At 43.6% G+C, this 106,019-nt stretch overlaps 1 protein-coding gene across 1 annotated transcript; it reads right to left on the reverse strand.

Moving 5' to 3' along the window:
* Nucleotides 1-5,185: 5,185 nt before the first annotated feature.
* Nucleotides 5,186-84,527, reverse strand: PAK1 (p21 (RAC1) activated kinase 1). Its single transcript, XM_050893074.1, has 16 exons — nt 84,491-84,527; nt 54,035-54,113; nt 37,032-37,242; nt 31,193-31,293; nt 29,609-29,756; nt 28,434-28,471; nt 26,362-26,478; nt 25,868-26,042; nt 22,496-22,559; nt 21,522-21,570; nt 20,285-20,397; nt 12,324-12,441; nt 11,752-11,851; nt 9,748-9,944; nt 8,103-8,240; nt 5,186-6,177 (listed from the first exon to the last, which is right to left on the reverse strand). The coding sequence occupies exons 3-16, from the start codon at nt 37,219-37,221 to the stop codon at nt 6,091-6,093; spliced, it is 1,635 nt and encodes a 544-aa protein (XP_050749031.1). The 5' UTR covers nt 37,222-37,242; nt 54,035-54,113; nt 84,491-84,527; the 3' UTR covers nt 5,186-6,090.
* Nucleotides 84,528-106,019: the final 21,492 nt, after the last annotated feature.

Below are 106,019 nucleotides of genomic sequence, written 5' to 3' on the forward strand. Positions count from 1 at the left end.
CTTTCCTGAAAAAGAGCTGGTGGAAAGCAGTCTTCAGCTAGAGCATCTGTTCTGGGCAGAGGGGATTTTATGAAGTAACATCAATTGCCTTATTCTAGTTGGTTATGTTAAGTCCCCCGTGCAAGGTGTTCCCTTTTCTTCCAGCGCCCTCTCTCAAATCTGGCTGAGCATCCAGCTGAGTCACGAGAGCTTGGCAGAGCTTCCCAGTGCCGCTTACCTCCAAGTTTCTCAGAGGCTGAGCTCAGAAAGTCCTCTCAGCACTGGGTTGGGTTTCTCGGACTTCAGAGTAAAACATCCAGGCCAGATGTTTTACAAAGCAGGGGGTGAACTGCAGAAGGAGGGTTCTGGCGGCACACGTGTCCTCCACAAATCATGATGTTCCTGCTCCCCCCCGCAACGAGGCCCTTGTGTAAACAAGTACGTACGATGATAAACTTCTGCTCTTGTCATCAGCCTCATCCTACTGATCCTACAAGAGAGAGCGATGCCGGGGAAGGTGGTTGTAGGTTCCTATCCCAAACTCTCCCCTGATTTCCTCCTCCGTACCAGGAGCCTCAGACACCAAGCTCTACGTGGGGAGAAAACAAGCATCCAAGAGGCAACAATTTCCCTCGCCGGTCACCTCCTCCTCAAGCCGTGGTCTAGATCCTGCTTCCAGACTGATGTTTGTCAGAGCATTAACTACATCTGAGCGGTAAAAATCACACTTGCTGCAACAGCTTTTAGCGTAGTCACTTTGCTTGATCAAATAAAATCTGATTAATCTAAGACAGATCACAGAAACACAACCCCTCCTTTAAGCACCCCTGCTCAGTTCTACTGTCACTGCAAGGGTCATTGAAACAGCCCGTGAAGGAGAACCAATTCATTCATTCAGGTTTTATTTAAGGTTTCAGTTTTATTTTTAAAACGGCTGAGCTGACCTCGCGCATTAAACAAACCCGGCACTACAGGAGGGTTGCGCCAAGGCAGTAAGAAGAGAAACACCATTATCTGGCTGATTTTAAAATGGCAACAGCCCCTATATTTCCAGGTGGGACACGACACAAAGACATCTGCCAACAGATGAAAGCTGCAGTCAGAAATCAGTAGGTGCAGAGCAAAAAGTCTTCTTTACAAACACGAGGCCAAAGCCCGGCGGCTGCTGACACGATCTCAAAGCAGTGCTGATCGCGAAAAGGTGCCGTACCAACGCTGCAAGGCAACAGGGAGCGAGCCGCTTGTCATCCACAGAAGCCTGCGTTAAATTTGCTTCTGCCGTTTCACATACCCGTGAAATCTGGCCTCTCTCTTCAGTTCCTTGGCACACCAAGGCCATCTCCTCCGCTCTAGCTCCCACTTTCCGTTTTCAGCTGAATTTTGTCATTTTTGCGAACCTCCTGGATTAGCTCCAGCTCTCTTAGCACGGGCTGGGACTCAAAGCCATATTGCTGCTCCAGTCTCCACTCCCAGAATCTTTTCCTTTCCCAGGCTCCTTTCTGCTCTCCTCCTTCAGAGATGCTGCTGCCTTGAGATGCAGCAGGCTGCTGTGGCACTCCCTGAATTTCCTCAGTAATCGTGTAATTGAAGTTTTAACCTTTGCTTCATCCTACCCCAGCACCCCTTGGACCAACTCCATCTTCTTCTCTAGCTCTTCCCACCACTTCTCTGCAGGCATCCATTTTGGCAGCGAGTTTCTGTCCCGCTCCCATCCGCATTGCAGTTTCGTTACCATCGGCTATTCTCTGTCAAAGTTGGCAGCGGCTTCTCTAAGATCCCATCTTTGACATCGTGAGCTGTCATTAGCAACAAACGATGAGATCCTAGAGCATTAATTATCCATACGCTTGATCCAGTTGGGCTTACGACCCCAAAATACATCTACAGGCTATTACTGTTGAAATACGAAGCCATTAAAAAGTCCCGTTATTTTATGGTGGGAAGATGAATGGAGAAACAGACTTCACCTTTAATAATTTAACGTTGAACAACGTCATCCACTGCACAAATGGATTACGCAAGCTCTTAATTAGTAATGAGGTTCAAACAAATATTACTCTTGGACTTTGGTCTGGACCAATTTTACTGTCAGCCAAGGATGGTAGGCTTCAAGGAAGCAAGTACCTACTTACAGGCCATTGCAATCCGTTCTTGCGCAGTACTGTGCTGCAAACGTGCCCTACTTACACCAACCTGCAGCATTTCGAGAGACAGATGGATTAGGATACTAACAGAGATCTCGGCTAAGAAGCGACAGCCTTTTACACACCTCGCATTTCCGACCAGGCAACGTTTTTTGGCACTTTTTCAAAACCAGGCCCCTGAAAAGGGGCATCAAGTCGGAAACAAAACACTGCGGCAACCCCAGTGGCTTTGCAAAATAGTGGCTTTGCAAAATAGTGGCTTTTGTGTCGATGTGGTGTTTACCCCCCAAGCCTCTTCTCAAGCCCTTACCGGATCGTTTAAGTGAAGTAAGTGTCTCCATGGAAACCTCCTTTCTCAAGGAGCCTCCTTGCTGGAGAAAACCGTGCACCCCTTTTGTTTAAAAGGGGAACGCAGTTTGGTAGGAGCATAATGCCTGTCTAGAGAAGCGCCCGTAACGACTTATCAGTCAGATTTATGTTCTTTAAAAACAAGTCCATTCAATTAAGACATTTTAGGGATGGTTAAAGGTGTGCTATCGTTGCTGCAACTAAACTAGCAAGTTCTGCCGTCCCCTCCATCCCTGCCCTGGCTCTATACTCTCAGCATCACAAACTTGCTTTCTTCAAGGCACACGGGGTCTGCGTACCCCTCTCACACACTAACTCTTGGCCCCGGTGAACTCCAAATCAATCATTTGTTTAAAGAAAACCTAGAGGTAAAGTAATACAAATCAATGCCCATTCTTGAAATATAGGAAGTGTCTTGTCAAAGCTACTAGTTGCTTCTTAAATAAGACAATCTCCTGTGTTTTGGAAAAGATGAGTTTTAGCCTCTCCCTCCACCAAGCCCTTTGTAAGCTGTAGCATGTTACGTAATTTCTGGTATAGGATTGCTTGAGATCCCTCAAAAAGGAAGCCAATTTTCTGAAAGGATACTCAAACAGTCTCTCATCTGATATAGAAGAGAGACTTCAATATTAATAGGCAAATAAATAATTAAGGGCTGTGATCAAAAATGGTTTCAACTCAGGCGAATCAGTTCATAGAGTATGTAAAAAAAAAAAAAAAAAAAAAGCAAAGCCACCAAAGAAGTTCTCTAGTTGGAGTCGCTTTCAAATCACAAGAGTCAAGATGTTCTCAGAAAAAAAAGCCCCCAAGATTCATTTTTAAGTCAGAGAGTCACTATTTAAGAGCTCTTTAGACAGGAAGGTGCTGTAATTGGCTCCACAAAAGCTAACACAGGTGCTGACAGCGGGGGATGCTTGATGCTGGGTGATGCACCGATGAAGAGCGAGTGGAGGAAAGGATGTATCTCAGAACAACAACAACAAAATCCCATTCTCCTAAGCTTAAGGCAGTTACAAAATTTTTTAAGATTTTTCTGAAAACATAAAATCATGACATGCCCGTTAGCTTGAAACTAGGTCCAGGCACACCATAGCAGTCGCCTCCTTTTCCCACCCATCACAGGCAGGGGAAAAAAAAAAAAGCCTGGGACAAGATGACACACGTCTATGGTCACAGCCTTGCAGCTTCCCAGCGGAGAACGAAAGGCTTTTGGCAAACCCCCTCTCAAGCAGCTAACAGAAACCAGGCAGGACCAATCCAAAGTGGAAGTCAATGAGACAGAAGCACATCACCAGCGTAAGAGGAGGGATGAACAGTCATTCATGTTGATTCCTTTCCATTATGCAATAGAGAATCCAGAAGAGCAACTTAAACACATACAAATAACCTTTCCTACCTTCTTTGGGGAAATTCAGCAGAAATCCTGCTGCAGAAAAATAAGCTCACGTGCGTGCTCAGACAGGGCATATCTGCATTAAGGTTCTCATCTCAATGGGATGCAGAGGATGGAGTGGGGAAGGGAGTTAAAGAGAAGTCAGAAACATTAAATACATTTGTGGATCGGATTTAATCCTGCGCTGTCAAAAAAAGTCAATTGCCAAAGCTGTAAGACCAGAGCCATATGAGATTTTAGATCAAGTGAGATCTAGCCCCTAATTCCTTTCTTCCCACGTATGCCATCTTGAGTCTTCCAGAGGAAATATAAACACAGTCCTTATCAAAGGGAATTATTCAAGGCTAGTGGCCTTCCATTTCACAATCTCTGCCTAAGCTCCAAGCAGAGGAGCTGATCAATAGATCATATCCCTCTCCAGGCTGGCAGCTTTACTGTTTTGCCCAAGGAATTGATCCTTGGATACAAGCTTTGCGAGGGGAAACTCTTAATATTACAGGGAGATGAAATACATATACAGAAAGGGAGAGAGGCTGCAGATTTTGGCAATGGACTTCAGACTTCAGCCTTGTGTCAAACAGTGACCACCCTCGAGCACAAAGGATGGGAGAAGGCACCACAGAAGCAAAAGACCTCACGAACTCTATCTACACCCGGTAAAACTAGTATAAGAGCTGTCATGGATTGTGGAGCGAAGAGGAAAAATATATTTGAATTAAAACCCAGGTGCAGGGAAGAAAGGGCTGAGCCAGCAGCAGGTCTCAGCAAGAAGCAGGAATGAGTTTCGGTGCAACACAAGTGCTTTGGAGAGAGAGGAGAGGTTACTCCAGAATGGGTTTAAACTCACCCCATAAATGACCAAAGTAGTACAGAGAAAGCAGCTCCCCCAGTTATAATACAGAACTTTATCCATTTTCTCTATGTGTAAAGTTACTCCCTTGAGAGCCACTTGCTATCCCAAAGGGCTACAGAAGAAGGGCTAAGAGACAAGGTTATATTACTTCATCCAACGCATTCAAGCACCCGGTGACGATATGAACAATAATCCCATCTGACAGACTTGTCTGGTGACCGTGAATTCTCCAGTCCTCCCTCAGCACCAAGTTAAGAAACGCAGCAGTCATTTTATTAAAAATCAGTATACAGTTGAACATAAACCCAGTGTTTACAACCAATCCCTCTAGTAGTTCCAGGTCTCCTGTTGTTTTACAGACTATTAGCAACCAAAGGAATCAGTAGCATAAAGAAACGACTAGCATTTCAAAAAATTAACGTCCCCACATCTCCAAGAAAGCAGCATCCACGATCAGTTTGTTTTCCATTGGACTTGCTCTAAGAAAGAAGAGTTTAACATCATTTTGCAGGCAAATCTTATCTTTATAACAGTAATTGCTCTGTTTGCTTTATCATACAGGGCAAGGGTCTCTAAGAAGCCTCACAGCGCTGATAAAATAACCCTAAAAGAGCTCTCTCTCAATTTTTCCTGTGATTTACCTTCTAGAACATCAGAAATGTTTGAGATTTGTTTAACTAGTTGAGTTGAAACTAAAGGGGGAGGGGGGGCCCCCAATTCACACAATTTGGCAAAAAGATCACTCATGAATTAAGTACTCCAACGGCTGCAGGAAGCACACAGGGGCTTTCTCCACGCTCCCTCAAAGCATCCAGCAGTGCTGTAGGAGGGATGCGTATCCACACCCTCATTCCCCTTTCAGTTGTTACAGCTGTTCACATTTCTGCTGCCTGCTTCCTTCCCTCCTCAAGTCATCCAAAGCACAGAGCAGCCTCCGTGGTGTAATAGCAGCTTGCCAGAAGCAGGAAAAGTCCAGCCAGCAAAAGATTTAATTTATTAAGATAAACATGGTCTAAGGCTCCACATTATTTTTAAAAATAAACACAGTAAGAAATATGAAAACAAACTGGCTTCGCTACGTGTAGGTCAGGTTCAGATATTCTCAGAAAGATCTTCTCAACCATACAAAATACTCTTCCCCTCTCACCCCCATCATGAGGAAGGAAAGACAGTTCGCGATGCAAGATCAGCAACGTCCCTGTTGCCTGCCCTTCCACATTCAGCGGACAATACCTCTGCCACCCTTCAGGGCAGATGGAAGTTTTAAGGACACCCCTGTGAAGGAGGAGCAGAAGGGGAGAGGGGCAGGTAATTCAGTCTCTGAAATGAACATCTAGAAGTCTTGACACGACGACTGTGTTGACTCCATCACTTTAATGGTTGTTCTTGGCTGCCTCTTTAGCTGCAATAATCAGAGGAGTGAGACTAGATAGAGGCTTAGCAATTTTCAGGAACTGGTGCTAGGAAGAAGAAAAAAGAAAAAGGGTTAAATTTTTCAGAACATGCCCCACAAGTCTGGTGGCTACTCAAAATATTGGCACCTAGACCCATACGAAGTCTAACAACCTACTCTAATCTCTGAACAGGTGAAACCAAAAGGTCTGTTACCACCACAAACTTTTGGGGCTTGCCTGAAGTGATGAACAGATTTGCACCCAACACATGCTAAATTCTCCAGTGTTTGTACATGTTGAAGGCCAAGCAAAACTCAGCGAATTCCCCTAGGGAATTACAAAGTCTTGCAAAATCTACAGTGAAATTCTGTGTGGAAGGAAGGTGCACTAAAAACAACCTGTGCAGTTCAAACACAAGGCACAGGGCTTCCTGCAGGAATCACCTCTCATTTCTCTCTTCCCTGTTATCACGGGTCTGGCGAAAGCATTGCCTTGGCCTTCTACGAATATTAGAAATTTGCAAAGCAGCTGGAATTTAGGAGAGCAGCACAGAGCCTGCAACACAGAACCATTCAGTCAGTCTCCTATACAAGGTGCTCTGTTAAGTAAAACAATATTGATTATCAAAATAGCTCTCAGGTGAGAGTGAAGGCATGTAGGGCAAGTCCACAAGCTGTTCTGAAAACAAAATGCAACTATATCCCACAGGACTTCTGAGCATCAGAAGGGAGCAATCACCCGAGGCAACATGCTTTGGAGATGGGGGGGGAGAAAAAAAAAAAAAAAAAAAAATCAGAGGCTAAAAGGTAGTTAAAAACAGGCAGAAATGTTACAGTCAAAATGTTCTCCTGCTCCAAGGAACAGAACATTACTGCTCTCTGATATTTCGGGGCTGGAAAGTCCAGGAGAAAAAGTGATCTTTCAACTACTGCCATTCTGCCAGTGATTAATGCTTCATTACAGTCTCAGAGGGCAGCAACACATCCAAAACTGAATCCACTAGACAAACTAGTAGAAAGAAAGGAAAACATAAAAGGGAATTGTCTCACAGTTGAGGTCTGAGTGCCCCTGATCACAGATTTATTTTACAAAGAGCTACATTTTCCACCCCCATGGCAAATTTGACAGAAGGAACACATGAACCACTCCTCTCATCCATGTCGGTAAAAAGCCTGGCAGCTTGGCCCTCCCCTTTCACCAGGAGTGCAGACTAAGACACCAGGTTTTCAGTGAAATAACTGATGATAGGGTGATGAGACACTGGAACAGGTTGCCCAGACTGGTTGTGGATGCCCCGTATTGGAAGTGTTCAAGGCCAGGCTGGATGTGGCTTTGAGCAACCTGGTCTGGTGAAAGATGTCCCTGCTCAGGGCAAGGGGGTTGGACTAGAGGATCTTTAAAGGTCCCTTCCAGCCCAAACCATTCTATGATTAAGATATCTCACAAGCTTTGTTCCATCACCTCTGTAAGGAGTAGTATCTGCCAAAACGTGGTAACGTCAAACTGCTCCAGTTAATGCAAGGCATGCATATTCCAAAGAGCTTTGTGGTCCCTCCACCAGAAGGGAGACAACCAGAACATCCGACAGCTAGAAGCCCTCCTGCTGTCCAAATCTGAACAAGCATGGCAAGACCATGACAACACATACAGATGTCATGGCCAGCTGTGTGAAGAAGCCACGGGAATTAAGGGGCTCAGCATTTGGCAGGCCTGGGGCACAGCTATTATTTGAGGTTGGTTACAGAACACGCTGCACAGCTGCTGCTAGTAGCAAGTACAGCATAAAAAGGGAGTAGTCTGTTCACACTTTATTATAGATTTAGGTTTTGGGGTTGTTTTGTTTTTTTTTTTTCCCCTAGCAGGTTACCTTAGCTGTGCTTGTGCCTTCAGCTGATGCAGTATTTAAGACCCCAAACGAGATCTCACCGTAAGCCTGGCCTCACTCGGGATTGCATGATTACATTGATTCAGCCCTGTTCCCCATCACCTACCTGTAGCAGCTCTTTTGCAGAACCTCTCTTTTCCACATCCATTTCAAGACAGCGATTTAAGAAGTCTCGGAATATGGGTGAAAGCTTTTCTGGATTCTGCAGTTCTGGAGTCCCGTTAGTAGCAATAAGATACAGGGCCTAAAGTAAAAACAAGCACCAAAGAAACAGGAGGTTATGAAGGTTAGACTCCATCTCTGGATTACAGAGACACCCATTTCTCCTGCCCCTCCCCCCAATTCAATGGGGAGGAAAAAATCCCCACCTTATCAGGGTGACTAATCAATGCTTAAGTTTCAGCAAACAGAATAGCTGCCAGCCCTATTTTTATGTGGATGGGATCCAATCCTTTATTGTTTTACCCTCGTAATCTGGGTTTGGATCCTGCAGCCCTCTCAAGGGATTAGGAGGACAAAAACAACATTCCAGACCGTGTTTACATAGGGAAGTTAACTGGCATGACTCTACCAGTGCTAGACTCCTGCAAAAACTATATCCTCATGGGAAGGTACCCCTGAATAAATAGGAGATTTTGTTCCGTCAGTACTTTGCCTGAATGCACAAGGCCTAAAAAGTCAATACTATAAAGATGCAGTTGGCTCCTTATAGAAGATCTCCAGCAGACCCTCAAGCAGCTTTTAACATCCTGCAGAAACAAGCAGTTTTTGCTACTGCTTGGGGACGAAGCATTCACACACACACACACCCCTGAGAACCAAGGAGCTCAGAATTCATCCATTTCAGGGTTTCATGCAAGAAACTTCCTGGATGGATTTTCAAAGGAAACGGAAATCTGTCAAAGACTTGTTAATATGGAGGCCTTTTGAGCATGTCACTCAGCACATCCCATGGGAGCAGTCTGATAGCCTGGGAATTGGCAGAAGTTGAGTTAAACGAGGCCAAAGTACTGTTACTTAGCCACCCTCGTTTAACCCAACACCCAGTTTCTTTCCTTTCGCTCTTCTCTGCTGCTGCTCTTCTCTCCCAAAAATCACTTCCAGTGCAAGAGATGGAGACAAAAGTTAAACAGAATTTTTCTAGATCCCCTCATCCTGTGTAGCTGAGGGAGAAGCCATAGACCTGGCTTATATTAAGAGCAGTTACGTCCCTACAAACTGACAGCATCTCCCCTTTCATTAAAAACTAAACAAGGGAAAGACGTCAGGAGGCTTAAGCCCTGTCGAAAGGCTTATTAAGCTTGTAGCTTTATTTGGAGCATGCAAGGAGGAACAATCCGCCAGCAGGAAAAAGCTCCGTTTATAGAACAGTAACATGTCATATTTTTTAACTTAAGGAGAACTCTTCCCTGCTCACAGGGCACAAGGATTCAAGAAGTCAGCTGCTTTGGTGCCATCAGGTACTCTTTCTGCCTATATCAGCATCTCCAGAAAGTGGGAAATTATGAGTGTACATGATCTAACTCATCAGAGCTGACCAGGGGGTCTGCACAGGAAGAACCCGCACCTCTGCTACCCCAGAGGAAACTATGGCTTTTAACTAAAACTATCTCAATCTTCTCACTACAACATCTAAGGAGATACAGGACTGCAGGTGGTGAAACCGCACTGGATGATTCACCTGCCTCCTCTAGAGCCTAGTTTCACCAGCAGGCTTAGCGAAGATCTGAGGGCAAGAGATACTCGCTTACTCTCAGGGGATTCTCATTGAGGTAGGGGGGCTCTCCTTCGATCATCTCGATGGCCATTATCCCCAGCGACCAGATATCCACTTTGGGCCCATACGCTTTCCGTGTCACCACTTCAGGTGCCATCCAGTACGGGGTCCCCACCATGGTGCTGCGTTTGCTCTGCTCAGGAGTGATCTGGGCACAGAAGCCAAAGTCAGCTGGAAAATTAAAGAGGAGGGGAAAGAAACAAACTTAGACATCAGCAAGTTTCTCCAAAACCAACGCTTACTGATGCCAGAGCTGTAGTACACGTTACCCTGCTGCGCCGTCTGGTACGTTGCTGCTGCAACTGTGAAAGGAGAGGTGGTTTTGTGGCTAATACAGAAGACGGTGTTGAGAAGTAAGTTTCTAAATCTGACTCACTGAGGCTATGAGGATTACAGAGCTGCTGACTTGTCTATGTGAACGATGGGGATCAGGAAATAACTGTATATGGACGTTGAGACACTTGACTGTGTTTGCAGCATTATGCAGCTGTAATACACTATGTAATATATGATCTAAAGACTGTTCCTGGGTATGTGAAAATAGAAATTAATGCACAGTCTGATCTAGATACACCCCCCAACCCACATACTGTATTGTCTGGTGATAATTTCAGTCCCAGAGATATAACTTCCCCAGTAGATGTATCATCTCAAACAAGATTTGCTTTTACAGAGCAAACAGTGTTCAGAATACATTTAAAGTACCTAAATTTATACTGATTATTTTCTTCTAAGAGACAGAAAGAAGGAGAGCCTTCACACAAAGATTGCTGGGTCCTATGTCTTATTTGTATTTGACTTACCAAAAGAAAACTAATTCTGTTCTTGTGAGCTCAGCAGAATCAACACAGCAAGATGCACTGCCCATCTTGACCCCCTATGGCACCGCAGGTCTAATTTTAGGCAGAATGATGAAAATTAAACTGATCCCTAGCTGAGTTTTCATCAAGGGCAACAACCAGGAAAGGTACATATGGTTCATAAACAGAGCAAATTTCGAGCAGAGCCAATAAGCAGCTCAGGACCAGAAGGTTACTGCATCATATCCACAGGGACTTTTCTAACTTTAAACTACAGCCCAGTACCTGCATACTGCGCTCAAAGAAGTTATTCCATAAGAACAGAGCACTCTGGCCCTGATCAGCTATTCATCGCTAACACTGTACCATCTGACTGTACCAAAGTACAGCTTTAGTCTAAAAAGCAATTATGTGCAAAAAACCCCCACCTTCTTACTCAGCATATCTGCACTGTGTGAATTTTGAGTCATATCTGCTGTCACTGCCAACAAAAATAGATTTATTTATGCCTGTTGGGTGCTAGCCAACAGAACCGAGAGAGAGAGAGAGAGAAAGGAAGCACAATTCTGTTAAAGCTATAGGTGGAAGATAATCATTCACTAGTTTCCAGACTTATCTCTGCATGGACAATGACAAGCACAGCAGCTACCTTAGCACTCAAGGGGCAGAACAGTCTCAAGGTCTTCATTACTGGTGATAACACAAAGAGGAAACAACATTTAGAGTCCAGTCTGGGTTGGTGTTGTAAGACTAAATGTTTTCTAGTTACACAGTTTTCAATTCTGCCTCCACTCCCCCTGCCCCTCAAGTACCTGCAGTATTTTCCAGACTGAAGAGATTGCTCACAAATAAAGACTTCTGCCCTACACCTTCAAACCCAGCTTTCTAGACTGGAGAGCATCAAAATACTGTTATTTTAGTCCACAAAAACAGATGGCCCAAAGCTAAATGAACCCCAAACCTCACTTCGAGTCTGGTATCAGTTCACAAGGATTCATGCTTGCCAATCTCCATTAAAACCAATGCCACACAAATACCTACAGGAGCATTTCTACAGCCTCTTCATTGCCACAGCATCAAGCACCTCAAACACTCATCTCCCTAATAGGCCTGGCCCAGAGCAGATAACAGGCCTGGGCTGATAACTCAAGTCACCACCAGCAATGCCCCCCGCATACTTAGTTTGACAGAGCCATCCATTCCCAGCAGGATGTTGTCACTCTTGATGTCTCTGTGAATAACTTGGTTTGAATGGAGGAATTCCAGAGCTTGGAGACACTGGGGGGAAAAAAAAATTAAGATATTCTTACTGTGCATGAAATTATTCACCAGTCACAATTAGCCAACTAACGGACTCTAACAACATGCATTTTGAATAGCAAGGGCTTAGTGTCTTAGAGTGTCTTAGTGTCTTTCATATATTCAGTATGTGCAGGGCTACAGCGAGATATCCCACTGGGGTCAGCAGGTCCTAACAGGACAAGTTAGTCCCAAAAGACCTGGAGAACAGGCATAACCAAGGGGATTCCAACTCCATTTTGCCCTCCAGTCCTCCCTCTAGGGTGAAACACGTTAGACTTGCATTAGGATTGCATGCTACAACCTCCCAGATGAAATCCATCCTCTGAAAGAAGGACTGTTGCATTACAGAAGCTGGAGACAACTATTCCTGTGGAGCCAGAGACAAATTGTGGAAAGCCCGTGTCCCTTTCCCAATCACAGCTCCCTCCGAGCACGAGTGCCGCTTTACCTCTCGGCACACAGCTGCAATTTGTCCTTCGTCCATGCAGGTCTCTGTCACAACATCTGTTAGGGAGCCTCCTGCCAAGTATTCCATGACCACCCAGAGCTCTTCTCCTACAAGGTAACTGAAGACCCAGAAACAGATTTTCAAATCAGTAAGTATGAGCATGCCACCGTTTACTTAGCCAGAATGCACTGGGTTTTAAAGCTATCTTAGAAGTGCAGAGAAACCATGAGGCTTGAGCAGCATATTTAACAGTATGTCCTGGTTTTGGCTGGGACAGAGTTAACTCTCTTCTTAGTAGCTGGTACAGTGCTGGGTTTTGGATTTAGTGGGAGAATGATGTTGATAACACGCTGATGTGTTAGCTGTTGCTAAGTAGCGCTTATCCTAAGTTAAGGACTTTCCAGTTTCCCATACTCTGCCAGCAAGCAGGTGTGCAAGGAGCTGGGAGGGAGCATGGCCGGGGCAGCTGACCTGAACTAGCCAAGGGGATATTCCATACCATGGAACGTCATGCCCAGTATATAAACTGGGAAGAGTTGGCTGGGAGGGGCGGATCGCAGCTCTGGCATCAGTCAGCAGGTGGTGAGCAATTGCATTGTGCATCACTTGCCTTTTCTTATTTCTTTTTTTTTGTTGTATTCTTTTTCATTACAATTATTATTATTCTTAGTTAGTAGTGTATTTTTATTTTTAATTTAGTTATTAAACTGTTCTTATCTCAACCCACGAGTTTTACTGTTTTTCCTTTCCTCCTCCCCACCCCACTGGGAGGGGGAGGGGGAAGCGGCTGTGTGGTGCTTAGTCGCTGACTGGGATTAAACCATGACACAGTACTGGGGCACCAGGTACTTGCAGTACTTCCTGTACACAGGAGGATCTGATCACAACCTGAATGAGCAGAGAGAAGGATGAGCGCAGAAAGTCGAGGAGAGAGGTAGTGGGAGAGCAAGCTACAAGTCTCCTGGCCATAAAAGCAACGCTAAATTTTTCTGCCATGGAAAGGGCCCAGACTAAGATGGAGACCGACCTTACAACTCCTGGTGCCGCTGGGAGAGAAGAAGAGCTACTAGTCAAGGAGTGGGTCCAAGCGTGCAGTCCAGACACTTGGCACACAGCATGGCTTTTGAGGGCTCTTGCATCAGAAGAGGTGGCTGGGCGCTGCTTTGTTACTACTGGCATCCTGCTGTCCTAAGCAACTGCCTACTTTGCCTAGGCCCAGGGACAGTCCTGGGTGACACAATGGATGGCTGCCCACAAACAACCAAGAAAGAACACTTCTTTTTAAGCATCATGCATTTGAAAATCACCTCAATCTTTTTTACGCTACTAAACTACACTTTGGGATTTTGTCTGAAAAATTCAGAACCGTTCATAAGGGCAAATGAGAATATCTTTCTGGATGCAATAGCAGTTCTAAAGACTTAAGATAAAAGAGGAAAGCCCAAAAGGGCAGGTCTTGTCCAAAAAGGCCTGTAGGAAGATGGGGAGGAGACAGCTGAGGTGAGGGCAAGTTTTCTCAGCCATTTGGGATATTATTCTCTGCTGGGAGCGTGCATGCTCATGTCTAAAAGTAGAAGACCTGGGACGAAGACTTCAGCATTAACTCATTTAAAAAAACCAAACCAAACAAACCCAAACCACCAACCACTTCTGCCTTTTTGGGCCCATCTGGAAAAACATCAACACAATCTTCCATGACAGATACATCAGGATGACACATTCCTGAAGGAAGGAATCATCAGCTTGAAAACTTGAAAACCCACCTTCTCAGTCTATCCTCCCATTTTTAAAGTGAGTGGACAGATGAGTCAAGAGAGAGAGCAGAGAATCTAATTAAAAGCTTCTGCTGGCATTAGAGTTCATCAAGCAGATGTTTGCTTTGCTTTGAAACACTGATCCTACTGAAGAGGGAACAGTGAATTTGCTAGGAGCCAAAGGCAAAAAGCAGGACAGGTTCTAGGGAACAATTAGCTAGAAAGCAACAGTGAAGGACAAAGAAGTTAAGCAGCTCAACTTGGCATGGAAAGTAGACAGAGGTGAAACATCACAGGAATGGGCAGGAGGTACGCTTTGACCCCAAAAGGACAGAGTGCCAACACCTGAGCTGATGAAAACACTCCCCCAAAATAAGAACTGTAGGCTGAGCTGTGTGACAGAAATGTTACTGTTATGGAGAGCTTTTAATATTGGAGACAAAGATGGTATCTTGGTTTGGTGATGCTGAAGACTACGCAGGGAGGCAGAGTCTGGACTTTCTTTCAGGATACAGAGCCCAAGGACTCAGGGCTATGCTCCCGGAGCAGACAGGTCTCCAACTCCACTACAGAACAGAAGCTGATGCACTGGCAGTTTTTTCCCCGGCAGCACAGACTCCAGCAAAATCAGTATCGCCTGCACAGCAGCCCCTCAAAATGAGAGAGGAGCAGCAGAACTGCTTTCAGAAGCACTCCTGCCAACTCTGTGGGTCATCTACCTTCTAATGGGCTCTGAAAACCACCCCATCCACACCCTTCCTTCCTGCCCCTATGCTGTTGCTACTTCTTCATCACTTCTGCCATACCAGGCTCTCTCCAGATTTTATCACCACCCTCTTAACAAATCAGTGTCACCCTGGACATCACAACGCTTCCCTTCGTTGCGGTAGCACCCTCTGCAGCCCAAATCCACTTGACTGTAAGGATGGGGGCAGAATGGGCTCCACCTCTCCTGCGTGACAATCTCAGGTTGGACATGCTGGGAGCAAGCTGGTATCTCTCCGCAGCCAGAAGGGATGGAGCGAGCCAAGAACCACACTGTGAACCAAAGCTGTGCCATGAGCAGCCAAAGGCATATGCCAAGACCCAGGCACCTCAATAATTGATAGATCTGACATAACATCCAGGGAGGTGGAATTAATGGTGGCTCCCCGCCAGCTGCCACCGAGCGAATGTCATTTCAGAAGACTGGGTGGTACCGTCTCGGGGATCTTTTCACTCTCTTGCTGCAGCAGAGAGACCAGTTTTAGTCACTGAGCTGCCTGCTGTAGGCGTGCCTCAAAACCACTCTCTCAGCAGTTCTGGAGACACCACCAGGAAGTCCATACACCTAACGTACTGCCCTCCATGTGACATCAGGCATAGCATGGTATCGCACCTTGTCACCCACAGTCACTTTCCAAAACAAGGCTGGTGTATTGGGTTTGCGTGGCAAGGTTTTGGTAGCGGGGAGGGGGGGCTACACAGGTGGCTTGTGTGCGAAGCTGCTAGAAGCTTCCCCTATGTCCGACAAAGTTAATGCCAGCGGGTTCCAAGATGGACCCGCTGCTGGCCAAGGCCAAGCCCATCAGCCACAGTGGTAGCGCCTCTGGGATAACATATTTAAGAAAGGGAAAAGAAGTTACAGGGGAGTTGCAGTTGCAGCAAGAGAGAGGAGTGAGAAGATGTGAGAGGAACAGCTCTGCAGACACCAAGGTCAGGGAAGAAGGAGGGGGAGGAGGTGCTCCAGGCGCTGGAGCAGAGACTCCCCTGCAGCCCGTGGGAAGACCATGGTGAGGCAGGCTGTCCCCTGCAGCCCATGGAGGTCCACGGTGGAGCAGATATCCACCTGCAGCCCGTGGAGGACCCCACGCCAGAGCAGGGGGATGCCCGAAGGAGGCTGTGACCCCGTGGGAAGCCCACGCTGGAGCAGGCTCCTGGCAGGACCTGTGGCCCCACGGAGAGAGGAGCCCAGGCTGGAGCAGGTTTGCTGGCAGGGCTTGTGACCCCGCGGGGGACCCACGCTGGAGCAGTCTGTTCCTGAAGGACTGCACCCTGTGGAAGGGACCCACGCTGGAGCAGTTCGTGAAGAACTGCAGCCCGTGGGAAGGACTCACATTGGAGAAGTTCGTGGAGGACTGTCTCCCGTGGGAGGGACCCCACGCTGGAGCAGGGGCAGAGTGTGAGGAGTCCTCCCCCTGAGGAGGAAGGAGCAGCAGAAACAACATGTGACGAACTGACTGCAACCCCCATTCCCTGTCCCCCTGCGCCACTCGGGGGAGGAGGTACAGAAAATCAGGAGTAAAGTTAAGCCTGGGAAGAAGGGAGGGGTGGTGGGAATGTGTTTTAAGATTTGGTTTTATTTCTCATTATCCTGCTCTGATTTGACTAGTAACAAATTAGACTAATTTTTCCCCAAGTCGAGTCTGTTTTGCCTGTGACGGTAATTGGTGAGTGATCTCCCTGTCCTTATCTTGACCCACAAGCCTTTCATTTTATTTTCTCTCCCTCTGTCCAGCTGAGGAGGGGGAGTGACAGAGCAGCTTTGGTGGGCACCTGGCATCCAGCCAGGGTCAACCCACCACAGCTGGCAGTAAAAACAAGCTGATGAAAGTCTTTGATGAAGAAGGAGGTGGTCTACAGCTTTCTCTTCATCCATCTGCAAGAGCAGGTAATGTCTGCTCCTGTAAGATGTTCCTCAGCTTCCGCTTAGATAGCTTAGGAAGGCGTCCACCAAGCCCTTCCTATCACAAATACACACTAGTCATAGTCCTTTTTTACTGATAAACTTTATAAAATTTGGTTTTGCCCAGAAGAGCAAGATCATTCATTACAGATTTCTGCACCAGTAACATGCCTCCAACATGCAGACATGAAGTTAGACTGGAAAGAAATCAGTGTTTTCTTGTAGCATGACTGTCATACATCTTCAGCTTTATTCATTGACCTTCCACAGCCCTAGTTGAGTTTGGGGTTGGGGTGAGGGTAACAGTGGCCACCACTTACAGTGAGGATTTGTGGGGTTTATTAGGTTAAGGAAAGTTCTTCAGAAAGAAAGAAACCAAAGGGCAGGAGTTTGCTTTGCCTAACACTGGGCATCTGATGCCTGTGTTTAGATGCCTGAGTTTAGAGGCAGGGCTCTGAGGGCCTCTTTCACACAGCAGAAAGAAACTGGCACCTCCAGAAGGTAACTCAGCACAAGTGGCTGCTTGTCTGCACAGGAAAACTAGTGTCACTGTCTTCAGAGCCGGATGCTTCTAAATTCAGCTCCTAAGTACTGCTGAATTAGGCCATGTCATTATCTTAAATGTCACAGCACACCTTCGTGCAACACTGGTCACTTAGCTTTTCTGCTGCAGCGTATCTGAAGCACAAATGCACTACTTGCACAGTGATGTTTGGGGGGGACGGTAAACCAGCCAGACCTCTTAACCACAAGCAACTAGGCCATGCAGGTAAGAGAGGATAAAGGACAGGAAACCCTTGCATAAGGGCAGCAGCTGAGGCAAAGAGAAGCAAGAGAGCTGGCTTATACCGATAACTATCTTGCAGCTCCCATTAGGGACCCAGAAGGAGAGACACTGTCAAAAACAGAACCGCAAAAAAGAAACCAGGTCCCACAGTGGCAAGCACATCCTTCCTCGTATTTCCTTCTGCGACAGCAGTAGGCAGAAGCCAGCAAGCAGCGTTCAAATATCAGCTTAATTCAGCACTCAGGAAGCAAACAGGCACATTAGGCCAGGCAGGAGGGACGCAGCTACCTGGCAACAGGATCTTGCAGTTGCAAAGCTGAAGTGGCATAACAGGCATAAGAACCCCCACGTTCATCCTAGTTGCCGCTCTGTCCATTTGCAGCACTCAAACAAAAGCTAATCCCTCTGAAAAAGATTGGTGAGAGAAAGTGGAGGACAAAAGCAGCAGCTTTTGTCTTGAACTGAAAAATTTGACTATGTGTAGACGCAAAGGAAACCTGCACTTCATCCGCTTTCCCAGCTGTGTCATGCATAGGTTCATACAGATGGGTAGTGAAAAGAACTTCTCCAGTTTGCACACTACGCACTGTGCCACGGGAGGTGGAGCTTACAAGTTTGAGGAGGACTTTAGAACGATTGCTGATCTACAACTCCATAAACTGGATGAATTGGACTGTATGATCCAGGGCCTCCTTTATGTTGATTCTGTTGGTTTCAATGGCCAACCAGAGTCCTGGTTGGACTCAAAAGCAGCAGCTTTTGTTGCTGGAAGTTTGAACAAGACAGCAGGACGTGCAGCTACCCTACAGCTGGGACGTACTGGCTAGACAAGGCAAGTGCATGTACTCAGCGATGCTCTCTCTAATGGGAAGAATGTGTCTCTCAAACAGTTTTGCCAAACCAAAGCCTCTAATCAGCCAGGAGAAATAAACAGTTTCAGCCCAGGTTCAATTCTTAACCCTTCTTTACCACTTGTTTCATTTTACACAGGTAATATCCTTCTGCTCTTTGTAAGAAGAGAGCGTCTGCCCAGCATCACTTCCCTGTGCCCACACCCCGTTCACAAAATTTCAGGAGCAGACTTTCTGTCCCTTCAACAAAGTAGCTCTTTACAGCCATGCGTAGGACACAGCACCATATAAATTCAGCATCACAACTGATGCTGCAGTAGACAAGAAGAACTTTTTTTGGCTAAGACATTAAAAGCCTATTAAAGAAACAGCTGATAAGATTTTGATATACACGCAGAGCAAACAAGTGTGCAAATACTCTCTCAGATTCCCAAAAGAGATTCTAGGTCACATCCCTCCATTGCATCTTCAAAAAAAAATGAGCTGCCAAGATTAAAGCCTGCAGCTCGCTCTATCTAGGCACTCTTTACCCTTCAATAAGCCAAACCTGTAGTTCATCAAGACCGCTAGATTCTGACTTTGAGTGCAGCAGACTGAAAATCCTGCTGCAGCTCGACTGGAACTAGCTATATCTTTAACATAAGGTGAATGACACAGGCTTGACACAATGCACCAATGTTATGTTGATGGTGAATTCAAGCCACCACGCAATGCTTTTGCCTGTTGGGCTTTCAGTACACCCCAGATTTCAATGCTGACAGCTTGTGACTGTTTCCTGGAATTCAAACAGGGGAGATGCAAGAATTTTTTGCACTTTCAAAGGCAGCTCCCTACCCCCAAAGAAGCACATTTACCAGTTGCTCTTTCCGAAGCAGTCAACCTTGAAACAGCTGATGATGGCAGCACTGCTACTATAACCCTTATGTACAGCGTTAACATCCTGTGGGGAAGAGCGCTCTCAGCCACGTTTGTTTGCAGACTCGGGCATTTTACTGCCTTGAGCTATAGTGACCAGAATTTCCATGGCTACACATGTTTATTTTAGAAACGGTTTACACTCAGCACAGCAGCCACTGTGCTGCTTGCTACTGCTCTGTTATTGTCGTAGTCCAAGGGACATCAGCTCAAGAACAAGCAGAGCAGGTCTATACTTAAATAAGCTATTAGGTGCAGCTCTTGAGGTAAGGAGAAGTAGGGATTCAAGGAGGAGCTGTCCCATATGGAGGTAACATATCCAAAGATGAGCAGGAGTGCCACAGCATGTGTATGAGCCCACAAAGCCCAGCTCTGAGCAAGGAATAACCCTGTTCCCTCTGTCTTCCAAAGAGTTCTTACATCTGTACCAGGTCTCCTTTTCTCCCTTTTTCACAACCGCAAGAAAGCGGCTTTGCTTGGTTACGTGTCGCATGTCATTCACCCTCGTCACTGCTATGCTACTGTGCAGAGAACCTCAGGGGACAGTCACAGGGACAAGATTACCATCTAACACTGGAAGGAGTTTGCTCCTCTGCAAGCAGAATGTCAGCATTGCTCAGTGGAAGAGGAAAGGAAATACAAATAACAGTTCAAACTATTTCGTCTCTAGTAGCAGGAAGGAAATGGCTTGTTGTGTCAAATTTGGCAAAGGAGAGTGCTGAAAACAGAGTCCTGACAGCATACTGCTACTGGCTTTGCTGCCAGTATCTAAAGACAGCCTAGATACCCCACTAATACCGACTCAGACACCTGTTTCTCCTAGGATATGGAGAGAGACCATCAAGCCACCCACACCCCAACATGGCCACATGCATTAAACAACGCAAGGTTGTCCTATACCTGCATTAAGGTGCGACAGGATCACTTAAGACAGTGACAAGGAAGTGTTTTCCAGAGTCCCTCTGTGAACTCTTCAAACCATGACATACCTGTCCAAGTAGTTGACAATGTTGGGGTTTTTGTTTTCCCTCATCACAAGGATTTCATTAATAATCAGTTCTTTTTTGGGCTGCTGCTGCAAATTCATCTGTTTGATTGCAACCTGCAGTTAAGAAAGACCAAGTAAAGCATTATTACAGGAGTCCCCTAGAAACCCACCAGTACCAGCATCGATTATTTTAGTCCCACGTTCATGTGAAGCGGGAAAACACTTTTTCATCACGGGTTGCTCAGCCATTTAGTAACTCTGTGAGTTCCTGCAGCCAGTCCGTACAGGAGGAAATTCTTTACGGTGAGGGTGGTGAGGCACTGGCACAGGTTGCCCAGAGAAGCTGTGGGTGCCCCCTCCCTGGAAGTGTTCAAGGCCAGGCTGGATAGGGCTTTGAGCAACCTGGTCTAGTGGAAGGTGTCCCTGCCCATGGCAGGGGGGTTGGAACTACACAATCTTTGAGGTCCCTTCCAACCCAAAACATTCTGTGATTCTATGATTCAGGAACTGGAAAAGGAGGTGAAGGAGTTTCAGCAAAAAGCACAATTATGAAATTTGCTGGTGGATAACCCTGACATTGTACAAATGCAAAGTAGACACGCATTGCTGCAGACTTCCATAAATATATTTGGAATAATGCATACACTTTCCTCTTTAAAAATCCTCCATCTAGCAATAATGGTTTCCATAGATGCTGCATATCTGTCACTACTAGTTTATTATGCATGCATGCAATACGCAGGGCACTTTTCAATATTCAGGAGGGGAAAAAAAAGAGACAGACAGACATTCCTTGTCTCTCAATTCAAGGGTAGAAAGCAAGTGGGCAAAGGGTGGGAGAGAAACTATTTCTATGCAAGTCAACTAGTGTAAGCGTAGGAAGCAAAGGAGCAGAGGGCATATAAAAGGGTTTAAATGGGGACAGGCAGGAATCTTGGGGATGAAGAGACAAACTTCCACTGAGGAACTATCCAGTCTGAACATTTGCTTCTAGCCTTTGTGGTCACAGAAAGATTCTTTACAAATATGAAATGATTCAGGAACCAAAACTTGGGAAATCATTTTTTCCAGTTCTCTGCTCAGACCACTCAACCATGCCTCATTAGTAAGGAAATAAATACCTCATTAAAAATAAGATGTCATGAACCCCTGAAAGACTGTCTTTATTTTGTAGCATCAACTTGAACTTTTAGGACACAATCCAAAATCCACTGCTGTGGTATTCTGGTAACACTTACCTCCTGTCCTGTAGCTACGTCCATTGCTGTGTAAACTGTACCTGAGGCTCTAAACAAGAGAGAAAAGAAAAAAGACACTTAGTTCCTCACAGCAAGACTGAGAGCTTAATACATGCCCCTTCCCACTTGTCTCTTTGAAGTGCTCTCAATCTCATTCCTTTTCATGCAATAATTCCAGTGGTAAATATAATCTGAAGTATTTCTGAGCCAAGACTGCTGTTGGAGCAGAAGCCAGAGAATTTATGGGGAACAAAGCTCCCAATAAGGGACACTATGGTCATTCAAACCCTTGCTGCTAAACCAGCAACTTAGCACAGCTTGTAGGACCATGAGTTAATCCCATTTAAACTGGCATGACTGCACTGCTCCAGCTTGCAGACTGCCCAACATGATTATAGAGCAGATAGGATCAGCTAAAGTAAACAAATGTGGGATTTGTAGTGAGGGAAACGGGAGTTTGAGCCTCAGCACATGGAGCTGACGGCAGATCTCTCAGTGATTTGCCTCACTACAGCCTCTCCCGCAACCCCTACTTTCCCCCTATCCTGCTAAGAGGGGCACAACACCCGTGTCGAGGAGACTTGATTCACAAAGCAAATCTGTAATTTGAAGATTGTCTTGCATGCTGAAAATAAGCAGTTCCTTCCCTGCTTACAGCTATATTTAGCAACCTGATCATCTAATGACATATTTTCTTATATTAAAACACAATCGCACAAAAAACCCAGTCCCTGTGACTCAAGACTTTGCCAGGAAAGGGAGAAAAGCTGGGGGGTGGGGGTGAGGTGGAACCCACCAAAACAACCAAAACCCCCAAAAAATACAAAAGAAAAAGAAAACAAAAAACCAACGAAACAAAATAAACTCTCCAAAGCATCACCAGCAGCTTTTCCAGCAAACTAACTTAGCCTCGTTTCAGCGCTTCCTTCTTAGCATAAGGAAAAGTATAGGACAGAGGAGGAGCGTATACTAACCCTTGTCCAATCTTCTCAAAACAAGTGTACTTCTTTTTTGGATCGCCCACACTCACAATACTTCCTACAAAAAAAACCCAAGAGGATTTTATAAGTACTTTTTCATACAGCTATACAAACCAACTGTACTTTAAGAGCAGCCCCATGGCCACCGCGGGCTCTGCCAAGCCTCATGAACCACTTGCCAGAAGTCCAGAGGCACACGAACACCAAGGAAGTCCTCAGTTATTTACACACATACCAGCTGCGGCATTCCCCTCTCACAGGTATTTCCCTTCAGAAATGGTGGAACACAGACATTAAGCACATTTAATCTTCACTAGTGGCTGGTGACTGCACACTGCTAGGCACAGGACAGGGATACATGGCCCTCACACATGTAAATGCAATTATGTGCTGGAAACCTGCAATGTAAAGTCACCCCCAGCTTCACCACGCTGGATGATCTAAGATGCCCCTGCACTGCAACATCCTCTGAATTTGGAGGCCAGGGCCTCATTCATCTTAAAGTCAACAGTCTGTTGCAAATCTAGCCAAAGATTTCCCTACACCACGACAATTTCTGGCAGAACAAAAGTATTTATGATGTTTCTGTACCAGCACGACTGTAACCATTACTGGCCCAATGACTGGGTTGCAAGAGTCAGGGGGTAAGCTGGAGAGACTCTTCAGAGCGAAATCTCCTCTAGCCTGGCCTGGGCAACGCTCAGCTGCTCTTCTAGGAACCCAACGGTCAGGGCAGGTTTTAGCAGCAGTTGCCACACGACTGCGGCATTGCTCTGGTTTTGGAGAGCAACCCGAGGCAATCTCAGCTCATTCTCCCCTAATGTGGCTGTTCAGCCACAAGAAAGTGTATTACTGCATCCCTCAGAGGGAAAAGCACTTTGCCTGGTATTCTGCAACACAGGGCTGTGAGGGGCCGCTCAGGCTCAAGGTGGGTTTGGTATCCACGAGGAACACAGTGTTTTCCATACGAGGGGAGGGAGCTCTCAGCACAAGGGCAGCGGCTGGCAGGCTGCATAGAGGCACTGGAGTCCTGCGAATTGTGTGGTGGGTTGCCAAGGGGTAAACCAGAGAAGGTGACAAAAGGAGCATCACTGAAACTCAACGCTCCCTGCAAACATTAACTGATATTCGTAACACCCCTACGGCAGGCAGGAATCGCACCCTTTTTAGGCTGAAGAAATCAGAGCCAACAATTCCTAGAGCTCAGCTAGGAGCAAGTCTCCTCTCTAACAGCACCAGGGTGGCTAATAGGATCAAGGGATGCAGAGCTGCATCTGAGTTGGTGTTTGCAAGTCACTCAAGCTGCCAACATATGGTGCTGCTTTCACAGGGGTCTAGGGCTGAGCCTAAACAGATGTATATTGGCAAAGAAACTGCTCATGGTCATTAGGCCAAGAAATCCAGTAGCAAGCAGAGTAAGAGCAGGCTGTTTTCAGACGCCACTGGAGAGCAGCCAAACCCACAGGGTTTAGGGCAGACAGAGAAAAAGGAAGGGAATATGGTCCACGTTTGAGAGAGGAGGGCAGGAAGAGAAATCTGACTATATAAACCCCACTGGGAAGTTTACAATTACGGAAGCAGTGCTGTCTGCCCTGAGGACAAGTGTTTCTGAACAAATGCTCGTAAACTTTCCCTTAAAGCCTAACACAGGCTACAAGTTCAGACTGCAAGACAGGCAAATGTTTCCACAAGGCAGCGACAGGATAGTGCTGCAGTGACAAGAGGCAGTTGCTAGTCTTGCCCTGTTTAATGCTCTCACCTGTAAAATGGGGTAATGTTTCCTACCTCCCAAAAAGTCAGGTGAGGATTCATTAATGTTTGCACCAATGCTGTGTTAATGCAAAGAGGTGGAGATTTATCGGCTTCCTTTTAACCTCTGCACATCTTCAGTATGTGTAAATATATATAGGCTTTAAGATTTTAGTCATTTTATTCACGTCAAACCAAAACATGAAAGGGTTGCATGTCTCTGCACAAGTACAACTCCACTGCCCTCAGTGGAAAAACAACAGTATACAACAGGATTAAAACTTCATCACGTATTTCTGACTAGCCCACATCTAGAAGCTGACACCTAACAGCAGCCACTGAACTTCACACACACCTGTATATTTATAATGAAACCCCTCAGTGCTGAAGAATCAGTTCAGCACTGAACGCCACTTGCTGGAGCAAGCAAAGTGTCAGAAGGTACATCTGCCTCCCAACACTCCTAAGAGCAGCACTTGCATTTCTCTTCATTACAGAAGTGAGTGTATTTGCATTAAAATAGCACTTTTTTCCTGTCACAGTCCCTGCTTGCCCTACCTGGTCACAAAAATGGCTTGAATCCTTAATGGTACAAAGGTCCTGCTAATTAAGTAAGTGAGCGAAGCTGCTGTTTTGAAACAACATGTATGAGTTTTCCAGTAGCAAGCAGTTCCAGTCAACATGCCATCAATGCAATTTAGGCTTTATTTAGAGGAATGAGGTACTCAGATGCCATTTTAATTTTTTTTTTTTTGTTAAATTATACCCTCAGATTAAATTTTGCTTCATCTCCCTACTAGTCTTTGCTTCAGAAAGTACTGACCTTTAGGGGTATACCCTCAACTGAGGAGACCAGCCTGACCATAGAGGTGCTAACACAACTTACATCAACTGACAAGCAAGGCATGTATGTAATTAATACAGGATTAGTAGTTGAAAGAATTAGAAATGCTCTACCCTAATAAAAACTGGCCCAGGCTGAGGATAGCAATCAATTGCACAGAAGAGCTGGTTCAGCTGTTGGATACGCCACAGCGTAACCCAAAAATACCAGGCAGCAGAGGAGCACTTGAACTGAAGGTAGGGACTGTTAAAGACACTAGGACACAACAGAGAGACACGATGAATTTTTCGCAGAAACAACCACTAATTTGGGTACCCACACAACGTTAAGGCACTTAAAAATAACCAAGTCACTTTACACCATGGTGTTGTGGAAGGTGAACTTGGGGATGCATGAATTTTCTCTCCATCTTTTAGACACCTTATGTCTAACATTTCAATATAATCATCCACGCTCCAGAGCTACAGAATATCAAGATGTGGAACAGTCTCAGACTTCATAGTTAAGTAGACATTACTTATTCAGTGCTTGTTTTGCAGAGCCTGAGGATCTGTAACTCCCTGGGGACTTCAGTTGGCATCACAGGTGCTCAGCTAACATTTATGCTCCCTCCTTACATCTGCCCCCAATTTTGGCACACAGTCACGAAACAATGTCTTCAGTAAGGGATCTCAAAATGGGAATTTCAAAACATTTTAGCTTGTTAAGATTTTGAGAAATCAACAAAGCAGGACCTGGACTTTAATTTTTTTTTTTTTTAAAAAAGGACATACTTAATTTTTCCAAGATTTCTTCATCTGACATTTTTGGCTTTTTCTTTTGTTTCTCCATGTTCCTGACCAGCATGTCGGGCGCCGTTGTGCTGTTTTCTGAGGGAGAAGAAATAGGAGAGGTGGCCGCGTCTCTGGTAGGAGGAGGAAGAGGGTCTATCACAGAGCGGGTGTATATCTAATTTTGTTGAGAAAAAAATACATGTATTAATACAAGACAGATGAAGACTTAAACACTTTTATTCATCTTGTTATTGTTCTTGTTCCTGTCAGCGATGCACTTCTGTAGCTACTTTGTTCACTACGACTCTCTTGTCCCCCCCACAGCTAGGCAGGTGATAACACAAAGGTGCTCTGCCAGAAGGAATGGCTCCCACCTCCTCCCTCCTGCTCCCAAGAAGGGCTCAGCACCACGCCATGCAGTGTGGATGAGGAGCCACAGTCAAGACCTGACTGTGACTGCAGCGGTGGGGACTGAAGGAAGTATTTCTGCTCACAGATTTTGTGTGTTCAGGTCGCGGAGCTATCACGGGGGGTGGAGCTGCATCATCTTCATCATCTTCATCTTCAGACACTGAGGGCACTGCAGGGGTCTCAGAGACAGCCTTCACATTCTGCATGTGGTTACACAAATAGCAAAAATAAAAACCCAATTGCTTGTTATAAACAAAAATCACAAACATTGGATTAAGCTCCTAACAGAGGCTGCATTGAAGCAAGTGCAGAAAAATAATAATCAGAACAGGCTAGCAAATTACAATACCTGAAAAATTCAAACGCCAAAGATCCTGAGCCTTCGTAGGAAATGGAGGGCCAGTCCAGCACTGCCTGATGCAACTGTTCAGACAGAGCTTGTTATCTGCCTGCGTGATGGCAATCCTCTTCCCAAAGACTTGAGACCTACCTGGGCGCTCTCACTGCCTTCCCAACACCCATACAGCAGACCCACCGATTCTGGGGACAACATCCGGGTTTGGAAATATCTGTCCCTATTTATGTTGCCTCTTTTGTTTTGCTGCCTGCTTCAAACCCCGATTATGCAGATTGGAGATTTCAGTCTTTAAATGTTTTAATTTTCATCAAAATCTTAATGTTTTCTCTAAAAGTTGGCAGGTCAAGTTCACATTAGCTTTGGTATTGTGACTGAGAACTAAGTAACGAGCGATTTTGGAAGCAGAATCTGGTAAAATCTTTTCAAATCCCTTTTAAAATTGCTTTCTAAAAGAAAATTTTATGAAAAACAGGAACAATGATTTTTTTTAAAAAAAGTTTTGTAAGTGGTTAAAAAAATTATCTGCAATTTTTTGCAATACTGTGATTAGAAGTCAAAGTCACTTTTAACCTTTTAAATTTGAAACTGGATTTGAAGTACATGGCATCCTTTACACTATAAACATTTCGAAATAAACTTGGCGAGATCCTCAACCCACTAGACCAGTTCTGCTTGTGCATCATCAGTACCCTAAGAGTGGCAGGGGAAAAAGTATTAAAATAAAGTTCTCTTTGAAAGAGGAGGAAAACAATGTAGTATTTCACTGAACCCAAAATACTTGAAGTCACCCGCATCCTGACATATTATTGCTAAAGTGCACTTGACATAACACAAAAGCTTAGCCTGTTAAAAGCAACAGGAAAAACCACCTATGTACTGGGAATTTCCTGGATATCCCCAAAATTAAACGTTACCCAGCGTCTTCCAAAAACATCAGGCTATCTCAGTAGACTCATAACTACTGTTTTTTTCAGGATTTACTTTAAAATCCAACAGCCTCAGATATTCTAAACTCCTGAGGATTGACGTACAATGACATGTAATAATGAACAACAGCAGAAACGTTCTCCTTTTCTTTTCGCAGAGAGTCCTAAACGGTCAGATCTGAATACGCTCCCTCCGGAAGGGAGCAGAAAAAGCCAACTCTAGAGAATGGCATGGCAGTGAGAAAACAAGAGATGAGGGAATTGTGGGTTTTTATGAATCATCTTAAATTGAAAGTTTTGTTTCTTCCATCTCACACACACATACAGAAACGTATCGTGTCTTCTAACAAAGCAAACAGCAGTCATGCCTGCCCTGGTAAGGACAGAGTAAAGGTCAAGCAGAGAGGAGAATAACCTTTTATTTCCTTTTCTGCTGGAGATTAGTTTGGTTAATCAACACTAATCAACATTAGTTTTGGTCAATTAGACCTTGCAGGTTAGTAATTAAACTTTGTTATGTCACAGATGTTTATAGAGATATATAAAACCTGAAAGCAGAGCGGTTATCAAATTCTAGGTACAGGAACAGATCGACTTCTATGAAAACAGAACAATTTCTGTTCATTAATTCACTAATTTCTATTCACTATTCACTGCTAAAAGCTACTTCTACCTACACAATTCTCCCCTAGTTGAGAAAAAAAAAAAAGTGAAAGGAGCATGTCTGTTTTTATAAACATGTATTCACTATACAAATACATATAGTTCGGATTTTAAAACACTAAGCAAACTAAAAGTTTACATGTAGTTAACTACTTTATGCAAGTTTTAAATCCCCAAACTCAAGACAGAATGTGAATATAAGGCTTACCAATGTATTTGATGAATTGTAATCCTCTGTTGATTTATCTGAAAGAGACAGATAGTAATGTCGTTATATGAGTTGTAAACACAGCAGCAGTGACGACAGGAGAAAGGGACAAGCTCCCTTCGGAAGGGGCAGGAAAAAAGGCTGCTCCCAAACCTAAGCATTACCTTCAGCTCCCCAGAACAAGCTGACACCCGGCAGATATGGGAATAGAGGGTAAAAAATTCCGCAGAGAAATGCAGGGGCCCCAAATCCCTGCTGTAGGAGGGTGCAATTTCCCAGAGCAACACCTGAATGAATACTGTCCTGAATCCATACACACAAAATATTTTCAATGGGCTAAATCACCAGCAGAGGCACTGCAGCTAGCCCAAGACCTGCAAGATGTTCAGTCTCGGCCACCTAAACTTCCTGGAATAGCAACAGAGGACACCACTAGTCAACTGGTGGGCTTCTTGTTTGACTATCCAGGCACATATGGGGAAGGTTTGTGCTTTTATCCCTGCCTGGAGCCTTCCTAATTAATACCAGTTCTGGTGACATGGCTCTATCCTCTTAAAAAGAGCCAAAGCAGGGATTAATATTTAGAAAGGGAAGGAGTTAGAGTTGAAAGGGAAAAGGAACAGTGGTTGCAAGAATCCTACAGTGGGCAGGTAATCCATACAAAGAAGGCACAAAACCTTGGCAGCTTTGATTTTTAGAGGAATCCAGCCAGCAGATATCAAGCACCTAGCAGCTGAGGCATACTCCTCAATCACAGCACACGGGAGCGGAGAGACCCTCACCCCAAGCATGCACGAAGCAACACCCACACCCATGCTGGAAACTGAAAGTGGTGCAAAATTTAGCTGCCTGTTTTCTCCAGGGATTTTCATCACTAGGAACCCAACACCAACACTCTGGGATCTGCCTTCCAGATGCCGGCTGTAAGCTTCAGAAAAACCTATGTGTTTTGGGGATTTAGCCAGTTGACTGACCTCCTCTTTTGCAGCTATGCTGGGCATCAGGATTAACAAAACAGCATTTTAAAGGAAGAGGGGTGCTTGAGCAGCCAGAGAATCTCATTCACATTTTCCTTGAAAAGACAGATCTACTTGTTGATTAAATGAAAGAAACCCCACATGCAGTGACTAACGGAAAGTTGGACAAAACAGCTGCATGAGACAATCACCATCTACCTGTGAAACTCATGTACTTCTGGCTGTTGGAGATCTTCTTGGAGTTGTAAAACTCCAACACGTCCAGCACTGCCTGGGGGTTCTTCTTCTGCTCGGACTTGGTGATGTTGGAAGTCTGCAGTAAACGCGCCCATTGCTCCGGCATTCCCTGTGGGGAGATGTACCTTGTTAGCTCACAGTTAGCCTAACATGGTTCACAGCACACACACCCACCGCCGCAGTTCTGCCACAATTTCTGGGGTTACGCAGTACTGTGAGGGAAATAGGGAGAAAAGAGGAGAGGAAAGGAAAGGCAGTGGATCTATATCTTCCTAGCCACTGCCTGTGTTACAAGTCACAGGTTCCTTACACGGACATGCAAATGCCACCCTGCTCACAGGGCTCTGGGTAAGCCCCAGGTCCTTTGAAGACCAAAACTCAAAAACCAGAAAGGAGCAGACCCAAATGCTGCAGTTCAGGAATAGCCTCAAGCAAAAAAAACCAAAACCAAAAACCACACCAAACCTTTATGCACAGGTATACACATATGTACATATATCCAAGAAAGACTATAGAAGTAACATACACTGTATAGCATCTAGCACAATGGACATGTAACATTCATTTGGGTCTTCTTGTAGCACTAGAGTTCTTTCATAAGAGCAGTTTGATGCCTATTGTAACCAGAGCTGGGGAAGCAGAGATGTTAACTTCATATGTGAAGTTCAGAATTTCATTACAGGGACATCATTTCAGCCAGAAAAAAATACATTTGGAGTACAACCAGACTTGTGCCTTTCATCACCAGCAACAGTAACAGTTTGTATAGACAAAGTGGCAAGTGATGGGATCCTTTATCAATAATGTTACCCTCCCTGTTCAAAAGGATGGCTGGATACACCACTCAGGTAATGCCCCACTGGTACCTCTAGGTTAACTTGGGCAAGTCTAGAGGCCGACATGCAAAACACAACTGTACACATGATTCAGGTTAGGAGAGCAAAGTCCCTGAAAAAGAAGCATATTAAAGACAGGTAAAAACAGCTTGCTCACAAACAACTGCTGCTGCTATTAAATACTATCTCCTAATCAAATTAAGAAGAATAACGTGATGAAATACAACTCTGTCTTCATAGTATTTTGCATGTCAATAAAAAAAACCCATAAAAGCATCTGACATTTAGCCTTAGGACAGCACATACATATTCTGTCATAAGTAGTTATGCACAGCTGTGTGTCTCCTAAAGGGGAACTCTCAGAGCCCCACTTGGTGGACACAGACTATGCTGTAGGCCTAATCCAGCTCTAGAAGAGGAGGGGAGGGGAAGGGAGGAGAGATATACCATGTTTTGCTGTCCACATCAGCCAAAAAAACAGGAAAGGAAAAGTTTGCTGGCAGCCTGGGCTCCTGGGATGTGCCAAGTTTGACAAACAGTCTCTCAGCAGGAATTAGTGGGTAACCTCTGCAGATGTGTTTCAAAGGAGATCAAACTAGATGATGGTAATAGCCTTTCCAGCATTACTATATAAAAGATTAATGGGTCCTGGGCTCCTCCCAGCAATAAGCCAAACCACGTAGTTCTCTCTTCCTCCAGATTCACTTACTGTGAATTCTCCCGTGACTGCATCAAACCCCACATGAATCGTATGTTCAAAGTCTGAAGGGAGGGAGATCTCTGGCCGCTCTTTCTCTTTCTTTTTATTGGCTGGAAGAGACAACAACAAAAAAATCCATAAAGCCATCAAGAATTAAAATCTCCCCAATAGCTTCCAATTTAGCTACCCAACCACATCCCCCTTTTGCTAGTTACAGGATTTCGATCTGGGGCAGACAAACAGCAAGTTTAAAAACTTTGTTACCTCACTTAAGAGCAGCCACAGTGAGCGGACAACAAAAATCAAAGTCCTGTAACACAGGACAAGCGTAAGACAAGGAAACTGATATTTTGGGTATGTCAAGTATCAACCAGCAGGGCTAGACTCAACAGCCCAAGAGCTACTTACCTAAAATATTCACTCAAACTTATACAGGTCAGAGTCAAAAGCACTACAGTGGCTGCAAGTGGAAGCCATGCAGTTTTGAACACATTTTTTTATTCGTTGTTTTAAGCAACTTTTAAAAAAAAAAAAATATTATGTGCTGTTAAATATACACTCGCCTCTCATATTAAGATAGGGACAAAATTAACCACAAATACTGCTTATAAATTGCTTCCTTCATCCTACTTCCTCAAAACGGAGTTTATGAAGAAAAACAAATTTAATGTGTGCTTCTGCTACAAAATCTTATATGAGCAAAACCATTTATATCTTTCTGCTCACAAAATGAACTAAATGTGGTTTTAATAAGAAGCTTTGGAGACACAGAGCAGGAGGGCAGAATCTGGCAGGTGAGGAGCAGAAGTCATGAAGAAACAGGAAAGGAAATAAATCAAAGTAGATGCACCCTGTAAATTTTTAAGTCAGGTCTTCAAACAAGACTATCATTATGCCTTGGATTAAGTTCATCCATATTCATGATGTATTAAGAACTCTACCTTCCTTTTAATATTTACTGTATTCAAGAAATTGAGATCGGTTTAAGGAAGAACCATGTTCTACTCGGATTTGCTGCTGCTTGCAGTTGTAAAATAAGCAGAGCCAGGAGAAGGTGACTAAACCACTCAGCTGCTACCTTTTTTATCTAAAGCCAAACAGAATTTGTTTCGTGGCTGACATTCCTCAGTGCATTTTTGTGCAACATGGATGCCAAACCCCAGCTATTTCAGAAACCTGTGAGGCTAATGCTCAATATTGCAATTATTTAAGACACTGCTGGTGGTTAGTTGTGTAGAGACAGTCAGGGCTTGCCCCAGAGGACCGAATCCTGTTTCCTTCAGTGCCAGCTCTGGCATTGTTCTCTGTGTCATTACAGAGCTACTGTTGCACAGAGTAATTTTGGAGAACAGAAAGGATCAGATGCTCCATTTGGGACATGAAGATGGAACAGATTGTTTTCGATCCCTCTTTCAAACAAAGGGGATGGGTAAAACTGAATCGCAGAAGAGCGACAGAGTTGCCAAGGGGAAGGAGGAGAGAAAGCTGCCATGCTGGAGGAGCCATCACAGAGAGGGGAGCTAGGAGGAGACAGAAGCAGCTGCTGGTTAGCAGATGGTGAGCATCTGCAGCACGGAGGCCTGCCAAAAAAGGAACAAGCAGCTGCATCCAGCAGGTATACAGAAAAAGCTGCATGCACTAGTGGTGGATGGAAAGCAAGAGGAAGAGAGATGCAGAGAGTCAGAGGCACCATATTCTATAGGCCTGTCTATAGGATCAGTCCATTCCTCCAAGCCAAAGAGTAAGGTGTCAGCTCAGCCTAGAAGCCCACCACTCAGGTGAGGAAGAAGAGAGCACCTGTACTAGCACCACCATGCAGGAGTGCTGCACGGGTGATGCACACCCACACATGGTCCAGGACGACTGCCACAGTACATTTGAATGTATCCCTAAAAAAGCTTAAGGGCATTAAGTTACTATCCAGAAGTCAATACACTTGGGTGTTTATTTCTACATTCAGACAGCCCAAGCTCCCTGCCACACACACAAATCCCAACAAACTTCTCTGCAACCAACTGTTCCAGTATCCATTCAACCAGCAAACTGAGATGACTGCTGACTGCTAACTTATACAAAGCAGGAGATGATGGCCTGAACGAGCCTCAGCTACATAGAGCAATAAAAACAGTTCTGGAGGGACTGATTAAATAACATAATGGCCTCTGTCACATCAACACTCCAGCTCTCTGTTCACGTTCGACACACAGGTAGAGAGTTTCAGTATGGCTACACAGCAATATAGAAACAGGAAGAGATTTTTCTGCATTTATGACTTACGTTGTTTTCATACCCCTGAAGCAGTTAATGTTCTCCCAATTATCTTAGTTTCCTGCAACCATTTCCTACAGCAGCTCAACCCTTTGCCTTTTTCCTTACTCTCAACAACTCTTTGGGACTGCTACCACAAACTCATGCTAAAATCACTTTGCTTTAGTGATAACGTTACAGCGGGTGAAACCATAACTGCTCTGTACACTTTTTTTTAATTCTGCCCACCTGCCACACTCAGGGGTTTATAGCACCCAGACTGAATTCACCATCATGTAAACGCACATGAAGCTGGCACATGAATTCAGAGATTTTCCTCCAGCAGTCTCAGAGGACAATGAACTTCAGAAGCTTTTGATCCAAAATCTGACAGATCTAAAAGCCTAAATATATTAAACCATTAATAACATAACTGCTTTTTGTAGCAGATATTTATGTCATAACAGGAGGTATAAGATAAAAAGAATTAAGAGACAGGCACTCCAAATCTTGCAAAACACTTAATCCCCCTCTACAGTGATTATATTATCCTGGCGATCAGTCAAAAATACGTGAAGAATCTTAAATAAAAAAATAAATGAGAAATCATATATCTATTTAGGAAGGCCTACCTACCACCAAGTGCTTTATTCCCACAAGCACCTTACCACCTTCTCATTCCAAACCTCACACATTTGATGCTGTTACAAGAGCCACCCATAAAGTTTCCTTATGATGCTCCAGCAACTTGAGCTGCAACTAGGAAGCACGATGTCCCACCGTGAAGTAAGCCCATGAACCCATCCTGAAGCATACCAAGATGAGAAAGGTCTTCTCCACTGCTAACGTTGAGTAAAGTGCTCCCCTTGTTACCATGGAAAGGGCTCCCGGACGCTGCAGACTGTCACCTTGTGGGTAAAACCCTGCCTCTGTGCGAAGCTGCAGCTGAGCTCAGCAAAGCTCAGAGGAGCTAAATGTGCCTCATTCAAGCCAAATTCATACCCTCAACTAGGACACTGATGAGCCCTGAGCCTGAGAAACTTCAGATGTTCACAACTCCTGTTGAAAGCTACAAGTCACACAAGCTCCGCATCCATTTGGATAGGACCCATCCAGTATTAAGCTGACAGGTTTTTCAAATACCAGTTTTGGGGTTTAGGCTGGGACAGAGGAAATCAGGACTATAAATTACATCCTAAATTTTGCAAGCAGAGCATGACACCTCCAGAGCAGCCTGGCAAGGGGACATAGCTTAATAGAAGTGTGCAAACATGTACGAGGTCCAGGATTTAAGCCCCATGTGTTCTTTACACCATGGCCGTGTTCATGCACAGGGGTAGCGCAATGAAAAAGACACTTTCCAAAGCGCCTTCAGCTAGCACTGACCTTCTTGACCCAGCGACCTGTAAAAGATGCCCTCAAGATGTCTCCTCTTGTTGGCCTCCCCTCTGATCTGGACCCACAAGCTCTCAACAGGTCTGTCGCCTGCTCCACAGCAGGACTCCACGTGTTTGAGCTGCACCTTTGCATAAAGCACAACTCCTTCACCATCCTTCCCACTCATCCTTCGTAAAGTGCCTGCTCCAGTACTGTTCCCTGCCCAGAGTAAAGAGCTACCACTTCTCCGAAGTGACTGACAGCATCAAACTGCAGCAGCAATCAGGCTACAACATAAAAGCCCACATCCATATTTGCTAGCAAAATTAACCGCTGAGCATTTCAGATCTTCACAGGCTCTTTGCAACCTCAGCAGACGTTAAACACAAATCACTGGCTTCCCTGGGTAAAGATCCAAAGGTCATGGATTTGCCCAAAATTACATTCCTCTAACTGAATGGAAACCAACTCCCCTTTTAGTCCAGCCAAACTAACAAATAACACCCAAATTATTTCAGGCACAAACCAAAGAGACTGTCTCAACACCTGGGAATTTCATTAACATTTAAGCAGCAGGAGGCACTGGGAATTTAGTTGTCATCATGACATTAGAAGAAGTTTTCATAAGATGAAAATCAACCAGTCTGAAGTGAAGGTGACAGTGTTAAAGGTATTTTTTGCTCGACAGGAATTAGAGGACAGAAGCAACGATTCTTGTTTGGGCAGGTGTATTGCAACAGAAGGCTCTGCTGGGCTTGGCTAAACAAAAATCTCTCCTGTCTTGAAGCATCTGCCACGTTGGCCAATCTTCAGTAAACGCAGGCATCTTCAAATCAGTGGCAGTCTGTCTGCTGATTTTACCCGAATCGTTCACTTTTGCAGCTCTCCTTTAAAATCCAGTTCAAACTAGCATTTCAGGTTGTATTTCTTTCACTCTTTTATAAATTTCAGGTGATTTCTTTGTTTTCTGCAACTGTTGAGCCTACAGATTTAAAAGCCTCACTCCCTTAAGTAAACCAACACAAAAATCCTGCAGCTTTTTAGGATTAATACTCATAATGGCAAGTTCTAACCAAGATCTGGCAAACTTTTAACATTGAGTTCATGGGTTTCTGGATCGCAGAATCAAAAATCCACATTTGTAAAACAATCGAAAGTTGCCAAAGGTATCAGATAATAATAATAATGAATGCTGCAATATTTTGTAGAAAATGAACCTACATCTTGCTTATTTAAATTAGTGAAACTATCACTCCAATTAGTCTTTTCACTAACAAAAATTAAGGAGGCAGCCTCCCTCCTGAAGCCCAGGAAGTTGAAGATACCTAGGCTTGACTTCAGTTATCCAGTGTTCAGATACCATTGCAATGCAGACTCTACAAAAAGCTGATGTATTAGAAAGAGGAACTCCAAAAAATAGGTCAGATATAAAAAGAAACCAGCACATATTAGGGGATGGAGATTTTTTTTTTTCCTCACATCACTTCAAAAGATTCATGAGAGAGAGGTTTTTTAAATATCCCGATCTTAAAAATTAGAATTGCATGTACAGTTCACAGTTCCTATCTCCACTTCCATCTGTTACAGTTCCTATAACAGGAGAAAATTCCTTCAGTTCACAAGAAATATGCAAGAATTTGCAGTAACGGATTATTCTTAACAGCAAGTAGACAATGCCTGACCCAGACAGTAGAACCGAGTAAGTGACCATGCAGTAACATATGACAGGCCTGGCAGGAGATGGCCTGTTAGTCATGCTTAACTCAAATTATTTGCTGTTTAAAACAACATACAGGCAAAAGACCTCCCTCCGCTCCCTACCAAAGGAATTGCCAATGCCAGCTTTAAATGGCCAGCTTGTAATTGGTACAAAAATTTATGATTTCTGAGACCATTAAGGACAAGTCAGGCTGGGAGGTGGTAGAGCTAGTCCCAGTTTTCAGGGGCACTGTTCTCATAAATTAAGGGGAAGAAAAAAAAAGGCAAAAAAAAAAAAAGGCACAAAACAGAGTAAGCAGGATGGATTAAATGTGGCAGGATTAATCATTAGAAAAAACAGATCTACAGCCAGCACCTTATGTACCCCAAAATGACCAAGACAGTTGTGCAGGAAACAAAAACATTTTCTAAAATCTAAACGATCACTAAGCATCAGGTGCTTAACTAAGGTCATTCAGAGCAACATTCAGATAGGAGGTTTATAAGAAGAGACAAAATACTGTACTTTTATCTCCTGGTAAAATAGATCGGTAAAATCGGTCCTTCCTTTTCTTTTCTTCAGGGTTTGGAGGCAAAGGTTTCGAGCCATGGTTTAAAGTCCCAGCATCTTTGCTTCCTGATCCAATCATAGTGCTGGTATTTCTCATCGGAGGAGCAGGCGGTTTGTCTTCTGTTTCAACTCCATTGTTAGACATCTTCAGCTGGGGAGGCCGTTACTAGGAATAGGAAAAAGAAAAGAAATAAGAAGCCTTATTTATTTATTTTTTGTAAACTAGAATCACACAGTGTCAAATAAACCACAAGCAGGTATTTGCAGGCTAGCCTGTAACCTCCTATCAACACAGATCCAGTGTCAGCACAACAAATTCTACTCAAGCTCCAAATTTTTTCTGTTAACGACTACGTTCAAGCATTTGAGTTATTGATAATTAAGAAAAGCCTGTTTCAGGATACAGCCAATTCTCAAGCAAACCATGGTGCAGAAGTGCAGGGTGGGGAAGCAGAGCGATAAATACGAGGTAGCAAAGAGCAGGGATACCTGAGAGGAGCCAACAAGTTGCTGAGCTCATAAGACCTCTCAGATCCATGCTAGTTCCACTGAAAACTACGTCAGAAGGTTTGCATCAGTCTCCAGCACAGCATGACACAGAGAGACTGCATGATACAGAGAGACTGAAGTTTGCACTCAAAGTTTCAATGCAGCCGTTCAGGCTCCTTTGCTAAAAAGCTGCTGAACTGGTTCAGAGGCAGAGATGGCCGGGAAGCCGCAGAGCTGTACCCACGTCATCTCGGATGCAGTGCTGCGGCCCTCGCTGGTCCCAAGCCGGCCCTGGCCTTTCCACAGTAGCAGCATGCTTGAGGCGCAATTCAAACCACCAGGAAGTTGACTGCATTTTGTTCTGCTGGAAGGGTCAAACAAAACTAGATCCCCAACACACACATAAATCCTTAAGTAAATAATCCCTGCTGTGCGGATTTAAAGACGGAAGCTTTGGAACAGGGTAATAGATTATTCTGCAACAACTAGCTAGTTCCACCCAAATGAGATCAGCATTACTCCAGACACAGCCTGGCTGTAGTGAGATCCTTCTGGAAACTGGAATTCATCTGCATTATGTTCTCAAAAGAAAGTTGGGAGTTAACTGCAACAAAGACTAAAGCAGGAACAGTTTCTGTTTGGGTGGAAAAAGCAGTTCAACAGCTTTATGAATTTCATAAGCAGTAAGGGAAGATGTTTCACTCGGGGAGAATTATTGGGTAGCAGAAAGTCAAAAGCAGTTTGCTCTCCACAAGTGAGAAGTCTGGTTACAAAGCCGAGATCACTGCTGGCTTCCAGGGAGCTGCTTTTCCATAGGGTGGACTCAGAGGAACCACACTGGGTCACACCCAAACAGATCCTACAACCATACCACGGTCCTATGGCCACACACCACTCAGCCAGCCTTCAAAGTCTTCTTTGGCCAAGCTACTGATGCTCAGCGTAACTGGCAAGATTCAGACCCAGGGCACGCTGCTCTCAGAGCTGCGGGGAGCTAAGAAAGGCAAATGCTGCCTGCAGAAGGTACTCAGCAGCAACATGTTAGACTTTGCTGAAAGAAGCGGTTCCCTAGCTGTCGCCTGCCAAGCCGTGGCTGGTCTGCAGCTCCACCTTCTCCTCCACTTATTTGGTTCCCAGTTTCTTCACACTTGCTCTTAAACGGGAGGACTGGCAGCACTGTGCAGCCCATAAGGCTTTGGACAAGCCTTCACACACAGGGAGCTTTTTTGTAAGAGGTTTGACCTCAGTTCTGCTTCCTCCCAACACAACTGTGCAATGGAATTTTAAATGACAGGCTAGCATTTGGGGTATTGATTTTAATGGTGGGATAGTTTTGGTGTTTGGGTGGGGTGGGGGTAAATTAGCTGCGCATTTGTCTGGGTGTGTTGTGGCATGTGCCCTGTGCATCTCCCATCACTCATGCTTCAGCCTCATGCCATTCTCCAGTATAAAACGGAGCAGAACCAAGTGACAGCTGGAGTGCCAGCCATGAAGTGGTGCAAACGACTACTCTCCCTGTCTAAGCAGTGGAAAAAAGTCTAAACTAAAACTCAACCGGTAAATTTGGCAGCCACTGCTGCGCACATGTCTTGTGCAACATGAAGATATTGAGGCCTCACTGACGGGCTCTGCACATCGCAGAGTCAGTGGTTGGTACTGAACTGGCACAACTAAAGCATTTGAAACGACATAAGCAGAAATACCACATAAGAGCTGCGTTCTACGCATTGATGCTTAACCATGAGAAAGCAAATTGCTGGGAGGGTGCTAGGAATATGCTGCAAATAGGGAAGCAGAAGGAAAATTGTTAGAGGCTCCGTGCCTGCCAAACAGCCCTCCCCAGGAGCGGGCACCACATATGCTGCTGCAACACCCTGGTTTACCCCACAGGGGTTTGAATAAAGGTGCATCCAAAGATTCCCCCACTGGCCAGACTTTCTGGAGCTGCAGGCATGGCTGGGATGGCAGGGGAGACTGCCTCATTGCTGGGTCCCTCTCCCTCCGAGCAGAGAGGTAAGCAGGTGAGAATCGGTGCTTGCTACCTGCTGTCAGAGGCACAGGACTAAGCAGGGGTACAGAGTAAAGTTTACTGTATTAGGGAATGGATGCAACATCAGACCGAAGGGTGGTACAAGGAAGAGAACAGAGCAGCATGTGGCTCCAGGCTGGAGAAAAAGAAGTGAGAAGAGGATGAAACACCCCCCCCCAGGTTACAGGCAGAGGCTGGCCTAGTGCTAGGGGAAGGAAAACGAACATAAGCAAAAAAAAAAAAAAAAAAAAAAGACCATGAAAACATAAGAAAAAACCTCTGGATGTCAAGCATCCTCACTCTCAATTCCACCAGTGCAAAACCCCAGGGACATTTGCTCACAGTTTCTTCAATATATGAGGGTTTTTCAAAATCCCTCAGTCAGAAAGGATAGAGCACAAGTGAATTACTGTTTTACCACAGGGCTAGAAACACTGGCAGTACAAGCTCTTGTTTATCTTACATTATTCCTTGAATGAGCAAGTAACTACTGAGAAGTTACGTAGTTTAACAAACAATATTGTTTTACACCTATTTGATAACTGCAGCTTTCATGTGGGCAAAGCCTACAGTACATCCTTTCCTTTCTTCTCCATCAAGCCCCCAGACCTTCCTCCTCATCAAACTCTTACGTTTGGTGTTACAAGAGCTATATAATCTGTTTGGAGATGGGGGCTGAGAGAAATCCTTCAACCTACGAAACTGAGAGACTGGTTCTACAGAAGTTATGCCCTGTAATAGCAGCACTATCCTAGAGGGTTCCCAAAAGCCTTTCCCACTACGTATTTAAAGGGAAGACCAAAAACCTGCTTATCCCACTGTGATAGAGACACAGTCTATGTCCAAACTCAGTATTGTTATACTTTAAACTTCTGTTGGCTTCAAAGTATGCGGATGAAATCCTGTCCTGACAGAATTACACCCACCTCTCCAGGGCTTTACAGCAGAGCTGAGCCCCTGGAGCACGGAGCCATACTGAGTGGTTACAGAGGTGGCCATCTCTCTCATCGTAGGCTTGTTGACTGTGCAAATTCTCTTCTTCTTAAAATAATCTCCTGCCAAGTCACATGTAAGCAGGCTTTAAACAACCCCCCTTGTGTAGGCCCTGCTCAAATTCAGAGCACCAGGCAATTGCTTCACCAGCCGGCATAATACCAGCGCTACGCCACTGAAGTGAGTCACTCTGCTCGGCGCAATCCATCCTAACAGTAATGCCAAGCGTCACCGGACCGAGTTACTTCCTTCTTCACACCAGCACGACTCTGCTTTGAGAAATTGATCTTATGTTTCCACGGTATGCTTAAGTGAACAGTGGAAGCTATGAAAAAGCACATGAACTTTTCAACTGGAGTCAGATGAGGGAATACATTTTAGCTGCAGACACAATTATTCTCAACTACTATATATATATATTAAAATACCGGCACTCAAACCAAACCCCACAGGCACCACTAGGAAGGCATAGCCATGATGTAGGACTATTGTTTCTGCAGCCATTTGGGAGTACTGAAAGTTCGAGTTGTTTCAGCACACGGTACTTATGAAAAGTTTTATTGCATACTGCAACGTGTGACTGCCGTAAGTCAAGTTATAGAGGTCTTCAAATGCTCCCTGCCCCTCCCCATCAACTTTTGAAGCCCATTAGCTAAATTAGATTACCCCAGCCTCAACAGAGTTGAACAGCAGACCTGACAAACTCTCCTTTCACACCTACAAAACACTTCTGCAGACAGGAAGGAGTGACAGACAACCACGCACAAGGGGGCAAGAGACTCAGGAAACCACTTGGCAGTTCAAGACAAAGCAAGCGGAGGTACTGAACAGAAGACAGCACCCACAGGTGCCAACAGCGGTGTCCAAGAGTTCACAGTACACAGACGTGCAAAGAGCCATGCAGGTCCGCTCATCTGCGTTAAGTAGATATGGCTCAAAATCACAAAGTTCATGCCTGTAGTTTTCCTGTAATACAGGCACAGGCTCCTGAGCCATTCATCTAGCAGAGTGGGACCCCAACATATGTGGAGCCTTCTGGCACTACTGTGTGTAACACACACATGGGAAAGGCAAAAAAAAAAAAAGAAAAAAAAAGAAAAAGAGAACAAAGATCCACTATTTATGTCATTTTTCCTTCTGGTAAACCACATCATTTCAAACCTGATGCTCCACGCTGAACTATACATTTCTATCAAGTTGGTTGTGTTTTCTTTGCATTCCTTAGCAAGACAGGCATGACTGATGCTAAAACAGAAATGATGACTGATGACTGATTGCTAAAACAGAAAGCAATTAAGAAGTCAGAGGAGCTGAAACCTACGCTACAGTAGATGCCATAAAGATAACTATGTCCAACGCATACTAATTGCTGGAGTCAACACGAAAACTCATAAAAGAGCCATCTATAATTCATGCAGTCTGGCAAGACAGTAGCTGTAAGTTACTCACTACAACTTACAGATGAATAAACTATATATATTAAACAAGAGAGGGGGGAGGGAGATGCTCAGCAACTGTTTTTCCCTCTCTGCCTACTACCAGAAGAAAATCTCACATTTTTCCAAGATGCTATTTTTCTGCTGTTGCCAGGAAAGGGTGTCTTGCCCACCAAAAAGGCAGAAGGAGTCTTGACCTTTAATTGAGTTGATCCTGATCAGAACAAGCGTTTTGCCTCTGCACCAGTATCCCTGCACCCTTCCGCCCCATGGCTAGAGATTGCTCGTGCACACACACAGTTAAAATCTCCTTCTTGCTCCTTGCACTGCCCCAGTGGGAAGGAGCAGGAGCCGTCCCCTGGTCTGTTCAAACACATTGCAAGCAGCAGATTCCCCCCCTGTGTGTCACGCTTTCATCCAAATCCCAGCAGAAAATTAACAGCAGAGTTTACCAGCTGGGTTTTGACACAGGATGAAAAGACGTTCATTCGTTCGTTCTTTATTACTTTACGTGGGACTAAGTCTCAAACACAGTCTCACATTGAAGGAAAGGCACCCCGCACGTGTTCCACCTGAAAAAGAGGTAAGAGACATGCTTTTCCTCCACCCAACAGCGGATGGGATCTGGAACACGTGCTGTGACAGCAAAGGGCAGCAGCAATACACACACCCTGCGGGAGGACAGACTGATTGTCACATTTAGAGGTGATTAAAAATCCCAGAAACTGTAGCACCTAGCTGTCTCCCCAGCCAGTTACTGCACATCTGAGTGCTGTGAAAGTGTGCCAATTAAACAAAAAAAAGTCAAGGGCCATCAATGCATCAGCCCAGACTCAACATTTACATGTGAATTTAAAAAAAAAAAACAAAAAAAACAACCCAAAACCAAACAAGTTTTCATAAAGTTCTAATAAATAATTACAAAACAGCAATGTTTGCTAATCTATCTTTAGAATTTACCTGTTAGACCCCTGCAGCTGCTGCCAACACCTAGAGATGCAGATGAAATCGTTAAATTAAATGAAACAATAACCACTAAAAATAAGTACTTATTTAGAAGAGAATGTATCCACTGCTACAGCCAGTGGTGGGTGTGAGGAGGGGGAAGGGAGACACTCTCATGGCAGATGGCCAGCTACTGGTTGCAGTCTTGCTCCACTGCCAGCATTATTTCCATAGTGCTAGACATAAAGGATGACTGACCAGTTACAACTCAACAGTAATGCTGGAGGACTCCATGGCTTGGAATTTTAGAAGCAAAAAGACTGGAGGGTCGTTTTAAAAAAAGCCTTTAATTCAACCCCAACTGTTCAGGCTAATGCAAGAACTGCCAAGTGGAATTCCCTAGCCTGTATTTTGCAGAAGGACATGGACACCACCACAGCGGGCACTACTTCTGGGCAGGAGAGCTGCAAAATCTCTTCCTGGGCAGATATATGTGCTAACCCATTGTACTGCACAGATAGGCTTCTAAAGAAGAACAGACTAATTATAACCGCTTGATTCCTAGCAACCGACCAGAGTTCTCCTTTCACTCAAGTTAAGGAAGCTTCTTTCTGTTTTGTTTTAAATAATCAAGGCCTAGCTTTTGCCAGCTTTCATGGTGTGGCCCATGCATGACCGCTGTGACAGCAGCCCAGACACACAGAGGGTTTCAGTAGCACTGAGGCAGGTCAAGCCCTTTCCACCAGATTAGGCTTGAATCCAAAACTACAGAGAGGCAATGCCAGCTTAAATTGCCATGTTTCAACTTAGCTTCGGTTGTTTCACAAATAACTGGCAGTGTCAAACAATTACCATTTCGCATTCAATGCCAGCTATGCCCAAGTACCTGGAGTACACGATGAACTCAACTTCCTTGTGCTCCAGTCGGGTAGCTAAAGCTTTGAGAGCTGCAGAGACCAGCTCCAGCTGTTCCCATCCCTGGGCAGCAGCCTGCTCATTTTGACCGAGCACTTAGCCCATTCTAACAGCACTTTTAAACAGCCCAAGAGAAATAAATTGCATCCATATTTAAAAAAAAAAAAAAGAAAAAAAGAAAAAAAAAAAAAAAAGAAAATCCAAGCTGAGACAGAAGGAACCAGGAGTATAATTTTTAAAAGTTCTCAGCCCACAAATCATCCTCCTTATTTCCTCATCTCCAGACATGCTGTCTCCCCTCCCCCAGCTACATGCCTGAACCGGCAAGTTCACTGTTGCAGATGTCAGGACAGGCTCCCTTTTTAAGCGCAGTATGGAGCAGCCTTGGCTCCGGTTCCACTTTTGCTCACAGGAAGGCAGGGCTTCAACCACACAAGTCAAAGTAGTGACTGGAGTCGGAATTTGCTAAGCAGAGTGGGAAAAATAAAGGCCTCTTATGTTAAAGCATACCCAAAGCCCATATAAGCAGGTTTCCTGGAGGAAATCTGTGTTCCAGAGGAAATTACTAGATAGAGCATAAAGAAAATATATTAACACACACACACACTTAAACACACCCCTGCTACTCTCCACCTAAGTTACTTGGCTCTAAGTCCAAACTGCACATTAGCAGCAACAGCAACTGAAAGCAGCTGAATCATTAATCATTTTTCCATTCAAAAGTTTCCAGTCCAGAAGATGAACATAGAGCACAGGGCTCAGAATTAAGCCTTGCTATCCCCTAAAGTGGAATAATTCCCAGTACAACATATTCACATTTTAAATACACATAGGTATTTGCAAAAACTGCACCTTGTTAAATGCAGAGATTTGACTTTTGCCATTTAGCAGTGGGGGCACGGTAAGAAATATGTCAGAAAACCAGAACATTGTCAGGTCAAGTCAACAACATCCCACACGCACAGAGGACACCATAATGCAGTGGTTAGCAAAAAGCCACAGTATGTAAATAGCAGAAAGTTTGCATTAACCTGTAAAAGGTGAATTTTTCTGAGGAGAAGAGACACCAAGACAGAGATCTGCAAAGAGGAAACTGATGTTCTTAAGAGTGAAACTCATTCAGCTCCTTTCTGTGAAACTAAAGAGCAAGAAGACAACACAAGCATCGTTAGCGGAGGAAGCCATCCAAGAGCCTCAATTAGACAGACTGAGGGTGAAATGCCACAACAGTTCAGCGCTAATTGGAAATGCAAACTTTTATCATCAGAGTAGTGCTCGCTCCTGTGTATAGCTCCATTGTGTTCACTGCAGCTAACGACAGTAGGAAGCCCTGTGGTCCATAGCATTTATGTAACGACTGGCAAAGCTGTCACGTTCCCTTAATTGCTAGCAACGATCTTCATACTGGCAGTAGTTTTCAATTAAAGGAAATCACAAAGATTGCTTCAGTTTCACATTGCTTCATTAAAGTTTTGGTTCTTCTTCAAAGCTGGGGAAAGAGGAAGAATGAATAATTCTCCCAAGACAGAATGAGCTCTGCATCAAACATGAGCTTTTTGTAGACAAACCGAATTAAGAGACAAGGAAAGCACGGTCAAATACCCAGAACTGAAAGAGCTAATTTAGCATCAGTAAAGACAAACAATTTGAGAACTGCACATAAATCTGCTTCAAGTTTGCAATGATTACTCCTTCAATTATGATCCATGTAATGCTCTAAAAGCAGTCCCTTTAAAAGGCAAAACGAAAAAGCCTAAGGTAGCTTAGGGTTTCCACCTAATTGAGCTTTCACAGTAGAGCCTTCTTTGCTGGTAGAGCATCAGCTCTGTGTTTATAATTATATGCCATCGAGCAAAACGCCCTATTATACCTACTTTATAATCCCAGAACATACAGAAGTAAGTGTAGCGAGTATACTGTGGCAAGGTCTCGCGTTCCTAGACTTCCTTACTTGTACCAAGTGGACTGCAGAGCATTCACTAGTCCATTAAGAATCATCATTGTTTAATTTAAGGAGCAGCAGTTTGTTTTTAGGAGGTACCATCAGGCCTTTTATCACATCATTTACTCAGATCCCAATCATACTTACTGTATGTCAGTAGAGAAAAGAAAGCTCTATAGGACTGGTACAAAAGAACTGCTGTTTCTGCAATATATTATGACACAACTCCACATTAGCGCTCAGTTAAATAAAGCCCATGAGCCAAGTGAACTATTTTTACTCCACTGAATAAAAGGAAATATAAGAACATCACTTAGTACAGTAGCAGGCCCATTTGAAGGCACTATGTAATTAGGAGTAGGAGTTAATAACAGGACCAGAAATAGTAGGCAAGGTTTTCCTCAAAACATCTTTGTGCAAGTCTTCCTGGGGCATGGATCTTCTTATCTTGTGTTCCTGCTATGATTACCTAAACAGCTTTAAGTGGGACACATGGATCTTCACTGTGACCTATTTAAAACTCACTCTTTCTCATGAAGCAGCAACATCAGCTGCAGCCACAAAACCCAATCCAGCGGAGACTGATCGAGCTCCTATACACAGCCCTGTCAGCATCTGCAGCGACTTGCTGCTTCCAATCCAATTCCCAGTGGACGAGCACCTACATCATAAAATTAGCAACAATACGAACTGCAAATTCAGCAGAATTTGGATTTCACTGATGGATGGATTGCCAGTATGCATGTTTTATTCATCTCAAGACTGCTTTGTCAGGTTGGTTGCATCTCCCCTCTGTACTTAAAATCCTAAAAATCATTTTATGGTCACTACTGAGCAGCCAAGAAGCTCTATAGACAGTGTTCTACCTTTTCTAAGTGCTAGCCAAAATTCACCAGATTTCCAAAATGAAGACAACAACCAAAGACTGATGGTCTAGGAAGCCGTATGAGTCAAGGCATTTTGTTCAGTATAATATTCCCTCCCATTGCTGTAAGTCACCTTGCTGAAGTCCCACAGCTACTTCCCGCTAAGGTCATCAGCATGTGAATTAACCTCCCTATGAGAGCACAGCATGCAGCAGATCAAGATGCAGTTTTCTGATCATCCTTCCTTAATTCCAATAATTAAGATTCAAGGACGTTCACTACCAGCACACTCTTGTAGAATTTCCTGCTACCTACTGCGTCGGATGCACTCAACCCCCCCTTAACCAAACCAGCAGCAGTTTGGTACAGGCTGCAACGAAGGTAAAGGCCTGAGCCATAGCCAGGCCAAGAACTCCTCTAGGAAACCCACACAGGCGCAGAGCGACACCGTGAAAGTTGTGGGTACAAGGAGTCTCATGCATACCTCTCCCACTGTATGCAGTTTGACTACGAGCCAACCACTTTATCCCATAAATATGACAGCCTAAGTGAGCCTTCTTTGAGCTCTCCCTGCTAGGCAGAGTGGCTGCATGGCAGTGATCTCCAGCAACGAGATCTTTTACCACCGACAGATCGTTGGATGAGCCCAATTTGAGTTCTCCCTGGACGGCAACTGGACTGCACGCCAGGCAACTCTCCCCTTGAACAGGAACGCCTCTCAAGGTTAAGAGATATTAGTTGTTTAGCTTAAATAATTAAGTTTTAAATAGAATTAATCACTTAAAGTTATAAAGTTGTGTGATTTAGTATGCTGTTTGCTTAGCTTTACTTACTTAGCGTGAGTAGCTAGATTTGCTGAAGCCTTAGGCCGCAAGCTGTAAACTTTCACTTAGATTTACTGAACATGTACCTCCTTAGTCAAAACAGGGGCCTCCAGAGCCAGCGTAAATCAGAAGACAAGGAGGCTTCAAGGCTGCAACCATCAACAGCACCTGCAACTCGACAAGATAACCAAGGGCTTGTCTGGAGACAGTGAAGGAGTCCAGTAAGGAGTGAGAAGGTGTCAGGTCAGAATCACTATTGGACCAAAGGGTGTGCGGAAGGCACGTGAAGAGAGTGTGAAGAACACGTGAGGGGCGGGTGAATCGTCTGTAAGGGTATAACTGCCCAGGAATTTCTTTGTTCGGGTTGTTCCCTCCTCCTTTTTCCTTCCTTCTCCTCTCTCCCTCCTCCCCTTCAGGGGCACCCAGCTCGAGCTGACCCTGCTGCTGTACCACTCTATTAAATTATTTATTTTTATAAGACTCGATGCCTGAGAGTCTGTTTTGGGAAACCAAGGGCTCAAACTTCGGAGCGAACTCACATCAGATGCCTGGATGGATTGGTAAGTGATTAATAGCATGCTAAACTCTGAAATCCTAACTAAGTGATATAAAGGATTGATTGTGCACATAGAATTCCCTTAGCCATAAACCATTGACCAAGTCTGGGACTAAGATTGGATCCAGCTGCACCTAGACTCCTCTCTGAGGAGTTTAGAGAGCAAGGGGGTTCATTCTGAACCTCGTGACTCAACGGGAGGTTTTCCTTAGCCTTTGAATCTCTTAGATATAAACCGTTGGCCAGGTCTGAGACTAAGTTTGGATCTAGCCGCACCTAAGCTCCATTAGGAGTTTAGAAAGCAAGGGGGTCCATTCTGAACCTCATGACTCAACGGGAGGGTCTCCCTTACCTTTTTGCATCTCCAATCTCTGTGCAAATCATTCTAAATGGATTCTAACACGATTTTCCTTTGTTTCTCTCATGTAGTAAGTAATAGAGTGAACCTTGCCATCTAACTCTGTTAAGCTGCACTTTTACAGATTTTTTAAGGATCCTAAATCACTCATCCGTGACACCTACCCATAACCCCAAAGCTTCCTCAGTGTTCAGGCACTCAAATCAATTCTCATTTCAGCATCCACCCCAGGTTACCTGCCCACACTCCCTCTCTCTCCTATTGTAAATCCAAGGCAAGAGAGTGTAAAATGAGATATTTTAAATTCTGTAGCTAGCACACTACCATTTCACCTCTCACCTTTACAGTAACAGCTCTGTTTGCTATAAAACTCAGATACAAACAGGGCAGTCAGTTTTGGAAATAGCTATTTCACAGCCCACACGAAATCTCAGTGTTGGTCCCTGAGCATACCCAGGAGGAATGCATGGGGCTGCACTTCCCAAACCAATTTTGCCCCATCCACTTTATGGCATTTACACTCTGCCTCACGTAAGCACTGCCTCCCTCTTTACTGAAGCTCCCATTCGTACACGCACTGCGGCACAAACTGCGCTACCCCCCCCTTTCCTGTTCTTACACTCCTCACAGAGGGATGTGGTGAAGTGAAATACACTGGCAGCAGGAAAGGAGATCCCACAAATCAATCCAGAACAGAGCAAGACCCGATGGCTTAAGTAAACCCTCTCCTTTGCAAGTATGAGGTTGCTCCTTCTACTCTTTCTTTCCAGTCATTCCCTTGGAGCTGAGTTTTCCTCCATTCCCGGTTATTCTTGTACTGCTGGTATTTGCAGGTGCTGATTCACAGCCTCCCAAGATACGCACGTTTGGCTGCTTTTATTTTTAAGAAAAGTCACTTCAGGCTGGAAATAACTGTTGGTTTTCTGTGAACACTCTTCAACGTACATCTAGTTTTATCTGAGGAGCTTAAATATTCTACTTTAACAAAAGCCTCAAAGTTTTATCAGTCTCAGTTGCTCTATTAAAATATTATAAAACAGACATCCAAATTTGTGGCCTGCCATTGTGCTAGGTTCCTTTTAGATTTAAAAATAGAAGTTGGATTTGAGCCTAATACATACTCTTTAAACTTCTAACACGATTTGAATTTACATCCCTATAGGTGAAACATCCCCTGAGGGTTTTAATCCTTAATAAAATTAAAAATCTGCAAAAACCTAATGCTTTCGTTCTGACAAAGCTGAACCGAGATATCTCAAATAGAAGTGGCCAAATCCCAAATCACAACTTTTTCAAATGGGCTCTCAAAAAGCAGCCCTGAGCACATGAGCCCACAAGTCTGTCATTTTAATATCTTATGTTACCAGCAGACAGCTTCTATCTTAGATCCGAGATGATACACTGTCTCCAGCGCCTGCTCCGCTGGCTCCTAACCTTCTCTTCCCCACAGAGCATCTGTATTCTGGATATTTCCTTGGAGATTCATTAACTGCTCCTTCCTCAAAGGCTGAGATTATTGGCATTTTTCTCAGACTACATTTCGAAGTGTTTGAAAGACCTGTCAGGACAGAGAAATAAATAAATACAGAAAAATATCAATTCATCATTCTCTCTGTCAAGACATCGCAGGTGAAGAGAAGACCTAAGTTTTGGCTTATGTCTTTAAAGTCCGTTTTCTCTCTTGCATGCCTGTATGTCATTTACATATCATTTCACACTCTCTCTTAACATCAGTGTCCTCAGAGGGAGAGGGTGAATTAGAATATTGGTATCTCTAATTTAGGAGGCAATTAGACCAATAACAACAAACCAAAGCTGAATGTCTGCTCAAAATAATCTAGTTAGAATTCTATTTTAATTAAAAATCAAATAATCCTATTATGCCAAGGATTGCTTTATGCGTGGTTCCAATCCAGCACATCTTTTTTTCATCTTTTAGTTCTGCACCCAGAAAGTGATTGAAAAAAAAAAACCACTGTGAACTACCAGAATGGTCCTTTCTGTACAACAAGCTCCTTTCCCAGTGGGAGAGCCCAGGAAGATAGAGAAATAAATGTTCCAACATCAGTCAGTCATTTGCTAAGCAAGCTGCTTAAAAAAAGAAATAAAACCAATCAAATAGAAGAAGCATACAACTGAGGCCAACAAATGCAATTTTCCTGTTCTTCACCCCACTACCTGCAAAGATCACCTCAGAGTGCCTCTTATTTCCTCATATTTCCACCCTTTGCCTCCTTTCTCAAAAAGTAATATGCGCCTCTTCTACAGCTGCACAGTTTACATGCTTTTATTTAAAAAAAAAAAAAAAAGAGAAAAGAAATATTTTGAAAGTCATCTTTCATTTCTGGATTTGCTCTCACATGCTCTGTGGGGCCCTGCTGCATAACAAGCATTTTCTCTGTAGGAGACAGCAGCAGCACAAGCCAGCACAGCTGCCAGAGCCAGTTACCTGCATGTATTACTGAACTGGGGTCCAAAGGAAGACGGCAGAAGGAGCAGGACAGCGGTAGAGTATGTAGTACAGTAGAGAGTGTGCATAAACATATGTATATACACACATATACATACACATGTGTGCATGTGTATATAACTTGCACCACCCAAGTAACTCACTTATCTTGTTTACTCCCGGACAGTGAATATGCATCACATGACCATTTATAAAACATAATTATCCTCAAGTGATATCAAGTACTAAAAAGAAAAAAAAAAAAAAGGCTGTAAAAAGTTATAAAGCACAATAGACAGCTCTGAATTCATATAATTTGGTATTACGCATTGCCTAGTTACTTCTGTAAGTAAGCATACACCGGATCTTGTTTCTACTAACTGGAATCCTAATTAATTTTAAAAATAAACCAACTCCCCAGAGGCATATAAACAAGGTTGTTGCCCAAATCCATGTTGACCTCATGCATACAGGTTATTCAGCCACTACCACTCACTATATTGAAATACACTTAAGAATTAAATGAGAAAAGAAAACGAAGACACTTCTTGAGCCCATTTCCTCTTCCAAGACACTCGTGGGAGGGAGGGCTGGGCACCTCAGAAAAGGTTAACCTCACAATTTCCCTTCAGGCTTGCGCAGAAGAAAGAAGAGATTCAAGGTCTTCCAATTCTAGCAATAGAAAACCTCCTCTGCAGAAGTTTTATTCTACCAGGTCAACACACAGAAGACAATGGTGGGTCCCCAGCCATCTCCTTCACCACTCTTTGTCCTGCTGAGCCCTCAAGTCTGCCAAACTCAAACTCCAAATGCCTCTGGCTTACTGGGAGGTGGAGAAGATGCCAACAGACAAAACTAATAAAGTTCCTGAACCACCTGGACTATCTTCACATTATTTATTTTTAGCATTTGAGTGTAGAAGTCCAAGGAACTGGTGGGTAGAAACAGGTTTCGCTCATTCTGGTATTTAGTAGTAAGACTAAACTTCAGCTGTGAAGACCTCTTGCCTCCTTCACTGCCTGCATCCCTCAAATACCATTGGGAAATCAGGTAGGGTGGTTTCAGTGTGTCGATAGTGCACGTGATTATGATAAAGTGGGAAGATTTTCCTTATTACAGGCTTTCCACAGCCTTAAACTTTAAGAAAGTCTGCCTGAAGAGACAAAAGCTCACTCCTTGCTGTTAGGACAGGGGTAGACCCAGAGCAGTCTCCATGAGTATGTAGAAGTGGTGGGTGAGTGTTTCTTTTCCCCTCCCCACCCCCAAAAGCACAACAGTTAGAACAACTTCTAGACCTTTACATTCAAGAAGAAAATCATTACAAAGCAGCAAGGTCTTAGTTTAACCTGGCAAATTTTTACAGTACGCGGTCAGAAAGCCAGAGCAACTCGGCTTTGTGCGCATTGCAAGATTAAGCAGCCATTCAACGCCGAACCGTGCCACAGTCCTACAGGATCATGGTCACCGCTGTGCTGCAGCTTGGTGGTCACTAAGGCCGAACCCTATCTCACCTACACACACAAACCCAGCGCAGAATATTGCGGCATGAGGCCACAGGACCATATGGCAAGAGCACCTCTGAAGACTGACTCATGCAGCCATGCGAGTATGAAGCTGACGGAAGAGGTAATATTTGGTTTGAACCTTTTCTATACCATTAGTGGTTGCGCTAATTACGATAGCCAACAGCAGCAGTCACTCCGATGGGAGGGCTGAACAAAAGTGAGACAGCTGTCAACCACATTCAAAGAACCAAATCCTTCAGAGTTCATCGTTTTGGGGCCAGAACACAATCCACCCAGCAAGATACACGGGCTTGCAGCTTTTCTAGGACAGAATGCTTCAGAGAGTAAGTACAGCTGACGCAGACGTTAAAAAACTAAGCGCAGTTTGCCTGTTTCTCAGGGGGATTTAAACAGCAGGTGAGTGGGGCTGGTCTGTGGGACATGACCCTTTTTTATTTCTGCTATTTAGATGCAAATTGTTCCCCCTCCCTCCCCCTCTCAACACCATCTGTTAGCCCAGAGGTTTAGACTGTGCCTAGGGTGTAGGTTTTGGGGGAGGGGGATATAGATAAAGCATTGAGAAAATTTCAGTTGATGCCCCTATTTCCTCTGGGGCACAGTTTAGGGGAGGGGGGGAAAAAAAAAAAAAAATCACTTTGCAATACTATTAAATTACAATAGGATTTTTCTCTCATTCTACTGCACTTTTCCTACTGACCCCATGGATTTGCTACCCTAGAAAGCATTCCTTGTCCAGCTTTTGGCCAACAAGCAACATTATATAGTGACACTTATAGCAGGTTGCTATGGTGTTAGCATAGGGCATGAGCTGGTATTGCAAGAAGTATCAGAGGTTCACCGAATTAAAGTCTTAAGTAATAATGATGAAGTCCTTCACTACAAGGCGCAGTATTTAATATTCTTTTAGTGCTAGGGAAGCTACCTCATCTCTGTCTGGTTTTCCCCAGTGAACAGCAATATACTTTCAAGAACTGTTGAGAGATTTGAGTCATTAAACACTTCACCCAGGGCTCTGGATTATTCATAAAGGAAAGATTATGGGTGATGGCACAGAGGACACTTTCAGGAAGCACGAAGATGATACAGTATTGGGAGGGGTGGCTGACAGACTAGATGGGTGTGCTGCCACTCAGAGGGACACGGACAAGCTGGAGAAATGGGCCAACACCAACCTCGTGAAGTTCAAAGGAAAACGCAAAGCCCTGCTGCTCAGGAGGAATAACCCCAGGCACCAGCACAGACTGGGAGCCAACCGTCAGAAAAGCAGCTGTGCAGAGAAAGAGCTGGGAGTCCTGGTGGACATCAAGTTGACCACGAGCCTCCAAAGTGCCTTAGCAGCAAAGATGATCAACAGCATCTGGGCTGCATTAGGAAAGACACTGCCAGCAGGTCAGGGAGGTGATCCTTCCCCTCTGCTCAGGGCTGGTGAGACATATCTGGAGTGCTGGGTCAAGTGCTCACCTCCCCAGTGCAAGAGACACATGGACATACTGGAGAGAGTCCAGCAAAGGTCCACAAAGATGATTAAGGGACTGGAGCATCTGACATACGAGGAGAGGCTGAGAGAGCTGGGACTGTTCAGCCTGCAAAAGGAAAAGCTCAGGGGGATCTTATCAATGTGCATAAATACCTGATGGAGGTGTAAAGAAGATGGAACCAGGCTCCGCTTGGTGGTATCCAACAACAGGACAAGAGGCAATGGGCACAAACTGAAATACAGGAAATTCCATTTAAATGTAAGAAGGAAGGGGGGAAAAAAAAACCAAGACAAAACAACGAAAACTTTTTTCCTGGGGGGCGGAACCAAACCACAGAACAGGTTGCCCAGAAAAATCATGGAGTTTCCATCCTTGGGGGTGCTCAAAACCCCACTGTACATGCCCCTGAGCAACCCGTTCCAGCTGCCACCACTTTAAGTGGGGGGTTGGACTAGACACAAAAGTTCCTGCCAACCTCACCAATTCTGCAATTACAGGCTCTAAAGGAGAGCAACATCATTCAAACTACTTACCCGAAGCAAGCTTTTTTAGTCAACAGCATCCAAAGCCCCAGTTTTGTGATGAAGACAAATTGAAAGAGGTGATAAGTGACAACTTTGAGCAGAAAATCAGTGGAAGAGTTGGGATCAGTATTACAACACCCTCATTTTGAGTTTTAACATGTGGAGTACAGTCCTGGTACTTGGGAGATGCAAGCTCTTGTCCCAGTTCTCACCCAGACCTCATTTGTGATGTTGGAGGCACAAGAGGGAGGAAAAAAGCGTGAGTACTTCTTGTTTGTTCTGCCCTCCTTCAGTCAGTCAATCACCTCTTTAAAGGAAAAGCAATTCCGGTAGTTACAGAGCACACAGCATGAAAAAAATCCCTTCCAGGTGCTTCTGCAACTTCAGTTACCGCAAGAAACACATTCTCAGTTAAAAAAAAAAAAAAAAGAACGAACTGTGTATGCAATCCTGATGGGAAACTCAACGGCAGAGGGTAAAGGGGGGCATGGAGGGATGGGAGAACCCTGCCTTCCCCTTGGAGCCCAGATGATGGGACAGAAGAGTCCTCCCAGGCTTGAAGTATGAATAGGCAAAGACCACCTAAGGGGAAGAGGGGAAAGAAGAAAATACAGTGTGGGCTTCAGAGCCTCAACTGTAGCTGAGCAAGTTCCTAGGCTGCCCTTGCACAACATTCAAGGCTGACACCAAGACGGGTTCAGGCAGACTTTAATGATAATGCTCCACTGAGGTGAAGGAAAGGAGCTCTTACTTCAGCAGGCAAGAATTCCTGCCAGACAAGGTTTGCACAGCAACATTTTTTTAAAGGGTTTTGGGCCTTTTTCTTTTTTTACTGTTGGGATATTGTTTTGGTTTTTTGAGTGTTGCCGACACAAACACAAGATTTTCCTTTCTTGCACAGACAGAAGAGGCCAGAACAACATATGACCTCAACTATCTGGTGACAGTCAGGAACTTCAGGTACCTAGTTCCAAACTATTAACTTCTAAAATATATGCAATTCGGTATCTCTTACTAGAAAGCAATATTCTGACAAAATTTGCAGACATTTCATAGAACTATTTTCCTAAAAAAAAAAAAATCCATTATCTGAACAATGTTTCAATAAATTTGTGCTGATATTTTGAAAGAATTTAAAGTTTTCATTTTGAAATAAAAAGTGGTTATATTTTCTCCATTTATGAAAAGTAGAGTTTTCAGAACATCGGCGTTTCCCCTACAGAATGAGAGTCTTCTTTATGCACTGCTCTAAATCACCAGCTAATTTCTGTTTCCAGATCTCTGGCATTTCACCAGCACTACTGAGAATCTAAAGAACAGTTACTGGAAATGTTTTTACTTAACCAACTTCTTGTTCACAAATCCAAGCGCATGTATAAATTTTAAGGGCTGCAATCCTGCAGTTTGTTCTGTAATACAAGATACAGGCACCAATTCTCAGTCTCCTTGACTTTAAAAAGACAGAAAGGTCATCTGTGATAGCTAAGGGGTACTTGGCCTTAATGCCAGCAAGCCACCCACTGAAAACAGTGGGAGTTTGGCCCAAATTAGGATTTCAGAATTTATCCCATAATGCCCTGTAACACTTCCCACACAGTACTACCTGACAGCTTCGGAAAATCGGCAAAATGTGAAGGATGTGCCGACAACATCCGAGATGAGGTTTCCAAGGGTGTCTTTTGTAACAATTGAAGTCAACCGATACGTGTCTGCATATGCACATATTCTCGCAATTCCACATTAACAGGGTTTTTAACATGCTGATTTTAAAAGCACAGTGGCTAAAAACACATCTCCAAAAGCTACTCAATGCCAAACAAACCAGACTTTTAAAAGCAAAAAACCCACAAAGCAGTTGCATCCAGGACATCACTGAACTTGTGCAATGATCCCCCACATTTGGTTCCCTGCTGTTATTAGTGATTAGATAAGTAACACCAACGCAGACAGATGCTTTTCCAGAATCCCTTTCCAGCACCACCTCCCAAATTGTCATCTTCTCCCACAGATATCTGCAGAACAGCCCTAGAATAACTAATGCCACCCCCAGCGCGACCTGGGACAAGGTGGATGAGTTTACAGCCAGGAAGCATCAAGGTCTGAGAGCCAACTGCTGCCCACACGGTGCCTTTGCACCCAGATCTAATAGTATGGATGCTCAGGAAACCAGTCTGCTACTGGTTGATGGCCTTTCCCATCCCTGTTCCAGACTCCTATCTAGTCAATATTTGCGTAGCTGAGTATATGCCAGAGTTGAACATTTCCCCGAGGGAAACATGGCTACGAGCCTTGTTCAACCCAATCTGACCTGTATCCTGTAGGGAGCCAAGCAACAGCCCGTTCATGTATTCCATGAGCCCAGGGCTTCGTACAGTATTGCTGCTCTGAACGGGGGGCCTGGATCCTGCCCAAACTGAAGTCAGCGATTTCACTGACAACAGTATAGGGTCTGCAGCGTCTAATTCTTAATCGGATCCTTTATTTGGATCCCTGGAGGCAGCAGGGGCTTGCACATGACAGGATCAACACCTACGGTGCAAGTGAGATCGTATCCCTGTATATTATCAATGCAGCAACTGGGACACAATATGTAAGGATTTGGTGCAGCCTCTTTAGCTATCACAGCAGCTCCCTGACAACAACCAACAGAAAAAAAAAAAAACAAACAAAACAAAAGAAGTTTAAAAGATAGCCAAGGGACAGTGGGTCTTTCAGAGACTGAAACATGACTCATTTTGGAGCAAGAGTCAAACTAAGCACATGCACTGCTGAAGAGACAAGACAGGTTCCAATTTAAAAGCAGTGTTTAGTTATCAAATGTCAAGACGACTTCCACAGATTAGTTGGTATGTTTGCATTTTACCCTAAAACTAGTCATTTTTTAAGATGATCCAAATGCAGGAGAAGGAAAGAAGCCTGACTCAAAGGAAAAAAAAAAAGCAGCCAAAAAGTCCCATAGTTGTCATATTTATGACTTATGTTCTCTAGACAGGAAATCTTTGGAGCAAGCAAAAGCCTGTCTGCCCTCCACTTCACAAACCCTTGATATCATAATCACATTTTTAAAATATTGCCTTCTTGAATGATGCAAATTAAAAGGCATAAGTAATTCTCTGACATACTATTGAAAACCACACACCAACACGAAATAGCAATTTATTGCATGCAAGTCCATTAAACTATTACTTACAGCGTAATAAACACCAGCCACACAGATACCACTGTCACCGCTGAGCGGAAAACCTAGGAAATTCCTCACCCCTGGCCCCTGGAGTTTGAGTGAGAGCAGGATTTTCTCCTCCAGAAAGACTGCAGTATCCCAGCTAACACAGCAATTGTCCCGTAATTATCATGCACGCTTTATAGTCAATATAAAAGGGACCTTTAACTTCAAAAGTAATTTTTAAGGCAAAAGCAGTGGAAAGCTTTTCCAATGATGACTGTGAAAGGACAAAGAGAGGAGATTGTGCATTTGTATCGGTCAATAAGGCACTGATCACGACAACTGTGACTGAGGATGGTCATGGGAGACCAGGGTTCATAGGCCACATCGAAAGCAGTTTTATTTTCACAGAGGGAATGCAGTTGTTGACCACTCAGAAAGAGCCCCAAATGAGAAGGCAGGCTGGCAAGCCAGAACAAGACACCCAGCTGGCTCCACAGCCTAGACAAAAGCTTGGTTCTCTGAAGCTTTTTATTTTCCCTTCCTCTTCCAGAGTTAAAATTGGGATGGTATCAGTTCCTCTTTCCCAAATGGAAAGCCCTCTGAGAGCAAACCAGGTTTTGAAGCTTTCTAACAACTATGCAGACCATGCCATCAGAGCTTGCTGCTTAACATGTATGTGTGAGCGTTCAGGGCATTTGCAGGGTAGTCTTGAGATCAGAGCAGAGCTACAGTTGGATGTTCTCCAGGGGTATATTGGGAGAACAGAATCAAATTGCCACATAAGCGTAATTGCCAAGATTCAGTCTAATGTTACAGCAATTTGCTTGACACGTTTTATTTCAGGGGACAGACTGGTGGAGTAATATTTTGTTGTTATTAATGTGTCCAAGTCCCCTAATGCAGCATTCATATCTTTGGTAAGCAACAGGATTCCTTCTCCTTCAAGTTCTACTTCTGATAACAAAAAGCATTACAAATTCATCGTGCAGCCTGGAGGAAAGATTTGGATAGACTGAGTTTAAGACAGTCAGTCAGAAAGATGCAAAGCAGTATTCTTAAATGACCTACTCTGTCCCAAAATCCACAAATTCGGAGCAGAGGATGTTTGGTCCTCTGCTTTCTCTTCCAGGAGTCCATTCAGAAAGCCGGCCTGCAAGACATTTGCTGAGTATCTGGTCGCTGCATTACCTGATGCTTTCAATTCTTGCAGCCCACGCAGAGCCGAATCATCTGGGAAACAAGATTTCCCTGCCTCCAACCCCACAGTATTTAAGAGAGGTCAAATTCTGACCTCTTTTGAAAAGGCTGCCCAGAAAACGTGTGCAAGATTAGCACGTTTCTATGCTCCCATCACCAAATCACTGTCCACCCAGTGCAACTCTCTTGCCCAGTGCAACTCTCCATTTCCAAGCCTTGCAAGCATCTCGCAGCATCACAGAGAATACACTCAGATGATCTGAGTGCATCAATATGCATTCGGACCATCTGTTAAACCCACAAAGCATCCACTGTCAGAAGATCCGTAAAGAGTGGGGAGTCAGTGTTAAGCAGTAAGTATGATTTCCTCTTCACTGTTTCTTTTAAAAGATATTTTGGTCCCAATTCCCCCAGAACTGGAATGTCACTTAAAGAGGACTTTTTGCTCACAGCGCTACATGAGATTTCAGGTTTCAGAGAAAAGCTGAGCTATCGAAAAACCAAGTCGCTTATCCATCTTGTTTCCATTATAGAGCAGGGAACTCAATCAGGTTCTTCAAGCTGGAGGACAGCGCCTTCTCCACCAGACAAGGCTTCTTGAACGTAGGGTTAGAGTCTGCCACTACTTGACAGACATGACTGGTGAATCAACTCCTACTCTTGATTTGTTCAAGGTGTTTGTTTAAATCAAAGCAGCCACCTGTAGGAACAAAGACTGAAAGAATATTTTTGCTTATAGTGTAAGAATCTGGTTTAGTAGAATATTGACTTTGTTAGACTCTACACTAGCATGTCAACTGTGCCTCTTCAAAATTTCAGAGCAAACAAATCAGTAAAGTTTTAATCTAGAAAGTAAGATAAGAGATTTAAAGAGATTACAGATCCCTAAACCAGTTACGAGAGCCATGTCATTCTATAACACTGTTCATAAGAATTGAGATCAACCTTCAGAAGCCTGTCATCTGAATTATTATTTTTTTTAAACATGAAAGGGCTGTATCCCGACACTGAGCTTCAAGCCTAAGAGCATTTTTGTCTGAAGATGATTGACCATAGCAAAAATCAAGCTCAGGAGTGTGAAAAGTGGCTTCAGATCTATTTAGCAGGTGTATGATTCCAAGCACCAGCTTGATAACTAGGCTGAGCATCCACAGACACAGGAGGCACCATCCGTAAGTCAGAGAAGGGATGAGTCCCAGTCTACAGTCACATGGAGGCACCAAAAATCCATTTTTTCTTCCTCCAACTCTCTGAACTTCTCTCCTTTCTTGAATCCCTGGAAGAAGGGCATTATTTCTGCTCTACTGCACTTTGCATGGGATTCCCTGTAAGTGGAAATTCCCCCTTTCCCCTTACTTTTTGACACGATCTTCATGCAGGAAGATATATTTTAAAGAGAGCTTGAGTTTGTAAGAACTGCACCTTCCTACTCCACAAGCGAGACAAAGTGCTCCAAAGTCACACTCTGTGTAGCGACCAAAATAAAGATTTTACCAATTTCCTCAGAGCCCTGCAGAGTCTATGAAAATCATCTAGTTATCAAGTCACAAACACCACTGACCCCATCAGCCTCAAGGGCTCAGAGTGGTTTCTGAAGAGCAGGCCATACTTCTGCGGGTGACCTCCTAGCCTTGAGCAAGAACACTGTTGGCCAGAACTGTGACAACGCAAAAGCAACAGGCTAACGATAGCATCACTTGAGCAGAGTCCGTCCCGCAGGACAACAGTTACTGCTTATGGATCCCAAGAGAAGTCCACTAGAGATATTAGAGGAAATATTTTTGCAGAAATCCACTCGTGCACACAAAGGTGGAGAAGGAAATGGCACAAAGCTCTCAAACACTACTTTGCTTGCTCTTGTACTAGTTACAGAATCCACAGCAGCACAGACTCCGGCATAAACATTAGCCACTCATGTACATACCCTGGGCTCCAGGCAGCTTGACATGCCTGCCCATGCTCCAAATACACCTCCGATGTCTTTGTAGTTCAGTCTGCACTGCCAAGCACAGAGCCAGGCGACAGAGATTTCAATGTGATAGCACTATTTCAACAAAAGCTCAAGCGCAGCCCCAGTTTCCTCTAAAAATGAAAGGCTTCAGTGAGACAATTCATGTGATTAAAGCTACACAAAGCCTTGAGTCTCTTGCTGGGTCACGATCCAGCTGATTCTAAGAATCTGCATGCAGGCTGCTTACCCAGAAATTAACCTACTGCCTTGGAAAGCGTTGCTTAATTTAGAAGAGTGATTACTTACAGCACCTGCTGCTAGCCTCACAGACTTTGATATGCCAGCTTCTCCAAAATTAATGCTAAGTCTTCTAAAATTATTTATATAAGTAATTAAGGAAAGAACTAAAAAAAGAGTGCTAAATGTATAACATAACAATCAGCCGGTTTATCAGCAGCAATTGAAACTGTAATTTCCAAAGCAAATAGCATGAGTTAAGGCAGTCTGAGCTGAAGTCACACAGTCGGTCCTTGTGGGAGACTCACATCCTCAGCCAGGCATGACAGAAAACACATTGCACAGGCTACGCACACCAAATCATATATGTGCATGACATCACCACCTCGGGAGAAGCTCCACACAGCAGGATAACCTTTGCAAAAGAGGTCTCCTGGCTTTAAAGCCACATTACCTGTAGGCTTTAAATCTAAAGCCAAACGCACAGTAGCCTTGTCATACAAGTGTAGTGCCTCTTGCAGTAATTGAGTGCTGAGGTCAGCAGGCAATGGAGGGAGGAAGAGAAGGGAAGAAAGGAGGACTAAGGAACAGGCTCAGTTCTCAAGGCCTTAGTCCTTCTCCAGAAGTTTCTGTTCACATCTACATATGGGGACTCAAAATAAGTCCATGGCCCTCATGGGATACACCCACGAGTGCTGAGGGAGCTGGCAGATGTCATTGTGAGGCCAGTCTCAATAATTTTTGATCAACCATGGTGACTGGGAGAAGTGCCCATAGACTGGAGGAAAGCAAATGTCGCTCCTAATCTTCAAGAAGGAGGACCCAGGGAACTACAGGTGGGCCTACAGGAACTTCATAAAGTTCAACAAGGAGAAGTGCAAAGTCCTGCACCCGGGGAGGAACAACCCCAGACACCTATATATGCTGGGGGTCACCCAGCTGGAAAGCAGCTTGGCAGAAAAGGGTATGGGGGTCCTGGTGGACACCAAATTGAACATGAGCCAGCAATGGGTCCTTGCAGCCACGAAAGCCAATGGTATCCTGGGCTGCATTAGACAAAGTATTGGCAGCAGCTCAAGGAGGCGATCCTTCCCCTCTACTCAGCACTGGTGAGGCCACACCTGGAGTGCTGGGTCCGGTGTTGGGCTCCCCTGTACGAGACACACGGACATCCTGGAGAGAGTCTAGCAAAGGGCCATGAAGATGCTGAGGAGACTGGAGCATCTCTCCTATGATGAAAGGTTGACAGAGCTGGGACTGTTCAGCCTAGAGAAGAAAAGGCTCAGGGGGATCTCATCAATGTATATAAATACCTGCAGGGAGGGTGCAAAGCTAATGGAGCCAGGCTCTTGCCAGTGGTGCCCAGTGCCAGGACCAGAGGCAATGGGCACAAACTGAAACACAGGAGGGTCCCTCTGAACATCAGGAAACACCTTTTTACTGTGAAGGTGACCGAACGCTGGCATAGAGTGCCCAAGAGAGGTTGCAGAGTCTCCATCCTTGGAGATACTTAACAGCCATCTGGACATGGTCCTGGGAAACTGGCTCTGGGTGGCCCTGCTTGAGCACAGGGGGTTGGACCAGATGACCTCTGGAGGTCCCTTCCAACCTCAACCAGTCTGTGATTCTGTGAAGACACGTACCTAAAGGTGTACAGGCATCAAAAAGAGCCCTTCCAATGGTTTCAAGAGGCAGTGCAAACCTTTCAGTTATTTGTAACTATCAAATGCACGGTTTTATTCTGTTTGAAAAACAATGACATTTCAGTAATGGTAACTGAGATGTTGGATGCTTCCTTCCAGGGGAGGGAAGAGTTCAGAATTAAACATGGAACCCTTTACCACACAGGTCTGTCTTAGAGAAGAGTTGGCCCATTCGCTCATGTGCACAGAAGTTGGAAGCAATTCAAATTTGGGGGCTTATTTCTGTTCCTAATCAAGACAGAGGTTATTTGCAAAAATTCAGCTGGGATCTTAAAGCCTCCTTCATGCTTTCAGAAAGACTTTTTCAACAGCTTGAAAACATCTAACAGACTATGCCTGCTTTCTCCCCTGACCCATATATATCAAGCCATAAAAGCTGCAAGCAGCCTATACAAAAAGGTTTGTCTTTTAGGAGGTGGAACAAAGAACATAACATTCCTGTCTGAGTGCAACGAAAACAGTTTGAACAAGGTTTCAAAAGGTTGCAGTCATTACAGCCTCCCAGAACTAGAGGCACCCAGTTGCAATTCAAGCTACGCAGCTCATCTCTTTCAAGCCCAAAACCTTGGCTAAGTTTGCAGGTCTTTCGGGGACACTAAGCAAAGTACCGGAGTGCCTCAGCTCCAGACACTGGCTGTCTCTGAAGCCAAAGAAAACAAAGTAAAACTCAAAGTACTGAGGTTTAGGAGATCTGTGCAAGCAAAATCTCACTTCACCCATCACTTTACAGCTGTACAGCAGTCCAGAAAGCATCACACTTCATATTATTCCTTAGGACGTTCTTATTTCTTTGCTTATGGCTTACGTATTCAAGCATCTTCTAATCTGTGCAGCTTTCAAAAAGAACCACCTATCTGCTGTTTCTCTACACAATGAATTAACAAAGCCTTGGAATAAAGAAATACCCTGAAATTGTTTTGGAAGGGAAAATGAGGAAGAGTTTTTGCAGAAAAGGACAATACTCCTCCCCCCCACCCTGGCCAACTCTTCCTGCCTATACTAGAAGCTCATAAAATTTCAGGATCTTTTTCGAAATTTTAAGCAATGCACAGAAAACCATCCCTCCATAAAACACTACTCAGTGACAAAATGTTACTAATGTGGGTGAAGGAACAACTTCTGCTGGGTAACACAGAATACCTGAAAGTGCACAATAGCTCCGCTACCTGTGTATAAACTGAGGACACAGTTTTGAGTTGAGAAAGGTCACGCAAGTTTACAGCGGAGGAGAAACATCATGTGGGTTTCCAGACTTCTGTCCTGCTCTGCTTCTGGGTTTTCTGTTTCCACCCTCCAACCCTCTGCTAATATTGCAAGCGACTCCAGAGCAAGGCACAGAGCGGGGATCTGCCGGCTGGGGCAGGCTGCCAGGCAGAAACTGCTGGGTCTGGTACCACACTCAGAATGGCAACAGCACCGAGAGCAGAGCAGGAGCTGGCAGCGCTCTGCCATCCTTACCCATCTCCTGTGCAACTTCCCCAGTCGGGGACATCGGCACTGCTCACTAGGTTTTTCCTTTCCTCCTGAACGAACCTCACAGGTTTGTTCCTGGTTCAAACTATGAAGTGATTACAACACTTTACCCTACTCCCTGTAGGGCACAAGTGGCATGAAGCAGAGATTTGGATCACTGCTCCTGGCACAGTTATGGTGCTCTTGTTCTGACCACCTATACCAGGGATGGGATTTTCATTTCAGACCTCTCTCTGGAAAACCATTTCATCATCAGGAATTTCTCTAGTTTCTGCACTCTGAGGTGCTTAAAGCCCTCAGCACATCCTCTCAGATTTACATGACTGACACTGACCTTGTTCCTTGCTTCCCCCACCTGACACCAGGCTGAATCTCTGTTGACCTCCACTAGAAGCACACGCTCCAACCTGCAAACTCACCCCACAGCAAAGCACATCCAAGCTGTGACACGACCATCAGATTCCTTTCTGTCTAAAGTGCACTTGTTTACATTGCTCTGCTGAATGGCTGAAGAACATCTATTCCAACCAGCTTATCTTTGCCCCACCTCCTTGCTGATCTGCTCCTCCAAAGTGCTTCCTCCTTTCATAGGAGACTGATGGCAGATGCCCGATGCCCATCAGCTGTGTACAACTGCAAAGCCACAGCATCACCAGTTACTTCCCATCAATTTTAAGTCCTAAACACTTTTCAGATCGATGGCATGAACTGCCACTTCAATAAAATGTTAGGAGTTGAGCATCAAAACCCTCCCTTGATTCATGTAAGATGACTATTTATTTTGACAAGAGAACTCGAATTTCAAGATGCTCTCTAGAAACAGCTCTCAGGGCAGAGAACAGAGGTATAACAAAAGCAACATGGACCTCGCTCAGAGGCATCAGTATTTGAGCCTGGCTTAACACAGTAAAAAGGAAAGGTATCTGCCCCTTATATCACTGGATGCAATAAACAGACATACCAAACCTCTCCAGGGTTTTGGCTTTGGAAAAAATAATTGCCAGCCACCACCAGGTTCAGCAGGACACCACGAGGTCACAACTGTGCAGTTTATCAACGGTTTAGCTTCTTCAACACTACACTGAGATTTTGATAACAGGGTAGTAAAATACCACCAGTACGTGAGACTTTCTGAAAGGGATGCTCACTTCAGCCACTGTAAACAAGCAGCAGATGCTAACGACATGCCAGGTTTGACTCATAAAACTCATTAGCATCTTTACAGAGTTTGTGGTTTGTTTTTTGTATTTCTCTTTGTGCACAATGAAAGAGATCCTCTTTTATTTACATGCCCTGCTTCCGGTACTGCAACAATTGAGTTCTAACACCTTTATCGCTTCTTTCTTCTTAAGAGAAAAAAAACCAACCAAACAAAAGACCATGCACACACCCTGGATTTTCCCTCCGTAATGGTACAAACATTTTACTCATCTGCTCCCTGCCCCTTTCAGGCTTTACAACTAAAATCAAATTTTAGTTGACAGCATTTAAAAAACAAAACCAAGAAATACACAACGACCTCTAAAAGGTTCGTTTGTGACTTGCAGTGCAATTTGTTTTCATTCTCAAAGACTCAGAAAACCACCTTGACCCAATCCTGCTAACACCGCTATTAAAACCAAAGCAACTCAACTGGCTGGTAGGGACGACACTTTAATCGCAATAGGCGCTTGTGTTCCAAGGAGAGGGGCGAACCGAGTGTTGCAGTATAATACCCTGGCACCAGGCATAGTGGTAGAAGTTGTCTGAGCTAGCATCAAGCCACGGCTGAAAGGGCTTGGAAGCAGATTCATATCCCATTTGGCTATTCCCACTACAGGGACAACCACCTCAGGCAGAGCTGCAGTCGCCACCCCTGTATCTGCCCAGAACCACAAACTAGTGGCCCAAAATAAAGCTATAAGGTGGCAGTCCCTTTGCATCGGTTCAATCCCTCTGGCTGTCAGCCAGCCCAGAGCAAGTCCCACAGGTAGAGAGAATCTAAGAGAGATCAGAATCAGGCCTCCCATCGGTGAGGCAACTGATTTCGCTGGCCTCTTCATCAGTCCCTCAGGGCTGTTTTCACTCTCTCATGAGAATCTGGGATATAGTTATGTAAAACAGATTCCTCGCCCTTAATTAAAATAAAGTTCACATGCACACCCTGCTGAAGGCAGCATTTAAAAAAAAAAAAAAAAAAATCACTTCTATGAGGGATAAGTCACTTATAATTAAAAAAAAAAAAATCTCAGCGCGCACACAAGGGAGTGTCAAATGCTTGCCAGCCACCTGGATAATCACTTCCTAAGAAAAGCTGCAGAAGAGAGCCCTGGGGAAAGGAAGGGTCATGCAGACTCTCTTGCAAAGGCAATGCAGGTGGGATTTGCCCTGCATGGGTGAGAGCTACAAAGCCTGTCACCAAATTCCACCTACTCTGAGGCCACAAGCACCCATTCTTCTCTACTGCGCTAGTATGCTCTTTCATCTATTTTAAAATCAAAGCTCATCTTGTTTTATCAAAACTTCCCTGGTTGTAATAGCACAGGAACTGATGGATGTTTCATATTCAGCTTTACCTGCTGACTTTATCATTTAAACCTCACCCAGGTTGCTCCCCTCCTTCCCAAAAGGAAGAGTCCCAGCCATTTTAGCTTGTCCTTGGAAGGCAGCCCATCTCTTTGACCCTTTTAGCTGCCTTTCTGCAATGCCACTGTGTCTTTCTGGAGATGTGGAGACCAGAACTGCACATCACACACAAGATGTGGGTGCATCAAGTATTTATACCAAAGCAAAATGATACCCTTCGTCCCTTTCCTGATGAAGATGGTGGCTTTTTTGGTTGCTGCTGCAGTGACGTTTCCCTCTCCTTCCTGAAAAGGGAAATCATCCCCAATTTTTTACTTCCTATTATTCATGTGGCTTTAAAACTAAAACAACCTTTCCTCCAACCTTGTAGCAGTTTAAGTTCTTGACAGAAGTTTTCTGAAAATCTAAATATATTGCATCCACTTTAACCCTTTCTTACCAACACCCCATAGAATTTCATGGGGCAGAGCAGCAGGATTTTCATTTTTTGGAGGCCACACTGACTCTTCCCCAACAGTTAATATTTATCTATGTATTCAGAGATCCTTATTACAGACCTTTCCATTCCTGGTAGCGTGACTCTCTGGTGTGCTGTTCCCAGGATTCCCTCTAGAGCCCTTTTTATAGATGGGAATTACATTGGCAAATCCTCAGTCCCCTGGCACAGCGGCCGTCTGTAGTGATAAATTATACAGCTTGGCCAGCAGTTCTGCAGTTTCACATTCAAGTTCCTCAGGACTCTTGGTTGAACACCATCCCGCTCTGGTGACTTATTAACATCTAACTAATCTATTTGGTCTAATTTTTCCTTTTGTATTTATCTCAAATTAGTTTCTCTGATCTATTGGCTACAAAAAGTGCACTTGGTGTGGGAATGTCCCCAATACCTTCAGCAGTTAAGACCTGATATTCTCTGCTATGGCTTTATCAACTCCAAGTAACCTTTTTACACCTTTGTCATCAAGCACTCCCCAAGATACTCTAATCCTAATGGATTATATCCTACCGGATATAATATTCATGTCCGGATATAAAAAGCAAAGCCGTAACGTCTTGGAAGAACAGTCCCAAGACAGACTGTTTCACCTACCTGCTGTCCCTGCTCTCCCCCTCATACCAACCTGTGCCCCGGCACGGCTGTCACCCTGCCTTTCCTTCCTGGTGGAGGTTTCAGATACCACAAAGAGATCAGTGAGATTAAACTGTGTCACCATGGTAGCCAGCTCTGCTTTAACACAGGGTGGAGATCCACGTACAAACAATGCAAGTTTGGGACAGGAGCTATTGGGGCCTAAAGTGGCGTTTCTGTCTGGGCTCCTCCTGATCGGGAAGGCTGGCACAAATGGAAAGTAACTGTTGTGCAATGTGATGACATTGATAGATGCCAGGCAATCCGAGGTGCAAACAATTGCAGATTTAAATGTTTTACCCTGACTGAAGAACTAAGGCAGGCACCTTCAATGCTGCCACACAAAGTGTTTCCGTTCCTCACCAGCACGTCCCAGTAACACAAGTTCAATGAAAATGCTCCTTTCAGATGAGGCTGTGTGTGAAACTACCTGCCTGCACAGGCACTTCAGAGTGGAGACTGAAACAGTTTCCTTCTTCCACACCTATCATTCCTTGGCATTTATACCCTTCAAGAGCCCATAAACAGTCCTGCCCTCCTCCTCATTTTATAAAAACTACACAAGTATATAGCTCTTTTATCTTCCTTTTGCGTCAATCCCTTCAGCCCCAAAGTCATTTCTGTTGCTTTCCTTCAATTTCCTCCTGTTTATCTGCTAGAAAGTAACAAGGATCAAAGGCAGCAATTACTTCAGAAAGAAAATCCCCCCACCCCTCACACTGATTAGCAACATCAGACCCAATTTTCAGAAAGATACTTAAGAGTTTTTAAAAATACTTTACCAGCTTAGGTGCCAAATCCCAACAGTTTCCGAGGGAATCAAGCGCCCACGCGCTTTCTGGATTCCCACTAGAGGCCTACCCACATCTTTTAGTGTGTAACCACATGAAACACTCCACTTTTGTTCTCAAGGTTAGGCAAGTGCTGCTAAGACAGTCCCTGAATGTTCCCACTGAAACCCATAGGCTACTGAGAGAGTTATGTCTCGAGGTTAGGGGCGGGGGGGGAAAGAAAAAAAAAAAGGGAAAAAAAGAAAGAAAGAAAAAAAAAAAAAAAAAATCCCACAGTTTTTCTTTGTTCCTTCATGCCCAGTAGATCTTACCGAATACCTGCTGCATAGTTCCTGACAACATGAAAGTTTCTCATCTTGTTTTCATCTTGGCTATGAATTCTGAGGCACAAATGTTGCCAAAGTCTTTCTGTACATATTTCAGGGTATGCAGAGATAAAGCGACGTTATGCTATACTAGAAATGTGTTTTCCTGTTCCTCCCTGTGCCTGCTGCTTCTGTGTTTGCCCTTTACACCTGCGTGACAGAAGAAAGCATACTACTTCTCCAGCGTAGTTGTGTTTTATGCTCACTGTGAGCCTTTACAGGCAGCGTTTAGGTGGAAGGTGACAAGGAATCTCAGCACCTCCATGAATAAGCCACCAAGCATTTGTACAAGAGATGACTCCTGCACTACAGCACTTTGACTATGAACTGAGGGACTGCAAGGTGGAAGGGGAACAGCAAAACAGTAGGATTATTTAATAACGTTTGTGTGACTGGCAGCAGCATTAGCAACTTAATTCTGTCTTGGATTAAAACTGTAGTTCCAGCTGGACACCAGCAAGAAGTTTGGGCCCAGCTTATAACCTGCGGGGGAAAACATCCTTTCAATTCTGAATCACCTCTTCAAGAATACAGGAATATATATAACACTTACAAGATGCAAGACATTATGCAGATAGGTGATGGGAAAATCCCAGAAGTGCTCTGCTACACTAGCAAAGGAGCCCACTAGGTGAAGCATAGAAGTCCCTACAGCATGGCAGGAATTATAAGCATTATGCCTCCACACCAAATCAAAGGAGGATCCAGAACAACACAACAACAGGAGAGGGGAGATACACATGATCCAGTTGTGATTTTCTGTCAGGCTCTTTCTCCCAAATACATTTATTAAAGACACAGAACCAGTCAGAGAGAGGAGTCAAAATCCATTTTGTACCAAGGACTTACAGAGCGTAAGCAGGTCCAGCAGGAGCTGACTGCGTAGGTGCTACAAGTTCAGAGAGCTTGGGGACAGAGGAAGGTAAGAACAAAATAACCAAAATAAAAAGCTGTATACAGTGAGTACCACAACGACAGACAGACCTTTCAAGAGTAAAAAGGCACTTACTTGTGAGCTAATCCTGAGAAGGCACCTGATCTAGCCATATGTCTTACAGTCCTTACATCCAGGTTTCAAACCCACAGACAGCTCCAGGATCTTTAGTACTACACCACAGCTACATTCACTCATATTGCTCTGTTAAGTTTTCTGCCAGGTCAGCTCACAGCCAAGCGCTGAAAAGGAAAAGCGCCCTTGCCTTTGGATGGCTGCGTGCCATGATGAGCTCAGCTGTGTCAAGCTTCACCCACTGATCGCAGCCTCCAAAAAAACTCAAGTGAAGAGCACACTCCCAGCAGGTGGAGAGAGAACCCTCCTGTCCTTTCATCATGCATTCGGTCTCCAAGAAAATGCAAGTTCAGAATTATACTTTTAATATTAATTTTGAGTTGACCACATCAAAAGGAAAACAGCTGCCAACAGCCACATCCTTGCTTTATAGTTTTGTGATGGGTGGGGGGGCTGGTTTTTGGAAAAAAAAGCAAAACACAAGCTTCTCATCTGTTAGTCAAGAAGAATGCAAAGTCAACCACAGACTCTTTCCTTCCAAATTTGTAGTTAGTTCATTAGGAATTTAGGATCAGAGCCCTCACAGAAAGGTCAAACAGTCTTTATGCTCAAACTAGCATAGGTTATGCTTTATACAGAAGCCTTTCACTGCTCACCCCATTCACATCCCAGTGAAAAGAAAAACAACACTAACAAGAGCCCCACCACAGAAGGGAAGCACATGAATTCATGAGAAAGGAGGAAGACAGACCACAGAGATCACACATGCTCATCCTATTGGATTTCAGATGATTCACCTATAGCTACAGGAAGTGCAGATGGAACAGAATCTCAAGTCTTCAAAAACAAACACAACTACACCACACGTTGGATGAGATCACCTTGTTGAAGTCACTGCTCCTCGATACTGAGCCAAAATAACAGGGTGGGATTCAAAGAGCAACTGAACATCATCAGATACGCAAGGCATCCGCTGTAATACTAAACTTAAAGCTTGATAACAGAAACAGGTATGATGTTAAGAGCAGAAAGCCACTTGCTGCTCAGGTGAGATTCTTTTAATCTCCATGACCATTACCTCCTGAACTGCACACTTATGCATTTAATGCTGCCGCATGTCAGCATGTGACGAAACATTTTTGAAACAAACAAAAAAAGCCCACACAAGCACTGTTGGTGGCATTTGGACTAGGTCCCAGGATGAATAAGTATTGGATCAGAACGCAGGAAGGGCTCTTGCAGGATGTACCTAGTATTAGAAGGGATTGGCTCTTAAAAAAAGCAAAGGGCATCTAAAATAAAATTGATGATGTGAATTAAACAAAGAAAAAAAAAAAACCAAAACATGATCCTGATGATCCCCTAATGAGCTGCAGGAGGTAAAGGAAATCAAGCTGAGATCATTTCAACATTGGCATTTTTTTAAAGTAGCCAATAACTTTAAAAGAAGACATTGCACAGAAGAAAAGACATTTTTGGTTGGACCAAGTAAATGACTAAATTCTTACAAATATGGCCAGCTCATCACTTCTGAATGTTTTTCTTTTGCAGCTCAAGGACTCCTTTCAGAGCCACACAGAACAAATTAAAAAGCTGGTACTCAAAAGTCTACAAGAAAGAGGTAATGAGATTTCTGATCATTTAACCTACCCTTGCCTTCTTCTCCTGCCCTGTCCCCCCAAATCCCCTCTTCACCATGAACAAATTGGAGACAAGTTTGGGAGGGGGACTGTTAAAATGAGCTGGCAGGACGCTGTTTCAGCAAGTATAACTTTCATGTGAAAGCCAGAAGTCCTACTATGACAGTGCAGTGAGTCACTTGATGACAAGTCATGGAGGCATTCAGATACTGTTTTTGAATTCTAACAAATGACACTGTTTTGCCTTGTCTAACTGAAGGATGTGCCTTTATTGAACCTAGAATTCAAACACCGCCTGTGACCGTCTGCCTCCATTTAAAGACAGCCTACACAGAAAGATATACTGGTTGTGTTCTACTTTCTGGCTTTCAGGAGAGCCCTGAAGGAATCTTGAGTTTTTTTGCTTTTTCTTCTTGAAGAAAGTCCTGCTTTTGCCAGCCCCACCCTCACCTCCTCAGCCTTTCTAAATGAAATCTACACATTTAAATATTTCCAGATATCTCATCAGCAAAACTGCCTGATTGATAGAGGTAGGCAACGAGTCTAAGGTTTCTTCCCCTATCCAGTCTCCATCCTCCTCCCAAGCCCTGAAGAGGCTGCTTCTTGCCGGGGTGGAGGACAAATATTTTACCTCCCTGCTGCTCATTTGTGTTTGCCTGCTATCTTCAGGATCACAGATGTATGAGGACTCAGTTTCTCATCAGTCTTAGGTAGGGGTGGCCAGGGAAAGTAAAGATGAACAATGTTTCTGTAGAAAGGCAAAAGGAAAACAAACAAACAAACAAACAAACAAGGCTTTAAGAGATATAAGTAAGGAATGGAGACAGAGAAAAGAAACCAAACAAACAGGAAGAATACAAAAGTTAGTTCCCACATACACACTGCAAGTTAAGTTTAGTATGATTGTCAGGGCTCCCAGATATGGAAAGAGAGACACTAGTCTGACATTGGAGGTTACAGATTCATCAAGATAAAGTGTCAGTTTGATTATGTTCATACTCTTAAAAATCTGGTTTAGGAACATAAGCAAGGGATTAAAGCAGGCCTGGAAAAGTAGTTCTACTCCCACTCTTTCAGAGTCTTTTGGCACTGGCCTGGTAGTGGATGAGACTCCTGCTGCTTTTTGTGAATTTGGTACAGCCTTTTTAATCATTCTCTCTGCTACCAAGGGAGTCAAAATTGCGTAGAAGAATTTATAAGACACACAAATGTAAGAGACTGCAACTTTTATCAGACAGCTTATTACCAAGACATATAGGCTGACGCAACAACAAGAAATTTGATGAGCCAGAAATTAAAAGACAGATTTTTTTATTAGATCAACATAACTGTGATATAATACTTGTCACTGGTGCTGCAGTTCCCTCTCCTTCCTCCCCTCACAACTTCTCTGGCTTTCTGTAACACTACTCAGTGAAGATTTCAGTGATTTTGGAGAATTAAATTACAATGTTAATAACTTACTATTAAGATGCAGTAGATACCCTCACTTCCCCCCCCCCTCCAAATTAGGAACTGGAGGCTCAAACCAAAGCCTCTGTGTGCTTAAATCTCATTATTTAAGTCTTCAAGGCACACTTGGATCAAATTCTGTCATTTCTCTCTACAGATAGGAGTGGGAGAAGCCTCTTTTATGTGACACAGATTTTTGCATAGCTTTCACAACTCCAGAATCTTGGAGCTTAAGAGAAAGCATCAAGCACCTTAACACACACCCACAACATGCATACATTTTACCAAAGAACATTACCAATTACTTTGATACCATCAGAAAGCGGATGGTTTTGATGAAGGCTATGCGGCATTATCACCATTCATTTCTAGGCCACTCCTTTGAGTTCAGCTCCCAAAGCTTTTCCGTTACCATCTGCAATCTGCTGCAATTGCAATGCCAGAGAAGCAACGCTGACATTGATCTCGCATCTTATTCTGAAGTGGGACTGAAGACAAGCACAATGGCAGGGCAAAACAGGGATATGAACTATAAGCTTGTGGTTAACGTTTTGTGGTTAAACAGGAGAGTTAGCTCTCCTGGGCAGTGTGGCAAGAAAATTCAATCAAACTTCTGTGGAAAAAAGAATTAGCAGTGACCACATCCATGAGAAGAGCCATCCACTTAATCATTCCAGGATCTTCGTTTTACATCTTTATCTTCCTCCAGCCTCCCTCTTGCACAGAAACTGAGTATTCCTAGAGCAATTTCTCATTTCAGCAAGAAGTGCCATGAGTCAAGTGGCTCAAACCCTCTCAAGCAAATCCTTTATTAAAGATATTATTTAACAAAGTACAATGCAATAGTAAAGCATAGAGATTCATGTTGGAAATCCAGCTTTAAATCATTTAAGGTTCCACAAGGCAATTAGATCTGTAGCCTGAAAATCACATTTCTGTATTATGGAGGCCATACACGTATTTCTGAAGCATTAGGAAAAACGTGACACTTTTCCTTTTTATGAACCAACGTTCCCTTTCACAAACTTGTTCCTTAAGTTCCTGAGTTTGAGTCGAAGGGTTTCCCCTCTATGTGCTTTGTTTTCAAACAGATTTGTCTGATTTGCTAAAAATTAGCCAGAATGTGAATATCTGCCTTTTAATTTTTGACCCTACCTACAGCAACATTAGTCCAATTATACACTAATGTGGACCACTCTCAATTAAAGCAACTTTTTAGTACATAATACTATGACTACGTCTTCTAGTCTATTAAAAACAATGGCCTATTAAAAACAATGTTTTACTAAATAAAACACAGACCAACTGGGGCTCCACTAAGAGTTAACGCATTCTGTGGTTTGCAAAGGAAAATGACATTAAAATTTGTCTTGAGTGAGGTATTCCTGAAAGGATAAGGACACATAAATTGTTCTATTTCCAGAAGAACTGCAAAATGTAATGGGAGTTCTATAATTGAGTGTCTTATTAATTTTAATGAACTAATCAATATTGCATTTCAAATCTTGATGTGTCCGTTTGCTGCTAATTCCTTTTTGTGCTGTGCACTCCCTGGTCTTTGCAGCTGTTACCTGACTGTTAAATCTACCTTCTATTATGAAGGGACACCAGAGTTCAGACTCAGGTGAGCAGTTTAATGAACTAGAAAAGCAAAGGATAGATTACGAGCCTGGCTTCATCTTTTTTTTCCCTCCTCTACCTCAACACACGCTGGGGTTACAGAGCTCAGTAATGGCCTCAAACACACGCTGCACCTTACACAGAGGTTAGCACAGGGCCTTGAACTGAAATGAATCTAACAGCTTCAGTAGTATAGACAGGATTGGGAAAGGGGGGTTCGAATATTCTTCCTTTCTGCTGCTGAAGGAAATCAGTTTTTCCTTCATCCCAAACAAGTCTGAACTACAGAGGCACATGAATTCTACATTCAGCTGTGACTTCTAGCCTCTCCAAAGCACGACTGAAATAAGATGTTCTTGAAATACCTACTAAAGGCAAATGATAGATTCATCCTGGCACAAAGCCTATAAGCTGCACTTTCTGGTGAAACTGCATAATGTTCACTTACAGATAGCTGGGGAAATTAAATCCAAGTTTTACAAAAGGAATCACTTCTCTACACTTTCTACAGAGGAGTTTGGGTTAAGTGGCCAAGCCACTCATATTTTAAGATCAGCAGAGAATGTGCGTTTGGGAATACGTAGGTGCAGAAAATAATCTATATTGGAAATTCTTTATGCTAAAGAAGTGATAAGGTATTTCACATTACACTAAGCTTTCTATATGTAAATGAGGAGAAAAACCACATGAAGCAAGCCACAGTTCAAATAAAAATATTTCTCACTCCAGCTCCTATTTCATGAATAGAACATAAGCCCTGAGAAATGGGCTTTGTCTTGTACGAGGCATCATCTAAAATACTTGTGTGCCACTTACAGTCATTAAGAAAACTGACAGTTCAAAGCCCTAATGATGCTTAGAGAAAGTAACTCAAAGTCCCAAAGTGGTGCTGTGACACCTTAGCAAGCCAGTCTGTCAAACTGTGTCCCCACCTTTTGTATTTGATTTTCCTTCCTCTGCTGCCATCTGTAAAGTCATCAAATGCCATCAGCTATAAACCACGGACGACACACTGTACCTACATGCATCAAGCTCCTAAGAGCAGGAGACAATGCCTTAAGGTAAACTTGGACGACTCCCCCTGCCCCAAAACCACACACAGTATGAACAGTAATTATTTTCCTCCCCCATTCTCCATTTAGATTACAGGTATGGACTGACTTTATGGAAAAAGAAGAGAACAAAAAGCATGAAACACAGCTTCATGCCCCACTTGCACGCAGCACGTACTTGCCACTTGACTTTCTTGTAGTCCCACAGCTACAGGCCCACCTAGATCAAGGAGATGCTTGCAGCTAGATGTCATATACTTCAAGGCAGCCACAATATATTACGTACATGGTAACTGGGATCACAAAGGGCTATTGTAGGAGAAATTATTTCTTTTCAGAAAGTACATTTGGTTACTATGTCTGCAGTCTTCTGATTTGGCCTGATTTTCCCAAATTAGGACCTTTCTTCTATCCCATTAACCTTTTTTTTCTCCTCCTTTTTTTAAACCTAAGATGATAAAAGGATGCTTGCTTTGCCACCACTTTACTTCACTGATTCTAGACAGGAAGTAGGAAATAGAACGACTTTAAGGCAGTTATATCAGCTTAAGAGTGAAATAAACTAGCTATATAGCAGGTCCAAAGAGCACAGACTGCAAGAAGGAAAGAAACCATGGAAGGAAAGTTATTGTTTAACCTACATCTCAGACTAGATGCAAGAGATGGAGAAAGGCCATTGTTAACTATACGACTGGAAGCTGGAACACTTGGATTGCCATTCTAGAGCCTAGACAATTCACCAGAAGTATATTAGTACATAAACCAGAACCGAATACTTCCACTTTTTCTTCAAATTCCCCTGGAAATGCACTTAATCAGATGGCTTTTTTGTTTCCCCTTCCCCCACCCCAACAAACGAGTGCTAAAATGAAGGCAGCTTGTGAAAGCTATGCTACTACAGTGCTATTGCCAGTGGATGTGTTAGCAATGCTGCCTGCCTGCATCCCCACAGCGAGAGGAGTAAGTGAAACTCCTCTCAGCTACCTGTTGACATGTACAACACAATGCATGGGAGATAGGGGAGATCAGGGTGACTACAAAGAGGAATCAGCATTTTTAGAGTGCAACTCTCTGACCCATTTTAAAACGCCTATTGGAGGACGATACGTACCACATCCTAAAAGGGCCTTTTCCTCTCTGCTGATCATACTGGGAGCCTGGGGAGACTTGTTCAGCTCTGAGCATCCATGTTTTCATCAAGTGAATCCTGTGAAGGGCCCTGAAACCATGACACGCACCCCACTGCCACGTGTTGAAAAGGAGACAGAGTGTGGGAGGACCCAAAGACTCCCTACAGCTCTGAGGATGTGCCTGAGGAGGGACAGGACAAAAGTAAGCTTCCTCCCCTGCACAAAGCCATCGCCAGTGGCAGCACTGAGTGTTACCCCTCACAGCCATAACATCCACGTCTACACGTGCTGCGTGCAGCCGCACCCAAGTTCAGGAATTTCAAGCTTGGCCTTAAGTTTCAGTAAAAACTTGGTTAGCATAAGCAGCGTCACACATTTTTAAGCTATTCATTCCTAAAGAGCATCACATGCCTTATGCTCAGAAGGGAAGAACTGATCACAGTGATTTATGTGCCACATGAGTGAGCATCTGCTGACAGTCCCAGTTCTGCTGCCACCAAAGGGAATGGACCCAGCCATTCCCATCTCTGGGAACAGGGGTGCAAAGCAGTTCCTCCCAGGCGAGAGCTGTGCAAGTGCATGAGTCACACACTAGACAAATTATTTTCTCCGTAAGAGCAAGCCCTCAGTATCAAGCAGAACATGTCTACATTCTCCCCCTTCCTATACAGGCCAAGGCATCAGGCTGAGAAAATGAGTTCAGCTCCTTGCCAGGCATAGAAAAAGGCTCTTTCACACAATGCGATTCTGGCACACAATATTCTTTTGCCTTTCCATAGAGGTAAAAAGCCAACAAGAGATATTCTTGTACCTGTCAAAGGGCTAACGATTGACTAGGCTTTAAAGAAATATGACTTTTGTTTTTAGTTGCCTGGTTTCAGTCTGTTTCTTGCACCTCCTCACAAAGAGTGGTCAGATTCTTTACAAAGTCTATTTGCTTCTGTTATCTTCTGTTGACAGGATGAACTGTAAACCGAGATCACTTTAAGGGTGGAGCTCTGGATCATTTCTGTATTTTGCTACTGAGAAAAGTCTACTTCGGCTCTAGGTGGTTCTCTACACTCTTAAGAATATAAGGGAACTGGACCATAACAACTAGCTTTTGAAACTACAAAACTTCCCACACTGAGGAAGCGAGACAGGTGCACAAAAGGGAGAAAGAAGGAAAGAAGCCACACTGCAGCTCACTCATATTTAAAAAAGAAAAAAACCAACCCAAAACACTAGTTAGCAAACTAGGTGAAATTCATGCACTTGTAGTCAAAGCTGAGAGAAAAGGTCTGCACAGACCTGGAAAAGGATACACAAGAATCAGCAGTAATCAAACAGTTCTTTGACCTCTCAGGCAAAAAGAGCTAGCATCAGTTTTTAATCCAGTGCAAGCAAGGCAGTCAAAACCACAATAAACAAGCAATATATTTTCACTTGTGGAAGTTATGCTGGACTTGTCACACATTTCTTCCAATATCCCTGTGATGCAGCAAAAGCATGAACCAAAAGCCTTACATTTCCCTACTCGTTTTTTTCTGGGCAACATCCAGAGCACATAATATTCCCTAAAACCAGTCAAAGCACTCCCGCTGTCATGCTACAAGAGCATTTTCCTCTTCAATTTTATTTTTGGCTTTCATTTCCAAGTCAAAGAATGGTAGTTATATCATCCCATTTAAAGAAGCTGGTCCCTCCCCACAGGACTCAGAAAGACTAAATACCCACCCAGCTTATCAGTCTCCAGTCTTAGACTCCAGCTTTGTTATACAGTACAGCCAAGAACAAATTCTGTCCCGTGGCACACGACAGGGGCAACCCACAGTTAAACAGATTCAGTATTTAGACACATTTAAATTTCCACCCTACCTTCCGTTCTCCGTGCAGAGATGAGCTTTACTTCTCTGACTTATCCACAGAAAACGCACAGGGAAAAGCAATCTCTAAGCATCCAGCGGACACACACACACAAACTGCTCCACAAGGAGGAGTTTTTCCAGCCTTATCCTAAAAAGCTGCGAGCAAGATTAACACACCCACACTAAGAGATGTTAGAGCAGCAGACGGGAAGATGCTCCCTGCTTTGCCAGGTAATGTGTGCAACACCAGGAAACTCCAGGTATGGAGAAGGGGGAGGTAGTTCAGTGAAAGGCATCTGTGAGTCACTGTACAAAGAGTAATTGCAAGCAAAGAGAACAAACACTCTTCCGTCTGTGCCCAACACAGCCATTTCACCCAACTACAATACCCGCTTTCACTTTGAAAAGCTTGGCTAACTAAACAGCTTTTACAGTTGTTCTTCCATATATCTCTCTCTCATACTTAAATCACTGCATAAAGTACATGCCTTACAGCCGGTAACAGGTCCCCAGCAAGGAGCCTGGTTTTGACATCTATTTATAAATCTTGTTCCTGAAGAAAAACTCCTGGAGGTAATGTCGGAATAAGGATCAAGTAACGCTCAGCAGGAGCAGATGCACCATGACACACACACGGATGGAGCCAGCTATTCCCAACAATCATGAATTTTAAGCCCTCTGGATAACAAAAGCAGCAAGAATAGGGATTGCAGGCATGGGAGAGCTGTGGATTGGGGCACTTCCATGCACAGTGGAAGAGAGAAGCGCTACTGCCCCTGAGGGCTCGTCCTGCCGGTGCTGCCTCTCCTTCGGGCTCCCAGGAGCATTCAAGAGCACCCAGCGGTGCCACCCATCTCACGATGTCCCCTCACTGCTACCCACTCCCCAAGCAGAAGCCCCTGCTTTGAGCGGGGGGCTGGATTAGAGACCTCCTGAGGTCCCTTCCAATCTGAATTATCCCACTATCAGAAGTTCAGCTTTGCTTTTAAGTACTTCAATAGCAAAAAGCCACGGTTTCATACACACACGCTCCCACCTCTCCATCCCTGCGCACCAGACACACAAAGCCCGGGGCTGCATCGCCCCATCGCCCAGCAAGGGTCCAGCTCCTCAATTCTTTGTGTTTGCCCAAAGCACCCGCCCCTCCAGCCGAAGCCAGGACGGGGTGCTCAGCAGAAACTCTGGGCTGAGCCCCGATTCCCACCCCAACCTCTGCCCCGGGACCTCAAGCACGCGGCCCCAAACGGCTCCCCGTTTGCAAAGCCCGGGGGCTGAAGACAACTCCCTTTGTTAAATGAATGAGCCGGGGAGGCAGGAGGAGGGAGGCAGGAGGAGGGAGCCAGGCTCGGTACCCCCCTCCTAAAAGAAAAGAAAAAAAAAGGGGGGGGGGGGGAAACCCGGCCGCTCAACCGCTTTGCAAACTTCCCGGCTACAAAACAACAAGCGAGGAAATCCCCTTCCCCGGCCCGGCGGGACTCACCTTCCGCCCGCCGCAAGGTGCTGCCCAGCTCTCCGCCCGGCTGGCCGCCCTACCCGCTCCCCACACCGCCCTCCAGCCGCCCCTATTGTCGGCCCGGCACCGCCTCCCTTCACCCTCCCCGCCTTGCCGCTGCCATTGGCTCCGGGGGGCCCGCCCCGCCGCCCCCCTGCCGCCAAGGTGGGCAGCCGGGCACAGCGGGGCAGGAGCCGGCGAGAGGGGCAGGACCTTCCCGCTTCGTTCGGGAATGGAGCGGCGGGGGGGGGGGAGCCTCCGCTGGGTCGCAGCATCGCAGCCGAGTGCCCAGGGTGAAAAGTTTTGGGGGGGGGGGGGGGGGGGTGTACCTTCCCGGTGCAGCCGATCTGGAGCCCGGAGCTTGCTTCGCCTCTCTGCTGCCTCGGGAAATCCGTGGGCTGTGCCTCAGCCTTGCTGCAGCTGCAGGCTTGCTGCCCGGAGCCCGGCACTTTTGCAGGGCAGAGGGAGGGAGCGGCGTTGGCCTGGGACGTAAAAGTCTTTCGTGATCACGCCATCAACGGAGCTACAACGCGGGGAGTGGATCACCGGCAATTACAGCCTTGGCGTGCAACACTGTAATGACTTTATTTCTGTGATTCGTATCACACCGTGCTATCGCAGAGCCGGCTCTGTTGTGCTAGGGACTGTGTGCATGCAGATCCAAAAAAGGCAAGAATAAAATGGGCTCTACCCTGCTTCTGTGTTGCACACGCAGAGACTTCTATACCTTATATTGCAGGGATATGGGTGTTTGCTCTCCCCGTGATCCAAAGCTCGCTGGAAACTTGTCACCCTGGTTAAAAGGAGTTTTTGGCTCAGCGCTTGTGCGCTGCTGAGAGAGAAAAAGAGGAGGGATTTGATCGCACAGACGTACAGCTGCATCGCTCTCAAGAACAGAGCATGGGCATGGTGAGGTTGTGTACTTGGAACACGCTGTCTAGACATACAAAAGTAAAGTGATAAGTGAAGCAGGTAGATACAGACAAAAGGGAGACAAATAATACAGGTCACCACCCCAGACCTGCCTTTCATACTGAGACAGCATGCCCATATACAACAGATCAAGACAGCACTGCCAGTCTTGCCCTCCCCCTTGTACCAACGTTTATCAGTTCTCGTGATAAGTCTGTTCAGGACTTAAAACAGCAGAAAATTAACCCTGCAAAAATAAACAAATGGAGGAAGTGAGAATGCGAGCCTGGGACTGGTAGGGAGAGTGGGACTGCAACGGAGCTCGTTTCAATCAGCTTAACCTGTTGTGGAATTGCACGCTTAGAATTACTTCCCTCTGTTGGATACATTTAAAATTGGATTCAAAACCACACACCCCGACAGACTGTGTGAACTCCCCTGGAGCACGGTGCGTCCATAGTCTGTCATCTGGTTGCAACATAAAGGTGCTTATGTCAGTACAGGGCAGTATATCAGTCACTTCAAAGGCAGCCACGACCAGCCTGTATCAAGAATCCCACAGTTACATCGGAGCTGTGCTTATGTGATTGCTGCAGGGGGGGGGAACTGAGGAGAAAACTGTGCAGCTCAGCTTGAATGCCAGATCCATGAAGGGGGCACCATCAAAGCTGGAGTTAAAACTGAACAGTTACCCTTCAGCCCTGAACTGACACCTGAAGAGGAACTTCCTTTTGTACCACACTCAAAATCACAAAGCCTTTTCAGAAACACGGATGCACTCCGATAATCTAAAAAATAAATCTTGAAGCCAGGCAAGAGATTGGTCCAAAATACTCATAAACATGCCTTGTTTGACAAGATATTTTACCAAATACATTCATTCAACCACTTGGAGAATGGCTGCATAAAGTAACTGCAGTGGTTGGCCTAAGGCCTGGTCCGTATACAGCTGGTGTATTGCTCTAACAGCCCCTGCTATAGCTGCATTTTTATCTGTATAAAGGTACTTAAAGCAGCATGAAATAACCAGGACTTTAATTATAGGTGCTTTTAAAGCCACTTCAAGATGAAAAAGACTTTACCTACACACAGGTTAACTGAGTTCAGAAATTGTTTCAATTAAATCTTCGTATATTCACTGCCAAGGGATCTCACCAAAACATTCAGAACTGTATTCTTACATTTCGTTATTATCCTACTCTGTAGTAATGCGGACTCCTAAAGAGATATCCTGAAGGGATATCCTGGGATTACGGTACTTACAGTTTTCTGAATTTACCCAAATTTCAAGACCCCTTTGTCTGAAACTATTGCTGGATATTTCACAGGGAGCTCCCAAACAAAAGGAGGGAGAGGCATTTGGGATGTCCATGCCCAATGTCAGAATGGGATATAGAGCTACCGCTGCAAACCAGAGTTTGGTACTTGAGAAAGGAATGAGCGAAATGTAGATCATTTTATTTGCGTTCTAAGCATTCAGAGCAGAGAAAGTGCTCAGGGGATTTTCAGGGAAAGGATCCATCTTGCCTTGTACTCAGGATAAAGTCAGATGGCCCCTTTCCAGTGTGGGGGGAAAAGGGGATTTCTTACACCTCAAAAGGGTCTCTTGTGTTCTGTGGGAAGAAGCCTGGCACCAGGCCCCAGCCTCAAAGACCAACTCTGTTGAACAATCGATTTTACAGTGATCGTGTAAGAACCGCATTTTCCTCCCCTTTAGACGTACAGCAGAACGAGCAGTCCAGCTGCCGTAGGGCATAGCCTGACGATTTCGTCTTTGTCAGCAGTACCAGTATCAATAGTTCTTACCCTGCTGTGCATCTCTGCTCCTGAGCTACTCCCTGCACTATGCCAGCACAGCTATTTCTGCAGCTATGTAATGGAAGGGATCAAGGAACTGGTCCACCTAAGATTTTTCCTGGGTGTTTTTCAGCCAGTTCAAATCCCCAGATATCTTGGCTGACACAATGCAGGGGGAACACAAAAGCATGTGAAATCACAGAAGCTAAATCTCAGCTGAGGGACAGTAGCTTGTTATGACGTACCAACTTAGTCACCTGCAACCATCCGTCCACTCCTTTAATCTGCTCTAGCAATTAGAGACAAATTGGCCTCAGCCTACAAGGAAGAAACCAGAGTTCATGAATGACTTGAAAACTAATTACAAGTCTCTAAGTCTTAGTAGTCAGGCAAGGATTAGAAAAAGACAAAAAGAAAAAAGGAGTCCTGTAGTCATACAATACACAGTTACAAAGTTCCTCAGCTAAAGAACTCACTGCAAAGATGCAGAAACAGCAAGCAGCGGCAAGAAAAACTGAAGGTGATGGTGGGTCAGCATACTACTGCCTGGAGGTTTCTCACCCAGTAAATCAGAAGTCAGTCCAGCAAAATAATGTTGTTATATTGGTGTGAAGCGATGAAGAAGACAGACTATGATTCATCACTGTCCTACATATCGTATAAGCTTGTACAGCTCTGCAAAATGTACGTAAACCACGTCCAAATCAAACTATCTCTTTTCATTCTACTTTGTCCAGATAACACAACAGACTAAAGCAGTGCGGAATGTGTTTCTGGACACAAATCTGTGATGCACAAGAGTAAATGTTTTCTCTAAACAAACACACAAAAGCACATCAGCAACAATCTTTCATTTTCTCATAAGTTTTAGGGTATTCTAGTGCCAGGAAAGCAAAGTAGCAAAATAGCAAGGGGGCCAGAACACCTGACTGGTGGAGAGCAGCACCTGGTTCCTATCTTACATATCCTGATGTTGATAGTGTGTAATACCCATCACAAAGGAAGCTAGAATCAGCTCCAAAATGTATGCAAGTAGCACATTACATCTGGTGCATATTTAACATGGACATGCACTTCCTACAATCCTGGAGAAAGGTTTGCTAAGATTTCTCTGCCTAGAATGAATTCAAACACAGGGGTAAGAACCAGGGTCACCATTTTAGCAAAGCTGGCTCTGGATTACACTTGTTTGTTCTTAGCACTGTCTGTGGTTTTATCAACTGAAGTCGAAAATCCAGCTTATACACTACCATTTCTCAGTATTCGGCTATATCCAGTTGTTTCATTCTGGATAAATGGTTAGAGCGTCACACTGGACACGTTCCCACTTGCCACTTGGTCCTCCATTTCTGTATCGAGAAGCTCACAGTAAAGAGTCAGGATCTGTCTGGTACAGGTATAAGAGTAATTACAACCTGGGACATTTTTTTGATGCTTAAATCCCAAATCATTCAGGTTCTCCTTAAGGGTTACTTTCTTGTTGGTTAAGTTACCCTATAGTTGATTGAAAACTCAGAGGAATCATCGTGCCATTCCAATTTTAAATCATCTCTTACCGCTTCATTGAAGTCCTGGAATCTGGCAAAACCTCTGGTGATGAATACACTTTTACATTCCAGATCTCCTTTAGCCAGGAAATTGCACAGAGACAGCTAAGAGCACTCAGTGCTTCGGTGAGCAGTCAGCAAGTCAGGGTGAATACTAGGGAAGCCACAAGTGACTGATTCTGGAAGCCTTGTTTATCTCTGGAAGTCATAAAATACAGATGGGTAATGGCTTAACAATGAGGTCAGTCTTTGATTCATTAGCTAACAGCTGAATCTAAGCACATATATCCCAGTTTTGAGGCATGCTGCTAATTCAAGCTTAAAAAGATGGGGGGAGTTTTACCCTGCCCTGTAAGTTTCTGTGGAGCTGTACTGGATCCTGGTTTTGACTTAGATTTTGTATGTTTTCTCCATGATGTAAAGAGTTTTGTTTCTTGAAAAAATATGACTAGCCGCTGGTAATCTTAGGTAAAAAACATATTCAAATGCCATAAGCTTTTTTTTTTTGGGGGGGGGGGGGGGGGGGTAGGGCATAAGCTTCAAACACATTGGGTCAGCCACTGGAGCTATGCGAATTCACACCAGGATCTGACTATTTGCATTTTAATCCTACATTGTGCAAGAATCTGTGGAGATGAGTGCCATAACAGAAAAGCCTGCCTTCAGATATTAAAAACAGTCTTGACATGCTCCAAAAGCAGGCATGAAACTAGTCAGAATTTCCTCTTTTAATCTCCCAACCACAGTTGTAGCTATACTTCCCTGCATCAGAACTTCCCTCTGCCTGCAGTCCAAAAAGCCCCTATCCATCCCTGCCCCTATTCTTCCCCAGCTCTTTTTTGAAACATCTAGTCCTACTTCCTCCCATTTCCCCTTCCCTCCATCCCCCCAGCCTTACTTAATCATTCACCTCATTTTCGAAAGTCCCTTCCCTTCCTGATCCCACCAGCCAACCTACGGCAAGGACAGGCATACAGTCTAGACGCTCCTCTAGTGATCGGTGTTCCACCTTGACTGGAAATCATGACAGCAACTCTGCTTTGTAAAATACGGGCAGTATTTTAAGGCAGTGCTGCAGACAAAGAACAAGGCACCCAGGGAGAGCTAGAGGGGCACCACTGAGAGGTGGGGGGGGAAAGGGGGAGGATATAAATACTGCTTATTCACTTGGGCCTTTGGAGCATGAAGGAACTTGCTGACAGTGCAGGAAGCGTGGAAAGTAGCATGGTAAAGGCAGACAAACATCTCAAGCACATGAGAGCATGTCTCCAGACTGGCAAAATACCTGCAGAAATCAGGTGGCTCTTGCCCAGCTGCCACTACAAGCAAGTGGTCCTGGCCTGCACATTGTGTGGCAGCGTCTTCTCAGAACTGTCTGGGTGACTGTCCTGGCCTCAGGTGTGAACAGGTTCTCTGGACTGTCCCAGAACCATGACTCTAATCTTCTCTCCTCAATACGAAGAATTCAGAAAAAAATAACTCAGTGTTGCCCAAAATGTAAATTTGCTGCCCAGAACAGTGTTTCCAACAGACAAGTCTCTGGCAGGTTTTCCTTCCAGGATTCAGCTTATGGCGTTGCGATGGTTTTATAACACACACTCAGAATCACTTTTCTATTCATTTTATTCTGTCTATTTTACTATAGACCTATGATGAGATAAATCCTTGTCTGTGAGCATGTGGAAGAACACAGTAGAAATGGATTTACACGTAACTTGAGCTCAACAACTCCCACTGAACCAGTAAGAAATCCAGAATAACACTTCTGAAAGTGAAATTAATCCAAATTACCCTCAACTACGTTATTTTTTTAAATGTCCTTTTACCTATAAGTGGGGAGAAAAAAAAAGAAAGCTATAACATCAAGGCAACAAGGGAGACGACTCTGAAAGTGTGGTAAAACAGACTGCAGTAAACTTTCCTTTCATTAGGGACTGTCCAAGTTTAATGGGCTATCTTATAAAGAAAATAATAATAAAAATAATTTAAAAATCAATTAGCTTTTCCTCTCTTTATTGATTTTTTAAAGTATGCCTCTGGAGAGCTTCCACTTCCAGTATCAGGGTTTAAAAAAAAAGCTAGGTAATGCAAGAGACAGTCTGAATGAGACATCAGACAGCAACTACTAATCCAGGGCCATTTATTACTCAAAACCTAACAAAAGCAGAGCATTTTTCTACACAGAAAGTCTTGGCTGCATCGGAGGACACTGTCAACAGGGGAGGGTGAGCCCGAAAGCGATTGTAACAGTGTAATGGTACAACAAAATTAGATTCTTTTGCTGGTTTTGCTGAGCTTATTCAAACTGAATGACTCTGAGGACCCAATCCTGTTCTGACTGAAGCCAGTAAGAGATTTGCCACACATTCAGACAGAACAAAACTAGCCCTTCAGTCATAGCACCTCTCCCAGATTTTGTTTCACACCCTGCCAAAATGTCATAGCTTGAATCCCTTCAGTAGCTTGAGCCATTTAAAACTGGACTGAACAAAACCCTGGAGAATAAACTGCAGAGAGAAATCTTCCCCTGTTCTTTCTGTTATCTCTGCTCTTCTGCCTCACTGCGTTACATGAATAGCAACCAAAAACTGCAGAGCACTGACAGACATGGAGTCTCTGGGTGTTTCAGGTGCTTCGCAAGCAAGCTGTGAAAATATGAAACCATCATCCTTCATTTCTACCTATTTGCATTGTGTCCAAGATTTACTAAGTGGATCATAACACAAAGATTATAGAGTAGCTGACTTCAAATGTTTTGGAAAAACTACACTGAATCTGAGATATTTCATGGCAGCTTCGAACATCCGTGCAGTTAAATTCTATTAAAGTGCAACGTAAAGGTCTTCAGCAACATAATCTGTACTGACCCGGAGCACGCAAAGTATCATAAAAACAGCAAGATAATTCAAATTAGTAACTCATCAAAAAGCTGGAGAGATGGAGCACCCATTTTGCCAGGTAAAGAGCAGCTTTGATAGTTATTCCAATAGAGGGAGCTATAAAAGCTCAGGGGCAATTTGGCTGAGGACAGTGACACTGGTAATTTAATTATACTAGTTGGTCACACTAAAACCAAAGTTATACTGGAGATACAGATCACTTCAAGCCTGCCAAGAGAGCTGGCCCTGCAGAATTCCTTTGATATTATGTACATCTCACTGCTGTCCAAATTGCTGATGAGTCACGGATTGTTCTGCAGGACACAGGAAATCTTAATAAATGAATTTTATTGCATAATCCTTTCCAATTGCTTCCTCGTATATACCTGCAGGAACTGCAAAATAACATATAGCCCCCTGACCTTTTTCACTGGCTGCCTTAGCATACTACATATATCTTCCAAAACTGCCAGGATAAAACTGAGGTTTCGGGAACATGCCATCCTCTAACTTTACATTCCTGTTAAGCTGCCTCTGGAGTCAGAGGAACATCAAGTTGCACTGGTCATGAAAGAATAACTTCATCTAGGATCTTCAGTTTAGACAAAATGCACCATTGTAACTGGCAATACCATCTCTGATGAGGTTTCTATCCTGAATCTCACCATCTTGTCTGAGTTTGTTAATTAACACAGTTTTAGGGCTGGCTATTTTGTTTTTCTTTTTGCCACGTTTTCTGGGATACGTAGAGATTCTTATCAAATTATTCAATTCTTACAAAATAATTAACTTCATCAGCATAAATTAATCACCAAACCATCCTATGAATGGTATTGCAGATGGGGAAAATGAGGTAAGAGCTCAACCAGTAGCCTCAGGCCGTGCAGCAAAACTACTGCAATTATGCTTCTTGAATTCAGGCATTCCTGTCTCCCAGATCTGTTCTCAGACTAGATCAAGCCTTTAAACTGCCTCTGAATGCTTCCACTTGCAGCAAATATAAACGTAGTGGAACAGACCTGACTCAATGCAGTCACACAGAGAACTAATCTTCAGCAGGCAGGTGAACTATAGGGAAGAAACATTTAATATTGCCGTTTGCATCAGATTGGCAGCCTCTGTCCAAAGGCTTTGTGTTAGCAGACAGCAGCCTTGCAGAAAAACATGATACTGAAACTCATTCTCTGTTGACGGTGGCCTTTATCCCACCCAGACAGGAAGATGTAAATGGCTGTATAGAGAAAAAGGGCCTAGAGGCATAAGGTAAATAATTTTCAAAGAACAGTGCAGAAAGTGAGCCAACTGCTGATGTATGCGGACTGTGTTTGAAACAGTGTGGGAAAGCTACTTGCTCACAGGGAACTGGGGTTGGGAACATTTAAGTTCCATGATGGACAATGCTCTGTTGTGAAATCTGTGTATGTAGGATTTCTTATTTTTTGCATGTATGCCGAGATTTCTGGGAAGAGCACATTTACTAAAACCATATTCAAGAGGACTGTGCTGAAGTAATTGTTTTTCCCCTTTAATTTTTAAGTGGTTACAAAACAATGAAGCTCTCAGTTCTTTACACTTCACAGGGGAGAAAGTACAAAGAGCTGCTTAATCTCTTTCAGTTCAGCTCTTTTATTCTCATGGGTATCCAGTTGCAAGGTATCCGTATCAGTCTCTCTGAATTCTCAGCCGATCCCTGAAGCAAAGTGCATCCAACTGTAAGCTCCTGTTTTAACATGCTGTTTCAGGACCGACCAGGTTTCGGCATGAGCATGTGAGGGTTGCCATGCCTAAATCCGTTTGACATTGGCAGAGGAGCAGTATCACAAAACCCAGCAGTACTCATTCTGATGATGAAATGCCGAGTAAGCGCTTTCAAAATGCTAGGCTAATCTTAACGCTGATGTTTGCGATCTAGAAGGAAGCAAGCTATACAACTAAAGTAGGCATGTCACCAAGGAAGATTTGAATGCTTCCTGATTGGTTTTCCAAATAATTATTTCATTTGCTTCTAACAGAGACTAGCTTGCAATTCAAGTATTACATGGTTTTCTTCATTGCAAACTGCAATTAAGGAATCAGATGGCAAGATATAAATCATACCACAGGATCAGCTAGGAAAGAATGGTGAAACCAGACAATATTAGAGATTCAAATTAATTTTTTCCCATTATTGCCAAGCAGTCTCAAATGCAAAGAGGAAAAAAGGAACATAAATATATTTATAGTTAAGGTAATAAATTAACACCTGTATGCTAAATTAATTTGTTAAATTTGCTAAATTAAAATGCTAAATTTGGCTCAGTCACTTAGCAACAGCTGCATCAGTTTAAGATGTTTCCATTCTGCAGCTGTTAGCTGTCGCCTCAGGCTGGAGCTCCCATCCCTCTAGCAAAGTCAGCAGAAGGAAACGTGTGCCTACATTTTGCCTGCTCCTCTCCAAAATCCAGTGTCTTAACTCAGATGCATCTTTTTCAACTATCTACTAGCTTGGCTTTGTCATCAGGTAGAAGCCGCAGCACGTGTTCATTCTGACAGCTCTAATGTGAAGCAGTAACCCACACCAGAGGGGCAGAACAAGCAGTCACGTCTTAAACTGCCATAACAATACTCACCAGAGGGTATCCATCAATGCCTGAAGTTAAGATGAAAGTAGAATTGCGAATAAGCATGAAAGTGCCCAAGGAAATAAGGACAAGAAAACTTCTACGGGATTTTTGTCACGGTGCAACAAACAATTTAGGAATTACTAGGCCAAAAAGAAGGAGCCTAAGGGTTAGAGCACACCCCAGGGGAAAGGGAGATCCAGTCTTGGTCCAAGCTGTCTTGACTAATTAAGTGCAATGCTGCTGCTGCACCCTTGGTTATTTACTTGTTTCCTGATACAAGTGACTGTGTGTGCTGTGATGTGCGTTCACAGCGCTATCCCCTGTTAGGCAGGTGTGCTTGGAGCACAGCTTCCAGACCACAACCCTCAGTAGATGCAGACAAAGGAATGCTACTCTGAGGATCCTGAGTAGGGTTAAGAGCAATACAGGAGCTGAACTGCTTGCCAAGACAGCATCCAGCCCGATGTGCAGAAGAAAAATTCAGAGCGCCAGAAACTTTGCCAACCAGAAAGAAATCACTTTGGCTGGTGATTTTGAAGGACCATGCTTGCAAACCTACACACACATTGTCCAATAGGACAATGCTCAAAATTTAATATTTTGATCCTTAGGTATTCCTGTCAGAGAACACCACTGGAACAAACAAATTACATAAGTTACAGTCACAGAAAGAGAATCTCTGAGGGCTGGTGCTCACATTTTCTTGTTCAAGTGGATCAAAGAAATTGCTCTTTAGGAGTTGCAGCATCTCCACCTTCACTGAACGCCCTTGGGCAACGCATAATGGTGTATCTAGAGCAAGGGAGAAGACAGTCTGCCAGGTATCACCGTTTACTATTCATCAGGCTGGAACTCCCTCAAGCACCATGATGTTTTCTCCCATGCTGTCCTTCAACAGGAAGAACTGAACAAAATCCATAAGAATAACACTGCAGCCTCCTTCCCACCATAATAAAATTTAGGCTAAGGATGATGCCTTCATACTGCTCAGCCACGAGGAAGCAGTTGGTATGCTGGAAATGCTGCTTATTTTACTAATCATCCTCATTTTTCATTGTGTTGTCTCTCTTCATGAACAGAAAGACAGGAATCAGCCTTTCTGCTCTTACCCTGTGTATACACTGCATAGTCACAAGGGATGCGCAATCTCTGGCTGATGCATTTCGGATTTAAAAACTAAGCAGACAAAACATGCACCTAGCCTAGGCCATACAGTCATTAAAATTCTGTTAAATGCACATACATGAAAATCATACCTGAACCACATGTATTATACAGATCAAGATCAAGGTTTCCATCCGATGTTTTTATCAGTACCCCCAATGGCAAGGCCATGGCTTGTAGGCACCACCATAACACTAATTATGAGTAATAATTTCCAACCTAAATGATTCTATAATAGTTTGCCAAGCCCGAAATCACAGCTCAAGCATGACACACACACTTCCCAACTGCCCACTGGTACTGAAGAGAGCAGGAGGTATTTTGTGTTTATTTCCACTGGGAGCAGCACATCCTTGTGTACAAATGCAGGAAAACCATCCAACATTGCAAATATATGACTAATGTCTGTAACAAACAGCATGGTAAATATACCCAGGAAAAAGACCTAATAAGCTAAGTGGGCCTGATTCTCCTCTGCTCAGTAGTCATTTGTGTTATGACAGGGAGTAGGATACCAAGACTTTAAACCCTCTTTTTTTAACCTCTATTTTGTTCTGCACCATATGTACCTATATAAACTAGAGCTATTAAAAAAAAATCACCTTCAGAGTATATGCTACTATATTCACACCACTAGTAAGTCCACTTAAGCTTTTGTTAGCCTATGTAGGAACTGCATGTGGTTCCTTCCTACTACAGGAGCTAAGTTTCCTTCAGCAGACAGTCCTCATGCATAATAAGTAAATGCGGAACAGAATATTTGTGGGGAAACATGAAAAAGAAGTAAACAGGATGCTATTATTAAACAAATTCAGATCCGACATTGCCAGTGGCTATATCTTTTCCTTGTTTTCTTCCCCAAACCCTGTAAGATAATGTGATGACTAAGAAGATCACAAAAACAGCAGCAGGTTATAAGGCCCACTTAGTAAGGGAAAATAAATTTAAATGCATAAGCTTAAGTTCCTTAAAAAATAAATCAGCTCAGCAAACCCCAATCCTCATAAACTGTATAGGAAGCTCTCCATTTCCAAAGTGTTCCCCTTTCTTTAGCCTTCAGGTTTGTTTTTTTTTTTTTTAGCAGCACAGTTATTTGCAGGCGTTTCAGGGTGAGCAGAAATGCAGCTGAAATTACTGCTTTGCATGGTGTGAGGAATGCTTCTAGCAGATTCCGACTACAGAACAAGTCTCCTGTCTGGCCAGTCACTGTCAAATGAAAGACTCTGCTGTTTTATCTGACAAACTGTGTTCGACTGCTGCCAAAACTTACTTCTCTTTCCACGCTGACCCTTTCCCTTCTGACTGTCCCAGCCTACCTGTCCTACTCTTCACCCACTCCAAAGGCTGGGAGGGAGCCCATCCAGTCCAAACTAGAAACTCAGATTTTCTGCCTCCTTCCCAGAGCATATTTTCAAGCACATCTAGATACTGGTATACAAATCAGATAGATAAAACCAAGACTGACAGAGAGATTTCCCTTTTAGGTCCACTCTGCAAACCACTTCCCAAACAAGCTAATTAAGTCTTGGTCTACTTCATATAATACTAGAAAATTGACCTTTTCTGGACTTACAGACACTATATGGAGAGTGGAATTTGCACTTGCCCAGGACTTACCAGCAGACCATGTCAAGCACTCAGTCACTTCATCCAATCATAGACAATTTAGCATATCCAAATCACACAGGCCTCAAAAAACATGCACAACCTACACACACACACAGTGATGACATCCCAGCATCTGCTAGTCGTCAACCCAGACAGAGCTTGGCAAACCCAGGATATGGTTCGCCCCCTTTGCTGCTTACCTGCCTGTTTTCCATGAGTCTTTCCTTCACAACCTGCTAGTTTGACGTAGATAACGTGGCACAAAACAACCAGTTTAATGGGCTCACAGGACACAATCATGAAAAATCCCAAGTAAGTAGGGAACTTTGAACTCACCCGTTTATGTCACCATTCTTGCCAATCCTCACTTTCGCCTGTTTGACTCAGTTTTCTTTATGGCAGCACACCAACTACTTCACTGAAGTCCCGAGAGATCCCATTTTTCTTGTCAAAAATCAGTTATTTTACAAAATAAACGTATAGCCTTGTTCTGATACTATCTAGTTTGGTTAACTCCTTTTACTTTTTACCTGATCTCCACTTGCCTCTAAATTCTCCAGATTTGTTGTAAAGCCTCCACTTCCATCAAGGCCAGATTACTGGGCCTGAGAGGCTTACTGGCTAAGCTGCAGTTTGCTGGTTGCTCTGCAGGATGGCCAGCGAAGAACTAGCATGCTTGAGAGCTCTACTCCACAGAGATTTGTGTTTTCTTTAAAGTAATTTGCCTTTTTGCTTGCAATGCAATCTCAAAGAAAACATTATATAGCAGTGAAGTCACAATGTCAAAGTGTTATTTACACTTTGAATGCAAGAGAACAGTTTTGCTAGCTATGCCCACTATTTTTGTTTGCTGTGGTGTCACCTTCTGTGGCGGGAGGGACGTCATTAGAACATCTACACTAGCACTTCTCCCTTATATAACAAAGTAATCATTTAAAGTGTGATCACTGGTACTTACTGCAGATCAAAAGAAGGCAGCTGATGAAACCAAAGTTTGTCTGAGCATGTGAGATGACTTTTCTTGTTATTTCAATTGGAATGGAAAGTTTTGATCCTGCAGTTCATCCACATGCCTGCAAACTGAGCCAAATTCTGCTGTCAGTCACAAGTTTGCCACATGCATTAGACCAGAGTCAGTCCAGGTGTAACTCTACAGACTTCCACGCAATCAGACCATGACAAATTTAGCCTACTGGTTTTTTTTTTTTTCCTTCTAACTAAATCTTTTATCCAGGCTTCTAGGATACGGTAGAAACTTAAGTGGACATCACAACCTCCCTGTATTAATCATACCAAATAACTTTAAAGAAGAAGGGGGAGACAGAGCTGCCAAAAAATGTACTGACTTTGAAGAGCTGCACTCGGAGACCTGAAGACAGCTGGAGCAGAACGACGGCTGGCATCCACAGGGAGTGAGCTCCTCAGACAAGCTTCCTGACCTGAGAAAGCCCTGTTCTCCCAGCTCAGTCAGAGGGGACTGCAGGATGAAGAACAAGACAGCCAGACTGTCCTTGACCACCTGCCTGCCTGAGGAGATGAGTGATGGTCACTCAAGCGTTTTCAGGGAAGATGATTCTAGCTGTTTCATGTGTTATAAAACCAAGCAGCTTATCTAATACTAGATGCATAGAAGCCAGAAACTTTCATGGTCACTACTGCATGCCCAAATCACTCTGAGCTCTGTGGGAAGGAGAAGAATGGATGTCTTCAAAACCACAAGCATTTACAACGAAACAAAATGACAATCTCTATTGTCTGTTAACAGCACTCAGCCTGCAACATCCAGCTGGGGAGATCTGACATGTACCAGTGAGGCTTAAGGATTTTAAAAGGTTTTATATTACAAATTATTACTAACCATCTTTATCACCACTGAATTTAGAGTCCTGAGGTGGTAACAAAGGATAGTAGAAATTGTACAAAGATAACACATCTCCTGTTCTGAAAAGGACACAGTCTAAATAGACAAGTCAGGGACTACACACCGCTATTCATGTTCCCAAAACGAAGTTCATACATCTCAGGTTTTTTTCAAATGTAGTCCAAGTCAGTAGTAACTGAAAAATCTGGGCTTCTGACAGCTATTCTGTGTTGTGACTGCAAAGCCTTACAATAGTTGCCTAGGGCTTCCAGGCTCTACCTCTACACAAACAATACACAACATTAATTAAACACACAGAAAGGATGCTAAAAGAACACTAATGAAATTTGCAAATCTAAGCATTTGAAGGCCGCGAAATGCCAAAGCGACTGTCAGCTGCACCACCTTAATTAATGCCCTTTGCATATATACCTTATAATGGATTTTATTTTTCTGAGTTGGTGTTGTTTTTCCACAGATCCCTGCTTCCTCATTTGGTTCACAAAAGAACAACACTTACCCAAGGGGAGATTAGTGTCATTTGTCTTTATGCACCAAATTTAGGTAGTCTGAGTCTTAAGTAAACCGAATCTCCTTTTGAAATACAGATCTTACCATGATGAATGTACAAAACCATAATTTAAGATATCTCAGGGATGTGGCAGTAATCCACCTTTTAAAGCAACAGCAGCTCAATTCCTTTTTTCCTCCTTATTTCATGCATGTTCCAATGCCATATTTACTGTAAGCTGGCCAAACCTGAAGACAGAAAATATTAGTTTATTCTATAGTTTTCTATGATTTTCATCATAATAGAACCTCAGCATTTCTTCCTTAGTTTTATAATACCCTAGAAGGGGGAGAAGTAATCTCTCCAGTCCTATAGGGAACAGCTCTTGCTCAGTCTCAGTTTCTCACTTCCCATACATCCTGTCATTTCTGTTTTGTTTGTCCAATATATTTGTCCCCACGCACACCAGACTGTTTAGGTAAATCTGTCTCTACTCCCCCACAGCCAATCCAACACCTTCATAAGGCCAGTCCTAGTTTCCTGTTCATGTCCCCTCTTCCATCATCTTCTCATCCAGTCTCTGTCATTCTCCCACCCACTGTTTTATTTTACTGTTGAAGTTCAGCACATCTCCCCAGAACATGAGAAGTGAGATTCTTTTTCAAAGGCTTCTGACTTGGCCAAATTTAGGTCAATTTTCACAGGCACAAGAGGCACAGTCCTGACACATAGTCCATCCTCTTGCCAAACTGAAAAAAACACAAAAGCATCCAAGCTTCTAAGATGTTTTAAAACTGAAAAACAACCTATTCTTCTCTTTTCATACTGGGAAATGACTGAACAGCTCTGGCTGAAATTTCAGGGGGAAGTGGGGATGAGTCAGCCCAAGACAGACCCTTGGCTGAAAAACATTAATTAAAACTACATAGGTAGCCTCAAACAGAGGCCCCACTACAACTGGTTAAAGGAAAATAATTATTTTTATTGCAAATTATGCTTTTTCATGGTCTCCATATGAGCTGTGATTACCCTGGTAAGACATCAGTCACATTTCTGAAGAAATTTGCAACATTATGGTTTACTGACTCTTGACATCAATTCATTAGATTCATCTCAGATTGTAAACACTAAGAGAGGGCATTAGGTTTTCACAGGCGCTTGCTGAATACCTCACCCAAGAGGATCCATGCAGTTAATTATTATCTGTTGAATGCATTGCATCCTTTAGCATACAAAAGGCTACCTTTTTAAAATTGTTTTTCTCCATACTCTCTCTTCATCAGAACCAGCAGGATTCATTTTCTGTGTAGTATTACCAAGTCTAGTTCCTTGGTTCATTACAAGTCTGCGTCTTGGAATCTTAAGTATTATTATCCTTGTTATTGGTGGTTTACCAGTTTGAGATTGTGGAATTGGACTGGAGCGAGCAATTTTGCAAATACTGACGCAGAATCCTACACAACCAAGATTTCTTTTAAGTCCTAGCTCATAAAAAAAAGCTCAGGCACTGTCTCTTTAAATTATTTACTTATGAAAGAAAACAGACATCTTTCTCCCTTTGCTGACCTTCGGTTTCAGTTTTGCTCTAACATGCAAGTCAGTTTTCCCATATCCTAGCGAGGTCTGATTTTACTTTGGGGGGTTGGACTGAAGATTCTGCTGAGAGCAGACTAGGAGAGGCACTGCATTTCTGAGGTCCTCTGATCCTCAGCTTAATTAAAGTCCACTCTTCCCATTGATATTTATTTATACATATAAATAAATATATGTATTTATTTATACTTTTAAACAAATTATGCAGGGTCAGTTTTGCTCTGGCACAGCCTAGTGAACCCTGATACAATTGGTAACTTGACTTTGGCTTTTCTTTAAGATTGCTTCCCAGATTTCTTGGAGGTTGTTACATGTTAGCAGGGAAAAGTATTATTGACAGTAAATGAGCCTGCACATGTTCTAGCTGTGGTTCTAGGAACATAACTGATAACATGACTGGAAAGGAAGCCTTGAATCATGAATTCGTGTTCTTTGCTACTAGAAGCATGGGAATCAAAGCTTAAAATAAATGTGTTTGGTTTTTGGTTAGAAATCTTCTCCTACTTCGTATTTTACGTTTATGTCTTTCCATCTGTTCTTGTGTCAATATTGTCTTTTACATTAAACAGGTCATCTCTCTGCGGAGTATTAGCTTGCTCCATGTATTCTGAAACAGCAAGCAGAGACATTTTAAGATTTCATTTGCCTTTGTCTGGGCACATCTTAGTGCTGGTCCACAGTACGCTAGCAGCTGGCAACTGCATCCAGATGTTTTACCTCTACTCTTTCTGCAAATCTCCTCTCTTTATCAAAATTGTTTCCCTTAGTTCCCAGTACATGACTTTGTGACTCGTACTGTCAAACTTCACCCAATTGCTATTACTCCAATCCTCAAGGTTATGCAGTGCTTCCTATATGATGTTCCGGTTCTCCTTTGTTTTGATATTGTCTTCCAATTTTATGTCATCAGTAAATTTAATTAGCAGATTCTGTCTTGCCTGAAAATTAGCCCTGAAAATATTGTTCATTTATTGTTTTCATATGTTTTGTTTGTGTTGTATTACTGCTCTCTGGCTTCGTTATAAACACTTGACAAGCCTATAACCACATAGATCTAATCAAAAATTGCGTTTATCTAAGCACAGTTGTTATTGCTCCTGTCACTTTTTCCATCAAAGATTTTCTATCAACTTTAAAATTGTCATTGTTCAGAGTTACTTGGCCACTAGGCAGACGGGGAAATTGTGATGGCACTTTAGTCCAATTCCTCAATGATATTCCAACTAGAATGAAATGATCTCATTTGTTAAGTTCAGAAATGTAACCCACTGAGAAGAAAGGCATCTGTTCATGTTTCTCAGAACTATTTTTCCCAAGATTTCTGAAAGCTCATTTCAGTCACATACTGAATTGTTTTCTGAAATCCTGAGGGCTAGAAATCGGAGAAGGTGGGAGAAAATGGGTGTTTATAACAAAAGCTTCAATTCTGGGAAACTAGTGGCATCACAGAAAATTAGTAATTGTTTGTAGTTACATGCTGGCTGAATCTGACCCCAAACCAATTTTTGTTTAAAGGTGACATGGAAGATCAGGCTTTAACATGCTACCTCGCAACAGGCTAAAACTCATACAAAGGTAGAAACAGAATAATTGAGAAGTGGCAGGCTTGACACAGAAGTTGTTTCAAAGACCTGGTGTCTCAGTGTTGTCCTTCAAGTTACCTCTTATGATCTGTCTTGAAGGATGATGCCTAACATCTTACTGAGGAAAGAAAGTCTCTCAATACTCAGTGCGCTCACCTCACCTCATGAAAACTTTCAAAGCTCCAGTTGATTCAGCTTGGGCCCAGCATGTCCACAGCAAATAACAAAGCCATTGCTCACTTTTTAGACCAAGAATACCCAAGCAGCAGCAGCTGAATGTAAAAAACAACCAACAAAATCATACCCAGTCACCTGAGCACAGACTGTGCGCTCTCCGTACATGAGCTGGGTTACACTTTCTGATCTGACAGTTCTCAGGTTTACCAATGACTTAAGGTGGCTGGAGGGAGCATCTGGGGGGGGTCCATACTTTACTTTGATCTTGTGATCATGGTACAGACCTGGGAGTCAAGAGGCCTAGATGCTGCTTAGTTCCTCCACATAATCCACAGCCTTCCTGTCATCTCGGGCAAGGCATTTAACTATCTGTTGATTTACTACACAGTAAAATGAATAATTTTCTACTGTATCTTATAACAGTGCTGTGAAACATACTTTTAATGTTCATTTAATATTCTGAGATCATTGTTATTACTGATTCTTTGTACTACATTAGGGTTAGAGACCCCATCTGAGATCTGATTGCATGCCACACTGCAATGATGAGCCATACACCCAAGTGTTTACGCTGTAAATTGACAAGTAGAAGGATGCAGACAAGCAGAACAGGAATCAAGACCACAACACAAATAATTATGCAAAAAGGATTAGACTGCACCTCTCTTGACTAACATACCAATGCTTTTCTACCAGATTACCTCATCTCTCACAACTAAATTATGACTACTATATAGAAGTAGCCCACTCAACACCTCTTCTTACACTGGAAAAAAAAAAATATATTAAAGTATAAAATATAAGGAAACAAAAGATGTGGTAATCCCCCATAGGAAAAGTACTGTATCTGCTTGAGTGAAATGGAAGAAACACAGTTGTGTTAATAAAGCTTTAATCTTATTAAACTTTCAAAGCAATTATGTGAATGCAATGATAAACAGGCACGAGATGTCTCCTAGCACTAGAAGCAACAACTTCACTAACATAAACTTCTGCCACAGGGAGCCACTCACTCAAATTGATCTTCCTGTCTAACGCTGAAGTTTTTCTTTGTTTCAGCTTCATGGCAGCAGAAGCAGACAATGAACAAATGCACCTTATCAACAGGGACTCCAGCAAAGATGAGCTTACAAAATGCTCTCTCTGAAGGAAACGACAAAGGACACAGGCATGGTACAGCTCAAAGGGAACGTGTAAATATAAAACCAGGCATAAATCAGTCGTGTTCCTTTTCCACAGTTCCACAATTTTTCCTTTGGCATCAGAAGCAGACAACACCAGAGCCAATTAGAAGTTGTGATCGTTCCCTTTATATCTGTTTCTTCACTCACCTTTGGTCAACCTTGCTGCTACAGCTGTCTGATTCAAATCCTTCTAAGATGGGTTGCCTCCTTTTTTTCTCTTAAAATCTTTCATCACCTGTTCATAAAGAAAAGCGAGCTCCCATTTGCTTTCTGAACTACTGCTATTGTATTTTTGAGGCTATAAGCAACGCATGAGTCATCACTAACAATTGAAAGAGGGAGAACAAAAGAACTCACTTCTTTCCCACAAAGAAGTTTCTGGCACACTTGCTAACACACATTTTTTGATAAATGCTTTCATACTTGTCAAGTGAATGTGATGTCTGATAGTAGGTTCAGAAGGGCACTTGGCAGGTGTATGCCGACATCGGTGGGATGATTTATACTCGAATATACAGTTTACCTACAATTAAACTTTAATTCAGGAACTGCTTTGCCTGGGCCAAAACACTGCTTTGGTAGCAAGTGCGAAAGGAAACACTACTAGTACAAGCCCTCCTGCTCACACAGTACAGTGAATGCCACTCACAACCCAGATCTGTGAAGGACAAAGTCAAAAATGGGTATGAACCAGGTTGAAAAGTTTTCAGAGTTTAAGTGTTTTGCTAAAAGCAAGATAGTGTGCTAAAAGACTGATGGACTCCAAGTCTCTAACTCAGCCCAGCAAAACACAAATGCATATTTAAATATATTTTAGTGCTACATGAGACAATACAGTCCCTCTTAACCTTCTTTCTAGCCTTGAAACCAGATTTGTACAAAAATACTAATTTGAGCCGCTGTAAATTGCAGTGGCACTTTATTTGTTGGTTTTGTTCCATGGCACTTTACAGAGTCAGAGAAAGCTAATTATCAGTGACAGCAACTGGAATTCAGTACTGTATCTTCCTTTACAAGTTCAGCACAATATTGTGTTTTGCTCTTATGTAATTATTTTTCTCAGAAACGCCCACAGGTAAAAAGATAACACAGCAATGATAATTTTTGTTGATCTATGGCACCATGCATAATAAACAGAAGCAGAGAACTCAGTCTGTTGTTTTGGAGACTGTTCTAAATACACTTGAAAACTAGTCATTTCACCTCAGGGCCTTCTACTGGTTTTTCAGCATTTACAATTCTTAGAAACATGGTTCTAAGTTATCTTACATAATTAAGGTATGTTTATAAGCAACTAAAAAGATTGCACACTGATCTCCTTCAGGACATCTTTACACTTCTATCAGGTATAACTTATTTTTTAATATTAAAATAATATTTCAAACTGATGGTGCCCTTGCAGGAGTAGCAAGCTACTTACAAGGAAACAGAAAAGGGGATGCACAGAGCACTGTAGAATTACTACAAACACGCCTGAAGAAATATCATTAGCAAATAGACTTTTGAGGCCACGTGAGTAGGCATGCTACCTACTTTTAAATGCATATATAGCCTAGGACAGGTGTAAAATAGTGATCGCAGGAACATGATGAGTTAAGGCAGATGATCCTGAAGAAAGCACTTGGGCTTTAGGAGGTGTATCACCAGTGAGGAGACACACTACCCTAAAGGCCTGGCTCATTTTTACACACCTGGAATTTGGAAAAATATTTTGAAACTTGGGTGCAACGGATATATTGAGACAATGAACATTCACTTCATGGACTGCCTGTTCAATATAGGACCACATTTTAAGGCAAGCAGTTTGATTCTGGAACAAGCTTCAAACAGATGGAAAGCAACACAATGTGGACAAAAGATGAAGGACTGCACACTGTGCAATTTTTGTTAGCAAGTGTCACTTTACTATCATGAATGGGGCTGTGGCAGCTAACAGCAACACTTAAGAAAGGCAAAGCTAAGGGTGATTTTGTATTACATAACCCGGGGCGGGAGGAAAAAAAACACCCAGAAATGGGCTTAAAAGACAAGAGCCTTTAAAAAATGTGAAGCATTTTTCTCTGCTTTTAGCTTTTTGTTTGTTTTAGTTTTTAGCCTTTTGGATTATATGAGTTTGTCTTCAAAACCAGGAAAGTTAGATCCTTCTGTTTTTAAATCAAAACTGACAGATATAATCACTTGAATTCAGGATCTTGGTCTTAGGGGGAAAAGAGAAATACTGTAGTACTCGTAAGAAAATCAAGAGCTTTGGCAGTGTCAGTTAAGGCAAGGGTCTTTGCCAACAGGGCCTGCCTTTAAATCATCATTTACTTAAAACTAATCTTTTTTTGCTCCAGTTGTATTCAAAATTTTCTTTAAAATCCTAAGTCCACACACACTACTGCAGTAATAACAGCTAAGTTCCTGCAGCAAAATATCTGGTTTTGTATAATGTTGAAAGATGCGTCTATTATTACAGAACAGTGATTTTATTTATATTAATTTGTATATGTCTCATGGCATCAAACATTATGAACACCAGGTGGTTCTCCATGATTCACCTCATCAAATAACATTGCTTGTTTTATTTTTAGGAAAAAAGTGCTTCCCATCAAAGCTAACAGCATGATCAGAAAACAAATATCAGTGGTAGAACTCATTTGCTATGCAGGGTGGCCAGTCATGACTGAAGAGCAAATAAACCTTCTGGTCCTTTGGTACAAGGCAGTAACCTTTGGTAGCAGAGTGGAGGAACAGATGGGGGTAACCCCCCCCTTCAGTTGCTGCTGCCTATACCCAACAGGGTTTGCAAATCCAAATTTTCAGTCTAGTGGCTGGGCCTAGTCACTGTGATTACACCCACATTAGTAAATTAAACGAGTCTGGGACCAGCCTCTGCCCCTGAGGCCAGCTGGCACAGGACATCCAACATCCGTTCTAATAAAGCCTCAAGAAGTCAGCGAAAGCACACAATCTGCCTGTTGGAGATGGCAGGATGTATCCCCTAAACCGTGCCCTGGAGTATCTTGGGAAACTGCTCATTGGCCCAGGCTAAAACCATGGAAAGATTAATGAGAATCGGTAGAAACAACTGAGCTCCAGTGCTCAGGAACATCCCTGATGCTGTTTAATTTGCTGGTATCGGTAGAGCTTTAAAGAGCCTGTACATTTTTCACACTTTGATCTGTGCTAATACCCTCACCAGGCCCTTACAGAAATAGCCCGCCTATGCAGCAGCATTTCTTGCCCTAATATCAAGCACTCTCAGATATATTGTCTAAAAGCTCACACTCATGTCTACTGAGCAATTCCCCTAATGTCATCATGTCTAGCTCTTTCCTGTCACCCGTGCACCAGGATTACTGTCTGCATAGCAGTGTAGGTACAGTGGAGCTTCTGAGTGCCCTCTGGTGCAAAGTCTGGCACCATCCTTCAACCGCTGTGAAAAGCGGCCGGAAAGGGGTAATGTGCTAAACCTCCACAGCCGCTTGCTAAGAAAAGCTGTGCTTGAGCTTGCCAGGGCCTGTGCACAACAAGGTTTTTCTGTTTGGAGGCACTAAGACTACTTTTAGTTTCTGTATCTAATCAATTTCCAGTGAAGTTTTAAATGTCAGTGGAAAGCTACTGATTTGGGGTAAAACCAACTAAACCACAACAGAGAAAATAGGGGCACATGAATTCCCTGATATACAGTTAGCTGAACTACAGATTCAACTCCTCTGCAATTGTTCATTAACATTAAAGTGGTTGGAAGCGTTTGCCAGCATCTTCCAGCATGATAATGCCCAATTTCACCCCTGTAAAACCCATTCGAGAATTCTTGGCACGTCAATACCCTCTGAATGACTCAGCCTCCCATAGGAAATGGAAGTAGATCAGGGAATTTTAGGAAGGAAGGGCGCTGAAACCATACACAGAGCTAAGAACAGTTAACTGCATAACTGCTACGGAAAAAGCAGGAAATATGAGGGCTTGGGCAGAGAAGGAAAGTAGGAATAGACACAAATAGGAAAGAAAATACAAGAACTGATATGCATGGAAAGGAAAATGGGAGAAAAGGATGTGGAGGAACTCTGAAATGAGGAGAAAAGAAAGGGGGGAGTATCAGAGAAAAGGGAAACTATATACATCCTGGTACAGAGCAGGCAGAAGCATGAGGGAATCTGGTACACAGAGGAGAGGAGAGAGCAGACACAAGGACAACCTGGAATGAGACACGGAGCCACCAGTGCCACAAGGAAGAAGAAACTGATGAGCCCAACTCATTCAGTTTCAAGAAACTGTATGTTGTAAAATGAATTTTAAAAGACATTCCAGGCTTCAACATTTGTTTTTACAAATTACAAAATTAAGGGCTTGCACTTGTATGTAGAAGATCTATATTCTCACCTGTCAGTGGCAAAATACAAAATAAAGCTGCTATAGCATCACACCAAAAGCAATTGTTTGGAATGACACTACCCTCTGGTGGTCAAAAAATACAGTTATATGTACAACAGGAAGGTAAAGTATTGGGAGCTGGTCGTACAGATAACTATGGCTTGTTTGACCCCTTATTCATGTCATCGGCACCAACTATACTTAAAAAAAAAAAAAAAAAAAAGGCAATCAATTGCAATCCACACTTCAGTAATCCACCTTGAGACTATGCTGTTAAATGACACATCCACCTTATTAGTCTGTGTTTTAAAATAACACACTCATGACTGGTTGTAAACACAAGTAACTGACTGAGGCTCTGAAACAGACTGGCAATAATTTTTATGTTCTCTGGCAACCTGCAAGAATAGGAACAACACACATGGCTGTGCTTAGCTATGTAAGTAAAGGAAGTAACACAATACTAAATTCCCAAATTATTCCGAAATAAAACGTAAAGCTATTACCAGAAATTTTCTGCTTTATCTCTTTGGAAAATAAGCTCTTCAGAACTGACATTCACTTTTAGTGTGTGCAAGAGAGCTCCTAGACCAACAGACTCCAGTCTCTAGATGTCATTTTAATACAGGTATTTAATAAAAACTACAATACTGCGTGTAGGAAAGAAAAATGGAACATAATTTTCCAAGTTAGTGCCAACCACATCCATAATTGTGTACATTGTCCCCAATTAATTCAAAACAGAGTGCATATAGCTGTGGTCAGAGAAAAAAAAAAAAAAGAGGCGCCTATATACATATGAAAAGCCAGCTTTCTTATTCTGATCCTTACTTCTAACAGGACATTCCTTAATTTCATCCAAAATCTTAAATACATAAAGGATATAACTGGTTTTTTCTTCCATATTACAGTTACAGAACATCATTGCTGAGAAAAGCAATTGCTTCAATTCAGGGTTTTCATGAAGGTGCTTTGGGACTTATGTAATGACTTAACACAGTCATGTCTCCTGCCTTGTCTCACTCACATTTGACATCTAATCCTGTACAAACAATAAAAGCCAAATATTAACCACTCTGCCATTTTCTCTTTTCCTCTCTTTACATTATCACTGTTCAACTGCTGTTTTTTTTCCCCTCCTGTTAAAAACATCCCTATTTCTCATAGCCAAGTGATGCTCTTGGAAGCTGAGCCTTCCATATGCTCTTTTATCCCCAAACTTCTTAAGACCAGATGGTCCTACATTTCTGGAAATGAGGAAGAGCTTGTCATGTCACTCCCTCCTAGAGAAATGATTCTGTGTTTTGCAACTTTGATCTTTATGGTAGGCTGACCTTCAACTAAAAGTAAGGGTTTGCTTTTGTTTCTTGGAAGCAATGTATTTGTGTATTGCCTCCTTGCAAGAAATACACCGTGCGGACCTTGATCGGGCAAAAGTCATTCTTGCCAGGTCTGATAAACTGTCATCTTTGATGCCATCTTGTGGCAAAAATACTGGATCCTAGAAATACTCAGCATTTGTTCCTCCTTGCAGGTGCATTTAACTGCAGCACAGTGGTAGTCGCTGCCAGCAGCACTTCAGTTCTACAGTTCATAAAACCAGGATTTTGGCACTCCTAAAAATGCGGCACTAGTCAGTGACGGAGAGGACGAAAAGCAGGAAAAAGCACTGCAAAACGCATTTATTCTTTCCAGAGGGTGAAAACTAAAGTGGTACACCAAAGAACACGTGGCACAACCACTTGTGTGGTCAGAGCCCACGCATTTATTTCTCTCTCCCCGCCAGAAAAACTTGTGGCAAGAGGTACAACCTGTTCCAAACACATAACTACAAAATACCACTGCAGGTAGAGACTGAAGAAAAACTCAGCCCCAGCCCAACAGGACAGGAAGCATTTACGCCAATTACCTCACACTGGACTCACCCTTCTCAGTTACTAGGCACAAAAAATTATCCTAAAGGAGGCCACATCTGTTTTTCAGGGCCGTCCCAAGGCCATTTGGGGCCTGCTATGA

The sequence above is a fragment of the Gymnogyps californianus genome, chromosome 1, assembly GCF_018139145.2.
Source record: "Gymnogyps californianus isolate 813 chromosome 1, ASM1813914v2, whole genome shotgun sequence".
NCBI classification, from domain to species: domain Eukaryota; kingdom Metazoa; phylum Chordata; class Aves; order Accipitriformes; family Cathartidae; genus Gymnogyps; species Gymnogyps californianus.

Coding starts and splice junctions, on each gene's coding strand:
- PAK1 (XM_050893074.1), bottom strand. CDS start 37,221: ATGTCTAACAATGGAGTTGAAACAGAAGACAAACCGCCTGCTCCTCCG. Junction 29,757..31,192: donor CAGTCACGGGAGAATTCACA/GTAAGTGAATCT, acceptor ATCTCCCCACAG/GGAATGCCGGAGCAATGGGC. Junction 28,472..29,608: donor GAAGTACATGAGTTTCACAG/GTAGATGGTGAT, acceptor TGTCTCTTTCAG/ATAAATCAACAGAGGATTAC.